Source organism: Pholcus phalangioides, unplaced genomic scaffold, assembly GCF_987345545.1.
Source record: "Pholcus phalangioides strain wild (caught in Gottingen) unplaced genomic scaffold, Ppha-v1.0 ptg000008l_1, whole genome shotgun sequence".
In the NCBI taxonomy this organism is placed as follows: Eukaryota; Metazoa; Arthropoda; class Arachnida; order Araneae; family Pholcidae; genus Pholcus; species Pholcus phalangioides.
Window position 1 is genome coordinate 36,857,834 of NW_028301601.1, and position 127,787 is coordinate 36,985,620.

General features: G+C 34.6%; 4 protein-coding genes, 1 long non-coding RNA gene and 1 pseudogene across 12 annotated transcripts; 3 read left to right on the forward strand and 3 right to left on the reverse strand.

Moving 5' to 3' along the window:
* Positions 1-4,003: 4,003 nt before the first annotated feature.
* Positions 4,004-59,036, reverse strand: LOC149084230 (cyclin-dependent kinase 17-like). Of its 3 annotated transcripts, XM_089234572.1 has the most exons (16): positions 58,952-59,036; positions 53,201-53,565; positions 51,879-51,980; positions 28,749-28,867; positions 28,455-28,580; positions 27,560-27,616; positions 25,412-25,526; positions 15,192-15,286; positions 14,617-14,676; positions 14,147-14,270; positions 13,847-13,907; positions 11,833-11,892; positions 10,764-11,028; positions 9,334-9,436; positions 4,768-4,833; positions 4,004-4,210 (listed from the first exon to the last, which is right to left on the reverse strand). In XM_089234572.1, the coding sequence occupies exons 2-15, from the start codon at positions 53,325-53,327 to the stop codon at positions 4,769-4,771; spliced, it is 1,479 nt and encodes a 492-aa protein (XP_089090698.1). In that variant the 5' UTR covers positions 53,328-53,565; positions 58,952-59,036; the 3' UTR covers positions 4,004-4,210; position 4,768. The 3 variants fall into 3 exon arrangements, with proteins under 3 accessions (XP_089090698.1, XP_089090697.1, XP_089090700.1); XM_089234571.1 differs by lacking the exons at positions 51,879-51,980; positions 53,201-53,565; positions 58,952-59,036 and adding an exon at positions 47,567-47,962; XM_089234574.1 differs by lacking the exons at positions 51,879-51,980; positions 53,201-53,565; positions 58,952-59,036 and adding an exon at positions 29,387-29,422.
* Uba3 (Ubiquitin-like activating enzyme 3) lies at positions 59,016-75,756 on the forward strand. 4 transcript variants are annotated; one of them, XM_089234578.1, is made up of 15 exons: positions 59,016-59,323; positions 62,664-62,763; positions 65,767-65,847; positions 66,615-66,697; positions 68,370-68,450; positions 68,851-68,894; positions 69,160-69,224; positions 69,518-69,670; positions 72,242-72,335; positions 72,471-72,584; positions 72,964-73,054; positions 73,731-73,812; positions 73,930-74,030; positions 75,397-75,515; positions 75,605-75,756. In XM_089234578.1, exons 2-15 carry the CDS (start codon positions 62,674-62,676, stop codon positions 75,709-75,711), a joined length of 1,305 nt encoding a protein of 434 aa, XP_089090704.1. In that variant the 5' UTR covers positions 59,016-59,323; positions 62,664-62,673; the 3' UTR covers positions 75,712-75,756. The 4 variants fall into 4 exon arrangements, with proteins under 4 accessions (XP_089090704.1, XP_089090701.1, XP_089090702.1 ...); XM_089234575.1 differs by having other exon boundaries at positions 59,302-59,381; XM_089234576.1 differs by having other exon boundaries at positions 59,303-59,344.
* A 783-nt stretch (positions 75,757-76,539) lies between these two features.
* On the reverse strand, positions 76,540-86,305 carry LOC149084232 (G-patch domain and KOW motifs-containing protein-like). Its single transcript, XM_089234580.1, has 10 exons — positions 86,019-86,305; positions 83,612-83,766; positions 82,506-82,749; positions 82,213-82,381; positions 81,899-82,025; positions 80,866-81,046; positions 78,516-78,618; positions 77,688-77,757; positions 76,933-77,018; positions 76,540-76,751 (listed from the first exon to the last, which is right to left on the reverse strand). The coding sequence occupies exons 1-10, from the start codon at positions 86,177-86,179 to the stop codon at positions 76,617-76,619; spliced, it is 1,431 nt and encodes a 476-aa protein (XP_089090706.1). The 5' UTR covers positions 86,180-86,305; the 3' UTR covers positions 76,540-76,616.
* A 1,627-nt stretch (positions 86,306-87,932) lies between these two features.
* On the forward strand, positions 87,933-90,611 carry LOC149084233 (uncharacterized). The gene is made up of 2 exons (XR_016192954.1): positions 87,933-88,328; positions 90,413-90,611. It is a non-coding gene; the product is annotated as an uncharacterized LOC149084233 (long non-coding RNA).
* Positions 90,612-99,383: 8,772 nt separating this feature from the next.
* LOC149084234 (uncharacterized) lies at positions 99,384-121,327 on the forward strand. 2 transcript variants are annotated; one of them, XM_089234582.1, is made up of 14 exons: positions 99,384-99,522; positions 102,484-102,565; positions 102,794-102,858; positions 103,792-104,022; positions 105,572-105,674; positions 108,086-108,142; positions 108,342-108,385; positions 110,686-110,833; positions 111,264-111,487; positions 115,822-116,160; positions 117,002-117,171; positions 117,371-117,506; positions 118,145-118,357; positions 119,483-121,327. In XM_089234582.1, exons 2-14 carry the CDS (start codon positions 102,502-102,504, stop codon positions 119,618-119,620), a joined length of 1,932 nt encoding a protein of 643 aa, XP_089090708.1. In that variant the 5' UTR covers positions 99,384-99,522; positions 102,484-102,501; the 3' UTR covers positions 119,621-121,327. The 2 variants fall into 2 exon arrangements, with proteins under 2 accessions (XP_089090708.1, XP_089090707.1); XM_089234581.1 differs by having other exon boundaries at positions 99,422-99,522; positions 102,466-102,565; positions 119,483-119,751.
* A 1,597-nt stretch (positions 121,328-122,924) lies between these two features.
* LOC149084235 (cyclin-dependent kinase 10 pseudogene) lies at positions 122,925-127,366 on the reverse strand (annotated as a pseudogene). The gene has a single exon (XR_016192955.1). The product of XR_016192955.1 is annotated as a cyclin-dependent kinase 10 pseudogene (transcript).
* Positions 127,367-127,787: the final 421 nt, after the last annotated feature.

Below are 127,787 nucleotides of genomic sequence, written 5' to 3' on the forward strand. Positions count from 1 at the left end.
AATTTCCAGGATTCACACTTATAAAGTACAGCAAAAATATATATGTGATTCACAGAAAATGATAAAATCCAGCATGTGCAATTGAAACCTACCCCATATTTTCTCTCATATAATTTCTGTGTAACACAGGATCATGAAATATTCTAGTTATTCTGAATTAGCTCTCAGTACTAACCCCTTCTAATATGCCGAGTTCAATAGAAAAGCAACACAATTTTTCAAAAAACTTACAAACTATTGAATTGAATGATTAATGGCTATGCCCAGAATTCATTTAAATTTATGAGAGCGCTAAAAAAATCTTGCTGCTATAATAACCACTAATTAACCTATGATAATACAATTATTTTTGAAACCTGTTACTTTTTTAAAGGGGGGGGGGGATAAAGAGAAGTTGCAGAAATATATCATCTTCAATATGCTGTGCTGGTGAAAATAGGAAACTTATTTTTACCAGCATAGCAAATTGAAGATATATTTTTCTGTCCTATGAGGAAGTTTTGACATTCTTCATGGAAGAGCATGGATAAGGAAGGGTAGCACAGACACCAGTAAACTATTGATGTTCATGGACAGCAGCTGTGAACAGGAAACTGATATGCATTCAAAGTTTAACCCATGTTTCTCATCACTTGAGACACTGAAATATCAAAATTCGGAATCGTTTAGGGCAGTGGTTCTCAAACTGTGCAACACTGCTCCTTAGGGCCCTGCCAACCATTGCAAGGGGCACTGCAGTGAGTTGTCCTTATTAATGTGTGCTTATTCAATATCATGAAGCAGTTTCAATATCATGAAGCGGTTTTTTTGTGAGACTATTTTGGGGAGCAGTGAAAGACAAAAGTTTGAGGATCACTGTTTTAGGACAAAATGCTGTATTCAAAATAAAAAGTGTCCCCTCATAAGGGGTACGTATGAGGCAATATTTATGTTTTTACTTTAACATCAAATATAATTTTTAAATAAAGAGGAAAAAATTTAAGAAAAAGGTAAAAAAAATAGTTACATAGGTAGAGCTTTGTGTGCTCACTGTTTTCTAACTTGATGCTAACAGATTCAGTTACGAGCTAAAAAAGTGCATATCTGTTGACAAGTTCTAATAAATACACATACGTATACATACACACACACAATCACAATTTAGCACAGGGTTAAAATGATATATTGAAAGTGTTACAGTATTTTTTTTCCATGTTTGATAAAATGATCTAATTTTTCTGATCACAATTAAATTCTGCTTTCTATCACATTTGGCTATCAGTGAATGTTCCTGGCATTGAAAATTGAGCAAATCCCCAAGCAACACTACATGCAGGTCTTCATGTTTGAAGAATGTGCACTTCATGTGCAAATATATTTGTTTTCCTGATATATCACATGCTACACACACACACATAGTATATATTATACCTATTCCAAATTTTGTGCAAAGAGAAATATCATGAAATGCAAGGAAAATGAACAATGCTCATGTTACTGCACCATCTTAATTACCATGACACTGAAACTATACAGAATTTATATGCATATATATGTAATAATTAGAGCTCAGGTTTTTATAACCTAAAGATGAAATGCTGCTGCTGATCAGTTAAAAAATCTGAAACTTTGGTTTTTTAACCTATCAGCAATGACGTTTCATCTTAAGATCATAAAAATCCAAGCCCTAGTAATAATATACCCAGAGGAATAACTCAAGATTCAAATTCACTTTGCAACAACGAGGAAAAGAAAGCACAATGACATTTAAGTGGTTTGCAAAAAAAGAACTGTAAACAGATTTCTTTTATTGGTAGGAGCACCTAAGTTATTAGTGAAATTTAATAAAATTTATATAAAAGTAATTCTGCAAAAATGATTGGCGTTTAATCATTTTTGTTCCTACAGTTTAGGAAAAATTTAAAATTGTCTAATTTGAAACATTTATTTGCATTAAAAAAAAGTTATTCTTCTTTACTGAAGAAGTACATGTTTGTAACAAAAAAGTGCTGTGCAATTTGTTGAATTTAAATAGAGTATGTATATACAATGGTGATACTATACATATGTCTATACACAAACGCATATTTATATATAATTATTTGTTTAAAAAAATTATAAGATCTGATAAACTAGCGAACACAATTAATAAAATGCTCAATTAATTTATTATGTCTAACTTTACAATATGCCTGTAACTTACACTTCACTGTTTTTCAAGGCAATTTGATTTGACGATCTTCTTTTTAAAATAGCATCACACAGTCTCTTGAGAAAGGATTGAAATTAATTACAAGACAAGAAAAAGTTAGAAAACTAAAATGAAAGCAGATGCCTTTCGATTTTTTTACTTTCTGATTCCAGAAATGGAAGACTCATTTGAAGATATTAATTTCATTTTTTATCAAGATTCCACCCAAGCCCATGAGTCAGTGCTTTTATAGTTTTGTAACAACAGTAGAAATCTTTTTTTTTTGGCTCGGCTCACCCAATTCACTCCATCATTTGCATTCTATAAGTCCTATTGCGACATAATAATGTCATTCCAAGAAAATGCTAATGAAATAAAAGCTATCCCTCACCAAACTTGTAAAATTCTACTGTGACAGCCATGCCTGATATGTCAACTAGAAACTTATTGAATTAATATTGTGATTATTAAAATTGCACATAATCAAAAACAAAGCTGGCCTCTTCTACAGTGTATTATTACAATACAACACTCTCCCCCTCCAAGCAATTACAAATAGTTTTAAGTTTTCTAAAAAGTATTTTTATTTATAATTTCATGCTTTATTGTTTGTCAGCTCAATCACATAACTAATACATAGATAGCTATCATAATTTACTGCATATAATCCACAGATTAGAGGTAAAAAAAAAACATGGGGATTTCAAAGAGCATTTTTATACACCTTTTTTTTTTCTGAGGGAGAAAAATGTTTTAAAAAAATTAATTTACAAAAAATAAATTTTTTAAAAAGATTTATAGATGGCGTAAGATGCAAGTAGAAAAATAGATTTTTCCACAAAAACTTGACCAACAACCCTTTCCACTACTTAATATTTCATTATTGGTGAATGAAATTCACATGCACAGATTATATAAAGTTTTTTTTAAATGCATTTAAATTTGTATTTGCAGATCAGAAAATTATGGTATACGCAGAAGAATTGGTTTGTACACACATCTGCATGAAAATCTTCAGGTTAAGTGTTTTTATTTGAAGGGTCACTGAAACAAATAGGCAAAATTATTTTGACATTTTGAATATCACACTCCACTTCGTGCAAACTTTCAACAATGTATATGCATAAGAACCTTTAAGATGAAAACACAAATCACAGACATACTGTAAAACGGCTTTTAAAACTGAGCATTTTATGAACCTCACAAGAAAGTTTATCAATATGTTCTAACTATTTTGAAACAAATATATCTACTTAAAATAACTTAAAATATTCTTTGCACTAGCATGCGTTAACACCACATAACATGTACAAATTTCCTTAGGAAAGGTCTCATGATGTCACACACTATCATTTATAATTGCACAAAATACTATCAATTTGATTCATTTGTTAATCAATGATTTAAATAAATTTTTCAACAAAATTCAATATTGTAATCCCCTCCAAAATATATATATATTTCCATTCAATTTACTTGCTGCCAAATTAGGTTAAAAGAAAATAATTTTGAATTTTAATCACATATTTTATTTTTTAAATGTAACTTTATTTGGAGAATTACATCAAGCTGAATAGAAAATATCAATATAAGAAATAAATATCAATAAGGGAAGATTTTGGCCAAATTATAAAAGTTATACATATTTTAATTACATTTGTAAATAAAAATAGAATGTCTTTTGCTCTAAAATAAAAGCCAACTGATATTTTCATTGCACTATTTTCCTCATTGTTACCAACAAAGGATTAATAAAAAAGAATGCAATATGATGTAATTAAGGCTTTGAATAAATTTATATGCATCAAGAAAATCACTTCAGAAAAATAATAATTTATGGTCAGTCCTCATTTTTTATTCCATTCAATGAAATCAGGATGAACCAAAACGCAGACAATGACCTTTGCCACAAAAATTCAGCATACTTCTAAAACAATCTTCCACATTATCTATTCTGCTCTACAGGATTTCAGCTGTTATGTTGAAATGCAATGCTCTGAAGTTTCTTCAAAAAGGGGGGTTAACAACCCGATTCAAGTTCTGAAACAGTGACAGACAGTTATCAAAAGACAAAAAAACTGATATATAATGTTTGTGTGATAACATAAACCAAGGATTACATTTATTAATCATAATAATGAAACTAACCATTCCCACAAAAAAATATATCAAAATAATTCAAATGATTTACAGCAAAACCCCTCTTTTGGAGACCCCGCGGGACAAAATAAAAGGGGTGACCGTTAATCTGGAGTTTGAAATGCATACTTTTATTATGCAAGGGAAAATTATTATTTGGCCACAAAACAGGGATAGCCACATCTAAAGGGGGGAGGGTGACTATTACGAGGGATTTTACTATATATGAATCTATACCATGATTTTTCAAAACTTTTTTATATTTTTTATAACTGTGGTTGATTATTTTTCGAATGCAGAAATGATGTATGGCATTATGTTACAAAATTTCCTAAACAATAACAACCTGATTTAGATACACGTGAACAGTCATGACACATAATCACTCAATAATATGGTATAAATAGAATGTGAGCAACAATTAATGGACTGTGTGAGTTTCTTAAAATTTCTCTTACCTCACGAGTATAACGAAGGGTGATCTTTCACTAAATGTATCCCAGGTACAGAGAAAATTGATGCAGCTGTAAAAATACAAATATATGTGTTAGACTCATGTGGTCAGGTTTTAACACTTTAAAGCTTCAATATTTTCACTTTAAAACTGCTCCCATTATGAATGCAGGATCCACTTAGTAGCTTGATTAATAGGTTATTAATGATTTGTGATACAGAGAGGTATAGCTCAGAATGCAGAGACACAGAGATTTTCCTCAGTTTATAATATAGCAAGGAAACAGATATTTGTGAATATTATGCTGAAGTGAACTAGGAAAGAAAAGTTTTTCTTGCAGATGCACTAAAAATTTCTTTCAGATTTCACTTTGGCAAAATATTCTGAAAAGTCTCTCGCCTTGACATTTCTGAGACTATTGCAGTCTGGGGGTTAAAACTTTGAATTTCAATAGTGAGCACAGTAATATTATCTGTGTTAATAACAAATTATTTATAATTTATTACAGTTGAACTTTGGTTAATGAGATTAATTCATTCCATCAACGTGCCTGTTATCCGAATCGCTCGTTATTTGAATCAAACTTCCCCATAGGAAATAATGTAAACTCTCATAATTCTTTCCACAATTATTCATTCACATAAAAATGAATGAAAATGGCTTCAATCAATAATACAAGGCAAAAAAATGAATAATAAAAATGGCTTCATTCAATAATACAATGCAATAATATAATGATACAATAAAACATATATAATACAATAACAGCATAAATAAACATGCAATATGATAATGTTTACAAATTAGCTTACTCTAAACGTGACAAAAGGGAGGAGGGCTTTTGTTTCGGATGACTTAGGGACTCATTTTTTCGGCAAACTTATTCCTATTGGCGTGACTGAAAAAGAATGTATCTAATGACACTCGCTTTTGCCTCCTTTTTAGGATTTCTTGGAAATTGAGAATTTGCATTTTTCTTGAACAGATTCATTGCTCGTACACTGCTACACCTTTATTTCTGATTGGTTCTTCCACAAAATTTTGTGCAGATTCCCACATTTTATACTCTCTCTAATTTTACTTGAAGTTAGGCATTTCTCTCTTCCTCAGAAATATACCCTTTATAACAGGGCCGTCATTTCAACTTTTTTTCCAGGGGGGGGGGGCAAAGCACATGTACTCAATGTATACATACATATGTACTCAATGTATACATACATTGAGTACATATGCTTTGCCCCCCCCCCCCCGGAGAAAGTTGAAATGACGGCCCTGTTATAAAGGGTATATTTCTGAGGAAGCTGTCATTTCAACTTTTTCCGGGGGGGGGGGGGGGGAAGCACATGTACTCAATGTATGTATATATATATATACATACGTTGATGGACCTCCATTGCATGCAACAGCAAGATCTTATAAAGCAGGCCCGTCATTTATGATATAAAAACCCCATTGAGTAACAAGCCGGGGGGGGGGGATCATTGCCCCCCCCCCCCGGCTTTTGTACACAGGTGTTCGATTTTTGAGTGAGGCACGCTGACCAGAGACTGTTGGGGAAGAATATATTACCCCCAATTCCAAAAGTATGTGTGTGGATGAAAGCGAAAAACCATCAGCTTCATTGTGATACTGTGACAATAAATAAACAAAGAGCAAAATTTTTGCTTCAAATGTGAATCATCGCTCGTTAATTTAATCAATTTTTCCCCAAAATTTTTGCTCATTATGCAAATTGCTTGTTAACCAAAGTTCCACTGCATTAACTGGTTGTCAACTCTTGTGATAAAAGTTATTACAGAAGGTGTGTATCATTCTAGGTGTTTCATACTTTAGCTATAGCTGGTTATTATGCCACAGATAATATTAGTGTGCTTGTCATTTGAAATTCAAAGTAATAACTCTCAGACTGCAAAATAGTCACACAAATGTCAAAGTAAGAGACTTTATTATAATCCTTTCTCGGTTTATTCACTTTTTTTAACAATCCAGCAAAATGCAATTTTTCCACAGAATCACTGAATATGTGTAAAAAATCACCCTATTACCCAAAACAAAAAACGAAACCTAAAGAAATTCAAACTGGGGTTTTTATATCAGTTATGATAAAAAAAAATAAGCTACAATAAATAAGATGTGAAGAGAATAGCAAATTTTGAAAATGAGATGCCTATATTAACCTTTTACCGGCCGAATTCAGATTCCAAGTGATTTTCATTATTTTTTTTGTTAATTTCTCCTTCTGATTTTTTAGTTAAGAGATATCAATCGAGAAATTGAAGAAAAAAAATTTCCCTATGCGTTTTCTTGAATGTTCCCAATTGGGAACATTGGCCGGATCTGACTAAACATAATTTTCGCAGTGAAGCCATCTTACAGGATGATGCAAAATTCGTCATCATTTAATAAATTTATTTTTAAAATTAAAGAATATACATATAGAATTTAAAAATGATGGAAATAAATTTCTCTCGAATACACTCAAAAGGCATGTATATCTGGATTATAATAAAGAGCTTATGATGAGCTGAAATGCTGGTCTAAAATTCACAAAAGAATACATACATACGGATTTAGGTTTTTGTATGGATCCCTTGGTAAGTTAAAAGATATTATTTAAAAATATAAAGAGAGAGAAAATATTATTTACAACTCTGGTACCTAAAGGCACATGCTCCGATGACTGCTTACTAGCATATACTTCCATTTTATATGGGAAACCACATTGTTTGAGCAAATCATCCAAATTTTAAATCCAAAGCGAATCGGTTTTCCCCATATAAACATCTTACTTGAATGATGAGCGTAATACGGTACTATTGATTCATCGATGCTTAGTTTATCATGGAACAACCCAAACCGAATGTGTGTGAATTTTTCATTTAATTCATCATAGATAGCCAACTTATCACCGGGTTGTAAGAAAGAGTTATCCCTCAAATGGAAGTTATTTTTTATGTCTCTAAAGTTATTTCTCGGCAAAACAGTGGGGACAATCGGTACTGCTGTGTCTACTGAAAGTACTCCAGTAATCATTTTCACTTGGTATTCTGCGATACCCACTTAGCAAAACCAATCCAAAAAACTTTGCGATTTTTTTCCACTCAATTTTCAAATTCGATCCATGTTGTGCGACATAAATATTTGTCCTCTCAGCCAAGTAACTGAGGTACTCTTGCGGTAAAAATTTGAAAAAAATATCAATCGAGTCGGCTTGCACTTAGCTCAGGAAACTTATGACTGATTGCTTCAGTAGGTTCACTTATATTTTTGTCGAATGCAGTACTTTTTTTCCACTTTGGTTGCATGAATTTTAGTCTTTTGGCACTTGACACATGATGTTTTCTTGTTTTTTGACTGGGTAATTATCTGATCTTTGAAAGGCAATTTTGATGTAGAAGGCATGTTGATAGGATCTACAAATTCACCCACAAATGAACTACGTTGTGATCTTAAAACACAGATATCCACAAACATCTGCAGGAACAACTGGGCCAAGCATGTTGTCATCGATATCTTCCTCATCTGTAGCCCGCTCATTTTCATCAGGCAGTAGCTGGCACATTTCGAATTCATCATCAGAGAGATGTGATATATCAGAATCTCTCAAACTCAGTCTAATAAGCTACTAGTATAACAAAAAAGATGGGAAAAAGAAGTGTAGAAAGTCACAAGACCAGATATCAACTGAGAACTGAAAGACCAACGTACCAACAAAATTACTCAAAACGTAGAGGGAAGGTTGAAGGGAGGGGGCGGGGGGAGGGGGGCAAAGTCAGTCACAGAAAAAAGGGGGTGCTGCATGTAAACATCGGAATGTGAAATTTGATACTTTTCCTTCCTTTTGAGACACACCAGAGAGAAGGAAAAAGCAATAAATTGTTTTTTTGGAATGCCACTCCTCTGCATTGCACTTTAGAATAGTCAGTAGTGGCCAATGTTCCCAATTGGGAACAATCGTAGGAAAAGTTCCCTGGCATTCAAACAAATTTTTTTTCTCTCTCATTGAGCATTTCTTATCATTCTTGGCAATATTCTACAATTAAAAAAAAATTGAGATGCATGTATGTTTACAAAAACTATTTTAATAATTAAAACATAAACTTACAGATAATTTTCCTTGAAAATGGGTGATTTTAGAATAATAAATTGATATGATAAGAGCTGAATCAAATAACTTTTGTCTTTTCTAAATTAAGTTCAGAACCTTATATGTTCAGGGAAAAAAAATCAGCTATTTTCGTTAAAGAGGGAAATTAATTGGGAACATTGGCCGTTAAAAGGTTAAGGATCTTTTATGCCTGTGTCACAAAATATTTTCAGCTAAAAAAATTTTTTTCTTCCAAAGTTACCAAACCATAAGTTTTGCTATCCTGTGCAGCTGCACATGCTGCAGCCACGCCTATACCACATATGAGAAAAACCACTTAAATACTTAATCAGTGGTGAGGAAACATTTGAATTTGTACCAATGAGAGCTTTTTGTCCCAGAAAACTCAATTCAATGATAGCTTTATCAATTAGAGATGGTGATGCTTGTACAGTACATGCACTGGCAGTAAATGAAACTTACTGTCAGGAAGTTTCTCGAGGATTGGCATGAGAAGCTGAAAATGACTTGAAAAATATTCATGCTTCATTCCTTCTTCTGCACTGGTTCGTTTTTTAGGATCATACTGTAAGAATAAAATAAAATATATTGGCATATAACTTGAATATTCCTGTCATAACACAAGATTTATAACAGGTCTAAAGCAGGACTGGACAAATCAAACAAAAAAATCTAAGCTGCAGAACAATTTTCTATAAATACAAATACAACGCCACAACAGGCAAAATGCCCAATGAGGTAGCTGAGAAAAAAGATGGCCATAACAAATATGGATGTCATATGTTTCAAAAATACAGCAACCAAATTAAAAATGCAGGCACCAAAAATTTTTTTACTTGAAGAAAAAGGTAAAAAATAATGCTTCTTTTGACCTTTCAGGGCATAGTGACCCTCTTTCATTTTCGCAGATATGCTGCTGTAAATTCCACACATTTTGTGGTGCTTTCAGCCTGCAATTCAGTAACTAAACAAAGAAAATTTTAGGTGCCAATACCAATTTTTTAATCACCTGGTAACTAGGATTTGTCCAGGCATGGTCTAAAGCCTGGATCTTTGTAATTCCAAAAAAAAGCTACATAAAAATAGTCAAAATCAGATATTTATATAAATATATAAAACCAATGGAAAAAGTTGCATTTCCGTTGAAATGATATAGATAAAATATTAAAAACTAACCATAAATTATGAACCAATGCCTGAATAGAATATGTAATAGGATTCACTGGTGAAAAATCCTATTACAAATTCTCTAAAATACTTTGAAATATGAAAAATTAGCAATTCAAATTAAATACATTGTACGAATTATAAGACTATTAAATTATAGTGAAATCACAAGAAGGAGCAAAGTAAAAAATATCAAAAATTTTAAGCTGTTTTTTGACAGCAAACAATAACTTTATACCAAATATTGGAAATTTAAAAAAATATTTTCATGTTATTTTATGAAAATACAGAAAATATAGTATGGACAGAATTATAAGATATCTACTGATCTGTGAAAGAAAAGTAAAATAAAATTCAAGCAAATTACTTATAAATTTATCAAAATCAGTATTTTGTACGACCACCTCTGTTGCTAATCAAAGCAAAAATGCAATTTGGCATGGATTCAGCCAAATCAATGAGTGTGTCACAAGAGACATTCCAAGCCTGTTATATGGCAGCTTTTAGATGTTTGAAGGAAGAAAATTGCCTCCTACTTACGTATATTGATTTGCAAAGCATGCCCCAGAAGTTTTCCATGGGGTCTAAACTGCATCCCACCCAACTTATTCATACTTTTAATCAAATATTTCACTTATTTATGTGGCAATGGAAATAAACATCCCATGTATATATCCTACATGTACTATCAAGAATAAAAATATACCCAATAAAGTGAAACTTACTTTTAGAAGACCATAAAGAAGATCAATCCCACATGAATTATTTACATATCGAAGACGAGAAACTCTTTCATGTAACGGTTCAGGACTATGGCTGTTAATTTCTTTGGATAGGTATGAAAACTCTTCATTGGTTGTAATTCCGGGCATACTTTCTTCAGATGGAGCACCAAGAGCGTTAAAAATCAACAGGAGTTGATCAGATATTGTACAACCAGGAAACAGTGGCTTACCACTAGCCATTTCAAAAAATATACAGCCTACACCCCTATAAACAATGGAAATAAAACATGAAAAAAAAGGTTGATGAAATTCCCAAAAAAAAAAGTAACTTACTTGTAAAAAATCAGAAATCTAAATTTGGGAACATTTTGAACAGCTAGTAAATTTATCATGTTAGCAGCAGAAATTCATATCCAAACCTGCTGAATCAACGCTTGGTAAGTGAACCCCTCTACTGTTGAGTCAATAAGTACTGCTTCAAGAAACATATGTGCTGAATCAAAGTGCTGAATCAAGAAATATATGTACTGCATCATACATTCACTCGAATGCATGGGTGCACAACCTCTGGCCTGCCAGAGGTTATGCACCTCCATCTAGTCAGCAAAAGGTATTCCCAATAAAATAATAATTCACCCATCGTGATAAGTAAGTCCAGTTTGTGGTCTGCAGGTATTAGCCATCTCACATATTTGGCCTGAGGGCATTTGGTTGTGCACCCTTACAAAAAAAATGTTCAGCGTATTAATGCTTGTCCAAGTTGAAAATGGTCTACCAAAATAAATGGAGCATGTCAAGCATTAATATCAAATCAAGTGCTGAAAAAGGAAAAATGCCTTGTTGAATTTGTCCTAACTCTTTAGCATGGTTACATTTACATAAATTTTCAACCATGAATTTTTAACGAACTTTGTTGCTGACTATATTTCATTTATTAGCAGGTAAATATTGCTCAAGAATTGTTTGGATTTTTTGGTTGACATTTTTTTATAACTTACTTTTCATTTTTTCCCCCAATTTCATGAAAATGACTCATGTACAAGTGTACAAAATATAAAATTTGACTCACCACATATCGATGGATGTTGAATAATCTGTAGATCCTAAAAGAACATCTGGTGGCCTGTACCTGAAATTAAAGGATTTGATCACGATCTATACATATTCAAATTTTGATCTTTTTTTTTGTTGGAAATATTGATAAAAGCAGCCATTTTTTAATAGTATGCTGCAACAGAGCGCCATGCGATTATATCAAAAATAGTGAATTTCAACAGAGAATTCATATTATACACGATATTATATCGTGTATAATATGAATTCTCTATATTCACTATATCATATATGAATATATCATACATAAATTTCAATAAAATAATAGAACTCTTTCTCAAGTTACTGCACAGCATTATTACAATCTTTGTATTTATGAAAAAAGGTATGAAAAAATCATGATTTTTTTAAAAAAGTTAAAAAATCAGATTTTTCAAAATTTAAATCTGATTTTTTTTGTTTTAAATCAGATTTTTTTTATTAAAATTAACTGACTGCCTATTAATTAAAACAAATCTTGTTAATCGTTAGGAATGCATATTTTCATAACATTCAACTGCTTTTTTTCTCCTAATCACTCAAATTTAATTCAGCAGTAATGAGAAAAATACAAACGAACTACAAGTAAAAAATACGAACACTAAAACTCTGTGTTTGTGTAACATGAAAGGTTGTTGGGCAAAAATAAACTTCATGGATTAACATCTTTCTTGTAGAGAAAAGTATTCTTATAGAGAAGCCCCCCCACCCCCCAACTAAAGTGAATGTGTGATGGCAACTCAGTATCTCAAGCGGGGTGCAGATATCTCAATTCACTCAATGTACAAACCGATAAAATCTTCAATCATTACACTTCACTCATGGTTAGAAAAGTTGATGGCAGCACTACACATAACAAGCGTTACAGAGAAACAAACTTTACATTAGGTTCACAACACGGACACACACATTCCAATATACACTGATTCGTTAGAATTTCCACAGAGGAATATGGATGATGTGCATGTCTGGTTTAATAGTAGTGCCACATTGCAGTGCACTGAAAATACTTAGTGCAGTTTAGCTAAGTGCTAAGTTCAACTCCCTATATTTTTCTGCAATTTTTGCCAAGTACAAAACCAAAAATACAGAAGCTTTCTTTCTGCACTATATCTAGGGAGTAAGTTCCCCAGTCCCTATATTTACCCCAAAGATCTTCTATACTTCTTTTAATCATTAACTTTACCATATATCCATCACATACATAACAGGTTACTTTTACTTCAATGTTATTGAAATTGTGTGAAGAAAAAACAAAATTTAAATTTTGAGATTTACATCAAATCAATAATTTAAAAAATCAATTTTTTGTTGGAACTGATCAAGTGATTTAAATTATGATTTTAATCACGGTTTAAATCAAGGTGATTTAAATTGGTGTACACTTTCCACAGCCATTTTTTACTTTATCAAAACTACTACACTACAAAATACAGTGGATTCCACTTATAACGTTCCCGTTCCGAACATTTTCTCACTTAGTACTACTAATTCTCGTGGTCCCACCTTTTTACTAATACTCATTGAGACTTCCCATTTAAAAGCGTTTTCCCATATACAACTTTTTTTCAAAACAGATATTTTTGAAAAAAGTTGTGAGGTGGATCTACCCTAGATATTATTAGAATTAAACTTTTTATGAAATTCATTAAAAAAAATTGAGCTTAATTTACAAAAAGATCTAGTTATTACTCTAGTTAATATTACTATCTTAATTTACTTAAAAGATCTAGTCAATGCATTTACACAGAATGTATTAACTAGATAGATCTTTATTACTTTAGTACTTTCTTTACTACGAATTCTTTACAAACAGAATGCATAGTAAAGAAAATCTATGCATTCTATATCTAGTGTCTATAATAATAAAATAATTATATTTCTATTCTATTAATTATTTCTATTATATTCTATAAAAATATCTAGTCTATGCATTCTGTAAAGAATGCATAGACTAGATATTTTTACACATAGATAAAAAGCACAAATACCATAATGTCACCACTTCATTGGAAAAAGTTTTTGTTGGAACTGATTTCGCCCTTGCAAGACCTGAAATAAGATGAAACTTAAGTTTAAAAAATTACTCTAACAACTTCAACTGCTTCATACCACTGCAATTCCTTGTGTATTTTTTTTAAATAGATCATCCTTATTTGCATATTGATCATTACAATTCAAATCAATTTCGCTATTGACTTTTATCAATTCAAAATAACTAAAACAAAGTAGAATTTATTACTGAAGACAAAAATTGAAACAGTTGAAAAATAAAAAAAACAGTAACTCACCAAAATCTGCAAGTTTAAGTTCCCCCTTTTCATTGATGAGAAGATTTTGTGGTTTGAGATCTCTATGAAGTATTTTTCGTTTGTGACAATATGCAAGTCCTCGTAATAACTGGAAAAGAAATAACTGAAACAAAAGATAAGCAAATTATCATTCTCAAGAGATAATTACTGACATAATCACTCATGATAACCAATGAGAAAAAAAAATCAAAATTATCTTTCATGAAATTACTTTTAATAAATACAATTCCAATATGACGAATTCAGCAAATTTTAATAGAGCAAAACATATCTTCTGCATTATGATTTTTTTCCCCCAAAATTTTGAATGAATTTTTCTTTGAGATCATATCTGCTATCTACCTCAAAGTAGGACTTTAACCACACGATGAAAAAAAAATTCAACTGAGTTCAGAGTTGAAAAAAAATTCTCACTTTGTGTGTAAAACAGAATATACATTTTTACTCACCCTAACATTTGTCATATGGAGAAATGAGCAACTGTCCATATATTGTTTCAAGTCTCGTTCCTAAATGGAAGAAAATTACAGTAGAAATAAGTAAATATACAATGTGTTTCAAAACTCTAACTACAAAGTTAACCCTGCGGCTGGCCATTTTCAAGTGATTCACATTGAAAACACCACATTGTTTTTCCAAAAAGAAAGTCTTTCTCCAATTTTGTACACGAGTGAGTGCTGCCCCCCCCCCCCCCGGAAACAACAAACCCAGAAGAGAAATACTCTTTTTATTCCTTTGTTATTTCATCACATTGAATTAGAAAAAGAAAAAAAATTCAAAATCTTTTTCCTTATCAAAATGCAAACAAAAGATAATTCCGCCCACTGCCAGTTGATCTGACAAAATGGGGGAAACATGTCAGATTAAGAAGTTTGCTACACAAAATCCTTACTCCTCACTGTTGAAATAAAAGAAAGACTTTCAAAGAGGAGAGATACCTCTGCATTGCTGATGGAAGGGTTAATAACTTATAACTTATAGCACTTAAATTCAAATTTTAGTTTTACAAAAAAAATTTCCTTACCAAGTACTCAAAAACTAATGTGAGAGACTTTTCAGTATGGACAATATCATGGAGTGTGACTATGTTATTGTGCTTCAAATCCTTTAAGAGGGAAACTGGAAGAAAATATTGAAATACATGAAAAAAAAGAAATAATAGTATACAATCAACTGTATGATCAACAGTAATGTGTAGAGCACAGAAGTTCCAGCAAAATGCCATAAATGCTTTTTTTTTTTTTTTTGCTTACTTTCAAAATTTTCCAGTAAAAATGCCTATTTTAACATTTTCCTGCCATAAATGCCTATTTTAACATATTTTTAAGTTTATCAGTGAATTTCAGAGGCCATAATCTATAAAACTTGAATATTTTCATCATTGAGAACAAAAGCATTGCACATTTTAAAAATTTTCCAACTCTCAGTATTAATTATCATCAGAAAGTCCCACCACAATTAAAATTTTTGTTTCTCCACGTGCTTCACATGAATGTCTCACTCAGGAATCGGATTGCATTGTATATGTATAGCTGACCGATGACTGTCCCAAAAGGTCATCAATTACAGTCATGGCTCACACAAGGCAGGGTAGGAGCAGACAGGGCTTTGCGGTCCATGTTGTTGTCATTGTTTTTTTTTAAACCAGAAATGCAAACAACCAGTTATTTTACATACATATATTTTGTATTTGATTAAATTGACCAGTCGCCCTCAGGGGTGTGTAACATGTGGGTACACAAGGCCCTGCACTTGAAGGAGTCCTGCATATGTGGTAATATTAGAAAAAACTAATTTTTTTACTATAATAGAACAAGGTAGCTATGTTTCAACTATAGAAATGATATTGATCATTCCAAATAATACAACAAATAGATAAGAATTATTTGCAACTTGAAGGAGCCCTACAGGTCATTTTCTCTACCGGCTTCACGTCTGGTAATTGTGGCCCTAGCATTGACCTAATAATGAGGGTCTGCTGGCATTTTATTTTTTTATTTTGGACTTGAAATTATTTTAACTTGCATTATAATGTAGTTATTACAAACCATAATTAAAGCAGTAGAGAGATTAAATGTGACCAATTTTTCAACTGGTTTTTAGACCCTTAATACTTTAGTTAGTTATTTTTTCTTTTTTGCATAAATTATAAATGTTTTTTAAGTGCCTTAGTGCCTATTTTAGGTATTCTTAGTGCCTTTTTGTGTGCCTGCCTATTTCAGCCATTTTTAGTGATTGAACTTCCAGGCTCTAGTAATGTCTCTTGACACATTATCGCTAGTAATAATATTATGTAAAGTCAGCACACATGGTGTAGTTTATTTTGAAAGTAACTAGAATGATGAATGGCTAATGATTTATTAGATTGAAATTCAATACAATGGAACTTTAATAACAGAAACTTAAAGAACAAGGGTCTAGAAAAATGCTGCTAGACAAGTATGTTTCTGTAGCTCCAAATTCCTTGGTAAAATCAGGGATGGGATGGACAGTGATTTAGCCAAATATTCTGTTAATGTTTTGGCTGAATACCAAATATTTGGCAGCCGAATATTAATCTTCTTAAACTTCATCACAATCATGAATAAAATTGGTGTTTTTAACTGAAAATATTTAATGATGAACTGAATTTTGATTATGCAATTAATTAATTAAAAAAACTGGTAATTGAAATATTTTTATTGCTATGCTATTGACAATCAAATTAGGAGAAAGTGGGGTTACACCGAACAGCGAGACATTCCAAACACTGTTGTTCTCTGTCACTATTTGAATCTAGAGGGAGTCTAATTAGTGTTGCAACCTGACGGTGTCCACCATTAATTCATTGAGTGAGCAAATGTCTTTCTAACTGTGCTATTGCGAGTGGTGTGTAAAAAACAGTTTTTTTCGGAACTTTTTTTAGTAAATTGGTGCTAATTTTGGTAAGAGATAAGTAAAATATGTTAGCATTTAGAGTAGTGAGCTTGATATCATTAGATTCCATCTTTCTTTAGCTATTTATTAGGAAGAAAGTCTGATTGTTGTGTACATTTTGAGGTTAGCTTGAGAAATTACCATGAGGTGTTGTTTGGGGCAATTCCAAACAAAGTGTTCGGCATTGCCCCAAATTGCAGCTTCACATCTCCAAGAGAAGATTTCAAAGCATTAGAAACACACATGCAGATGGGAAAGATGTGTTCCTAGAATGTTCAATTTGCTACTAAGAATCACCTTATGCAATGAAGCCATTGAAGTATAAGGCCTTTTTTAATGCATTTTCTCCTATCTCAATTATTCATTTTACATGAAATGGCTTAAAATGTTTCTGAAAGAAAAGCAATTTTGAGGTGGAAAAATATTAATCTGTCTCAACTAACCATAATTCATTGAATTCATTTTGATTGGTACGAAAATTTAGTTTATAAACAGGTTGTTTTATAAGAGCTGATGCATCCATATCAATGGTTAGCTGAATCTGTATTCATTAGCCGAAGTGGGAAAACATTGAAAAGTTATTGTAAGCCGGAAAATTCATAGACACAGGTGTTCATTAGCTGAGGTATTTCTGTATCTTGTCTATATACATCCTTCAGTACTGAACTTGACTTATGCAATTCATGCTAGCTTTCACCTTATTGCAGTAGGATTCTATTTTCAATTTCATGTTTTCCCTATCATGGAAATAGAAATTTACTTTGAGATATAACTTTTTTTACGGAGGGAATATGCATAATGCAATAAATTATAATCAGTAAATTTGTAATTCGTGCAAAAAATTCTTGATTAATATAATTTTTGAAAATTACTTTGATGTACTTACATTTACGCAGATATTCAGCTGAATACCTAAGCAAAATTCGACAAAACAGCAGAATAGGTTGAATACCTAATAGCACCCAAATATTTCTCCTATTTCTAGTAAATATTATGAGTTAAAAATTTGAACATCTAATTTGGATATGTAACATATGCGATTGTATGTGAAATAACACAACACAAATGTGCATTATCACAATCAACATTTGATAGGGATATAATCTATATATATAAAATTGATTTTCTGTGTGTCTGTGTGTGTGTATGTTCTCTATACAAATCTACAATTTTAGACCGATCGTCGCCAAATTTTGCATATATACCAAATGGGACCCGACTTGAACGATAGGCTGTTTTAAAATTTTGTCAGAGCAGGGCTAATGCCCCAAATGGGCAATGTCGGGCAACAATGGTTTTTGGACCTCAACAATCACTTTCCGAACGTTTACTTTGGTTACCGTGGTTCCCTAGCAATGCGTTTCAGACGTGTATATGCCTTTACAATGGTTTGTCACTTCTTTAATGCTGCCAGTTATGTATAATAGTTTATGCCTTTATAATGGTTTGCTACATTTTCAATACTCTCAATAATGAGGCTTTTTGAATAGACGTCATAATCATCACCAGCATCGCTTTGAGGGTCAGGAAAAGGGTGATCCTCATAGAAATCAGTGTTAAAATTGCCGATTTTAATGTAGAAAGCGGAAATTTAGTGGGGTTTTCCACTACATCAATCATTTTAAAAATTGTATTAAATACTCGATTTTTGAAATATTGAGTTCGCTTTGAGATATACGAAGCCCAGGAGATTAAATATGAAGTAATTAGCCCCGGACCTACTTTTGAGTTGGATATTCATACAATAACATTGATTTCAACTTTTTATTTATATGTTCTCAAGCATGAAAATTAATGTCTCCGTATTGTCTTTTAATATTGAACTGCATAAATTCATATAGTTTAGGTTTTTTTGAAATTAATTATGGGCCCGTAAAAAGTATATCGAAAAATTCCACAGCTTTAATTAATCATTTTTTGAAGCAGAAACGGGCAGAGATGGATAACTTGAAGTTCAAAGGAGGGGGGGGGGGAATCGAAATACCTAGTGCTTTTTAAAAAAATAAAAATAAAAATATTTATTTTTACGTTTCTTTAAATATAGATTTGTTTATTTCATGAGTCGCGCAGGAAGTCCCATATTGGTTAACTTAGACACGGTCTGTATGTCCCTCAAAGAAAGAGGGAGATATCACGTGATCCAAAAAAGCCTCATTGAAGAAAACCCGAGCAACGCCGGGTATTATAGCTAGTAAAATCATAATTTTGATTTTACTAGCGACTTTTCTTTGTGAAGATGGGAAGAATATTCTGTTGCTATTCGGTATTCAGCCCTTTTACCGAATATTCAGTTCGGCTGAACATTGCTTAGGTAGTTGGCTGAATACAGTAGTACTTTGGTTAAAAAGCTTAATTTGTTCCACCAATGACTTTAAGAAGATTGATATTCGGCTGCCAAATATTTTGTATTTAGCCAAAACAGAAACAGAATATTTGGCTAAATCACTGTCCATCCCATTCCTAATATTTACCCAGGAATTTGGAGCTACAGAAACACAGTTGTTTAGCTGCATTTTTCTAGACCCTTGTTCTAAGTTTCTATTATTAAAGTTCAATTGTATTGAATTTCAATCTAATAGATCATTAGCCATTCACCATTCTAGTTACTTTCAAAACAAACTACACCATGTGTGCTGACTTTATCTACATAATATTATTACTAGTGATAAATGTGTCCAAGAGCTCATTATTGGAATCAAACTTCTCCATAGGAAATAATGGAAACTGACAATTTGTTCCCCAATTACTCATTTACATAAAAATGACTAATTCACAGTTTTTTCCAAGCATAATTTGAAAAAAATTCAAGGGCATGTACGCATAGCTACAATGCTACATTTAGTTTTGTATCGCAAGTATTCACACTTGCATATGTGTTAATTTTCCGAGTGAGACACGCTTACCAGAGACTAGAGGATAAGACATGTGTGTGGGTGAAAGCAAAAACCTTTGGGAACATTGACACTTGGGGAGAGGTTAAAGCGGAAACTGGTATCGCCTATATTCTCACGATTATTTATTTCTGGAGTACAGTTATCACACGAAATTTTCTATTTTCTACTACAAATTCAAATTCGCAACACGCCGATTTTTTTAACATAAAAATGAGTAAAGAAAATTCAAATTTTTTTTAGAATGTCAGTGATAAAAGAAGAAAAACATATATTTGATGGACCTGTTTGTCACATTGGTAGCATTTATATATAGTATTTTGTTTTGGCAAACCACACACCGTCCTTGCGTCGCAGACACATTATAATGGCCATCAGATGACCTGACATCTTTTTTCAATTGACAACGTGGACCTGGATGAATAATTAACCCCTCCTTAGATCGTAGAAGATTCATTGTCACTTCTCTTCAGAATTCAAAATGAGAAATAAGATCCGCTTCTCGCAACTCTGAATGAATTATCCAACGTGATATAATGGTCATATGGTAAATCTTTTCCAATGGAATCCAGAGCTGAGGTTTTGATCAGATTCTAGAAAGAATTTTTTTTTACTCCATATAATAATTTTTTTTTGAGATTGCTCAAAACTGTCTCACTTTTTATTGAAACTTGAGTGTTGCACTTACGTTTTGCTCCTTTTTCTGCCCTACATCTTTTGAAGAACACGTTCCAGGAGTTTTCTAACCACCCATCCTCGTTGTTGTAAAATTACCTAGCATTTCACATGCATCAGTTGGAACTGTTGATACTAGATGATTTTCAACAATATAATCTTCATCCACAATGTTCCCATTTTCATTAGCACGTAATTGGAATATATCTACATCCTCTAATTAGGAATCTGAAAGAGTTTCTAAACATCTTACAGCTTCTTCTAATGTGAGATATCTTTTTGATATAGTTACACTCAGCTGAACACAACAAGACTATCTAAGATTGTCGAACTTGGTTTGATTAGTTTGCAGTTTGCTAAAATATACATTTTTAAGAATGCAAGAATAAAAAAGTACTCATCCAATATAAACAATCCACCCCAGAAAGCACATTCCTCTGTGTCATATTATCCAGAATTAGCCCCTATACACATGTCAAACGATGACAACACCCAGGGGTTCGAAAGGGGAAATTGAAGCAGCGCACTGCACATTAGATATCCCTAGGATCCTGCTCTTTTGAAAGGCCAATGCTCCATAAATGAAACTTGCTTTTTTGAACGCATGTAGCTCTTTAACGTTTAACAGTACAAAGAAACTAATTGATTTACTTTGACTGATATATTAAGTGGTAGAAACACACAAAATAATTTTCAATTTACTTCAAAATTGAAATTTTGGCAAATTTTAATCGAAATGAGGAAAAAGTACCCGAAATATTTAAAATTTCAAAATTCTGCCAAAATTTTTTATATCAACCGGAGGTTTCCTAATTTATTTCAAAAATACTTCGAACTCTCCTCTATACACCGTAAAAAACTCGAAATGTTTGAATCAATTTTTATCTGATAATTTTGTAAATAAAAACTATGTTCCATTTATGGAACATTGGCCTATAAACGGTTAAGCTACTGAAAGGGGCAAAACTGGTAAACACTACACTACATAAACAGAGGCACATTCATAGTTTTCCCACCTGCGGGCTACACAAATTTTGCCACCCTTCTCCCATTCGAGTCTAATCTTCTTGACTACTCTTTCCTCCAATTTGTCACCCAGTGCAAATAACCTGCTTGCCCCCCCTCCCTTGCAAGAGTAAACCAGTGTCTCTAGTCACTCACATGCTTGTATACTGTTTTGGTCACTCACATACTTATACATGCTCTAAGTCACTCACTGATCAGGTGAGTTTGTTACTTGCTTTGTAGGTCACTTGTTTTGTTTGGTCATTCATATGCTTGCTCATGCTCTAAGTCACTCTTTTACTCACTCATGTGATTGCAAACTCTCTGGGTCACTCACTGACCTAGTCCCATACTGTCAGCGCAGTGGCAGATTTATTAAAGGTTATACAAATTTCACTGCCTTTTTCCCATTCAACTAATTTTGCAGAATCGAATAATGTTTAGGTATTCAGCCATGTGTTAATTTATTCAATGGGTAAGTACATTAAACAAATTTAAAAATTTATATTAATTGGAATTTTCCCCATACATTGGAAATTTACTGACATTTTATTGTGCGGCGTATATCCCTTTCTATGAAAGAGGTTAGATCAGAATGAATTTCTAAAATAAGGAAAACACGAAACTGGACAATACAATCTTACTGCAATAACGTGGAAGTGAGCATGAACTAAAGTCAAGTTTACTACTAAAGGATGCACCTAAACAAGATTCCTATTGAATTACTGAAAGATGCAAAAGGGGCAAAGAACATCTAAAGAAGAAAAAATAAGAAAATAAGTCGTAAATTTCATTATGCATTGCTAGTTCAGAGTAAATAAAGATGGACATTTTCTTGATTAGATGTGAAATTAAAACAAGTAATGGAGAAAAAAAATTGGTTCTTCAAATATTAAAATACAGTATATTATTGAAATTTGATTGTCAGTATTTATGACAATAAAAGTCATTCAATTACCAGTTTTTTTTTTAAATATTCATTTAAATAATAAATTTGCATAAATAAAATTTAATATCAATCATTAAAAATTACCAATAATTTTTTTCAATTAAAAACACTAATTTTATTTATAATTGTGATGAATTTTAAGGAAAATGGATATTTGGCTACCAGATGTTCAGTATTCTGTCAAAACTTTAGCCAGATATTCAGAATTCAGCTATTTGGCCAAATCACTATTTGTCCCATCCCTAGCATACCATTTGTACCATATTAAAAAATATATATATTCACATATGCTTGTGATGAAACTATGAAATATGCAAAAAACAAACAAAAAACATGGATCTATGATAGAATATAGAAAGGGGAAATCGAAGCAGCGCACTGCACATTAGATATCCCTAGGATCCTGCTCTTTTGAAAGGCCAATGCTCCATAAATTAAACTTGCTTTTTTGAACGCATGTAGCTCTTTAACGTTTAACAGTACAAAGAAAATAATTGATTTACTTTGATTGATATATTAAGTGGTAGAAACACACAAAATAATTTTCAATTTACTTCAAAATTGAAATTTTGGCAAATTTTAATCGAAATAAGGAAAAAGTACCCGAAATATTTAAAATTTCAAAATTCTGCCAAAATTTTTTATATCAACCGAAGGTTTCCTAATTTATTTCAAAAATACTTCGAACTCATGAATATAATTTAAGATTTTAATATGCATAATGACACAGGCATATATATATATATATATATATATGACCATATAATATTTTATTTATTTATTTAAAAGTACAAACTCTAGGCAAAAGCCCAGTTACAGTTTGCATATATAAATACAAGATAAAGATAAAAACATATTGTATACACAAAATAAAAGTTTAAAAATATACATCATCAGTAGTACTGCATCTTAGAAATCGGTACAATGGAGAATTTTTCAAAACATTAGAATGATATGGAGGAACATAAAAAAGATTATGGCATCTAAGAATCTTTTTAAATAAATAAATAAATATTAATAAATGCTATAAAAATATATTTTACTCATTTCACTCACCTATTCAGTAAATGTAAAAAAATATAGGAATAGGTTCAGAAATTAAGGCTGCCCGCTTCCAGCAATTCAATATGCTGAACATAATAGCCAACACCTTTAATTTCTTCACTTAGGTCTTGTTTTTTTTTTTTTTTAAATTGGTTATTTTTGGCTATTATTGATTGATTTATAAACTACAGTCGGCCCCCCGTATTCGCGGGGGTTACGTTCCGGGGGTGACCGCGAATACGGGAAATCCATGAATAACCGAAACCATAGTTTTCTTCTTGTATATCTCGTTTATTGAACATCATGGGAACGAGCAGGGTGACGCAGAGGATAGAACGAAATGTAAAAGAGGGTGCAGCGATTGTTGGCGATGTTTTCTGAAAGAACATTGTGATTTCTGTTTGTCGTGTCTTCTTTATATCATCAAGTATGTTGTAATATGATGACAAGGCTTCCTCTACCAATTTTTCTAAACGTGAAGAGCATACCATGTGGGAATCTATGCCATGAAAACAATCCATTGCTGATTTGAACGTGCGAAGCCTTTCCACTATGTTACTCATGGTGAACCTGTATTCTAATTTTTTATCTTGATCTTCATCTGGTATAGCTTCAGTTTCAGGAGCAGTTAACCTACATTAATTCCTCCTCGGTCAACACCTCTGAATTGCTATTAATTTAGCTGTGTTCGACTTCCTCTATATCCATATCATTGAACCCTTCTCCACCCACCTGTTTTGCTAACGTGACAATGTCTTTTATAGTCTCTTCAGTTGGCTCTGTAGAAGTGGTTGTATCCTTTAGTGCACATTGTGGCAAAAGGTTAATCCAACCCAAGAGGACTGTTTCTCTCTTGGGAGCTGCCACGGCTCTGGTGATGACAGTAATGTCATTAGTGAACCATTCTAAATATGCACAACTCAAATTTTGTAAACAAAACACATGAATGACGATTTCTGAGTGTTGAAAAAAAAATTCCAATAAAGGAAAAAAAACCACGAATACGGAAACCATGAATATGGAGACCGCGAATACTGGGGGGGGGGGCGCGACTGTACTTTTGATTATACCATGTTGCTTGTTTTCCTAGAAACTCCTCTCAAATGGTACTTGTGAGGAGATGATCTGATGCTTCCAAGAATACAAAAAACTACTGCTCATAGTGGAGACAAAAAATTTTGGTCTTATCTAAAACTCCCATCAAGCTCAATTTGAAACAAAAATCATCATTTTCATTGAATCTGATTTAATCAAAATATTGATTCACACACTTTAGATATTTTTATCTATCCAAAATGATCTGTATAGAGCATGATTTATAAGACATATCTAATCGTTTTTTCAAAAAAATCCAGTTAGTTCACAAACTTTTAATAAAAATGTTAATCAAATTTAAATTGAATTGATTGAGTTTATTAACAACTGAAATTTTTAACTGTGATTAGCAATTGATCAATTAATCGACCTGATTAATCAAACCAGCCCTAATAATGACAGATAAAAATGCAGTTCATCTAAATAATAAAAAACATATCATGATTAGCTTTAGCAGTTAGTTTCGTTTATGTGAAGTTTAAAAAAGCTTATATAGCATATGGTATGGTTTCAAATTTTGCTCTACAACATCAAAGAACAAGCAGTTAGCAAAGATTTAAAAAAAAATTAATATTCTGACTTTCCTATCTCAACTTAATTTGGATTTTAATTTCGCTCGTTGACATATTGACCTTGAATCAACACACACTCATAATCAAATATATTTACCTTCTCTAATGGCAGTGCACGGAGCTCCTTCTTCATGTTCTAACCTAATTTCTTTAAGTGCTACTAAATTATCGGTAAGTCGACTTTTACCTTTGTAGACTGTGGCATAAGTACCCTACAGGAAGATGGAAAAAAATATCAAAATAAATCAAGCATGCACTTGCTAATTCAAATAACAAAATCATATCTATTCTATGGTTTAAATGCACTATAAATAAATAATAAAAAGGGTTGGAAAAATAAAATTTTACTTGACTGATTTCGTTTGTTTATTTAAATAAATATATATATTGATTTATAAGTTCCTTGTAGAAATGAAAGTATCCCTTGCTTTCGCTATAATACAATTTCTAAAACTTGATTTTAGGAATTCCAACCAGCAAAATTAGGCTTGCAGTATAACTTTAATCTTGGAAATGAGCTAGCAAATTGAAGATATAACATAGCTGAATCCTTTGAAGAACAAAATATGTTGGATTTGATCATGTAGCTGAGACAAATGCGAGAGAAATTCTCAGAAACAACTCACCAGATGTCACTGATAAACAATTTAATCGGAAAAAGCAGTTCCAGTGAAACTAGAATTTCCATAATTGCTAGAACTATGTGGAATTCTCTGACTTTACTACTTAAGTTTTTATAAGGAGACAAAAAACTGCTTGTCAAACAAATCATGACTGTTTTATTAAAAGGATTTATCAACCTATCATACCAGGTTCTTCAGAAATGAAAACATTCCCCACTCACCAGAATCAATCACAAGTAGTGAAGATAGAAAAAGTACTAATTTAATTCATTCATATTGCCTAAATTCATAGGATTTATTCATGTGTTTGAATAATTAAATTATTAAAAAAAGTTCCTTCGCTGTTGAGTTCAATTATTTTTAATCTTTCTGAAGAAAACCAACCCCACTATCCTTCCATATTCCCATGTTAAATTCAACTCACTTTATGCAATTTTGTTTTACGTGAATATTTTGCGGAACCAACTAATCATGTGAAGCAAGGGACACCTGTACTTCAAAATATTTTATAAAACTAATAAAACAATCTGATCACTAGATCATCATAGAATGGCATAATGGATGGAAAAACAACAACTCATTATTGTCTATGGCAGCATTTTCAACCTTTTTTGACTTTCAGAGTCCTTTCTAGTATATAAATTCTGATGGCGGAGCTCTGCAGGTGGTGTATATATAAGCAGTTGAACATATATAAGCAGTTGAAGAAATTTTGGAAGGTCAAAAATCATCTTGAATCAAAGAAAATGTCAAATCGTTCCATAATTTTCACTTCATTGTTCATGTTATGCTTTATTTAAATTTTATAAGAAAAAAAGCATATATATTGTCCAAAATAATTCTGTCGAGAGTAGAAAATTATTTTAGAATCATATTAAATATTTATTCTTTGTATAACACAGTCACTTTAAACATTACATGCAATTAATGTGTTCATTTCCAATGGGAATTTTTATATCAAAAAGCAATATTTGAGGTTTTTGACACGTGACAGTTTAAACCGCAGTTTAAACCGTCAAAAACTGCCATGCATCAAAAACCTGCCAACCCTGGCATTAGATACCCTCAGCAGAACACAAAAAAGTGGTGTTTGAAAATATAATGGTAATATTGAGCGACATTTCAGAAAATATTATTGTAGTAGTTTCTAAATATCTTCAAAAAACACTGTTATAGCAGGATTTACTATTGTTAAGGATATTGTTGCAGAGGAGTTTAACATTTGATCAAATCTTCCAAACAAGATTTTTTAAAAATGTAATTTTAAAGAGATTTATCATTACATTGAATATCATTGCATTGTTTCACTGTATATGACTGTCTTGTATCTAAAGATCTTGTAAAAAAAAACTAAACTTTTGTTTTTTTAGCTTCAAGATATACATGTTAATTTTCCTATAATTACTTGCTTCCCAAATTTTTACAGTATATTTATCATCCTCTGAATTACCAAAATAAATAGAATTCTATAAGTCATAGAAAACACTCTTTTACAATTGACTTTCACTTCCAGAATTTTCTCAAAGGCATCACACGTGTATTACCTTTGTTTAATTAATATAATTTCCACATCAATACATATAATTTTTTTATTAATTTTAAAAACAAAACAAATCACTCACCTCCCCTAATCTCTCTAATTTGATATATGACTCCATTCGACCAAAACCTATTTCAGACTAAGACAAACAAATTATTAATTTGGAGATTCATAACTCGCACTCATGAACAAAAATGTGTATCAAAATAGCAACTTACACTGCAAGATTGAAAAGTTTAAATCAAAGAAATTCAAACCGAGAATTTCACAATGCATTTTTTCTTCCATGTTAAATTTAGTTGAAAAATGAATTCTTATTACAAAATTTCATGATTTCTTTTATTTTATCAATAATGATTTTCTAACAAAATAATTTCAAGAAAATTATATTGCAGAGTAAAATATTTTAATTTCATGAAATTTAAATCACTGCTTATTATTACAATAAAACCTGTTAACATGGATACCTTTTCACATTGGATGGTTTCGAATGGAACTAGCCATACCTATAACACAGAAGGTCCACAATACTGTACCATATCTTAGATGCATCTCCTCACTCAGATAGATTTCTATGGATCTGCAGGTGTCCCACTTACACATGTTTTTACAGCATATAATAATTTTTCATGGTAGCATGAAAATCTAATTATCTCCATCATAATTACCTATAGATTATTAATATAGGGTTCCCAGCGAAATTCACTTGATCGTTTCCCTGACCAAAACTACAGAAGGAAATATAATTTAAAATCCTATAGCCTTTCAAAATTTCAAATATCTGTTTTTCGAGTTTGTTTTTCACTTCACAGAACTTTTCCCAGACTTTTACCAAATATTTTACATTTTCCCCTGACTTTCAAAGACCATTTTTCATTTCCCTGACTATCCTAATCACTAGGAACCCTGTAATATAATCACAATATAAAAGATCTTCAAGAGTCAAATAAATTACAGAATAATAAATAATTGTTTACCAGAGACTGCCGCCTTAACGTCCTGCTGATGGGGCCTTCCAATGTAGGACTGACTGACTGTTTGGCAATAAAACTTTCTGGAAGATGCACATCGGCAGGAAGAGAAAGACGTTTACTGATATCTTGCTGAAACACACAAAGTATGAACAGATAAGCATAATAAAAGGGTTAAAGAAGTTTGTATACTATTAAAAAATACATTTACCGAACATCAAATAATAATTAATCAAAATGAAATTTTTACGCTGCCAATGTATCTGCAGTTAAAACTGATAATGAAAAGGTATTGATCACCTGGCTGAGTCGCCTGCTTCTAGCTCTTAATTTGACAGGTGATACAACTTCATCAGAGGCTCCTGACGCTTCTTCACTTTCCCCATCAGAGCCGATTCTCGGGTGCTCATGAACGACACCTGTAATGAGAGCAAGATATATATTTAATATCTATAACCAGATACCAAAAATGAATATAAATAATATTGGCAATAACAACGTATAAAAGGGAAAGAATTTTAAAAAGCAAAAGGTGGGATCATGTATTTTGTCAATGCTTTTGCACACAAAAATTACAACAAGTATCATTTTCTACATGCATTGCATACATTATATATTTTATGGTAGCAAAAATCTGAACACAAAGGGGACAAAATCATTCATACTGGATAGAATAATATAGCTTGTGGCTCAACCTATTCAATTAGATTAAATTATTAGTTTTAATCTAATTTATTTTAAATTTTAAAATATATATTAAACTATAAATTAAATTACCCAATACCAAAATTATGTATTAAAATAAAAAAAGGTAGAGAGATTATTATTCAACAGTGGTAACAATAGGGATGAAATAGAACCATTGCATGACTGAATAATTTCAAAATAATTAGTCATAAAAAACCCAGGATATTATGTATGCATTATACTTTACAAACACCACAATAAAGGATGCAAAAGTTCTTGAGCATGTAACCGATTTTTATTAGGCATCTCATACACAGTAGGGACACATCACCTATACTATGGTTATGGAGTGCTGAAAATGGTGATATCAGTAATAGGAAAGGACCTGCTTATCGCAAGGCTCATTCATCACGGGAAAAAAGGGAGGGAAGGAAGGAAAAACACACGATGATTCATAGAAATTACGGGGATGATACCTAACTTAAGCTTCTCCTACTTGTACTTGTTTTTGTATCAAATATCTCCGATTCAAAGATATCTATAGCAAAGTTATTTTTTGAATCATTAAATACGATACTTCAGCTCTTTACACACATCATAGAGATTACACGATACATTTCAGAATCACCAGTGTATTGTCAGAATTTATGGAAGCGTGACGTAGGTATTCAAATCCAGAAATCAAACATGTTCTTGACGCAAAAAAAAAAAGCCGCCTATCAAGGAATTTCGTCTAATAAATGATGAGAAGGCTGAATAAAACAATTTAATGAAGCGAGAGTGTACGCGTCATATTCGTACGGGGGAGAGGGGGACAGACGCGTGAGAAAAATTAGTGAGTCATTTCCCAGTGAATCACATATACGTCATTTGAAACCGGGTGACAAGGGTGAAGCGTGAATAAACATGAGTATCACGACTTGAGGCATGATCAAAAGTTCCGGGAAACCGCACCATACAACAAAGACAGGGTCTTGTTTTATATTTCAATGATATTCAACGCAACCAAACTCGATCCGGTACGAAAATCGGACAGGTTATGATTGCGATTAACCCCACTGCATTATTTTCGTTTTCTGTCCCGAAAACACGACAGAATTAATAATTTTTTTATCCGTGTTAAAAAAATGATGCTCAAGGTAGATGTTCGCATTTTCTGGTTTGATCAGAGCATATATGAATATTGGATGCTGACGGTAAAATCATAGCCATTATTTAAAAAAAGAGTGGGAGGGGAGGGGGTGGTGACACGCGTAAAATTTCGAAATTCGAAGATTCAGGGTCTTCATATTACCACTGATTAGAAAAACGTTGGCCAGCTCGTCACCTGTCAGAGAATTTCGGGAAAATATTCAACCAAGGGAATAAACCGATATAATTGATTGAGAAATATCAATCTTTACTGTTCACACGCATTTAAATTTGTGACGAAACCATTTCCAACAAAAAATAAAATGAGGAAAACTAGTTTAAATTCAATCTCTAACATAATAACATATATAAGTACATATATAATATCTCTAACATAAGTCTGAACGGTAGTGAATGCAATATTATAACAACCACCACCATTTATAACACGATCAAAACGACCTGATCACACCCTGCTTCATTGTTCCATAACAATTACTCACCTTTCGAAATACGAAATTATTATTATTTTTAATTTAAAAGCATAAGTAACTTTTTACCCCAGAACTAGATAGAGCATTATGTTAATTCATTGTCAATGACTTCGGATAAATCGGCTAATTCTTGCTACCACACGTAAGTAAACTATTTGACCGGTTTGTAACGAACGATATGTACTGTAGTTCCGGTCCTCTTTAAGAAGTAAAAAATATAAAATATGTAGAAAAACTCGTTCGCAAGATTTAAAATATATGGGGGGGGGGGGGAGTGACTCATTCAAATGATAACAAAATATATTAAAAAAACAATTATATTGTTAAAGGTTATCAATATATGTTATGTATCAAGTGCGCACAAAAAATTCCATCTTAGTTTTTAACCCCTATTGCACAGATTATTTTGTTTTTTATTTAAAGAAAAAATATCTTAAAATATGTTTATCGAGGAATCATAATCATTACCAAGAAGTCAAATTAATATTTTTTTTATTTTTTCGCAAGATTGCGTCGATCTTTCATAATGATTGAGCAGTTCCAAGGTTTGAATAAAAAGGCACGGTGTATTTCGAGAAGACCAATGGACGATGAAGAGATTCAGAGAACAAAAAAAAATCCACTAACAAAATGAAATTGGACGACAAAAATGAATATAAGCATTGAATTCCTGACCATCGACTACAGCTGAAATAAAAAGAGACATTTTTTCATAAATTTTAAATTGCACAGCTAACTTTTTCCTAACGATTTTCATATTTAAGCACACAAGAAAGTGAAAAATCCAAAGAAAGGCTTTCATTTTTCATCTTTATACAACACTGATCTCTACCAAAAAATAGGTGCCATCAGTAATACGCCGCACGCACGATAAAGAACACAATGAACAACAAAGTCGTTTGTTATGGATGAAAAATGTGAATTTTTATTTGAAAAACAAAAAGAATCGAGTGCCCGTCTCGTATTTCGAGAATTCTATCGCAAAATTGCGGAGAAAAAAATACTCATTTAAAGAAAAATAAAATATTTTTTTCGGTTAAAAACAAAATCTATGCCTGGACGTTTTAATTTGCTGCTTCTAGAAAAAATAACGTCTCCATCGTCACGCAATGATGGTACACTGCACTTGAATTTCTTGTGGAATAATTGTCAAATTCTTTTATTATGCATTTGAGCGAACGTATTTAAATATTATTAATTCAACCGCTCTCAGATACATAAATAAGTATGCCACAATATTCAGAGCCATCAATAGCGAAGGTAAGGTGATTGATTCACGAAGGTTGTGGAAATGCTGACAAGTTTTCTCGTTCTTATTGGGTTTTCATAATTTTGAAATCCAGCTCACGAAGGTATAACGAAGAAAAATTTGCACGTGTTTTCCAGTCATGGGGCTGGTGGTAGGAAAACCCAGTATGTATAGCGATCCGACTTGTAACATTTTTCAAAAAAAAGTTACAGTAAAACCTCTTTTTCAGACACCCGGAGGGACAAAAAAAATCGCCTGTAAAAAAAGGGGTAGCCGCATCTGGGGGGTGTCCGTTAAAAGAAATTTTACTGTACAGTGAAACCTCGATATATCGATACTCTGCAGACCAAGAAAGATATCGTTGTAGAGGGATTTATCGTTATATCGAGTATTGTTGTAGCGAGGTTTTACTGTAAAAATGAGTTTGGACATGAAAATAGGACGTACGAAACGGGAACGCGTTACGAGTTGGATTCACTGTATATTGGCATGCAGACACTTGTATAAATATGTCAATTCCTAAAATGATTGTTCCTGTTTTGACGTATATTGCTAAAATTGCAAATATCAAGCGAACCTTATGTATATTGTACCGTTAGAAATTCGTCACAGTTCATGAACGTCTTTGCCTTTGAAAGCAAAACAAGAGCGTGAATTGCTGATGAACCACTAAAAATATGTAAATGATATCTCTTCTTAAATAAACTTTCACCACCAAAAAACCGGAAATTAGAAGTTTCACAGTGCACTCAAACGAAGGGAATTCCGGGAAATAGATGCAATAACGACCAAGATTGTTAAGCCAAAACAGATCATTTCGATCATTCGACATGATTGTGTCCCCCCATCACTTGGCGGCGCCTACGATCTTATTGCGCGTACGTTGTCCGAAATTTCCCCTTTTCTTAAGCAGAAACATTACAAAGCTCTTATGTAGTAATCCGAACTACTAATCATGTGCTACGAGCGAAAGGGGATCTCGGCGAGTGGCAACAACGACGCGCTCGCATTTCATGACGTCATCTGGGCAGAAAGCTTCATTCATCGCTTTCCTCCATCTTTCGAGAGGGCTTCGGAACTCCATTACACGCACGCGTTTTACTTCTCAACATCCCCTCCTCTCACTCGACTATCACAGAATGGAGATGCTCATAGAAATTCTAGCGGCGGGGAACTTATAATATTACTAAAGGAATTAGAGGGGTTGGAGAGAAAATCAATGAAATGACGCATGTGCCTCAAGCAGAGCCGGATCAATAAAAGTGGAGAAGAAAGGAAGCACAACTAAAAGCGAATTCTCCACGACACGTTTTTTTGACGAACGCCAATTCCTTTTCCTTGAGAATAAAAATGAAAAGATTCCGACAATGAAATATTCTTAAGTTATCAGAATATCTAATGTTGAACAGATGGAAAAATGGCGTGGTTGTACATTATTAAAGGAGTAAAAATTCAATACAACCACGGATCTCGTTTCAAAAAGAGCGTGACCGTCTTTGTTATAGCAAGTGAATAGTTAAGTCAGAATGATCACACACAAATACACAAAAAATGATTCAAGTCATACGTGAAAATAAGAATTTCGCTGAGATCAACTGCATATACAGGGTGATTCAGAAAAGATGGAGGGGGGGGGGGAAACTTTAACAGGTGGTAGTACACAAAAACAATTTTCATCAAAGAATTCATGGGTCTAAAATGAAATGCAAACATGCTAATAATTTACAATAATTTCTCAAAAGAGCGACCGCCAACGGCGATGCAAGAAGAACAGCGGCGAAGGAGGGATTGGCGAAAGCTCTGAAATATTCTAGGCATATCCTTTATCGCAAACCTCCCTAGCAGCAGCCGAAAGTCTTGCGATCAGGTCCTCTTCACAGTCAAGGAGTTTCATATACCAAACTCTTCAGCTGTCCCCACTAAAAGAAATCAAAATAAGACAGATCGGGCGGTCGTGGTGGCCAAGCTACAGGACCATCAGTTTGGAAAAATGACGTCCAGATGGTTCCGTACCTCTCGCCCAAAATGGGCTGGAGCTCCAACGTGCTGGAACCACATACGCCACCGGAGGGCAGTTGGAATATCGAACATCTTCCAGCAAGTCTGGCTGCACCATTCGCATGCTTATGGAACAGGAATGTGTTCCTAGAATGAGCTAAAACATCTGGGTGTGCGAACATTGGCTGACTTGGACACTTGGACCAGGACATGTGACGCAAACATGACATCGATTCGTCGTTGTACGGCCTACATGACTAGTGACATCCAACGAACGCGGACGGACCGCCACCAACGGAATTTGATTACGTGCCCCAAGGACGCTATAATATCAATTTAGATTTCGATTCTTAGATCATGATTTATCATAATTATTTTGTTGATTTATACTCCTGTAATTGGACTTGTTATTCTGTTATACAAATTTATATAGATATATATACATATACATATTTAATAAAATTCCGGATGCACCCATCTTTCGGGAACGCTTTGATATCTCCTTGAGATGGGAAGCGGGGTGTGTCCGGTCCTTCAATGTTCAATGTCAATGCACCATTCGCATGCATGGTGTTCTTTTTCTGCCGATAAATTTCAACAGCAATGCCGTTTTAACGTTTGCGGAGAGACCGTTTCGAAACGCGCTAGTGAGTTTGCGTTTCATGCTAAACCATGCGTTCTTTCATGACAATTGTTTGTATTGGTGGATACTATCACATCTTAAAGTTTTTTCTATATTTTCTGAATCACCCTGTATGTCTGCTCCGAAAGTTGGTGGCTGTCGAAAATCTAAAAGGGTATTTGACAAGCAAAATGTGAAAAAATAACAGGATGCGGGATTCCATATGAGAAACACCAATTCATTTTTCCCGTGCCTAATGATAATGAATTGTATCATGAAATCTATGCTTCTTCAACACCAATTCGACACCTTCCTCAAAATGCATGCGCCAAGTATACATTCAATCTCTCCGTCCTCTCTTCTTGTATGAAAGTTTTCGTCGTAAAATCGGGATAAATTAGCGCATGTCATCGATGGTGTAAAGCAGTAAGTTAATTAGGCAAGTTTATGAGCAGCTGTTTTTTAGAAGATGTACGTCTTGGAGTCAATGCACTGAAAAGAACCTGTTACTATAAAGATGCCACTTGGTAATAAGTTAGCGTTTCGGTACAATAAAAGCATACATGCCTCTTTCTCTTCTTGGTTCTCCCCTCGCACAAGAACAGACCACGTCATAAGGTTACCATAGCAACCACTACCCACGCAACATTATATTCCACTTGTCTGTTCTCCATCCTCCACTTCCGATGATCACCATGAAGCATCTCTTTTCTCTCTAGCGTCTTGGATGCACAGATTCAAAGTCGAAATAAAAAATTCGTCACATAATCCACATCAAAAATAAAAAAAATAAAATCTAGCATTCTAATTGGAATTTAAGTATGGCCAACTTCTACATGTTGATAAATTGATTTTAAATTGAAAATATGCGAAGATTATTCCGAAAAGAATGCACCCATTGTTGCTTCAACTTGGTAAAAACTAAACCATCAAAGAATTTTTCGGACTTAAAAATCATTCAAATATTTTTGGATAGAGTACTTGCCAGAACTAGTACAACAAATTCGATAATTTTCGATGATTACTATAAAGTTGCTTCAATCATGTGCTTCGAGAAGTGAAAGACCGAGTTGCTATCGGTAATGATGCTATGAACATGCACCTCCTTACCTCACATCCTGCAGAAAGTCTGGGATCTTTGATGGCGGGGGGGGCTCTACTATTGAATTTATAACGCGAGAAAGTATAAAAAAGAAAAAATGAGAGTCGTCTCGGGCCTCGCACTGGAACCCTTACCATTCTGGGAGCCACGGCAATGAAACATGCTCTAATGACTAAGTTCGATACAATGCTAAGGGAACTGGCAGAGGAATTTAAGATGTTCCATGACATCATAAAGACACTAATTCTAACATGGGATATTCCGATGAACTGCCGGAATCGGTTACTCCTGTCTTGCCTAACCTTGTTTTAATTGCTGTCTTTGAAAAAAAGAAAAATTATAAGAAGACTTTTTGTATTTTTTGGTTACTGAAGTTGGTCCTTTTTGCTATAGTCTCCAAATCTTTCCCTATGATCAGCGAAAAATTTTGTCACTGAGGTAAACGTAACATAATTTATGAACTCATCAATTTTGTATAGAGAAGAATCAAAGTCTTCAATGGGAAATGTTTGAATGATCAGGAAAAGAATTCGGGAAGTTTGAACACACACACACGTCTTTTTCAAATATTTTCCGGATATACTGTACACAGCAACAACTCAACTCTGTTTACAACTCAATAAAATGTTAGAATACCAAGAAAACAAAAGTCATTATTATTCACATCACATCGAAATAAATATGCGGACAATTTCTGGATAAAAACTAAGTGTCTTCCGTGTTCCTCTGAAACTAGATCGGTTTCACCTTATCCATCGGTCAACGGATAAAAATAAAGCTAATGAACAAAAGAAAAAGCTGTGGCGGTCATCGCGACAAAGAAATAGGAGTCCTGGATGATATTAATGAGCGGGCGTACGGTAAATTTAGCCCCTGACTGACCTTCAGCGGATTGAAGGCATTCAAGCGATGAATTTTCCCAACCAAAACGGTCAAAAGAAACGAACTAGTGATAGATAGGATCAACACAGCCTTCCTTACTCACAAATGGGGAAGAAATTGTACTGAACGAAGCACGTGAAAAAAGATATGTATGACAAAAAAAAAAGCAGTCACGTGAACAGAAATCATACAAAACGCGGGCGCTGATTATTTCATGGCTCAAGTCCAACAACAAAACAGGAAGAAAAATAGAGAGAGAGAGGGAAAAAACTCACTAGTATATTTATTGAATATAGTAGTAGAAAAAACACATAGACGCACTTTTCAGCACTTCACTGTTGTACAATTTTCTTTCATCAACTTGAAGTATTTCCTTTATTCTTTCGTAGGTAATCCAATCACCATGAGCACACTCAATCATACAGATAAAAAAACTATTAGCGAAGATAAATTCACATCACGCCACAAAATGTAAGTTGATTTTATGGGCCAGAAAATTTCTCAAAATTGTTCAGCTGAAACAGCGTCGAATGTCAAAAACAAATGTCTTTAAAATAACAATGGAAGAAATAAGTAATTTCAACGCATTCAAATTCTTCATACGAGTGTTCCTCGTGATTCACGATTATGTCTGGAAGAAATAAATTAGACCTTAGAAAGAAAAGTGCACTTTTTTTTTTTTTTAGTTTTATATCATTTAGTTAATAATCAAGGGATTTGGTAAAAGCAAAGAATTAAAACTGAGAAAATTGATTAAGCTCCAAGTATCAGGATTCGAGTATTCGACACTCAATATCTTTTCTGCAGTTACTACTTTTTAATACGTGCGATATCGAATCAAACATTTGGTATTGGCGTTTTGTGTACATTTTTTAATTTAATTTTTATTTAAATAATTTTCTTAATTATGAGTAAGGCCTGAAAATTTATAGGAATTTCTCATTCACAATTTCATATTTTACAGTTTTGTTTTTTTTTCCTCTTTGTCATGTGCGTGCTGAACGTCTCTCTTCACGGATCACTTCTCTGCACTAATATGTGCATTTATCATCTTAAGAGCAAGATAATGAGGATCCGATTTTATCAATAAGAATGTACTTAACGTTTCTCCATTGGTCGCACTACTTGGCGCATAACATAATGAAAGATCAGCGACAGCCGGAAGGAACCCAAGAACTAACGGAACGGATTTTCTTTTCCTTTCATGTTTTTTTTTCTGCCAAGATGCTGTCGAATCCCACGGTGACAAACACTGGCACCAAACACTTCTGAGAACTAAAGGAAAACAGTTCACCATTACAGATATTCAACAAGGCTGAGTTGAATGAAAAATGTCATTTTATTCGCTCCAGTGTTAAATACAAGCCCATAACTAGGTTTGGCCAACCGGAGCAGTGCCCTGGGGCTCCAAGCCGAATGCCCCCCCCACCCACCCACCCACAAAAGAATGTACACTTAGAAATTTTGACAGTTGAAATAGTCTGCAAAACGGGAGAAGGGAACAACTCCCCCCCCCCCTCCTTTTCTGAACATAATCCTTTCCGGGGCCGACGAGAAGAAATGCAACAGCCCCGGTCAAGTACGATGAAACTGGCATGATTAAAAAATTATAGAACTTCACACACGTAAGAATATGAATGCGCGGAATCTGCGAAGTTTGTACAAAATGCTTGGAATTGAACAGATGTTCAAAGACCTCATTCATGCGGTAGTGTGTCCATTAGGTATACAAATTATGGCTCACACAGAAGTTTTAAAAAATATTTCATTATTGTATACCACAGAGGACATGAAACGGAGTAAAATTGGGTAAACTACGCAGATTCAGTGACTTTTAAAAAAAACTCTACATCAGTTAATGCATGTTCGAATAGAAGTTATCGGTGTTTTTCATTCGTATTCCATCGTCGAAGACTTGATTAAACATTTTTCCGACTCGCAAAATAATTACAAGAGAAATATGAACCGAAAGCATAAAAGTTTGCACATCTATACTGTACAAAAGTTAGGAATTTGAATTTTGAAAGTGTATCACACTGCACGCGATATGACAATAGTTCTATACTCCATGACGTCCACCAACTCATCCTCTTCGGCCAAAAAGATGATTGACATGGACTCAATTTTAGATCGGGTTCATTTGTTTGAATTTTGTCCTTTTATGTAAAAAAATCTCATTCCTGAGCAGATTTCTCAACTGGCGAGAATATTCATTTCGCACTCATCATCCACTGTCATGGAAAATCAAACGACGAAACACTGCTGAAAATATCTTACTCGCATACTCAAAGAACTAGTCAAAAAATACATGCGTGACTTAATCAAATTTGCTTTCACTTTTGGAACACTCTAGGTAGATAATCACGTCACTGGAGAGCGAAGAACGAGTTTCGTTATTCACAAACCGAAGGTATCAAAATCGTCAACAGGTAAAATAAAATGAAGAAAAATACTTTCTTTAATAAGAAATAATAATTTTTTCATCAATAAGAAATAATAATTTTTTCATCAATAAGAAATAATAATTTTTTCATCAATAAGAAATAATAATTTTTTCATCAATAAGAAATAATAATTTTTTCATCAATAAGAAATAATAATTTTTTCATCAATAAGAAATAATAATTTTTTCATCAATAAGAAATAATTTTTTCATCAATAAGAAATAATAATTTTTTCATCAATAAGAAAATGGCCTGTAATAAACAGATAATTAGATACGATTCCCAACGAATTTATGATAATACTGACTTCATCGGCAAAATAGTTTCTTTTCATAAAATAACTGTTGCAGGTACAGATTTCCGTGGAAAAATGTATCGGAAACATGTGACTGCATTATGGCAAATTAAATAAAAACTGCACAAAAAACATTTTAAAGATTTCTAAATAATGGTTTTTTTTCCCCCTTCAACATGAACATTTTGATTCAATCTTATTGCTTTTGTTCGTTTATACGCCATTAGATCTAAATTTGTACCACTTGACAACATCGGGCATTTCATTCAAGAGCGAAAGCGACAAGACAGACCTAACCAATAAACGGATGAATAAATACGAGACGCTGCAGTCTTTATGAGGCATAGCATACACGTAGGACTAATGAAGGGAGGGGGAAGCTAACTGTAACCAGAGGAGCCGAAGATCAGGACAGCTTGAAATAAATAGAAGAGTGAAGCATGCCACAGAATGGTTTCAATGGCAAATGCACAAATCACTTTGTTCGAACAAAAATTAGAAAATTTCGTAGGAAATGACTAAAATAAGTGGGTTTTAGTCTCTCTCTCTCTCTCCACCGAATCTCCCCTTCGTTTGAATTATAGGGAATGACTGTTATGAACAAACCCAAGCTGGGGGAAAAAATGAATAAAACTAACTACAAGACTTGTTTCATAAGCTTATTTTGGTGACGTCATCGGGGAGGAAACCGCATACCGCATGTCGTCTACGTTTCGTCGAATGAGCTGTTCTTTTTCTTCTGGAGCCCAAATAGCCAAACTTCTGAAATTTCAGTGGTGATGCGATTTCTATCTGAATATCAGCAGCAGAGTTTGAAATACCGCCTCGGAAGAGTTTCTTCTAAAATAAAATTAGAAACAACACGCACAAATGATAACTAATTGTTCATATTATGGGATCAATCTGAAATAATCCAAGCAATGTCGCTCGATATTTTTAAATTTGACTTTTTTTTGTCATTTTATCAGCACATTGAGTATAGTCAAAATAAAATTTAACTTCACTTTAGTATGCATTTTCCACATCATCTCGAAAATTGTTTTCGAACTTTCACTTTGTACAGCCAAATGTAATTAATAATCATAAATTGATCAGTACATGCTAAAAAGTAGGGCCTCTGCAGCCTTCTAATCAGTTTTCCATGTAAATCCGACTAAACGGTACATTTTGTGTGGGATCCTAATAATCATTTTGCCAAACTCATTTCGGAGCAGCTGGATGGCAATAAAAAAAGGTGTGTCATACTGAACTCCATGCCAATAAAAAAACAAAGGTGGCACGACTGAAAATAGAAATAAAAAAGAACGCCTAATCATTTCAACATGGCCGCTTCTGCGTGAAGACGTGATTGACATATCGATCAAAACCTCTGGCGAGCAATAACACTTGCCTCTCAGATAGTTCTAGTGCCAGACACAAGTACGAGGATAGAAGATCGAGAACGCATGTGAATGCCCACGTGTATAGCCACGGGCACAACAACGTGAAGCGCACGATCTAGTGAATGAGGGAAACAATTATTGGATCACTGAAGCACATAAACATAACACTTACATAAAGACAAGTTGGGTTCAGATTTATGGAAACTCAAATTTATAGATCACAAAGAACTTGGTAAGAACGTAGGGTGAAAAATAATTTTACAATGCTTTAGGTTTAAGGCCGGAATTACAAAAGTTTGATAAAAAGTAATTTATAAAACTTGAAAAAAATCAACCAATGAGCCCACTAGTTACATTTGCTCGAATGTAATCGATACGCTTATTGGTTGCATTTTTGAAGTCTTATAAAAGAACTTTAATAAAACTTTTATAGTGTAATCCGGGCCTAAGAGGAAAAACTTCACACACGATAAGGATTTCGTAACTATAAACGTTTATTGGTTCATTTGCTCCATTAAAACAAAAATTCTCCCATCCCAAAGAAGGATACTGAAGAAAATTGATCAGCAATGAACAAAAATTACTCATTCATCACATTTATTTCATTCAGGCTGTAGTTATTCAAGAACTGCCAGACAAATTTTATTATAAACACAACTCAAACAGGAAATTATTCATCTCACTGGAAAACTTGCCAAGATAATTCGAAGATTGTAATAAAGAAAATGGGGAATGCAGATTAAAAAAGCTTAGACCAACAAGAACGATGAATTTCTACTATAGTCGAGAAATCGGAAAAATCACTTCGTTATAAGGAAATTTTGTTATAAAGGAATTAAAGGTTTTTAAATTATTCCTATTTAAACTTATACGGGGATTAGAAAAGTGATCGTTAAAACGAGATTTTTTTTTTCGCTATAACGGCATTCGTTAAAACGGGATTCGACTGTATCCTCATAAAGTTTTAAGGCGCCAACTACTTACGTGTGGGAAATAATTGATTTTTAAAAAAATCGAATGAAAAAAAAAACCATTAAGCAAAAAAGAAATAAGCGTAGATGATCGTACATTAAGGCGCATTGACGAAAGGTGTGATGGAATTTCAAGGAAAACTTTCTGCACATTACACTTCCTGTATCAAAGCAAATCTTCCCGTCGAAAGGATTAGACTAATGAATAAAGGTTTAACAAAAATATTAATTCTACTGAAAGCATGTAAACTTATTCTTAGTTTCACATTCCAGTTTCCTTCCGTTGGTTGCACACTGCGAGAATTGGAAGGTTGCCTCTGTATTACGAGCCGAATTTCATACATAGTTCATCAGTTTTTGGTGACTAATTCAACTGACTTTCACTTCACTTAATTGTGCAACGGCAAATCACAATTGCTGTTTTCGTTACGGTTTGGCATGAGTCAAGCTACAGTGGATGACGTAGCATACATAGTTGTAGAAATCAGAAGTCAAATACAAACTCCACCCACAACGTATATAAATCTTTTATCTGGTTCTGTGTGTGCGTGTGTTTACCGAATATGATCGAAAATATACAACCAAACTTTACTGACGCGACCTTGCCCTTCATTCACGTTATTTTTCACGCTACTGCAAACGACATACAAACCACAAATTATAAATAATATTTGAACGTTCCCTTTAAAAATTTGTGCACAATTTTCTTTTCCTACTTTGCGAATGCATAAACAAATGTGCGTTGCGCTGAAGTCGGGAAGATCCACCTTTTCAATGAATAAAAAAAGGGGTAGAAATCTATTTTGGGGAAACGAGTTTTTTCTTCCTCTTTTTTTCATATTCGAACAGAATAAACTTGGATTTGAAATCATTCCCAAACGACGTCTTCCTGAAACAGTGACAAACGTTCTCCCTGTTTGCTTTAAATCTTTCTCCTCCTACTAGAAACGAGCTAAGCAAATAAATCTGACAACCGCTACTTTAAATATGCAAGCAGAAATCAAAAGCTTACCAAATGTTTCATACGGAATCTATTTTTCAACCCGACTGTAACAACTACTCAGTGTGTTCCGCCTTCTCTCCTAACACCACTACGATGCAGCTGTACTGACTCCTAAGATCCGTTCAAACCCGGCACATTAGCAAATCAAATGGCATATTTGAAGTCAAATTATCACAGTAAATAATATTAATTCATGTCATCTTTCACGCACTTAGCACCAATGCCAAAAGTCCGCTATGCTGCCATGTGCATAATCTTCACATCGTGAAAGCCAGGTTTCGATTTACAAGCAATTATGCACTGACGATCGACCAAAGTTAGTTTTTTGGGGTACTCTCAAACTCCCATTAGTAAATATAAACCGGCTCCTATATAAAGTCTCGCGAGAATGAGCTAAAGACCCGTTAATCACAAAAATGCAAGCATTATAGACTCACTCTCTGCCAGTTTGTGTAACAGACCACAGCAACCACCTGAAAAATTATCACATACAATAGCCCACACAAGGCCGCAACTGGGGGGGGGGGGGGAGAGAGCCGACGGGTGTTGTTACTCGCACGCTGGAAAAGAGGGGAAGCAAACTTGGCCCTTTAATCTCTCCTTGGGCATTACAAGGGAGAAGCCAAAATGTTTGTGTGCTCAGCACCTCCTAGAGATAGAGAGATATCCTCTCTATCTCTAGGAGGTGCTGGTGTGCTCCGGCTGACTAAGCATCTAATTGTGGTCCTAAGCACATCAGATTGCTCCAACTAAGTGTCCTGGAAAAAAGTGTATCTTAGGGGCCGTTCAAGTATTACGTGAGCAAATTTCTAGCCATTTTTGACCCCCTTCCCCCCCTCTTGTCCGCAAAATTTCGTCATCAGCTCTGCCCCTCTGAATCCTAACTCATATTTTCATAAAGGGTGGTCGATGACGTAAGCATTAACCAACCCCTACCCCCTTGTCATCAAGTCAGCAAATCGGAAACCCCCATCGACGATGACGTAATACTTGAATGACCCCTTAGTGGGAAAAACGGTGTTAAATCGACTCGATTGTAACAAACTAGAGTTGTTAGAAGAGATACACAAGTATATGGTCATTACAGCAATGGACACGTGATCAATGGCCGGTGTTAGGCCTATACCGTTTCTTTAATGATCAATAAATTATGAATAAAATACTGTTTTAAAATTTATCGCACGTATTATATTTTAAGCAGACAAAACTGACAACACATAGGCTGAACGGTTTGATTTCGACACAAATCAGGAGGAAACAATTTTCATTCTTTTAAACAAAAGACTGATCATTGACTGTTTAATAATTTAAAATTATTTTAATTCAAACTGGTATTTTTTCAACGAAATGTAAAAAAGAACTGTACAAATATCAAGCACTTGAGAACCTTAAGACCCCCGAAAAAAAACAACGACAAAATGAGATACAGAGACGAAGAGATAACCAAACTTATTTCATCACTAGATTAACACGCGAGAACGTCAGGTGCAAACGCGATGAATCAATATTTACGACCGTGAAGAATGGTAAAAATAAATATCTTGTCCGCCGCTCGTTCATAGTTTTGAAAATTCATTATCTTATCTGAAGGCATTTATTATCTAAAATATGTTTGTGAAAGAATTTCACGTCAAAGGTTTCCGAATTTCTTATACATTACAAAGACGACCGTAGAAAAGATATTTAAGGATACAGTCACAACTGCAATAGAGCACCATAGAGAGAGAGAGAGGAGAATCAGGACCTGTTTATCACATGGCACATGTGATAACAGGGCCAACTAATTTTCAGGGGCTCCAAAAATTTGTCTTTTATGTTTCAGTTATTTATCTACCTTTCATAGAACGAAGTCAGAAAACATTACAATGTGTTTGAAGAAGTAGAAGAAGAAGAAGAAAATACTGCTTTTGTCGATCTTTCTTCTAGGGACAATTTTAGAATAGCATGCCATTTTGCATTATGTGATGCATTTATATTGCAGCTGACATCTCGAAAAGCAGCAATATCAATGTATTTTGGGAAAGATTAATTGCAAAACAGAACGAAGTCTTTCACAAATCCCTAATATTCCAGCAACGTTGTACTGCATTATAATACTGATTTTGATAATAATTTTAAGAATTTCAGCAATTTTTTGTCAATTAAAAGGGGAATGAAAAATTTCTCCTTGTGAAATTTTACAAAAGTTCCACAATCTTGTTGAAAGGTTCCCAAATATTCAGATTGCTCTAAAAAAATTTGACTGTTCCCATAAGTAATAAGATCAATAAGCCTAGATAAAACGGCAAAGTAAGCTAATGCCAAAGAAAACATGAGAACTTATTTTGGTAGTAATTGTACATTATTGTTGCATGATGTCATGCCATTTTAAATTTAAAATATGGAAAAGAGATGGTAGCACCTATGGAACACAAACACCCATGACTCTGACAACCTCAAAGAACGTTATATGTGGGGAGGGGGGGGGCATAAATTTGTTTGTCCAGGGCCCAAGCTTATGATGCCTGGGAAGAATCTTGTATAAACGTAGAGAGTGAGAAAATCGATTCGGAATTCCATTACCAAGTCGTACGTCCCGTAAGAAAAGGAAAATTCAAGCGATTCTATGAAACCAATATTTTTACATTAAATATGCCAGGAACATTTTCTGATTGAAAAAAAAAGCTGGCAAAAAATGTCAGTAGAAAAGTCAAAACATCTGTGTTTTTTTAACACACTGTATTTAAGACCTATATTTTCAACGGGTTTCCTTTCTCATTAAAAAACATAAAAGCTGAGGAATTAATCAGGGTCTCTCACTCAAAATGTCGTTACAGAACTTTTCTTTTTTAATCCGTTGTCTAAACACAACGATAATTGAGCGAGCATTGTTCTGAGAAAAGGTTACCGTACCAAGAGCAACCAATTTTCCCGGACAGCTTATTTTGATGGAATCAAACTTCACCCTCAAAGTATAAAAACGAAGTATCTTGGAAGAGAACGTTGGCAGATATCCAAGAACGTCTTGAATCTGCTAGACGTAAGCCGGTACTAGCTAAATAAGAAAAATGCGTGATTTAGCATGTTTTCATGCGAACGTGAAACTATCTGTACAGTCAAGCAACTACCACCTGTCACTGATCCAAAATTCTATGGCTCTTTATTCAATTTTTCTGAAAAGCTCAGCAGATGTTAGTCAAATACATGCTTTGCTTTATTCCTGCCTAAAAAGCCGTTTTGAGAACATCGTTTCCATCAAATATACGAATACCAATACAAACATTTTTGCTCGAAGGAATCCCTTTGCAAGGAATCGGATCAGCCCGGCACATAAAACGAAGAAAACTGGTCGTGTGAACAGATGTGAATCATTTAAATGCAGACCCAAAGGTCAAGAAACTAGTTACGTTGACAAATGACGATCGTAAGCACGAGTAAACCCGTTCGCACTAAGGAGTAACACGTCTTAATGTCACAAGCTTTATAAATGAAAGTAAAAATAAAAGTGAAACATGCAATGTTTGCTTACGACGCTTCACGTCGGCGTCACAGAACTAATAGAAAAATTTCTCGTTACACACATTCAAAAATGGATTTAATCAAGCCAGAATCAATCCTAATGTTGTAAATCTTTCTAACGGTGAAAGATCAAATAGCATTTGGCTTTCCAAGAAATTTCCAAACGATATGCTTGGAAAAATTGATTAAAAAAAACCGAGAAAATTCAATAAAGCAAAATAGTTTTACAATTCTGGCATCTGAATATCGAATACAAAATATTCGATATATCCCAAACAAAACACGAATAACTGTATTTTCTGTGTCGAAAGACAACTTCGAAAATTTTAACATGAGAAATGAAAACGGTGAATAAATAAATAAAAAGCGTTGCTAGAAATGCTTCACAGTTAATAATTAACATTAAAAAAAAAATTAGCATAGAAATTCAAAAGGACTCTTGCGAAAAATGGAACCTCCTCATTTAGTCATTTTTTTAAAACTAAATTTTACAGAGCAACTTCCCATAACGGACACTCCACGTTAACGGAGATCTCCCTAGAGAAAACGTCTGCTTTATTAAAAGCGGCTGACGAGTACCATGTTAGTGAACAACATTTTTGATCCCAAGGGGGGATCGTTATCGAGAGGTAGAGGTTCCACTACCGTTTTAACATAGCGGTCTTCAACTTTTATTTTTTTTTTTTTTCAATCGAGCACCATCATCATGAAAGCAACATTTTGATAATTCTCACACTTGCGTACATTCAATTCAGTATAATTACACTTTTTAGAATCAACTTGAATGCAGTTTTTAATTAGGGCAGTGGTTCTCAAAGTGCACGTCGCGGCTCCTACAGGCGTCGGGGTGATCTATCGATATTCATTTGTGCCTGTGTGTCCGGTGCTTTGAAGACTATTATTCTCTTTCTAAATTAGAATATTGTGGGAAGCCAAAGAGATTACAAAAGTTTGAGAACCACTGAATTTTGAGGTGTTCAATACCTGTTGAGTACGAAATCTAGCACATACACTTCAGTGCTGCTGCAAGTGTTACTCGCGAGCAACAGGTTGAAAATACTGGCTTCATGACATCACATCAAGACGCCTCAAATTTTCATAATAGTGTCTATATCCAGGACCGCAACTAGGGGGGACCAGAGAGAGAGGGTACAAATTTTATTCTAAAAACCTCCTCTTCAAAATTACAAGGGGGCGCCAAAATGCGCACTTGCCTCGGGAGACCAAGCATCTAGTTGCGGCCCTGTCTATATCCATATCTCGGCAACAATTTTATCGTTAAATATCAAAATTTTTTCAAAGGTTGTGAAATTGCATTTTAAATACACGATCCAAATGAACTCGAAATCAAATAACTTACTGAGACTTTTGGAATTCTTCAGGAAATTGACTTTTCTTCGCGGACGTCCAAGGGTCGAGAACCAATTACCAATTTTATGATTGCCGAAATTGCTGAAAGTGCTGCTTTTGTGAAGCCCCATGACTTTTATATCCATGGTGGGAGTCTGAATGAAGCTCACCGATTCGAGCGGAGGAGACTGTTTCCGAGGATCTCTCTCGTCGTTATTATTTTTGTTCGCCGTGCCTATTACGGAATACACGGGAAGATGTAGGAACTCCTTAGCGCTCAAGTATAATTGTATTCTGTCATCACACTCAAGTATTGTTTGCGACATTCACAGAACACTTCACTGACCTATTGACGAAGGAGGCGACACAAATGAACTCAACAGCACGACCAAAATGCCGAAATCGATGACGATAAACGAAGAATCTCAATTCAATTCAGGTACGCCGGCACAGGAGAAATCCGTAGAATTCAATATCGATCTGGAGGGATTGCTCTTGGCACACAGAGGAAGAAGACCAGCTGAGCATCATTCTTGTTAGAAGAGGTTGTTTCAGACACCGAACCGGTTCAAAATCTTGTCATCCACAAGTTAATGAAGGAATCTATTCACTTAATATTATGATGATAATTAAACATTCCACCCACCAGAGTTCCGGGATAACACAAAATTTATAAACACGATCGACTGACAACAAAACTAAAACATTCGGAAAAGAACGCGAGGGCGCACGTGCAGCGAGTAGGACGGCCTGGCGGAATTATTCTCTTCTTGTCAAACGTTTCCGCTCCCCAACCAGATATTTCGGATCCCGCCGCTAACTTCGCTTTCGTATGTACCGCCAAAACTCGCCAAAAACATGTTGCGGAAATATATATATTTTTTTTCGTTTTAATGGGAATATTAAGTCAAAATTTTTCTAGAAATTAAGCAGTAAAGAAAAAAAATTTTGTCTCTGAAAATGTGAAATATTTGTTCACATACACTGACCGGCATAAACTGCTGAACGATAATTGATTTTCCAATGAATTAATTTCTGATAAATTGAAACAACACTCATCAAATCTCCAATCATAACAATAAAAAAAAGGTTTGGAACCTTTATCCCTTTAATATATTGTAGTAATAACTTCTAATAATACAGGAGTTCTCTTGGACATCCACATTTTTTAGAAAAACAAACACAATCCTGCATTTGTAGTAGATAAATTAAAGGGAAAAATATTTTTATAAAAATTTCAGTAATGCATCTTCACAGCTGAATCAAAACTGACTATTGGGTAAAAAGAAAGATACTAACTTGTGTTTATTGTATGTCAAAATGCCCTTTAAAAAGGAAAAAAAACGTTGAATTAATAAATTTGGGTCAATATCTTTACTATGACCACTTGAGTTAGGTACACATGTGTACCACAGGTCTGAAAGAAGAAAAAATAATCAAAGAGTACATGAAAGAAAAAATAATCAAAAACCACTTAAAACTGAAGGGGGTACACATATACCTCATGCACAATGAGGAAGATATGTGATGAGAGAAATCCAATGCAAATACAGCAGCAATTCCCTGACATCCCACATTTGATCACTTTTGTCTTCAAAACATTTCAAACTCAACAACATAGTAAATGGTGAAAACACGTTTCTTCACAATAAAAAATTAATACTTTGTGTGATGTACTTATTAAGTGGACAGAAAAGTTGCATTGTTGCAAAAGTCTGCTTGCATTTCAAGTTGTATAGACATATCTGAATGAAAGCAAATACAAATACACCGCCACAACAGGCAAATTGCCCAACAAGGTGGCTGACTTAAGAACATCATGGATCCCTGTGCCATTTTTTGGAGGCCCTACCTACTACTGCTACACCACACATGCACCCCGCCCACTACTGGGTGGGGTGCATGTGTGGTGTGTACCATTCTACTGTATGTATTCAACATCCATATTTTTTATGGGCATCTTTTTTTCATCCACTTCATTGGGCATTGTCTGTTGTGGCATTTGTATTTGTATAAGTAGTGATTCATGGGGAAAAACAAATCAAAACACTTGAGCTTAATTAAACCCTTAAGTTTAAGTGCAACAATAATCCTTTTTTTTTTAATATGACATCATTGAATAACTCAGAAATAAACAAGATTATTTATCTATATTATACAAAAAGATTAATTTCTCGATAAATAGATTAATATGAACATGGCAAACAAGTTCAGTGAAAAATATTTAAATCTGAAGTAAAAGCATTGTGATATAGCTCCTGTAATTCTATTGAAAAATCTGTAAATTAAAAATTCTATGTTTATAAAAAAAAATGCAAAAAGGGGAAAAAAATTCACTAACAATGTTTTAAAATTGAGAAGTCTGGGCTGTCTGTTAATTTTAAGGCTGAAAATGAAGGTGTAGGCCTATGCACTTTTGCTCAGCTCCATCTCGTCAAAGAATAAGAGTAATAACAATGGAGTGGAAGAGACATAACATTTTAAATCTGTACAAGTTGTCAATTGCATTTATATGCCATTGTTTTTTTGTATAGATTTTGTTTTATAACAGTGTCTTGCTATATCAAAATTTGTAATATTGAAAAATTGTCTGTGAATGGCCCATGAAATCAAAAATATTTTCTTCTCTCGTTTTTTTAAAATATAATAAGGGTTCTGTTTAGCCAAAATTTCGGCCCATTTTCTAATTGAACCCACACTTAAATTCCAAATCTGAAAAACAGACCCTTTATAAAATGTACACTGCTGGCCACCGTAAATGCAACACCCTGAAGGAAGCATGCAAATAATATGAAATTTACAACATACATTAGCGGAGGTGAGATATGCAAATGATTAGAATTTCAGCGCAGACGCACATCACGCGCGCCTGTGGCGCCACTTCAAAGCGCTATTTAAGGCTTGGAGATTTGTACGATTTGAAGTACGGCAATTGTGTTTTTCTTGTGGTTTTTTCAAAAAAACGATCAATTATGCCTCGTAGAAAACAGCGATCATCTTTTGATCAAGTATCCGAGTTCGACAGAGGAAGGATAGTGGCCTACCGAGATTGTGGATTATCTTTCAGGGAAATCGGTAGTCGTGTTGGACGAAACCAAACAACTGTAATGCGGATATGTGATCGTTGGATGCAGGAGGGTACGACGGACCGACGTGTTCGATCGCACCACTTCACGTGATGACAGGCGTATTGTGCGTATGGCAGTGACGGATCGCTCAGCCACATCACGAACCATAGCACAGCACATTCAGTCTGTACCGCATCATCCATTGTCTGCGCGTACCATTCGACGCCGTTTACAGCAGAGTGGTCTGTCCGCAAGACGTCCATTGCTTCGTCTACCCTTGACGCAGAACCACAGACATCTCCGCCGCCAATGGTGCGATGAAAGAAGGATGTGGACGGCACAATGGAATGAAATTGTCTTTACTGACGAGTCACGCTTCTGTCTGCAACACCACGATGGTCGGATTCGAGTCTGGAGACACCGTGGAGAGAGGATGCTGAACAACTGCGTTATGCACCGCCACACTGGTCCTGCACCGGGTGTTATGGTATGGGGCGGTATTGGATATCACTCTCGCACTCCTCTAGTACGCATTGCCGGTACTTTAAAAAACCAGCGCTACATCTCCGAGGTGTTGGAGCCAGTTGTCCTTCCTTACCTTCAGGGCTTGCCCACAGCTATATTTCAACAGGATAATGCGCGACCACACGTGGCACGCATTGTCCAAAGGTTCTTCGTCAATCGCCAGATTGAATTGCTTCCCTGGCCAGCTCGCTCTCCGGATCTTTCGCCGATAGAAAACATGTGGTCCATGGTTGCTCAACGATTGACCCAGATTACATCCCCAGCTGCCACACCAGATCAACTTTGGCAACGCGTGGAAGCTGCTTGGTCTGCTGTACCCCAAGAATACATCCAAAGTCTCTTTGAATCAATGCCGAGGCGTGTGGCAGCGGTGATCTCCAACAATGGTGGCTACTGTGGCTACTGATTTTGGCAGGAACCACACTTCACAGAAGTCTATAAATTTAATCATTTGATGCTTGGTCAACATGTTATCTACAAAATAAATATTGTTGCGATATCTCTTGTCTTTCTTGGTGTTGCAATTTGGGTGGCCAGCAGTGTAAATTAACGAAGCCAAGAATTTGAAATTTCCTTTCTCTTGCATAAAAATTGACAAAATTCTTTCACTTTCCACAAAACAGGGCCCTATTAAAAAAGGCTGGACAGGCCCTTGAGCATATCTAAAAATAATTTCTGAACATAAATTAGATAAACTGATATAATAGCTACTAAAATATTGATTCTTACCAGGAATGCTGGTCTGGCTGTGGTGAATATCCATGATACGTGATGTGGAAAGTGAGAACCTACGACTCGCTCTTGCCAAAAGACCGATACCGTGCTGACTTCCTATAAAAAATATAAAAAATTGAAAAAAAATTATATCAATATTGTCATAGCAATTTGGTTTGCATGATGATGCAAAAACCTAATGAAAAGAATATTGTACAGTAGACTCAATAATCCAGCATATATTAGACTAGGGTGTGCCGCATCACCAAAATTTCAGTATTAGGCCTGGATTACATTATAAAAGTTTTATAAAAGTGCTTTTACAAAACTTGAAAAATACAACCAATAAGCTGATTGGTTACATTTGAGCAAATGCAACTGATCAGTTTATATATATAATAGTTAGATTCTTCAAGTTTTAAAAAAAGGGGCCATTCAAGTATTATGTAAGCAGATTTTTAGCCATTTTTGACCCCCTCCTCCCCTTGTCAGCAGCTTAGAATATTTCATATCTTCAAAAAGGATGATTGATGACGCAAGAAATCTTCAAACCCCCCTCCCCATCAAAAGTCAGCAAATTCGAAACCCCCTCTCCCTCCCCTTGATGCTGACGTAATACTTGAAGGACCCCAAATCGCTTTTACAAAACCTTTATAGTGTAATCCCGGTCTTAGTGGAAGTTAATTGAAAAAGCCTTCTGTAGGTACAGACACGAAGTGGCATTTTTTTTCTTTTATGCTCAAAGAAAACCCGCCCAAAACTGCTCAATAAGTGGACAGGCAGTATTATCTGGAGTCTACTGTAATTAAAATTAAAGTTTAAGCAAAATTAAAAACAGACATTATGAAGTATATATTGAAGGTAATGCTTTGTGACAAGGAAAACAACTTCTATCCTGATATCTATTGATGCATGTATCTACATGCATCGATAGAATATACAATTTATCATTAAAAGTTTGGAACTATTTCAAACTTCACTTCAGATACAAGAACATATTTCAAATAGAAAGCAGAGACATTTTAATCGATGCACAATTTGTATCAAATAACAAATTTGCAACTGAAAAATATCAAATAGGCGAAATGCGGATTACCATTTAAATAATAAAACAGCTGAATATCAGAAAAAAATCTGTCCTACAAAATACAGGTCATATGGTGACTACCAATTGTGTTCCCAGTCAAGCTGTGAGAAAATGATATTACATGCTAATAATCCAGGTTCATCATAACAAGAGCACAAAATCTACTTAAATCAATATATAGCCAACTTGACAGAAAAACAAAACAAAGCAAAAAAAAATATTGATGAAACCATCACGAAAAATGACCAACCAGTTTTATTGATATCTCCATTTTCTCGAACCTCCGAAAGGCTTTCAGCAAGTTCAGAGAGCCTATTTTCACTGTGCATCCTCTGGCTGCGGAGCGTGTGAGACATTCGGCGACGAAACCTCTTCATATTTGACTTGCATTACTTTATTGGCCCAGCAAGAAAAATAATTATTGCTCTTCGACGAATATAATATATAATTCACAACAAGATATTTATATATATATATATATATATGTGTATATTAATGAGCAAGGCAGGAAATTCAGAAGGCACTTTTGAGGACGAAACTGTTTTGATGAAACCTGAGACCACTTCTGCAAAATTTGAACCTTTGATGTTTATGCTGTGTGGCTCCAAGTATCACCTGTAAATATAAAATAAAATACACATATTTAAGTTTTCTCCATTGATATAAATGAAAGCATTACTGAGAGTAATTTTAATTCCCTTCATCTTGATAGGCAATGTTCTCTATAAGCTGGGTGTGAGTGGAGCTGTGTCACAAAGATATCCAAAGATGCGTCTTAACTCTCAGAATAATTACAGTGCAATAGATCCCCTATTACATGGATTCACTGTACCATGGGGGCTACAGATTTATTAAACAAACATACAGCACAAGTATTGTATCGAAAAAATCCATCATACAGTAACAACAGATCTATGCTAATAAAACAAATACTTGGGGAGAAGGTCGTTCATTATTCAAAACCAAAGAAATAATCACCACAGAGGAAGCATGAAGTGGTTCATTGTTTTTCTAAGATCATTTCACTATTCAATATTCATTCCGAATGAGTTAATTATGGAGAAATTACCCCCCTCCCCCTCTGCAGTGAATTTAAAAATGCAAAAGTGAAGTACAGAAGAAAAGTGCAAAATCGTAGGCCTATTATTGGCAAGGACAGGTGGTACACATTTCCCCCTTCTCACTTTGAGAAGCCTGAATCTGCTTATGATAGAGAGAAGGCTTTTATATTATATTTATACTAACTATAATACCCGACGCTGCTCTGGTTTTCGTCAATTACTAGGAGAACTGAAAAAGTGTCCAACCGTTACAAAGGCAAAGTATTATACATAATACTGGCAGCATTAAAGAAATTACAAACTATTGTATCGTCATATACAAGAGATTCTCTAAAGCATAAACTTACAATCAACAACAAGTGTGCTAATAAAACAGCTAAATCACAGTCTAAAACTCATTGTTAAGGGAACCATGCTAACCAAAGTAAATATTCTGAAAATCATTGTTGATGCCCAGGAACCATTGTTTCCTGGCAGTTTTTCATCCATTTCGGGCACTTGCTCAGCTCTGACAAACTTTTAAAGTAGCCTATCATTCAATCTGGGCCCTATTTGATATATAAGCAAAATTTGGCGACAATAGATCTAAATTTGTAGATTTGTGTAGAGAACATAGGCAGACAGACAGAAAATCAATTTTATAAATCTTACATATAAATGTGAAAGTATGTATGTATGTTTGTTCTTTATACAAATCTATAATTTTAGACCGATCATCGCCAAATTTTGAATATATCAAACAGGATCGGGATTAAACCAGAGTCTACTTTAAAAGTTCATCAGAACTGGGCAAATGCCCGAAATAGTCAAAAAACAGTCGGGCAACAATGGTTACTGGGCCTCAACAGTCACTTTCAGAATGTTTACTTTTGTTACCGTGGTTCTCTAACAATGCATTTCAGACATGAATATGCCTTTACAATGGTTTTTTGCTTCTTTTACGCTGTCAGTATTAAGTATAATAGTTTATTATAATGATTTTTGTCCCTTTTTCAGTCCTCCCAGTAATTGAAGAAAACCCGGGCATTGTTGGGTATTTTTGTTAGAGAAAGGTTTTTCTCATATAGATATAAAGTTTGTATCATAATTTCCTTAACTTTTTGTTCTATCACCATACCCCCTCTCCCAGGGGGATGATATTGCCCACTTTGGGAAACATGAGATTTACTACTTGTACTACGATTTTTTTAATCAATTATGAAAACTAGTGTTTCCAGCTAGGTAAAGCCCCCAGCCCCCAGAAAATCAGTTCATCTAGACAGGGAGGGGGCTGGTGCAGATCAAGAGCAATTTGTCAAGTTTTGTGACTCACAAGCACCAATTTCGTAAGAGAGGGGGGGGGGGCAGAGTCCCCCCCCCCCCAATAATTTCTGGAAAAAAACAATGCACTGCACCTTTCTTCTCCTGGCTTAAGTCCTATGTATACAGGATGGCCAGCATCTTTCAGCCACTCTCCCAGTCAATATTTTTCAGAAAAACCAAGTATTTTTTTCTCCAAAACAGCCCATTTTTTTATTTTCCAAGACTTAATGACATCTTTTCATGTTAACAAAATTGGCATAAATTCCAAAAAAAATTGTGTTGTAAAACTCGAAATACTACGAAGGATGAATTTACAATTTCATTGTCTATAAGCAATTAGGCAAATTTCACACCACCCCTTCCAGTTCAAATCCAACTTTCTTGAACACCCATTCTCGAAATTTTCCACCATGGACCTGCTCATGCCCCTGTAAATACACCTCTAAATACCATGCATGATATTCTGACATCTGTGTTTACCTTGCCGAATTATACCCATAGTGAAATCTCTATATAACAATTCCTAAGGGACCAGAGTAAAATAATCGTTAAATGATGGAATCTAAATGCACATTATTGTTATGGGAAATATACTGAACCAAAGAGTAATACTGTTATACACACTGTTATTGTTTATTATTATTACACTTATTTATTTATTATTTAACAAAATTACAGTTTGTTTTATTGCCTATATAAGGACAATCAAATACCAGAGATATACACATTTTTATAAAAGAGTTATCATTATAGATGCAATTATACAGTCAAACCTCTCTTTCTCTAACCAACATTTCTCAAAAAATCTTGAAAAAAGAAAAACTACATTTACTGCACTAAATAAATATACTTTTGTCTCTCTGTCTTGAAGTATTTAAAAAAAATTCTATCTCATGATGAAGATGAAATTTCTGAAAACTGAAAATATAACTACTAAAAAACAATTGAATCCCAAAATACCATTTTCCAATATTGTGGATATGGACAGTTCACTACAAATTGCAGCACGCTTTGACTGATACCAAAATTATTGCTGAATGTATGGCCTACTCAGGAGGAATTAGGAATTAGCAAAAAAGTGGCAGTAAAGAATGCTGAACATGCCATAGGCATTAAGTGCTTAGAAATATTGGGCGGGCTCAGAAATGCTGGCAGTGCAATCTTAACACATGGGCACAGACTGGGGGACTCGAGAGAAGAGGGGCCCCAGAAAAATCACTTGGCCCAGGGGCCCATGATGATCTTAAGATGGCTCCAATTGTTGGGGAGGTTGCGAACGCTCTCTAATGTCTGCTTTGCCCTGTCGAGCGACCCCCTTAAGTCAAAATTCAGCCCTGTGTTCGAGATTACTTCATATTGTACCACAAACTGCTGATAACAAAAATACAAATCACTAAAAATTAAATGTGTCACGTACATATAAAATTAATGTGCATTAAATTGTGTTGTAGAGAAATGCTAACTATGCTAACATGTGCTCCGCTAAGTGTAAATTAACAAAATACTAGTATAAATCTCAAGTTTACCAGTATATTTAACCATAACAGTACGGTGTGTACTAAACACTTCAAAGGATCAAAAATTTGGTTTTTTCCCCCCTTTTATTATCCATAAAGTTTATTATTTCATGTAGTTTCAGTTTATTATAGCTTTCATTCATATTACGATAAATGGTGAAGTATTTTAAATTTATAAACATTGAAACTGATGGCACTTGAGTTAAGTCATCACTCTGCTTAAGCCATCATAATTCCCCAACATCTTGAGAGTGATCACTTACCAAGGTTTCACTTTATTTTAAATAAGGTATGTAGGTAAAAACTGAACAAAAAAATTTTGAACGTATTTTAATTTATTTGCATATAGTGTATTTGAATATTATTAGCGTAACTTTACAAAAAAATGTAATTAGCATGTAGTAGAATTTAGCTCAGTGATCTCTTATGATCAGTGCAAGAGAACAAAAAGGAAAGACAAATAAGTGAGAGAAGTGAAAAAGTGAGTAGCATTATTTACCTATATATTATTGACTAGTACTAGTATTATTGACACTGTACTTGATTTTGTCATTAAAAATTTTCTCCTTTTTTATTGGATGTTTTTCCTTTCCGACGCAAAAATTCTATTTCCTGCAAATAGTTTATCTCAATTTTTTTTTTTTTGGTCAATTCAGTTTCAAGATAGAGAGGTTTGGAAACATCAATCAGCTGAACAGGGTCACTAAATCTGGTGTTAAAGGTGTGGTCATACCGGGCCGCTACATTTCCAGGGCAGCAAAACAGGATAAAAATGCTTTGATTACATTTTGACTTCAACTTCTTAACAAAGTTAAAGCTCAAAATTCTGTTCAAGACAGAGAACCCAGAACATTCAAACACTGAACATTAAAGCCTAGGATTTTGACAGGTGCAAATGTGAGCTGATCTTCCCGTTGATAAGTTTTGCCAAAGAGAGAAACAGGCCTACAACAGTGCAATTATTCAATCATTACACTTCACTCATAGTCAGTTTCATCTTAACGCATGGCCTGGGGGCCTCAGAAAAATTAGAAGTAGTTTAATTTTTCAAAAATTTGCCAGGTAGGGCCTCAGAAAAATCACTTGGTCTGGGGGGTCCATGATGCTTTAAAGACGGACCTGCTAATAGTTTAAAAAAGTTGATGGCAGCGTTACACATAACAAGCATAACAAACTTCATGCTAAGTTCACAACACACACATCCACATTTCAACATGTACCAAATTGTTAGAAGTTCCACAGAGGAATGTGGATGAGGTGCATGTGCTGGTTTGGTAGTGGTAATGGACACTATTGTCTAAATCTAATGTTCATTGGCTTTTTTTATTACCATGAAATACATAGTAGCATAATAGTCTTTCTCGGGTGTCAATGTAAACTTGGCATGCCCACACATATCGCAGGGATGGGAAAACCAGCTTCAGAGGGCTGCAAACTCCTTAAACCTGTCCCTGCAGTGGAACACCCATATAATGACGCTAAAGGATCTAGAGAAACGAATTGCTATAAAGAAGTTATCGTTATAGATGGAATATGTTAGCAATACGAGATGTGCATCATACCAAAATTAAATCATTATACAGGCGATTATCATTGTAGAGGGTATAGTTATGTAGCATTTTCACTGTGGATGGTATCTTTACACTGAAGTTTCACTGTGATATGAAAAATCACCTAGAATTTTTCACCCCAATTTTTAATTTAATAAATAAACCAAGCATGGAGACTGGTTCACGGATAATGATAACTGGTTTACGGATTCTTAAGCTACCTCACATTCCGGTTCAAGACCTCTCAAAAATCACTCGAGCGAAAGGATACATGTCAATGATAAATGCTAAAAACTGGATTTATCTAATTACTATTTAATCAATCACAAAATTTAGTTGAGAATTATCGGCCCGATCCGCTATCCATCCATAACCTTTCTATCGGCCTCAACATCAACAGGAAGTTAACCAACACAAACAAGGTTTATAAAATGTAAAGCCGATTAATACAATTGTGGATAGCTCGGAATAATAATCATATAATTGTAATCGATCTCAATCAAATGCGTTCAATAATTATGCATAATTTAGATATTTAAAATATCAACGATTCCGTGTATGATGCCCTTACCTCATTCCAAAGGTGGAATCCATGTTGATCAACAACACGCGACCATCATCGTGAAGCCCGATGCAATGTAGGGGTTCGGTTGTTAACGTTGCTAATGGGTGTGCACGCAAGCATTGTATGTACGAACGCACGCACGCAACCTGTCGTAAATTCAGCTTTTAAAACTCATACGTGAAAGAAATTTAAAAATTTCATTATCTCAGTATCTCGATGAAATCGTAAAATTTCCATCATGTCAAAAAGTAAATTGCAAAAATATTTATATGCTGCTGAATTTTTCATTTTAGGAGGGCTGATGCAACATCTTTTTTTGGTTCCGAACTTGTACAATGTACATTGACCATTGAGTTCAGTGATTCATTCGGCGAAAAGGTAAACAAAGTGAAGTTTACGGTAATTTGTAACTTTTGCTTATACATTGTTACATTAGGTAAGTTTATAATTGAATTGCATAGGGGCAGTAACGGATTAAACTCGGTCGGGGCCCCGGGTGCAAAAGAAAATATTGGGCCCCTTTAATTAGCAAAAAAAAAAAAACTTCGGTGAAGTTTGTGTTTTTCCGGGCCCTTTAGAAGTCGGGGGCCCGCTGTTAAATCCGCCTCTGCACAGGGCCTCTTGAAAGGTCTATGAATTTTTTTCACACAATGTTGAATAGTTTCATGTTATTTTTTATAATAACGTGATTGACAGGACTCGAGCCTCTACTCCACCCCCCCCCCCACACTTGGGGATCTATTTTTTGTTATTTTTACGCTGTGAATTTACTATGAGGCTTTTTAATAGACGTCGCCATCAGCATCACTGAGGGACAGGCACAGGATGATCCCCATAGAAATCAATGTTGAAATTGCCAATTTTGGCGTAGAAATGCGGAAATTTTGTGTTTTCCTTCACATCAATAATTTCAAAAATTGAATGGAATTCTATATTTTTGAAGTATTGAGTTCGCTTCGAGATACGAAGCCCAGAAAATTAAATATAAAATAATTAGCTGGACCTACTTTTGAGTTGGATATTCATGCAATAACATTGATTTCAACTTTTCATTTATATCTTCTCAAGCATGAAAATGAAGATTAATGTATTGTCTTATAATATCCAACTGCATTAGTCTATATAGTTTAGGATATTTTGAAATTAATTATAGGCCCATAAATTACTTTGAAGAAATTCTGCAGCTTTAATCTAGCATTTTTTGTGCAAAACAGGCAGATCAATAATTTGAACTTCAAGAACATTTTCAAAGTATCTAGCGCCCATGGAAAAGAAAAAAAGTTTAATTTTTACATTTTTTTAATTTAGATTTGTTTCTTTCATGAGTCGATCAGAAAGTCAACATATTGGTTACCTTGTATGTTCCTCAAGAAAGAGGGAAATATCATGTGATCCAAAAAGCCTCATAAAATACCTTACAAAAATCTTAACCTCAGGCCTGTCTCTAGTTTGTAGGGGATCCTGGGTAATTTTGTTCATTAAGGGGTATTGGATTTGCTTTTATTTGTTTTCTGTTTCACTTCTATAAATTCAGAATGCATTATTCATCCATTCTGTTGCTCGTAGAACCGAATTCAACTTTTAAATATGCAAGGTATAAATAAACCGATGGTCAGAACCAGGGCTGGAACTACAGAGGGGCAACTGCCCCATACTGAAAAATTTAGTCGTCTTAAGTATTAGTTGGGATCAAAGAACACAGTTACAAAAATATTCCATTTTAAAGTTGTGGGGATGGCAAAAATCCTAGTTACGGTCCTGGTCAGAACTGTAAGGGGTGATAGGCCTAGAACCTGTCAAAACAAATAACTTTCACCATACAATGTGGGGTTAGAAAACAAACAGCGAGAGGGCTCTTTCTGTGTAGTAGATGAAAGATGGCCTTTCACAGAACACATTCAGCTGCTATTCGGCATGTGCTGCCTGCAAAGGCTGATTTATGGTTTTGCTGCCTGTAGGCTACATGCATTTTGTCGCCTTCTCCCATTCTAGTCTAATTTTCTTGATTACCCTTCTTTTATAGTCACCATCCTGTCAGATAACCCACTTGGTCTCCCCCCCCCCCATTCCTACAAGTGCAAATATGTCTCCAAGTCTTTCTTTTGGTCACTTACAAGCTCCCACACTCTCTTTTAGTCACTCACATGTTTGTACACTGTTTTTAGTCATTTACATGCTTACACACATATGTTTGGTTACTCACATGCTTTTACACCATTTTAGTCACTCACTTACACACGCTCTAGGTCACTTTTGTTTGCTCACTGGCATGGTTTCTTACTTTATGGGGTATTCTTTTGATCGTACACATGATCTAGATCACTCTTTTGGTCATTCATGTGTTTTCACTCTCTCTAGGTCAATCTTTTGGTCATTCACATGCTTGAAAATTCTCTAGGTCACTTTTTTTGGTCACTCACTGATCTAGTCACTAGCTGTCTGAGCAGATGCTGATTTGTTGAGGGTTGTACAAATTTTGCTGCCTTTCTCATCTTCTATTAATTTTCTTGGACACTCATTCCTCAAAGTTCTGCCCTTCTGTATTTGCCACCCTATGCTATAGCTCGCTTAAGCCCCCTGTAAATATGGCACTAGCCACCTGATTTACTGTGGAATGTACCAGCAAATCTTCGAGCAATTATGTGGTTCCAGCACGATGAGGCTCTAGCACATTTCCTGCACATTATGCAGAATTATCTGGGCATTACCTTTCTGAACAGATGAAGTGGCTGCCGTGGGCCCATCGCTTTGCCTCTCAGATCTCCTGCCAGGATTTTTTTTTTTCTGGGGACAACTAAAAAGTATAGTTTACAAAATGCTCATCCAGCCACCAAAGATATTGTTGCTGGAATTGGTGTTACAGCTGCAGACATCCTTGAGTTGCCATCCTTCTTCCAACGTGCACTCTGTTGCCGATGTGATGCCTGTATTGTAGCTGGTGGTCATTTGTTGAAAAGTTTTTGATAATAAAGATTCTTTGTCCTCTATTCTTTGTCTTCACCATGTTCTTTATTTTCACCATGCGAGTGCCCTCTTGCCACTCGCAGCTTACTTTCCAGCCCGACATTCTATGGTGAAAATTACTTCTTTTTTGGAAGTCCTATTGAGTTTTTCAGGGCTCTTTAGAAGTTGGGCCCCAGGTGAGCATTCACTGTTAAATCTGCCTCTGATTACATGTTATAAAAATTAATATTCAGCAACCAAAAATATAAAAGCATATCCAAATAAAGACAAAAGTGTTATAAAAAATTTGCTTTAAAAATAATTATTAGGCTTTATAATTATTTATTCATGAAATTTGAAACAGACAAATCTAAGTTTTTAATTGTATGAATTTTTGCCTCTTTCAAAAACTATTTTTTGCCCAGGCGGTTTTTACTGTGGTTTTTTTTTTCCACTGTGGCAAAAACTTGCCATGCCTGTTACTACTTAATCACTTGACTTGTGTAAAGGTACCTTGATTGCAAAGGAACAGTGGTTTGATTTCCTACTGATGAATGTAGAATATTTCCCTTCCTAAAATTTATCTCTGCAACATATTCAGTTAATATATATATTGTAGTCCAACTTATTACCTATATCAGTACTCAAAAATGTTCTATCAACTAGGTCTATATTGTGTTCTAATTTATTACTTTAGTATGATATTAGGAACATGAAATACATCTTTGTGAGTAAATGTTATAATATTTTATAACTGTTTTCTTTTAATCAACAGTTTGTTAGATATGGATTGGCCAAATAGATGGCTGCACGTGCAAAAGATTCTGGAACGTAACAGTCCATTTGCCCATCCTGAGTTTACTCCTGGTATTGAGGTATACTGAAACTTATTTTTTGAATCTATTCTTTTAATTAATAGGCCTGATCTTTCGAAAAATGTGCAAGTGATTCTATTTTATTAGGCTCTTTGTGTAAACCAGAGATCTTCGTCTAAACCAGAGGTCTTCAATCTTTTTTACAATCGCTATCACTGCCTGCACCCATTATGAAAAGAAGAGCACCCTTACAGCAAGTTTAACATACGAATGCATGAAATGATGATGATTTCAATCCTTGAATGCAATTCTTCCAATGTGTTTAATTGGAATGTTGATCATGCGCCCCTGAGCATGGAGTTGGACATGAGCATCGAGCACTCCAGGTACTTCAGGAAGCAATGGTGCTCGTGAGCAATGGGTTGAAGATGCCTGGTCCAAACCATAGTTCTCAAAGTGGGCGATCTTGCTCCCCAGGGAGTGATGGTCCAAAGTGACAGTAAAAGGTTTGAAATTGCAATATAGCGATATGGCCAGAGTTGGTGTTTAGTAAAGTAGTAGAAGGTTTGGGTTTAGTATAGGATCCTATGGATTGGCTTAACAATGTGTGTGATGAGAACAAAAGATTTTTTAGGGGGGGGGGGGCAATAGAACAAAAACAATAGCGAAACTATGGTCTAAATCATAGTTTCTTGAACTTTATGTTCCATTGCCCTCCTCTTAACAGTTTTTTTTTTTCTTATTGTCTCTCAACTCAAGAGAACCCATAGGATTCTATGTTATACTCATAGCTTCAGTCTTCTCCCCCCCCCCCCCCCCCCACAATCATTCCATCACTTCTCTGAAGCCAGTATTGTTGGGGCACTTTGGGAAACACTGGTCTAAACGTCCTTAGGATTTTGTTAATACAGTCTACATTCGTTATAACAACCCCTTCCCCCATCCTGTTGAAAATGCACATTATATTGGAAATTAAGAAAATTAAGAAAAGAAACTTAAGAAATACCCTCAATGTGTAATGATTCTTCAGCTTTAACACTAGAAGGGCTGGACTATACATTATATTTATAAGGACCGCTAGCAGTTATTGTGACTGCTGCTTCTTTTTTAGAACAAAATATTTAATGACACTAAATTTTTACAATAAAAAAATAACAAGCATTGTCCAACATGGTTAATTTGTTCATTTTGAAGAAATTTATCTTTTTAAGCATACAGAGTGTCTATAAAATGGCTTTCCAACTTCAAATATGAAAATATGAAGAACAACTGTTGACATGCATTGCAAGTCTCCTCAGTCTCAGATTTATTGTCCAAAATATCATTTAGTACTTATAAAACATTATTATTGTCCTGATACATCCGTCTTCTAAGAACCATTTCTACACACTGTGAATGAACCTCTGTTTCCTAGAAAGCTTTCAAGGCAGATAGTGGCATGAAGAGTTATGAAATGTCAAACTAAAACAAAGACTGAGCTTGTCAGGTGAACAATCAGGGAAAAAAAATTCCCTCAATGGTGATAATAATAGACTACAGATATATAGCTAAATAAGAAATGGTGTTTTGGTTGTGAATACATGAATTTCTGCTATCCCTGCAAATATACTTTTTGCAAGGATAGCTGAGTATTCCAGGATTGCCCAGTAACATTATGCAGTAAATAACATTATTTTATTGATTTATTATTTTTTAGGTTATGTTGCTATGTTGCTAATGAATATATGTTGTGTTGGTGTGCTATCAGGAAATTATAAGGAATAAACCTAAAAGTAAAAGTATGCATTAAAATGGTTGATATCTCCCAAATGAAACATTGAATGTCTGAAATATTTTGTACACTGAGAAAAATACAGAAATAATGACGTCACCAAAAATTGAGTGTGTACGTCAAATAGACACTTGATAGTGTCAAGATTATAAAGTTTTCAAAATCAAAAATTGTTAAAATAACTGCTCTGGCCATTCTGGTTTAACATCCATAACTGTCTGTCCTGGCTGATTCACATAAACTCCCGTTCACATAGGAAATTTAAAAAAAACCGGGGGAAGTTATCAGTATCAGAGATTTCTGTTACAATCCGCTTACATGGCATTCAAGTTATGCCATTATTTCCTCCTCTTTTTCTAGACGATGTCACTGGTCATGTGGATTGAATGGAGATGGTTGGCTCAAATTGGCTTACAAAAGGAGCTAACTCTCTCTCTTTTCTTATCATGAATCTTAATCTTTGTTGTAACCTATGAACATAACTTCTTTCTCCTTCCCATTCTTTCCATACTCCTGTTCAGTAACTTTTTTCCCACATATAATGTATCTTTCTACTAGAGGAAAAATAATATGTAGGGAAGGTGAGAACAAAAGAGAAATTTGCCATACTCTTTCTCCCCCTCTTTCTTTCTAACGTGCAAACAAGGAAAACATTTTTTGAGAATTATCATCAATACTTCAAATAGAGAGGATCCAAATTTTTTGTCAAAAGCCTGTATGTGAAGGGGGTTAATGAACATGTCTTATAATGTCAATGAAAGCGCAATGACTTTAGATATAACTATGCTTCTTCTTTGCTTTTGCTTTGGTTTTTTGGGATTTTTCTGAGAAATTCCTAGTTCTGGAACTCATCACATTGAGAAAATGTTTTAGTAATGAAAAACAAAAAGTAACAGTTATAACAATAAAATTTCATGGACTTTTTGATGTTGTTACAACTGAACTTGGTTTTAATCTTTTTTTTTTTGCAATGTAGAACTTAGTGACATAAATTTCAAAATTTTATGTTTTCATCGGACTCAAATTTAACAATCTCACATACAAAACCGTAGTGTTGTCAATTCCAATAAATTGGTTAAAATGGTGACCAGGGATTTTTAAAGCACTGGTGTAGGCTAATTGCTATAGGAAATAATGAATTAAAAAATTCCATGTTTCAGCTGAGGTAATGCCTAAATAATTCTTGCTTGTTGTCCAGACATTGTAACAGAATTTGTTTTAATGTAGCTGTGCAAAGATATAATAACGCAGTGTTTCATTTTTCATTTATTGCAACTTTATTTTTATCAAAGGTTTCAGACTTTATTTTCAACACTTGCAAGGTTCTTGTTGTTGGAGCTGGTGGCTTAGGATGCGAACTGCTGAAGAATTTGGTGAGATTGTCATTTACATTTTTTTATACCTGGTAAAATACTGTTTGAAATTAATATCAAGTTGCATAATCTGGCTCTATTGTTTTCATTAAATTGTCCCTTATCTTCATATAATCACTGTAAAATAATGAAAATGTGAAACAGACCAAAAGAAACCTCATATAAGTTGGTGAGGATTTGAATTTTCAATTGAGTATGACAATCAAACAGATATCTAAAACAGGGCTTGACTGATTTAAAAAATATTTATGCATTAGCCGATTTTCTTAGAAGTCATGCATGATGTTTGCTCAAGAAATAATGTTTTTTCCTACTTTTTAGGGACTTGATATCTTTCTGATGTTAAAAAATTACAGCAATGAAAATCAGACCATTTTGTTTTTTTCCTTAGACTCCAATTCAGCTATCACAAATTTTAGGTGCAGATACAAATTGTTTTATCTCCATGGCAACCTGGCACTTATCAAGCCATGGTTAAGAAAAAATGATAAAATAGAAAATTCTGCTCTCTTATGATTGAGTGAAATAGTTTGAAAACAGTGTTTTTCATTTTTCTGAACTCAAGTTCCAGTAAATTGTCTGAAGTCTAATTCAAGAACCAATCCATTCCTTTTGGCGGTATCTAATGATAAATAAATCTTATAACACTAGTATTTGATGTACATTTATGAACAGTTTTTTTTCTAATCAAGTGGAGTTCAGTTTTAAAAAATCCGAGATTGTGAAAAATTATTCATCAACTAAATATATAATTTGTTTCTTATAAGGCCTTGATGGGATTCAGAAATATAGATGTTATTGATATGGATACTATAGAAGTATCAAATTTGAATCGGCAATTTTTGTTTAGGTAAGTTTGCTAATTTTTCTCTGGATATTTCGATTTCTTTGAAGTCATACAACTCAGAGTATTACTGTAATCATTGGCGTACACAAGGGAGGGGAGTTCTAACCCCCTATGCCGAGATTATAGTGTTATTTTGCAGGAACAAACTTAACCCTCCCCCCCTTGAGAAGAAAAAAAACTGAACCCCTTCCCATTGAGAAAATTCTGCATACGCACGCCTATGACTGTAGTTGTGTATTTATTGCAACAATTTTCAACCTTTTTTGGCAACAAACTTTCTAGCTTCTGCAGCGTGGTGGTTGAAAACCTTTGGTTACATAGAAGCAGTTCAATTGTTTGATGTCAGTTTCAAATTTATTCTATGTTATGTAAACCATCTCACTATTTTATATTCGTAACGTAATGCTATCCTGATTAATAAAATTTTTGAATGTCTCAGTTGACTGAATAGGAATTTTTTGTTATACTTTCCCATGTTTAACGCCATGTATAAATTTCAAAATCGCTTCCATAGTTGCTTACAAAAATTTTGTTGAGTAACGAATGGATAAAAAATTTTTAAATCAAGACATAACTTTCAGAACATTTGCAGCAAATTTAACCATAGGAAACTTAATACATGAAAATAGAGATAACAACGTCTATTTTCACATATTCATTTCATGGGTATTGTTCATAATCTCTGGTAAAAGTGATAATTTTTTTAGTTTTTATCAAATTTATCAATGACGTTTGAGTATTATGTATAATCACTGGTAAAAGTGTTAAATTCAGGGAAGTTCATCAAACTTACAAAAATGGTGTGAGTATGGATTATTACTGGATTTATCACATTCACCATAACACACACATACATATATGAGACTTTGACCTGTGTGAAGTTATGCTTGTTTCATGTGATACTGGTGCTGTCCATACCTTCCATATTTATATTTTGAAATGCAATTAGCAGCAAATGCAAATGCAGGCAATTGCCTGAATTTTCTCATTCTAGATGAAGTTTATGCATAATTTTCCATAAGCATTGACTGTAAGTGCATGCATCTAACAGTCTGAGTGTGTATCTAGTGTTCTGTCTATTTTTCAGTGCTGCCATATAGGTTGTGGTATCGCAGGAACATTTTTCTAATAGGGTTGTTAATAAATTAGCTAGCTTATACCCCAGGGGGTAGTAAATTCTAGCATAATTGAGACATTTAAAAAGAAATATGATAAACATGTTGGGGTAAATTAAGAAGCTATCCATACTTAGAATATAAGACAACCATAAATATTTTTATGGGTATTGTATAACATTTTATCATGTGTATATAGTTTTTATAATTGCATTTTTAATTGGGTTGCTGTAGTTTAGAAATATATGACATACATATTTGTTATGGCATCTTTTTCGCAGCCACCTCATTGGGCATTTTGCCTATTGTGCCCTTGTATTTGTATTTAACAACAGAAGCTGAGGATTATGCATAATTATCAATAAATGTGGTAAATTTGAAATTTATTAACAAAATTTATCAAATTTTCCAAAATTATCTGTGTAATCATGTTGTGTCATAATATTGAAATTTATCAATTTTACCTCAACATATATATATAACATATATATATATATATATATATATAATATATATATATATATATATATATATATACACACACACATTATTTTATTCAGATCAGAAGATGTTGGGAAGCCCAAAGCAGATGTAGCTGCTGCGTTCATAAACAAAAGAGTTCCTGGTTGTCAAGTTAAATCGTATCCTTTGTTTTAATTCAAGTTCCTATCAACTGGCTGGTGAGAGGTTAAAAAATCACTCAAATGGTCCGCTCTCTTCTAAACTTTGAGCACTCTGGATTCACAGCTAAAATCCCCTATTTTCTATTTTCTACATTATCTACATTATTTGAATGAGATTACTTACATAGTTCTAGGGAAGTTCTATAGAAGTGTAGCTGCTTGCTAGCAGCTATTCAAACTTGAACTACCAGACAGATACCCACGTTAATATTCCTTACGGAACCTCTAACAAGCTTTTCAAACTGTAGGTTCTTCCTCAAATAGCCATCTTGCACATGAAATGCCAGTGGTCTGTACAAAAACTGTCAAATATTTTTGATGTCAGTAATGCTTTTCGCTTTAACCCATAAAAAAATAGTCATTTCAAGAGGATTCAAGACTTTGATGAATCTTTCTATCAGCGTAAGTATTTCTTTGTATATGACATTGAGTTTTTGATTGACGAATTCATTGTATTTATTTTTTATTATTTCTGTACGCTTGGTATTCATGAACCAATTAATAATAGATTAGGAAGCATAATCATTAAAGTGCAGTTAATGTTTACAGGAATGCACAATAACAACACTTTTCTTCTTTTTATTAGCTATCATCTCTTCATATTCATAAGTTTTGATTTTCAGTCAATACATTTTATCATACTCAAGCACTTTTTTATTCCATTTAGAATTTCACATTATTGTTTGTGGGCTTGATTCTGTGGTTGCTCGTCGGTGGATGAATGGCATGCTGGTGAATATCATTATATTTTTTTATCATCAAGTATTAATTTGCCTTTACATTTGAAAGTTTATAATTGAGGAATTCTTGTAACATAAAATTTAGAGAAAAGAAACTCGATGCTTTCTTGAACTTTCGATAGATGGAATTCTTATCCAATATTTGGGCTGATGAAACATCAGCAACTGTCCCAAAGCATGCTCATTCAATCAGCATAAACTAAAGTTTGAAAAAGTAGTAGATTTCGATCAATTTTGAAAATCACAAATAGAAAGTTAAAAATTATGTCCATTTTCTTTTCATAGATGAGTATTAATTCCAATGAAAGCATGGAGGAAGGAGGCTCATTAATACCAATGGTAGATGGTGGCACTGAAGGATTCAAAGGAAATGTCAGGCTCATCGTTCCTGGAATGACTGCGTGTATTGAATGTACACTAGATCTATATCCTCCCCAAGTAAGTTAGATGAGCTCTCTTGCATTTGTAAATACAGTAAACTCTAGATTATCCAACACTCATTGAAGCAGGGGCATGTCAGATAACCAGTGCACTTATTATCATTGGCATTTTCTAAAGTTTCAAATATTAAACTATAAATATAGATACTTGTAAATAAATTACTATGCTAGAATAGGTAAAATGTAAAAATTGGGGGGAAAATAATACTGCTACGAAAATTATGTGTAGCGCAATTTGTTGAAAAACCCCTCAAGTTAAAGTCATAAGGAAAAGAGAAATCACGGGATTGGCCTGGAACATTCTGGAAGGCTTCTTCGGCCAGATGGTAGCACCACTAAACCAGAACTATAGTAGAAATTTCTTGAAAATTCCCCATGTCTATAAAAACTAACGCAGTTGTTCAAATTTGGAGTCTGAAGACAAGATGTTATTTCTATGTCACAATCTCAGCTTGTAAATACCTGTAAATATGGCGGTTTTCTGTGAATAGATCTGTGCTGTCCTGTGAATAGTTTCGTCCTCTGCCCCTTTCTAGGACTTGTGAGATATTATCCGGAATAATACAAATAAAAAAAAAACAGTGTGGTAATTACCTGTTGGGTACTTTTTCAGATATACACACAACTTGTCCATTAATTTTTAGTAGAGTTGTGTATCAAATAATTGAGGGGGGGGGGGTAATCTGGAGTCTACTATACTTTTATATTTCTCCTTCATGTCTGTTCTACACTGAATCAAGTATGAACTGTGAATGTTGTCTATGATTTCCACAATTATTTATTACTAGCTATAATACCCGGCGCTGCCCGGGTTTTCTTCAATGAGGCTTTTTTGGATCACGTGATATCTCCCTCTCTTTTTCTTGAGGGACGTACAAACCGTGTACAAGTTAACCAATATGGCGACCTGCGCGATTCATGAAATAAACAAATCTAGATTTACACAGAAACGTAGAAATGAATATATATTTTTCTTTTTTTAAGGGGCGCTAGGTATTTCGATCCCCCTCCCCCCCACTTTGAACTTCAAGTTATCCATCTGTCTGTTCCAGCTTCCAAAAATCCTTAGTTAAAGCTGTGGAATTTTTTCGATGCACTTTTCACGGGCTCATAACTAATTTTAAAATATCCTAACCCACATGGATTTATGCAAATAAATATCAAAAGAGACAATATGGAGACATTTATTTTCATACTTGAGAAGATATAAATGAAATCAATGATATTGCTCGAATATCCAACTCAAAAGTATAGGTTTGGCTAATTACTTCATATTTAATCTCCTGGGCTTCGTATATCTCTAAGCGAATTGAATATTTCAAAAATCGAGAATTCAATACAATTTTTAAAATCATTGATGGGGCGGAAAATCCCACTAATTTCCGCATTTCTACAGTAAAATCGGCAATTTTAGCACTGATTTCTATGAGGATCACCCTTTTCCTGACTCTCAAAGCGATGCTGATGATGATTATGACGTCTATTCAAAAAGCCTCATTACTGAGAGTATATTGAAAATGTGGCAAACCATTATAAAGGCATAAACTATTATACATATACTAACAGGATTAAAGAAGTGACAAACCGTTGTAAAGGCATATACACGTCTGAAACGCATTGCTAGGGAACCACGGTAACCAAAGTAAACGTTTGGAAAGTGATTGTTGAGGCCCAAAAACCATTGTTGCCGGACAATTTTTTGCCCATTTGGGGCATTTGCCCTGGGCTGACGAAATTTTAAAGTGGCCTATCGTTCAAGTCGGGTCCCATTTGGTGTATATGCAAAATTTGGCGACGATCGATCTAAAATTGTAGATTTGTATAGAGAACATACACACACACAGACATACAGACAGACAGAAAATCAATTTTATATATATAGATTTCCACATTATTTTGACACACAAGTTCTATAAAATTTTCAATAATGCATTAAAATGTAGAATTTTTCCTCAAATATTTTCGCACACACACACATTTCTGCTGAATATAACGTACAAGCTATATAACCTCTTAGCCAGTAGTTGTTAATCTTTTTGCTAATCTGTGCTCCCTTGTGAGAATATTGATTCAAATTCTCCCACTCCCCCATTAAAGCTCCAAATTACATTTTTGCAACTGTTTGTATTTTAATCATGTGCAAAATCAGTGTCTTGAGTAATCAAATATTTTTCACTTTTACACTAGCAGCCCTGCTCAAAGCTGTAAGCCTGCACATGATAAAAATACTTCTGCTCATGTAAACATTGCTAAATACACCATTAGTGTATGTGGCGTATTACCTTATCGTGCATAGAAAAAAAAAGCCAGGTCTGTCCGGTGTTTAAAATTTAATTTATTGTTTTGTAGGAATTAGAAAAAATATTCAAAAAGACATGAAAATTTAAGATTTAAATTCATTTGTTTGGAGATTTGTTGAAGAAATATCTTTTCTTAAGCTTTAGATATCATGAAATATGTATATGTAGTGTATTTAATTTTTTTTTTCTTATTGCATCATTTTATTGAGGTTTTTCTTATAGTTTTTGTCTTTAAATCTTTTTAGAGTTTTTGTAATTCTTCTTTCTAGGTCAATTTTCCATTATGTACCATAGCTCATACTCCAAGACTCCCTGAACATTGCATAGAATATGCAAAGGTTTTGCTATGGCCAAAAGAAAAAAGTAAGTTTTACAAGCTATATAAGTTTCAAATTCGAGGACTATCGAGTACTGACTAATTTGCATATGTGACAGTTTTTATACCTCAGAAATTTGAAATTTTATCCGCAAAAAATATTTTTATGCTTGATTTTCTAGAAGATACACCACTGGATGGGGATGACCCAGAGCATGTGAAATGGATCTATGAAAAAGCTCTTGAAAGAGCATTAGAATACAATATTCATGGTGTAACGTACAGACTCACACAAGGTTTGTTTTATTTTTATTGGGTATTTAAATGGAGTTGTCATTTTGTATTCTATAAACATATACATACACAGTTGAAAATTATCAGAGTTAAATTACTTATGGAATTTATTCCTTTATAATTACAATTAAAAAGTGTAAATTAAAACTACACATCTGTAATACTTATCCTATGCCTTCCGATCTTCAACATTTCATGATTAGAGTATGTTGTTTTTTTTTATTTAAATAATTGAGCTTTACTTAGCTCATTTATTGTAATTAAGAATGTGTGTGCTTACACATTTTACTTCATGGAGAAGGAGAAGAAAATATCTGAGGATGTCATTTTGTTTTTAGGCAAATACTTATTAATTGGTATAATTTTTGTGGCATTCTTCAGGTGTTATCAAGAATATTATTCCAGCTGTAGCTTCAACAAATGCTGTTATTGCTGCTGCTTGTGCTACTGAGGTTTTTAAGTTAGCAACAAGGTGATTTCATTTTTTACCCCTTTTTTTTCTAGCTGAAATAGATTTGCTGCTACTTTTTTAGAACTGCCAGCTGCATTTTAATTTCCAGTTGGCATTTAGTTTCATGTTATTTTCCAATCAAAGGATATTTTTCATCTAGGTTTTCAAATCTTTATTATTCGTGTGCCTCAAAATAATTTATGAAAGTATAAAAAAGTATTTGCTTGTTATACAGCCAAACTTGCTGTGCGTTCAGTTTCAATGCATGGCCCCTAGGCTGTTTGTGCTTCATTAACCTCTCTGTTATAGCCTAATAGCTATTTTTAAAATCAAGTGATTAATATATATAATTAGTATAGCTTATATAGTGACCCTCAAGATTCATTGAAATTTCCAGTGGGATTCATATGGTATGAAAAGTTGCCACTCACGCACAGTTCAATTGTTGCAGGCTGGCTCTGTCTATCTCATGGTCTCATCAACAAGGCCCCCCTAACATTTCCAGCTGACCATTTGTATCCATATGTCCCTGTGTTTTTTTTTTATGTGTATTGAACTATGAGTGTTTCTAAATGATGTTGTAATATAATATACAGAAGTTTTTAATTCATATATGCATTTCAAGAAATACTTAGAGCATGAAAGGTTTCAATTTGTTAAGAGTTGCATGTAGTTAATTCCCTTTTTTTACTTGCAGCTCTTACTCTCCATTGAACAATTACATGGTTTTCAATGACAATGATGGAATCTATACATATACTTTTGAGGCAACAAAAAAGGTTGTTTTTTTTTACTTTTCAATGAATGATGAATTTCATTCTTTTTGAATGCTTCAAGCAATTCATGATTTTAAGATGATGGAAGTTATTTTCTAATGAGAGTTTCTCTATTTTTAGGACAACTGTTTAGGATGCAGTCAGAATGTCCAGACGTTATCATTTTTGGAAAGTGATAAACTTCAGGCTGTGATAGATTATCTGATCAATGACCCAGAATAGTAATATTTAGAGTTTTCTTGACATCATTTTATCGATCTTCCCCACATAAGTTCCTATTTTATAAGTGATTGTTTTTGTTTTTCAAAAAATTTGGTTTTTAAAAATGCAGTAAAAATATGCAGTAATGTATACAAAGTGTAGGTGTAAAAGACCTTTATATTTGCAACCTGAGGGTGAAGCACACAGTTCCTAATGGGTCCAAATTCAATTTTTGAATCTTTGTGGCTTAAAATTATTAAAATCTTAAGGTGCTGGCCAGCTACTATTTTACATTATTATGTATAGATTCACATAGGTACCAATTCTCAGACTTTTGTAGTTTATTTTCATGTAATTAAATATTTGTCACTGAAGAGAATGTAATACAAATGAAAGGGAAAACTAGATTTTTTTTTGACATTGCATAGGGGGGGGTGACCATGTGACTTTCCTGGGCATACACAAAGGGGGGGGGGTTTAGGATTCTAATCCCCCGTCCCCCTTGAGCCAAAATTATAGTGCTATTTTGCAGGAAAAAACGTATTCCCCAGAAAGAAAAGAAATCTGAACCCCCCCCCCCCCCCTGAGAAAATGCCTATGTTCCAGGGCACATTCCTGTATTTTTTTCCATTCATATTTTTGTATAACAAAAATTCCCAGTTTTTTTGCACTTCAACCGAAGCCTACTTGAAATTCTTATCCTTCACTGAAATCAAGAATTAAAATCATTTAGCCAATTTATTGAAGAAAATTATGACGATGAATATGGTTATCTCACATTTTAACCACTGATTTGCATTTGCACTTCATTTCCCACCATTGGCAATAATGGGCAACCTCACTTACTTTTGGCATCATATTTGGTGACAATTGCCAATTTTTGATACTTGGAATCCTGATTTCCCATACTTTTATGGGGGGAAAATGATCAGCCTGGGGATGCAAAGGCTAAGAGGAGTATTTTCTTTAGGGATTTTTCATACAAGCAATGCCCAATTGCACATTTTTAGAGAATTTTCTATAGAGCTGAAGAATCTGGTTGCAGACAGAAAGATTTCACACACACACAATGAGGCTAAATAATTGGAAGACATCTGGGTAAATCTGTAGTATTGGCACCTATGGATTTAGTATTGTTCTTGTGGTTAGAAGTGTGTTGAATTATTTTTATATAGTTCTCCTGTCCTCATTTTTTGCCAACTATAGGCATTGAAAAAATTATTCACCATCTTCATTTTTCAAACCATAATAATAATAGTCTTTTCGTGAGAGAGACTCCCCATTATGATTGCATGATCAGGTTTAAAAATTATAGTGGCCTGAATGCATGTTCCAGAGGATTGAAAATTAATTTCAATTAGCATTAATTCCTTTTTCTTGTTTCAGCCAAATGAAATCACCTGGAATCACAACAAATGTCAAAGGGAAAAATAAGACTTTGTATATGCAAACAGTATCATCTATTGAAGCACAGACAAGGCCCAATCTTAAGAAAACACTCAAGGGTATGAAATGCTTACGATATGTTGAGCAGAGATACACCCCTTTCATCATGATGTTCAGATTCATATCTAGTTTTTTTCTTCTCTTTCAGAATTAGGACTAGTCAGTGGACAAGAAATTGTTGTTGCAGATATGACTTCACCTAGCTCATTAATATTCAAACTGGAACTTGATGAAAAAATAGAATGTGAACCATAGGAAAGACTTTTGTGTACATTAAAAGTATTTATTTCTTTTCTTGTATGTTGCAGAGTAATTTTTTGTTTGATACTCATACTTTACATTCACCAGGCATTCGTCTTATAGCTTTTACTGCAAAGAAACGGGTCACAGTTTAACTCCCTTTTTAGAACTACAGTGATCTCTCTCATACACATCTCAGTTAAAAGATGATTTTCTGCACTCCTGGTGAAAGATATAGATAAATAATGCTATTCACTTTTTTTTTACACGCCTCTCACACTTAACCGTCTTTTTTTCCTGGTTCCTTTGTACTGACACACATGTGAGATATCACCAATATTCCATACCAGCTTTTGAGTTTTTGATATTGTTTGGCTTGTGACAAATTTTGATACAAATACAAAGGACACAACGGGCAAATTGCCCATGAGGTCGCTGAAAAAAGATTCCCATAACAAATATGGATGTCAAACATAACCAAAATGCAACATCAAAATAGTTTATTTTTTTGCATTTTTGAAATACCTACACATAACAAAACACATTTTTTAAATGTTGGATTTTTGATCACTATAGGTAACAGAGAATGATGTAACATGGGCTTGTTTGAAAGCCTTCAGCTTTTCGTATCAGAAGCTTTTCTCTCTGTTCAGTGTTTCTCATTAGAAACCATAAGTTTGTGGCTCTCACCAGCATTTTCCATAATCCAAAATTATAGTTGCAGTCAACCTTCATATCTTTTGCATGCTATATGCCTTGTTTGATGGGGACTATTCAAGTTTCACAAAATATATCCTGGGGGTAATTTCATGCACAGACATACAAAAAAAGTGATTCATAAAATACACTGAAATAAATATTTATTTGAAATTTATGAAATCGGTATGAATATAAAAACACAATGTACATGTAACATAAAATCAGTCAAATTGAGAAATATCTCCTACATATTCACAAATTGAATCGTAGCTCAACTTCTTTACTTTTTCCCTGTCTGAAAGAAATTGCACTGCTGCAATGCAATCTGTCTTGTCACGATTCAGAATGATTCCAAGCTGAAAATTTTAAAAAAGTATCAGTAAGTCAAAACATTTCCTTTAAATTCAATTCAAACTCACTTCGGGTATGAAAGTACAAATCTCTATTTTGAGCAAATCGTTAATGGAATTTTTATTAGAGAAAGATTTGCTTATCAAGATAAAATAATCTAAATATAAAGATTGGAAAAATAGTCACCTGTCCTCTATATCTGCCATCAACAACCATCACATATCCTGGTTCTGACCTTGGAATCACAGTTTCTAACATTTTACTTGATATGTCTGAATAAAGAAAAATTGAAACATCTAAGAAAACAGAATATTTATGCATCCTAAATATCCTCGCATGTGGAATGCACCGAGGCTACCATTTCATGAAAATTAGAAAATATTCTGCAGGTTTATTACATTCTCAAGCAAAATAGAATTAAGGTAGGAAATATAGTTCCACTCATACAGTCTCAGTCCTCTTCTGCCCCCCCCCCCTTTTTTCATGAGCTATTGATTTGATACAACAGTTATTTATGTTTTATCTTTTTTGCAATCATATGCATCAATTGCTAATTAAATGTGAAAAAAGTCAAAATATATTTTGGACATTACAGTTACGTTATTTATTTCTTATATTTGTAATGTTGATGAAACTTTCTTCAGCTATTATTATACCGCATATTTTGGGTCCTTCAATGCGGATCTATTCATTTCATGTATCAGCAAAATCTAATACCTTTTTTCAAAACAATGATGGATTTAAAATGGAAAATTATTTATGAACCTAATAAACATCTTTCTCACGAGGTATGTGATTTAGATAGTATCAAGCCTTTAAATCAACAATCACAGCACTAAAACATGATAAACATAATTCCTTGTGTTTTTTCACTTTACTGTAGAACTGAAACATTTAAAGCGATTTACTAAAAGAATATTCTATGTAATATTGAAGCTCACCTTCTAAATACTTCCCGTCTTCTGTTCTACAAACACAGTTGTCATGTCCTAGAACATCTTCAACTGTGACCTGTAAATGAAAAAGTAAAAATATATTCCTTCTGAAAAATACCCAAAATTAATTACTCAAGTTGCTTCAGTGAAAATCTTCCACTTATTGAATATGAGATTCAAAAGAAATTTGCACCAGTTGTTACAGAAAATTTTCTCAGATTTCTATGACTACTATTATTAAACCACACATGCATTCATCCACATTTCTCTGCAGAATTTCTAACGAAGTAGTACATGTTGAAATGTGTGTGCATGTGTTGTGAGCCTAATGTGAAGTTACTGTGTAACTCATTATATGTAAATAAATTTTTCTAACTACAAGTGAAGTGCAATGATTAAATAATTGTGCCATTGTAGGCCTGTTGCTCTCTGCAGTAAGACTTTATAAAGAGGAGATTGGCTCGCACTTGCACCCCGAATTTGGAAACCACAGAAAACTAACTTCGGCCGACTAACGCTGTGGGATTCGAATCAGGGTCCTTGCGATGTGAGTGCATCGCTATGACCATTCCGCCACCATAGCATTAAAAAATAATAATCTATGACTGCTTGCTTTTATACATGGAGAAAGTTGTTTTGTTTGTTTATTTTTTTATGTCAAAGACAGTGTTCATAGTTCAAAAAAATTAGGATCCCCTTTCTCATGCCTTATTACAACATGAGTAAAGAAATCAGGAAACATGGCTTGTGAGCCTTTACAGTATAACTGTAGCTACTTGTCTGATTCCAATCAAAATAATTCCCTACCTTCTAAGAAAAAACAGAAGTTTTTACCTTTTGTTTATAATATTTTCCTTTTTTGTACTGATCGTCAATCATTCGAACCCTCAGTAAAGGACATATCCAATGACTTCTTTCACTCCTTCTCTCTTTCATGCTAAAATAAATATTAGACCATTTTTGTCACTGGAAAACACAAAATTTAGTTTTTACTTTCAGAAAAAAAATCAACTAGCTTACAAATGGTTTGTTTGGTTTAAACTAAGTGTTTTTTTTTTTAAATCAAATAAAAGTGGCCTAAATATAATTTTTTTCCTTGAAAGATCTAATATTTTTTCATTACTATCCAAAAAATTTTTCATTCTTACCACATTTTATATTCTTGGGGTACATTCAGATCTCAGATGGTATATCTTTAGATGATATAAGTGGTTTTTTCCCAAAAAGTCTCATAAAAGTGTCCTGAATATATATATTTTTTTCACATATGAAGTATCTTAGTTATTTAAAGTTATATATACAGAAGCCAAAATCATGTCTCATTCTTACCACATTTGCTAACCTTTGGCTAAATGCTGATGCTCTATCTTTAGCAAATTCATTAATAAGGATTGCATCACACATCTAAATGTAGTGGTGTATTATCTCGCAGGGTTTTTTTTTGCTCTGTTTTTTTTCCTTCACAAAGAAGCAACAACACTAGTGACACCATCATGCTAAGAGCACACACACACACAGGTGGTCTTATAATCCAATAAAGACACCAGCTGTTCCTAAAGGACAAAGACCAGTGTGCACACTAGTAGTTACATTACATCACAGATATTTTCATTTTCTTTCCCATAAGAAGTACCACATCTCTCACTGTATATCACCCAGTCTTAATACTCAGTATTTTTTTTTTATACTTCCATGGTTAAGCCCAGTTAATCAAGGTTCCACTGTATAGTAGTAACAGATTTACAGATTTATGAAAAATAATCAGCTATATACAGGGTGATTATAATTAAAGTTTTGATTCCAAAACTATACAATAAGTACTGGTCAAGAATGACTTGAAAATTTGCATGGATACTCTTGAAGCAATGGAAATTTCTTTGGCAAAAGAAAAAAAAGTGCAAAATGTGCAAGTAGATGATTGTGTACTTGGCCAGCAGTATAATCTATTTTGTGCAACCACATCATTGTGTGGAAAAGAACAACTTTTATCAAGATGCACATTGTAATACAAGCAAAGCAGCTGCTGTCTGCTGCTATTTTGACAATAACAGGGTGGCATGACACCTGGCCGGCAGCCAGTTCAGCTAACCTTAACCCTAACAACTTCTAGCTTGGGGGGGGGGGGGTGGCACCTCAAAATGTTATGAACAGTGATTGGATTGCGAACTCCAGCGCATCACCTATACGTTAGAAGTTCCTCAGGAATATCAACGTGGGGCGCATTTGGTTTAATAAAGGTGAATTGCAAGTGCATCCACATCATGATCATGGCATACTCTTGATCTGCTGTTCAACAAGCATTTTTGTGCTTTCACTTCATAGCCAGAACACGGTGGACAACATATTTAACATTTCTTGAGTAAGTTGTTATTTGCTCAATTACTTAATTTTTGTGGTTTCCATAAACTATGAAATCATGCAATGTTATTAAGTTATCATTTTGCCCTGACTGGCTATCTTGCCCATTTTGTGAGCAAATTTCCCATGTGTTGGATGATGTCATTAATTTTACACTTTTAAGTATTTTTCCCCCTTTACCAAAGAAAATTGCATTTTTTCAGGAATATTCATGTCAATTTGCAATTCATTGTGAAAACGGATTTTTTTTAAAGTGTTTTGAAATCAGTACTTTAGTTATAATCACCCTGTATATTGCAAATCATTGCTAAATAATCTGCATTATTTATGCTTCATTAAATATATTATATTCACCTAATTTTTAATATCTTTTTTGCAAAACAGCTTTCAAATTAAGCATACTGAAAATAACTGGAGAAAACATCTTTATATAATATGATTAATAACATTAAAAGAATTTTCAAACACAAAGTCATTGAGTTACACAAAAAATAATTAAATTGCAAAAGTTGGTTTTTGTTAAAATGTAAGAAATATTTATTTGATTAATTAATATGGAAATAGTGTTTATTAATGTAATTAACATTTTATTTCAATTAATTATTAGAAATTTTACTGATTTTTCAGAAATTTTATAGTGTTTAATGTTAATGCTTTTTTTCCAAAAAAAACCCGGTTTTTTGGTTTTTTTCAAAAAAACTTTTTTTTACCAACCCTGGTTTTTTTATTGACTGTCTGAAAGGATTTTATGAGTAGCATGCTTTGAAAGCTCACTAATGCATTTTTCTCATGTAAATAGAAATTCGACAGAGTTTTCTACACTCACTTCATTTCTTCATGCCTGCTTCTTTTCTGAGATGTTGCAAATGCATTGACAGCACCATTGGAAGAATGATCAGTGATTTGTGATGAAATTCCATCAACCAAAGAAAAATCATCTGACGTGTTTCTCTGGCTTGCATTCTTTAACTCTTGCTCACTTTTATATTTTTCGTACGACTTTTTGTCTGAAAATGAATTATAAATATATTAGGAAAAGCTGACAAAAAGTCATTAATTAATAGTAACACGATGGAAAAAATTTGAGCAAATACTCTGAAATACAATCTACTGAACTCTATGACAAATTTTCAACTTCGAACAGAAGGTTATGTTAGTAAGAAAGCCCTCCCCATCATCTATAGATGAGTGTGATAGCCTGCCAAAATCATTCTTTGATCTCAGTTGCTTTTTTTTAAACAAAATTCTAGTAATGACATTAAGATGGTGTACATATATGATCTTTTTAATTATTTCTCTGACAGGTGTGCTTGTTCTGTATGGGATAGGTGCACATGGGATGATGAAATGATAGAGTGTCTGCGACAATGGGTTTGAACCCAGATTTTGTAATTGTATCACTCCTTTTTCCGATTGTATGGAATTTGCAGTCTTGAGTTTGTTTTCCATTTATTTTTCACAAAAGAAAACAGAAAAAAGGAATTTTTTTTTTGCTTCTGCAAAAAGAGAAGCATTTCCCCAACTATTTGTGCAGCCAAAAAAGGTTAAATCACAATCATACTTTTAGCTTAAAATGTACAGCAGCAATAAGAGTACATACAATACAAAAATGTAGCTCATCGTGTTGTTTCTTCACCACTTCCAATTTTAATAACTATGTTCATGATCAAACACAAATTGATGACCACATATATGTGTACACTCAAACCTAGATTTAAATAATCGGTTGGAGGTGGATGGTCAAATGAGTGATCAGGGTTGTAATTAATGTCATAAGGATTATGAATACACACATTAAATTGTTAAATCCAGATTCTGTTGCATATATTTTTATAGCAATAACATCAACGTTTACTCACTTATTACTTTGCTCTCTTTCTGATATTCTTTCTTACTGATGAGTTCAATATATAAAAGAGGCAGTGAAGTATTCTTACTCTCTTTGTCAAGTTTAACGATGACTCTAGTTTCGTCTAATCCTTCCACCTGAAAGAAAAACTGAAATCATCATATGGATAACATGATCATCAATGGCATTAGATAGCCGCAAAAAATGCTTGCTCTACTCTACACGGGTAACATTGATTGTAGGTAGTAATCACCTAAATAAATAGTAAATGTAAATTTAAGTAAGAGAATTTCACAATGATACAGGAAAAAATATTAATCTCACTTGACCATACGCCCCATTATATTGGCCTTGTATAATATGAACGTAAGCCCCAGCAACCAATTTTAAATCCTCTTTGGAGTGATCAGAAGATTTGTTCTTCATTGATTTCTTATCGGCTCCTAAACCTAGTCCTTTTGATCTGGGAACAGCTTCTATAGGTTTCACAATCCTGCGAAAAAGAGATGACACAAATTAATTAACCAAGAGCATTTATAGCATGTATATTGAGCAGCACATTAGAACTGTTAAAGCAATTGCATTAATTGAATTTGTTTCACCAATCACACACATACTGCTTATTTTTGTTCCCCATGGGATCACCGGGATTACATCCTAAGCCACGCAAGACAGCTGCACCAAATTCATCTATTGGAATCTGTTCATAGTTTTCCAGTGTTGATTCTTCTGCTCTGAGATCTACGTTCAGTTTTTCATCTGTTTCAAACCCTGCTGGGATTTTATTCTGTATAACCATGGGTACACCAGATGAATTTTTAGATTCCCTTCTTTCCCATTTTTCATTCTCTTTAGCTGATTCTACAGAAAGATAAATAAAAAATATTCAATCCTGATTTCATTTTCATAAAAAGGCATAGCATCCACATCATGCTAGAAGCATGAATGTGCAAATTTTCACTTCTTTTTTTTATCAGGTGATTGAATACCTTATTTCGCTATCAAACTTGTACCTGAAACACAAATGTGTATCCCTATTGAAACATGTTACAAAACATTTTACAGAAATAACCTCAATAGAGTAAAAATTCAAACCTCATTTCCCGCGTTCTTATTTTTCCAAGGACATTGCACATTCATGCTTCTAGCATGAGGGGGAACGATATGTAGTAAAAAAGTGTTAAATTGCTACAATTAATCAGAACTCAAACAAAGACTTCATTATTAATTCAAATTTTAGTGACATTCAAAGCATATTGAGTGCCTAAAGCGTGCCGAGTGGAATGGTGGTAAGATGCTCATCTACCACTGTGAAGGTTGCTGTCAGGTCCCAGGTTTCAATCAGGGGAAGAATATAGTTTCCTAGCGAGTAGATGTCACCTTCATTTCCAACCCAACTCGTTAATGGCAGTAAATTTTGTATAGCAATATGGCCAGAGTTGGTGTGTAGTGAAGTATTTAAAACATAACTTGACAAATCTCTGGTGCCAGGTGAATTAGAAAATTGGTGGTGGTGTGAAACATTTTTCATGTCTGTTCACTTAATTTGAGTCTGGGGGACAACATGAAATTTTCTAAATTTATATCTGTTCATCTACTATCACAACAATGATCTCGTAATATTCAGAAAAAATATGATTTTTACAAAACATTTATTAGCATGTAATACTGATAGGCCAACAAATGGCTATAAAATAGAACAAAACATCATCAATTTGCTCACCCTCTAACAGTTCTTTTATTGCCAAGTCCCTGATGGTGTCAGATGATAAGGATGTGGGAAATTTTTTCAAAACTTTTTCTTTGGATGACTTTCTCCATACATTTCTGTCGATGGGCTGTACAACCAATGGCTTCTTCTTTTCTTTTGGAACTAGACTGTATTATAAAAAATCATTATTTCTCCAAAAAAAACAGAATGAAATAAGTGCCTATAGAATTTAAAATACAAAATTACCAGAACTACTACTGCTAAACCACACATCATGCATCTCGTCCATATTCCTCAGCAGAATTTCAAAGAAATTGGTACATGTTGGAATGTGTGTGTATGTGTACTCAACCTATCATGAAGTTTGTTTCTGTGCAATGCTTGTTGTGTGTTGCTTCCATCTGCCACAAAGATTTTATTTACGGTACAAAAAAAATGATCAGAACTAGTCAGTGACGACCATTGGCATAATAGATATATTTTTTTGTAATTTTGATGAATACAGTCAAACACCATTAGTGCATCACCTGGTTAACACGTCACTCTACTTACCGTGTCACTTTTTGGAAGTCCCAATTGTCCTCAGGCAGGAATTGGCACAGCTATGGCTTACTCCATTTAACAAGCCACTCCGCTTACTAAGTCATATTTTTGCTCTCCCAAGAGACACTCATTAACAAGGTTTGACTGTACTTATGTATGTTATACATAATTGATTTTCTGCATATGTGTATCTTCTCTAAACAAATCTACAATTTTAGATAGATCATTGTGAAATTTTACATGTATACCAAATAGGACCTAGATTGAACAATAGGCTACTTTAAAAGTTTGTCAGAGTTGAGCAAAAAAACTGTCGAGCAATGATGGTTTATTGACCTCAGTAATGACTTTCAGAATGTTTATTTTGGTTACTGTGCATTTCAAACATGTATATGCCTTTACAGCTACTTCAATACTGCCAGTTATATGAAGGAAACCAGGGCAGCGCTGGGTACTATAGCTACTGAACTAACGCTGGCCATATCACTATATTGCAATTTACTGCCATTAGTGAGATGGGTTAGAAGTGAAGGTGCTGCCTATCAGTGGTCGCCTCGAGTTCGCTAGGAAAAATATCTTATCTATATCCTAGCTGGGGTTCGAACCCAGGACCCTGACAACAACCTTCACGATGGTAGACGAACATCTTACCACCATGCCACTCGGGCACTGGGTATTATAGCTAGTTTTTTTATAGAGATGATTTAACATTCTGCTGAATTACATTTTTTCTCCACGCATACCTTCATAGCTATAAGCCTATATCAGTTTACTCACATCAGTATAGTACAGGAGTTGACAAAGGCAGTTACTGCCGTCACCATGGTAACAGGAAGTTTGGCATTGGTGCCTAAAATTTTTTACCTATGATAAATGAGTTAGAATTATGAGACAAAAAAAATATTATGTAACATGTTTGCTAACATGAAAATTTTTTACCAGAAAAAAAAAATGTCTTTCTATGAAATTTGCCAAATCCTGATGTAAGTTGTTATGTGTTGCACATTAAATGTGCAAATTAATGCACCACTTTGAGGTTCATAAGTTTCTTCAATACAGCTAGTCTTCATAAAATGCAGTTAACGGTCAATGTGAGTATTCAGACACAAATTCATTTTTTTGACAGGGAAGCAGATAATGTTCAGTTACGACTTTAATTAGTCTGTGCTACAATAAAACACTGGGCGAAGCTACATAAAGCCATCTAGAGTAAGTGGCCAACTTCATGCAATGTGATTTTATTGCACAACAAAGTTACAAATATTATGCAGAATGTGTTAATTAAAAGAAAAAATATAGAACTTCAACACCATCTATCATACAGCCACAATTGTCGAAAAACTTCCAAAAAAGCAGTAAAAGGACATGGGTAAAGGCCCATTTATACACGACAGGTGATTATGTAAACTAAATTTTAAAAGTCATCAAGTAGCCTATTTATGTATATGATCTTCAGAGGCTGTTTACAGTTTAGTTTATAAGTAGAAAACAGTCCGGCCTATTCTTTGGTAAGTGGGCATTACAGGCATGGCCTTGTATTATACAATGTGATCATTCACTACTTGATTACTTACATTGGGACAGATTTTAGAACATTTCACAGCTTGTAATTTTGTTTATTACTCAATTAATGCATGCAAACAGGTCTTAGCGTGAATAATTTTAAAACATAGCGTGAAGAATTTTAAAATATGTTTCCTCTTGGCTTAGGCAAACTTCAGATGAATGGATCTTTAAAACTATGCATGGATAACTCAATACATCAAGCACACTACAATTAATGCTGCACAAACATTAATTGTACAAGATCGATTCAACTTCAGTAAAGCTCACAATTACTTTCTTTTATGAGCATAAATATGATTGTTTCTCTTACCTTTTGATTTTTTTGTGTTCAACCGCCAATATTGACTCTCTATCATCGTTTTCTTCGAGTTTGTTGCCTGTGAGTCTGGCCGCGGAATGTTTCGTAAACTTGAAGCTTACGTTGGATCTCTTGGAGCTCGTGTCGTTCTTGCTGTCACGTGCTGTCTCCATTGTGCGGATTGAAAAAGTGTATGATTTGTATAGTTTTATACACGAAAACAAAAAATTATTGCAATGTTTACTTACAATTATAGCAATGGATGAGAAGGCCTTTACATCAGCTTCTTCTTCTTCTTCAATTATACAGGGCTTTATGCCTTCGGGCCATCCCCTGTTAGAGAAAGAACATTCCACAAGAGTAAGCTGACCATATTTTCTCGAGAGAAATACGGGACATCGGGATTCCAAATACGGGAAAATACGGGACTTCGCCAATTATCGCCAAAAACGACGCCAAAACCAAACAAAGTTGCCAAATATTGTTGAAATTGCGGAAAATTCACAATGGCGGGAAATGATGCATTACTGCAAATTGCAGTGGATTAAAATGTATTCCACGGAAAAAAAACGTTTACCAAGGCAAATAGGGGAAATTAATATCCCATATATAGTTGTAACTATCATAAAATAATTTGAGTTGAAAAATAATTTCAATCTTCGACTTTAATAAAGAATAAAAATTCAAGTAGGCTTCGTGTGAAATACGGGAAAAACCGGGACACTTTTGCCAAAAAGTCGGGATGGCCAAAAAAAGAGAAAATACCGGGACTGTCCCGGGAAATACGGGACGTATGGTCACCCTACACAAGAGCATAGAATATGTTATAAAAATATACTAACGAAAGAGCTGTCATCAATCACAGAACACATAGGAATTCCAGCAATTTCCATTCTTCCCTCTTCTTCAGAAGGGTATGAAAAAAAAAAAACCACAAACCAGACGAAACAAACGCAGATGGAGATGTTATATGAGATGGAGAAGAAGTCTTCAGGCTTAGGGGACGATGCTAATATGATTAGCTTAAAATGATATGATGACATGGAGTCCCTGGATGAGTGTGTGGTAACAAAAAATGAAACCAAACAACCAAGGCAGAAAAAGACAAAAACCAAACGAGAGAAAGAAAGAGGGGGAGAGAAAAAAAAAGAAATAAAAACTCAAGAAAAACGTTGACTAAGGGTAACAAACCTCTCAAAGCTACAGATAATGTTCTCAGGTCTGCCTGAACAGAACTCGGACCAACACCTAACTGGTGGAGAAAGAGAATTAAAAGTTGAGAACCGAACCTGGGAGAACCTAATACAAGAAAACAAAAAATGAGAGGAAGTTTCAGGAATCTTGCATTGTAGACAGAGAGGGTTAGCCATTTTCCTAATACGATGTAGGCATTCGTTCAAGGGAGCTCTATTGCAAATGAGTTTGTAAAATAAACATTCCAACCTTCTATTCGAAAACAAAGGGGAGAAGTTCTGGCAGCAGTTATAGAAGGAGCTAAACTCAGGAATAGATAAGAAAAGAGCATTGCGAATATTTTCCTTGAAGTAGCGATAGTAAAGAGAACGAATGTCCTCCACATAAAGGCTAGACGGTAGAAGATCAACAGTAGAAGAAGCTACAGTACGAACATGATTGTCAATAGTTTCATTAATGGCAATGCCCGAATGACTTGGGACCCAAATTAGTGATATGCTGTTAACCAAAGAACTAGTATGAACCAGTTGAGCATACAGGAGATGAGTCACCGTAGATCAATGAATAGAGAAATTGTCGAGAGCCATGATGACTGATTTGGAATCCGTAAATATGAATATTGGAGAATTAGACGATTGAATGAAGGATCTGAGACCTAAAGTAATAGCAAGGGCCTCCGCAGTGAAAACTGAGGAGTCTTTATTAATGAACCAAGACTTGATAACTTTACGGCCGTATTCACCGTCCAGGTTCAGAACGCGATCCAGGTTCTAAACCGCGTTCCACCTCAAAATTGGTATTCACCACCCCTGAATCGAGATCCACGGACCAGCTTTTCGAGCCTGAAACTGAACCTCCGATATCGGCGATCCAGCAGGGTGGATCGAGTTTCAGCGCATGCGCAGTGAACATTATCATCGCCGCAAACACAAACATCGACATAGTAATGGCAGTCGCGCTGAATTGTTTTTACGATGACCCGGAATGAAATAGGGAATTTAGAATAATTTATTAATTATAAGGTGATGAGTGACCGCGTTTAGGTATTAAATATATGTTAAGTAATTATCCCCGATCAATGAAAGCTTTCAACTACTACTTGAAGCCATCAATAAGTGCCGAAAGAAGGTGAGTAATGATACTTTTCTATGATTTCCTTCAAATCTGAACTTCATTCGCTAACAAAATGATCATTATCAAATAATGATTATTTAATAATATGAGTAATATACTCATGTATTGATATTAATGACAAATTCGTCTTTATGGTACCTGAAACAGGGTCGTAGCGGGCAGGGCCGTCTTAAGAACACCATGGGCCCCCGGGCCAAGTGGCTTTTCTGAGGACCTACCAGGTAAATTACAGAAAATTTCAACCAAATCTCATTTTTGTGAGGCCCCCGGGCCGTGCCCGGGTAGGTCCATCCGTTAAGACGGCACTGGTAGTGGGCTCTCTCGATGCAGACTTTTTTCTTGAGTGGGGGCCCCTGAAAGTATTATTATGTAAAATAAAGTGTACATTTTTGTGAGGGCCCCCATTCTCTCGGCCCTTGGGAAGTGCTCCGGTTGCCCCAGCTTATTTACGGTCCTGACCTAAAGGTTAAAATGGCAGGGTATAGTGTCACGCTTTTGAAGTTTTTTCCTCTCTGAAAATAATGTATCATTGGTCTGAAAAGAAGTCATGAATATCTCTCTTGAATTGCAGGAATAGTCACTTGTATACAGTGTATACAAAAATTTTTTTTTTTGTATTACTTGTATACAAAATTTTTTTTTCCCTAACCAGGGCCATCTTAAGAGCATGATGCCCCCCCCCCCCTGAGACGAGAAATTTTTCTGTGGTCCTACCTGGTAAATTCTAGAAAATTTCAACCAGATCTCATTTTTGTGGGGCCTTTTTTTCTCTTGAGGAGCCTCGTACATTAAGAACTCGCAAAATGTACTAGGCAAAAGCGATCATTACAGTAGTGCATTTTAATTCCTAAACAAAACAATATTCAACAACACTCTAAAATATAGATTTGTGTATGAAATGTTTTGTCTCTAATATGAAAATATTTATATTAATGCCAAGCAAAATATATTACCTTTTTTTAGCTTTTACCTCTTGGCAGGAATATATTTATTTGATACTTTGCTGATATTTTGCTGCTGTGTGTAAACATGACATTTTCCTTCTATATTCAGTCGATCTCGCTTATAACATTCCCATGTATAATATTTTCCTGCTTAGTACTCGAATTAATTTTTATTAAGATTTCCTGTTTAAAGCATTTTTCCCGCTTACATTTTTCATGGTAATTTTTTGAAAAAAAAACCCTTTATAAGCAGAATCCACAGTATTTGCACAAATGAAAACACGTGCACAACAAAAAATATTTTCTGTGGTGCATTCTCATTATCCAAAATCATATAATTATCAGCTCATTTCATTCTATTTGTGCATCAGTATTTTGCATATAATTATTGCAGTTCATTCGTTTATTATTTACAGTTAAACCTCACTACAATGATACTTGATATAAAATAAATTCCTCTACATCGATATTTTGAAAGTCTTGTTTGGAAATTCCTATAATATAATGTTAAACTGCTGCCACTCGATTACAGATGTGAGATGAGAATATTAATATGAGAAATAACTTGAGAATAATTATTATTTTTGATAAGAATATTCCCCAGTAATTTATAAAAGTAGTCTTTCCAAAGAATATTCTCTAGGATATTATATATAATTATATTATAAATAACTGGAGAATAATAAGAATATTCTCAAGTTATTTACAATAGTAGTCCTTCCAGAGTCCTTCGTTACAATATTCTCAAGAATTTTACATCTCTAATCTTAATACAACAGCAATCCCTCTACAATGATATTTTTTCTTGATTTGCAGAATATCATTTTATTGAGATTTTAGTGTGTGATCATACCTTTCGCGCTCAAAACACCAATTCAAAAATTCATGAAATTACTTTTTGGAACCTTATTTATGTGCAGTTCATGCCAGCATTGGGCAATGATTGAATGAAATTTATAATATTTAAGTAATCTATCATTACATAACTAGTACCACGTGATTGCTGATTACATGTGCTTTATTCGTATTATGCAGTATGATTTCACTGTATTTGAAATCACAACACATGAGTATGATTTGCTTCATTCTTTAGGGAAATTTCTTTTCATGAAAACTATGTTTTTAATTTTTCAGATGAAACAAGTATTTGGGAGCAAAAGTAGGGTAAAAACACATCTATGATAAAATGTGGCCACTGAAGACGAGCTGACTCAATCATGGAAGAAAATCTCAATATTTATTTACAATGTTTGTGTGTGTGTTATACGTACCATTATTTTTTTTAGCAATCTCAAATACTTCCATATAAATATGAATAAATTATTTTTGATAATTGATTTGTCGTTATTTCTTAAGTGAGGAAAATGTTAGCTTTTTTTTACGTAGTTTGAATTTGTGTCTTAATTATGTTCAAGTTACAGTGCAAATTTTGAAAGTAACGAATTACTAGATTGTGATTATCATGTAAATACAGTATATATTTTAAAAAAATCCAGATTTAACTACCAATCCTGCTAGTAAAAAGAGGGATGGAAAATGATTTTGTTGATGAATAATGACGTTGAATCTATCAATATATGTCAAGTTTTTTTTAATTTTTAGTCTTGGCTATTAGTTTACCCTTTAGTTAAACATGATTCAAAGGCAATGCATTTTACACACATAAAAAAAAAAAAAAATTGTCCATACACTAATGCTTGTATTGACTGTCAGATTTGAAACTTTGTTTACAGATTTTTTATTTTTAAGAATCTTTCAGCTTCAAGGACGTCCTTTCAACTTATATTTAATAATATAATGAACTGTTTTGAACTGAATCTAACTTTTTATGTAAGCTAATCAAAAAAACTAGTACACATGTTGGAACAGTTTTTTGTTGAAAAGAAAACTGTTGGGTTTAGCATTTTATACATTGAGAGGGGGCACATCTTGTGTGTAGGAAGGATTGCATGCACTTATCATACAAGTTTCAACAAATTACAAAAAATCAGTCTCAGATATTAACTTATTTGGCTAATAGGAAATATAGCTATTAATGTTCAGTAATTTAATATTCAATGTGCATCGCAAGAATTACTATTAGCACTAGTGCTAATTACTATTAGCATAAAAAAATATTTTGGAAATCAAATTCACTGAATTTTGTACTTTTTCATTTTAATGTGTATCTAAAAATTTGATTTCGGGTACAAAACAATCATAATTTAAAAAGTATTCAGATAAAAATTATTTTTTGAAAAATTTCCAAATTTATTAGTATTTTTTAAAATATAAATTTTACACAATTGCGACCGTCCTTTTTTCCTTCATTTCATTCACGATTAATAAAATTTGTATGTGCTGATACATTTTTTTTCCCTTCAAAGCAGTGAAAAGCGCATAAGCTGATTGTACGTGCGATATATAATTTATCTAATCTGAGAATATTAGCAATTCCGTAGTGAAATGAAAAACCATCATTATAGATATAGCGGAAGTAGGAAAGAAAACCGTAGCTGGAATGAAATGGAATTTCCATTAAAAAGGGGATGATAAAACCATATTTTGCTTATGGAAAAAAAATTGTTGAAAAACGTAAACACAAGAATCCAACCGTTGAGTTTTCTACTTCATTAGAAGATCAAAAACCCTTCATCCAATCAGCGTCGGATCTACTTTCGCCAAGCTAATATACGCCAAATACTCGCCAACTGAACCGAGTTTCACTTGATACGCACTCGAGACTCACTGGTGAATGCCAAATTCGTTCTAAAACTGAAACGGGTTTCAACTGATCCGCGTTTCAGGACCGTGAGTGGTGAATACGGCCGTTAGTAACCAAACAGAAAGCTCCACAAACCACTTGAGATGATTTAGACGCATCCGTAGCAATTACATTAGCATTCAGCGGCAGAGACTCAATGTACTCTTGGAATATTGTTTGATAAGGGATGGTAGACTTAGTTTTTTGAAAATTAAGACCCTCCGATATGAAATATATATTTGAGGGTATCCACGGCCAAAAGGAATAAATTGGACGCAACATGGACCTATGGGAAAAACCAATGGTATTATTGAACTGTGATATTTTCCTAGCCAAAGATGGAGAGAGGCAACAAAAACCCGAATCCATATGGTTAGAGTGACCCTGCGTGGGAGAGGCTGTGGCAGAAATACAAGATAACCCAATTCTGAAGAAAATAGAATCCTGAAAGGAGGATAGGGCGAGAATGGTTCTGAGTTTATCTATGCGAGTTGACGTAGGGAGGCCTAAGATAGATCTCATCGAGGAGTTATAGATTGTGTTTATCTTGGTGAGAGAAGATTTGGCTGCATTAAACCAGGCCACAGCTCCGTAACCATTAGCACAGGTTTGAGGAACTTGCAAGGAATATTTCTTGAGGAGTGAGAGATGGAGCGACAAATGTTTGTGGTGAGATTCGATTTATATTTTATCTCACAGATGGCGGCACTTGTAAAGCCGACGCGATTGGATTGTCACGCGGGAAATCGCGAGAGAAGCGATCGAACCATCAAGAGCTTAACATGTCGCTCCGTAGATTTTTTATTTCGTCTTATGTTTCGTGTTGTAAATAAATAATTATTTTAAGAAATTAATCAATTATCCTGAATCCATCATTTTATCCAAATCACGCAACCTCATAACCCAAAGTATGGTGACCGCGGACTTCAAACAAGTTCCAGTTTCTTCACTGCAGCACGAGGCAATCTACTGGTGTTTCCCGTGAGTGAACTTTCGCTTTCCGGAACTTGACATCACTTTTCCTGGATTTCCATCATGGAAGTAAGTGCCGTTCAGGTACCACTTTTTAACCACCATGATCCAGCGCTGTGGTTTATCATGTGTGAAAGCACTTTCGCTCTCGCTGTTCCGAAACCGATAACCGAATCTGTCACAAAGTACAACTATGTTGTCGCGAATCTGCCTGCGTATGAAAGGCTGAAATCGGAACTGATTAAACGGTGGAGCGAGTCGTCGTCCACTCAACTTCGAAAGCTCTTAACATGCGGGTCATTGGGAGATCGGAAACCATCCGACTTTCTCCGCGAATTGCGACGACGAGCGGAATCGCATTCTGTCTCCGAAGAATTGCTGATGGAGCTTTTTCTCCAACACTTACCGGCATCAACTCAGTCCATTCTCGCTGCTGTCACTCCACTCATTCTCGAGAAAGCTGCTCAACTCGCCGACAAAATTCATGAAGTGAACCCTCAGCATGTTGACGCAGTTGAGAAACCGCAACAGCCGGATTCCGTCGCGCAACTTCGGGACGAAGTGGCTCAGTTACGCCGCGAGTTGAAAAACATCCTGCGTTCGCGCAGCAACTCTCGCCAACGTACCTCACGTGCGCGCAGTCCGCATCCACGATCGGAAAACTGCTGGTATCACAAGAAATTCGGCAACAACGCCGAAAAGTGCGTGTCGCCGTGCAAGTTTCAAAAAAACGGGCGGGCGAGGAGTAATCGCGACATGCTCCTTGCCACAGGCATCTCGTCGCCTTTTTGCCATGGACAGAAATTCCAAAATTCGATTCCTGATTGACACTGGATCCGATGTTTCCATCCTTCCAGCATCACCATCACAACGACGCCGTGACGCCACTATGAAGCTCTCTGCTGCTAATGCTTCATCCATTAGTGTTTATGGTCAAAAGAGGGTGACATTAGATTTCAATCTCCGTCGTAATTTCACTTGGACTTTCCTACTGGCTAATGTTTCCACACCCATCATTGGGGCAGACTTTCTGTTCAACTTTGATCTTGTTCCGGATCTCCGACGACGATGTTTGCTGGATAGGACAACAAAACTCAATACTGACTGTGATCTTCACATTGCAGAAGTTCACTCAATCAAACTCATCGAAGGTGACACCATCTACCACAGCCTTCTCAGCAAGTTTCCCGACATCATCAAACCACCACAACCAGGACAACCTGTGAAACACTCTGTCGTGCATCATATTGAGACTGTTGGTCCACCTGTGCATGCCAAACCAAGACGTCTAGCTCCTGATCGATTGAAAATCGTGAAGCAAGAATTTCAGCAGATGCTTGACCTCGGCCATTTACGACCATCTAACAGCTGCTATGCATCACCTCTGCACTTGGTCCCAAAAAAGGACAGTGATGAATGGCGTCCAGTTGGTGATTACCGAGCTTTAAATGCACAGACTGTGAAGGACCGGTACAGTGTTCCAAATGTTCTGGACTTTACATCTGAATTGCATGGTAGTAAAATCTTTTCCCACATAGATCTCATTAGGGCCTATCATCAGATTCCTATACATCCGGAAGATGTCCATAAAAGTGCTATTATCACACCGTTTGGGTTATTCGAGAGCACTCGAATGCAATTTGGCCTTTGCAACGCTGCAGCCACATTCCAAAGGTTTATTGACGAGGTCACTCGTGGACTTCCATTTGTATATGCCTTTGTTGATGACATACTGGTAGCCTCGAAATCACCAGAAGAGCACATCGAACATCTAAGGTTGTTATTCGAACGTCTGCAAATATATGGCCTCAGCATCAAGCCCTCTAAATGTGTATTTGGTGTTTCATCAATTGAATTTTTGGGTTACCAAGTTTCTGGATCTGGCATCGAGCCTTTAACAGATCGTGTTGATTGCATCCTGAACTTTCCTAAGCCAAACACCATCACTCAATTACGACGTTTTCTTGGTCTCTTCAACTTTTATCGTCGTTTTGTGCCCAGAGCTGCACACATCTTAACACCTCTACACAAGTTTTTGGAGGGAATAAAAAACAAAAAGAAATCCAAAAGAGCTACTCAAACCAAGCCAGCTGATATCCTTCAGTGGACTGATCCAGCCGAGCAAGCATTCATCGATGCGAAGCAAGCTTTAGCGGGTGCAACATTACTTCACCATCCAATTCCTGGTGCCAAGCTAAGTCTATGGGTTGACGCCAGTGATTTAGCAGTCGGTGGTTCGCTAATGCAATCAAATGGAAAAGGATGGGAACCCATTGCATTCCTGTCCATGAAACTGACAAAGAGTCAACAGAAGTTCTCCACTTACGACCGAGAACTGTTAGCAATGTACACTGCTGTCAAAAGATTCCGGCACATGCTAGACGGCCGTGAGTTCATAATTTTCACCGATCAGAAACCTCTCGTCTTCGCCTTCAAGCAAAATCCTGATAAATGCAGCCCACGTCAATGGCGACACCTCGACTTCATCTCGCAATTCAGCACTGATGTTCGTCATACTAAAGGTGCAGATAATGTGGTAGCTGACGCTCATTCAAGAATAGAAATCAACTCGATTTCCAAATCACCATTCCTGGATTTTGACCTTTTTGCAACTGCTCAACGAGAGGATCCTGAATTAAAACAGTTACAGCAAGACAACTCTAATTCACTGACTTTCAAGTCAATGCCAAGTCCATTTACCGCAACAGAACTGGTGTGTGATGTGTCTACAGGCTCACCAAGACAATTTGTTCCAGCGAGCTTCCGCAAGACTATTTTTCATCATTTCCACAATCTTGCTCATGCAGGTGTAACATCATCTACTCAGCTAATATCTGCAAGATACGTTTGGCCTAACATGAGAAGGAACATAAAAGATTGGGTAAAGTGTTGCAATGAGTGCCAACGCTCAAAGGTTCATAAGCATACCAAAACACCTTTAGGCACCTTTGCAACACCCGATGCAAGATTTTCTCATATTCATATCGATCTGGTTGGACCTCTGCCTCCTTCAGAAGGAAAGACATACTGCTTAACAGTAATTGATCGCTACACCAGATGGCCGGAGGTCATACCTGTAGCAGACATCACAGCAGACACAGTTTGTCGTGCCTTGTTCGATGGTTGGATTTGCCGTTATGGATGTCCATCAACCATAACAACCGATCAAGGACGGCAGTTCGAATCATCACTCTTCAGAGAACTGATCAACCTGCTTGGCACTAGCAGGATTCGTACCACTGCTTACCATCCACAGGCCAATGGCATGGTCGAACGGTTCCACCGTGTCTTAAAAAGCTCATTGAAGGCACATGAGAATCCAAAGTGGACCGTCACATTGCCAGCCATCTTACTTGGTCTCAGGGCAGCCGTCAAGCCGGATATCAAAGCCTCTAGTGCCGAGTTAGTTTTTGGTACATCTTTGAGATTACCTGCAGATCTCTGCACGGATACACCCGGTCAGCTCTCATCAACATACACATACGTACAACAGCTCAGAGAGCGTATGAATAGTATCAAACCATGCAAAACATCACCTCATGGTCAATCCAAAATTTATGTGCATCCTCAACTGCAAACTTGCTCACATGTGTTTCTTCGAATTGACAAGATCACACCACCTTTGACACAACCATATACTGGACCCCATGAAGTGATTTCTCGTAATGAAAAAAATATCACTTTAAATGTAAATGGGAGAAAGACCTGTGTTTCACTTGACAGAGTGAAACCCGCATTTATCTTTAACGATGTCTGTGTGGAACTTGACAAAAACAAGCTCGAAGAAAAGAAAAATGACACTGTGCCAGTACAACCATATGTCACTAGGTCTGGCAGAAAAGTCAAATTCAGTCCTAGGCTGATAACCGAAATTAATTTTGTTTCGAATTGTGCATCATAATATTTTTTTTTGCATCATATAATTCTACATTTCATTGATTTTTTTTGAATCTTGTATTTCATGCATCTCATTTATATTATGCATCCGATATATATTTTGTACAGCTTATTGAATTTTCTGCATTTAATTGTACATTTTGCATCATATTTTTTTTGAGTGTATACTTATTGCACATGATTTCCTGCATCATTGTATTATGTCTTGCACATCTATTATTCTGCATCTTATGATTAATTTTTTGTATCACATTTTCATTTTGTATCTCATTTATCGTTCTCTCACCATGTTCCTTCACTGGGGGGAAACTCATGTGGTGAGATTCGATTTATATTTTATCTCACAGATGGCGGCACTTGTAAAGCCGACGCGATTGGATTGTCACGCGGGAAATCGCGAGAGAAGCGATCGAACCATCAAGAGCTTAACATGTCGCTCCGTAGATTTTTTATTTCGTCTTATGTTTCGTGTTGTAAATAAATAATTATTTTAAGAAATTAATCAATTATCCTGAATCCATCATTTTATCCAAATCACGCAACCTCATAACCCAAATGTTTAAAGATAGAGTGCCCTTAGAACGCAGAGATGATAATTGTTTTTTCCAGGTGAGAGTACAATCCAGATGAACACCTAGAACTTTCAAGTACGGATCAAACGGAATGGATTCGCCATTAATGTTGAAAGAAGGAAAGTATGGAGGTCGTCTCTGTGAAAAAATAGAAAAACGAGATTTGGATAGAGAGATGCACAAGCCACTATTTTCAGCCCATCTGAGAATGTTGGGCAAGGTGTTCATCAATCTGGACTCAGCATACTTCCCATCTAACGCATTCATCTGAAAAAAAATATCATCAGCATACATAAAAAAATTAATGTCAGAATTAATATATGAGGTTATATCTAATGTGAACAGAGTGAAAAGTACGGGGGAGAGGGTAGAACCCTGTAAAAGACCGCAGTTGGGAGCAAAAGCACCAGATATGGAACCCCTCCAATGAATGACATGTTTACGGTTCGAGAGATAATTAAAGAGCCAAGTTAAAAATTTACCATGAAAGCCCAAGCGGGCTAATTTGGCAATGAGCAAATCATGCCTCACAGAATCATATGAGCCGTTAAAACCAGAATCATAAGCAGCTCTCAAATCTAGAGCCTTTACATCAGCTGGAACCGCAGCTTTCCCTCACTTTTCAGTTCTTGATGAATTATACAACGATTTCGGCTCTGAAGATCTTTCGTGCTTGGAAATGATTGATACACAATGAGTAATGTGACCATATGGCTCGTATTTCCCGGGACAGTCCCGGTATTTTCTGTTTTTTTTTGGCTGTCCCGACTTTTTGGCAAAAATGTCCTGGTTTTTCCCGTATTTTTCACGAAGCCTACTTGAATTTTTATTGTTTAAGTCAAAAATTGAAATTATTTTTCAACTTATAAATTATATTATGATAATTACAACTATAAATGAGAATATTAATCTCCCACATTTGTCTCGGTGAAATTTTTTTCGTGGAACTCATTTTAATCCACTGCAATTAGCAGTAATGCTACATTTCTCGCAATTGTGATTTTTCCGTTATTGCAACAATATTTGGGGATACAAGATATACGGAAGACTGGATGTTGTGAATATATTTATTATTTGAGATGTTAATTTTTTGAAGAAGGAGAAAATCTCATCTCTGATTCTACCGGGAGTCGAACCCGAGTCCCTCGATTGCGCTCTGACCACTAAGCTACAGAGGAGATAGAGAGTTTCCTTCGCTAGAGCGTATATGTGCCGAACGGAACCGTGCAATGGACGGTGAACTGATCAGCTAATAGCTCATGGACGACGAGCCACCAGATGGCTATATATATATATATATGACATGAATGTCGCTCTCCACTTGTTAATACAAGATATACGGAAGACTGGATGTTGTGAAGATATTTATTGTTTGAGATGTTAATTAGTGGTCAGAGCACTCGTCCGGCAATCGAGGGACCCGGGTTCGACTCCCGGTGGAGAGAGAGATGAGTTTTTTCCTTCCTTAAAAAATTAACATCTCAAATAATAAATATCTTCACAACATCCAGTCTTCCGTATATCTTGTATTAACAAGTGGAAAGTGACATTCATGTCATAATATTTGGGGGACTTTGTTCGGTTTTTGGCGTCATTTTTGGCGATAATTAGCTATGTCCCGTATTTGAAATCCAAATTGCCCGTATTTCTCTCTAGGAAATATGGTCACTCTAACAATGAGTGGATAGATGACACCACAGACTTTAGGTATGTTAAAAAAAATTAATATGCCAATTTTATTTCAAGTTGTTCTTCAGTGTAAATTGATCATAATTCATCGCATAAATACTTTTACTCTTGATTAATATTTTGATTTGACCTCGAAAATTTAGTAGTCCATCCAATCGTCTGCGACATGGCGACGAATTTTCTGAAGGGATATCGGTATGATCAAAGCCGACAGGTGTGGGCAATACGAATTCGGCAGTTTCGTTTCCACCTCGTGTCGAATACGCGGTAAAGGGAGACGTCGCCATTTGAGTAGAACGCCCGTTTCGAGACGTCAGTCATTCGAGGTGCTGTTGGATGTTAACGTCGTTTTTTGTCTACTAAAAGCAAAGGTAACTTTGAAATTAATATTTTTTTTTATCCCTCTTTAATTCCCTCAGTGGCTTTTTTGTTGTTTCCTATTTAGGTATCTTAAACGACTTCGATTTATTTAAATGGTTTACAGTTATGACACCTCAAGGATTGATAGGGCTACGATAGACGGCGTGGACGATTTTTTTTTTTTTTCAATTTTTTCGCGAAATTTACTTAAAAATGAGCACTGAAATTTATGGCAATCTTGGGCTCTTTATGGGTGAATAGTCCTCCTAGGGCTGTCTAAACGACATCGCAGCCCCTACCCCCTCGGGCAAAGTGATTTTTCTGGGACCCCCCTGGCTAGAAATAATATACCTGCTACCTTATTTACATACTTTCAGTGGAAAATTCCACCAGATCTAATTCTCATGAATCTTTTCCTGTCTCGAGTACCCTGGGTGGGCCCCATGTGTTAAGATGTAGGGTTGTCTTGAGAGAATCACGCCCCCACCCTCCCCGGCCAATTAATTTTTCTGAGGACCTATTAGACAAATTCTCAAAAGTTTCAACCAGATGTTTTCGTGAAGTTATTCTTTTGCCCCCATAATTTAAGATGGCACTGTATAGACTATGAGTCTGCTTGTATCCTGTGGAAAATACCTAAAATTATTTGTACTCTATTGTATAGTACTGTTTTTCGATTTCTCCCTCCCACAAGGGTGAGTTGAATTTTGGGACTTCCATCGTGGAATGATTTCTATAATTTTTTTTTTCAAACTGTAAATTCATTAAAGTGCCTATAAAAAATCTAGCAACAGGGTCCTGCTGCAGGACAGTATGAGTATGGGCCAGGCCTGACAAATCAAGTAAAACTAAATATTTCAGGTGACAAGCATATTTATTTTGTCTTGGCTAGTAATCACATATAGAAACTTTTAGGCGCCCAGGTAAAGGTCCTTATATTTTGTGGTTTAATTTGGCCGTCTACATCGCTTAAAGTGATAGACCATTTCCTCACCACATGGTGGAGCATCTGGATTTCTGACATAGACCATACAACATATTGTTGGCATTACGCCAAATCCATGAAAATGCAGAGTTACTTTTGAGAATAGCACTTTAAAGGTTTGATTATGTCTAAAACAATCAGGATTTCAATGTGAAAGCTGAAAGAAGTACTTTTGTTTCTGGAAAAGAAAAATCTAAAGGTTGAGGCTTGACTTTTAGATTTTCCTTTTTTCCTGATAATGAAATCCCAATTTTTTTTTTTGACATAATCAAACCTTTAAATGCATTATTCTCAAAAGTAACTTTTTGCACTTTCGTGATTTGACGTTTTACGGACAATATCAGACCTTGCGTATAAAGAAACTAATGTGTTTTAGACAAGATACGCATGTTTCTTATATATGTTGGCCGTATACTCATGTTTCATTAGTGAAAATCATGAGTTCTGTGTCCTTTGAAAATGAATTGAAAACCTTCAGTATTATAAATTTTTTCAGGGTTCATACACTGGGTTGTAATCAGGTACTTTGTCTGCCGGTATTTGGCAGTAACTGCCAAAAGAAGCAGACTGAGCACAGCATCCGACCTGTCTCGTCAGCTATCTGCAGCCACGGGTACCACAGTTTCAAGGCAAACCGTGTACAGACGTTTGGGAGATATTGGTCTATATGCTCGCAGGCTTTTCAGATGTGTTCTGCTCACTGTTGGCAGCGATTAGCCTGGAGTAGAGAACATGCAATGTGGACATCGTCACCGTGGGCTTGTGTGATGTTTTCAGATGAGTCCAAGTTTAGCTTGCAGTCTGATTCACGTCTGACTTTCATATGGAGAACGCCAGGTACCCGTTACCACCAAGACAACATCATTGAACAACACCATTACGGTGGTGCAGCATTGCTCGTTTGGGGTGGAATTATACTGGGTTCTAGAACAGAAAGCCCAAATTTATCTTGATATCATTCTGGAATAACATGTACGTTTGTTTAGGGGTGCCATGGGTGCAGAATTTGTGTTTATGGATGACAACGCCCATCCTCATCGAGCAAACATCGTAAACGAATGCCTTGAATCGGAGGATATAACCCATATGGAATGGCCAGTATTCTCATCTGACTTGAATCCGATAGAGCATGTGTGGGACATGCTTGGCCGACAAGTTGTAGCCCGTCAACCACCTCCTACGTGTGTACTAGAACTTCGGAGAGCATTGCTTGTTGAGTGGAGTGATCTTCCCCAAGATCAGATCGATAATTTGATACTCAGCATGCCTAGGCGTTGTACGGACTGTATTTCATTGCATGGGAGACATACAATGTATTTACCATCATACCAACCATGTAATAGTAAGTTTTTGTAAAGGAGATATTTTTTACAATTGCTCCATGGAGCAAAAATCGTAGTTTTTATGAATGGTATCATACATACACCATCGCTTTTGTTCTTTATCTTTTGTTTAATAAATGGGCTTTATGAATAAGTAACGTTTGTTTTGTTTCTGAACCTTTATTTGCCGGAGCTGGCATTATCCTTAATTTATGGACACGAGTGTAGTTTTGACTATTTGATTGGTGTGAGAATGTTAGTTCACACACACAAGTTCATTGGAGCATCGCTGTAGTGAGTTTCTTGAGTTCAATCACGGCTAGGCACACTGTAGGTTAGTAGACTGAACCATTTCTCTGTAGTTCATGACACCAAGTTTCATGACTATTTCTTTTCTTTTTTTTTTGCCATTGCCTCAATGCTGTTATAGCAAATATTTTCAAGAAATAAAAACTTGTTCTCTAATTTAATTTTTGATGTATTTTCACTGCACAAAGATAAAAAAATAAAGAAATGCAATGTAAAGTGTAGAATGCATTTAAAGATTATCTTATGCATTTTAAGTTTTCGTGTTATTTTTAATTCTTGTATAAAGTGGTGATATCTTGAAAATGCATTTAAAAGTAGAGGTACATTATTGTTATCAGAATTTTTTTAATATTTAGTGTGAACTTCACGCCAGCATGGATACCGAGACTAGTGGAGATTCTTGGGAAGAGTCAATTGAGGGATCAGACTCTGAAAGAGGTAAGTCTGTCATACATTAAGATCAATTAAACACCCTCATGGATGTAATTTGTCTTTGTCATCCTTCTCAATCAAACGAGAAAAACTACTTATAGTTATGAAATGGATTTTAGTGCAGTGTGTGTGTTTCTATTTGTGGTTATTCATGAATGTGACTGATTGCATTGGTTACATGACTCATAATCATTAGTTTAATGATTTAGAATGAATTAGTTTCTTTTCTTTCAGAATACGCCAAGAAGCACAAAGGTAAGAGACATGACAGAAAGCCGAAAGAAAAATGTTGTAAACATGTAAGTTGCTATTTTTGAAACTATGCTTAACTAATGCGTATAATGAACAACACACATTTTAATATCTTCAAAATTCTTAAGCTTGCTTCCGCAGCTGAGTAAAAAAATACCACCTTTCGGAATCGTAAATAAATTGTAGGTCCCGGTGTAATTGACCCTTATGTATAGAAAATGACAGTGGTGCAACAAAAAAAATCAAAATCTTACTCCTCAAAATAGCGCAACTAATTAACTCGGTATTGTCATGGCAGAATTGTGAATATAAAGGAATATAGTGATACGTAATTATAGTATAACAATTGTGAGAGTACTTGAATTCCCTTAATCTATTTGCATTCCTTCTGTGGATTCCCTACGTGTCCTGTATCACCTTGTATTGATTTTACTTTTTTTTCATGTACTTTGCAAATTTAGTTCTGTATTTTATGATAAGAGTGCTTACAAATTTTTGGATTTTTCTGTTTCTGGAGGTCAATTGGGTGAGTATACAGTCGATTCCTATTTTAATGAAACACTGATATAGCAAAAATCTCATTTTAAAAGAAGCTTTTTTAATCCCCAGATAAGTTTACATGGGAACAATGTAAAAGTCTGGAATTGTCTTATAATAAAATTTTGTTGTAATGAAGAGATTTTTCCTGTTTCTTGGGGATCGTAATGGCATTATTCAACTGTATCTCAAACTGAAATCTTGACAGTGTGGATTAGAACCTACAATCTGAATTTTCATATGGTGATTGTGATTCTTGTGATTGTAGCTTAAGCTTTGTTGTTGAATTTGAATACATCCTTTAAATTGAATTGTTCAAGTAAAGGAACTGTTTGTACATGAAAGAATATTAGCAAACATTCAGTATAAAATGTTATTTTGTCATTCAAATACATCAGTGCAAGATTTTTTATTTCAATGCACACATTTTTATTATTTTACAGGGTCATCATTCAAGGAAAAGTGATATCTCTCCATCTAAGTATATGTTGAAAAGAAAATTTCGAGTAGAGGAGGAGTATGTTAAAAACAAAAAGAGTAAGAGGTCTCATCGCAGCTATGAATTGGAACACAAACCTAAAGATAAAACACCATCGTTGGTTCCTTCTAGCAATTGTCCTCCTCAGATGCCACCTATGGCTTTCATTGGACTTCTTCCATCACCTTTCTTTCCGGTAATTTTTTCAACTTTGGTTGTTAGCTCTATTTCTTTTAATCTTATATTGTGTGTGTGCTAGCATAAAAGTTTTTTATTTTATTTTGTATCATTAAAGTTGTACACCATTTATTTGCAGTTTATATCATTAAAAATATTGGATGGCTGATTTTTTAATTTTTAAAAAATTAAGTAGGCCTTTGTAACCCTTTGAAGCTCTTGTCTGACAATCATTGGCTTACGCAAAGGGAAGTTTTAGGGTCTAACCCCCCTCTCCCCGAGAAGAAAAAAAAAATTGAAACCCCACCTGAGAAAATTCTGGGTATGCCTATGATGACAATGATTTACTACCTCAACTGAAATGCAATCAATTTATCTTTTTTTTTCTTCTTTTTAGGAAGGTTAAAGCTAATAAAATATATTTGTTAGTTTTTTATGCATATATTGGAACTTAGTTCAAACATTATGTTCTTTGCTGCTTTTTTAATCATTAGCAAAAAGATTGTAATTGATGTAATTATACTAATTTGTTTTCTGAGAATTGTATATATACTGAAAATGTGCATGGTGTGTTATTCTGTCATAGCCAGAATATTTTTAATTCTCTATATAATTTTTTCCAAGGTATGAAAAAATCATGATTCTTTTCAATCCATCTTTCTTAGAACACATTTTAATATACTTGTTATTCTTGTATGTGGTCATTCAAAGCTTTTCCTAATTGATGGATTTATTTATTATGTGTTTCGGACTTGCATGATATTGCTTAATAATTTACTTTTTTATTTTTTCACAGATTAAATGAGTTTGGGTAAAAAAAAATGACTTTCTCACCTGTCATATTAAAATTTCCAGTCCAATGGTATTGATGTTGGCACAACATCTATTATTATTTTAAATTAGAAATTATAGCATAGAATTCAAGGTCTTATATAAAAACTAATTTCTATTTTTTTCTATCAGAAAACCTAGATCCCTATTGTGTCTGTCTCAATGCATTACAAATACTTAGTGCAGTTATATTGAAGTTTAGCTCTCTCTATATTTATCCACAATTTTTTCCATGCACAAAATCTATAAATAGAACATATCTTTCTGCACTATATCTGGGGATTAGGTTCAAGTCTATATTTATCAGAGATGTTCAATATTTCTTTTAATCAAGAACTTTATACCACATTCCAATAACATGTATACCATACCAGGTTACTTTTACTTCAATGTCATTGAAATAAATACAAAGGAAAAATTGAATTTGAGTTTAGTGATTTGAATCAGTTATTTAAAAAACCTCAAGTGATTAAAAGCATGATTTAAATTAGCTTACCCTGATGTTTTCTATTCTCAGCAAACTGATGTATCAACTTGCAGTATTTTGAATTTATGTGGGGGAAATATATATATATATATATATATATATATATATATATATATATTTGTTTTTTAGTTTGATTCCCAAATTATTCTTGTCTTTTGACAAAATTTATATGTATATATTTATTTTTTTAATATATTTTTCCCAGTTATATTTAACTTTTATGAATATTATTCTTTGTCCCCATTTGCAGCAATATGCATCAGCATCATCTATGCCATGTAACATGATGGGATGGTTGCCATCACAGAATATGAAACAACCCTGTTTTGCTTTGGGAAATATGCCACAAATAGGTTATTTACATTTACTCATTGTTTTACATTGTAATTCTACTCTATATTACATGTAAGTGAAACTTTTCTTTTCGTTTTGTGTCATGCCACTGATGCTAAATCTAGTTATTCAAGAATCAAAATGTATTTGGATGCTCAAAATATTCTTATCCGAAACTCGTGTTATAATTTGTTTAACTGAATGAAGTCAGTTTCTTCAGGCCAAACTGCTCCGAAATGGTTCTCTTGCTACATGGTGCGCCAACACGGTGAATCCCTGCACATTTGCACCAATTCTTGTTCGTGGTTCGCGGAGGTACTGCTAATGCACTGTAGTGCATCAAATACCTGGAATTTAGGAAAATTAAGCATGAAAATTTTGTTCACGGCACGCTTTCTTTCCGAGACATGGAAAAAGATACGGAGAGGGAGAAACCAATTTTTTTCACTTCTCACCATCTACTGCAATCGCGTTATCTCGTGACCTTGGAAAGTAGCTCTACTACCTTGAAGTATAAAGTCCTGTACTGTTATTGGTTAACCGGCGGGCTATCATAGTCCCTGAAAGAATATGCAGCATTTTCCGATTTCGGAGACCGTTTTTTTTCCTGCGGGTTATATACTGAAAATAACAGTAATTTTGCGGCGGCCAACCTGCGTTCAAAGACGGCATACGTCGTAAAGGGGATTGGGTTACTCGTTTGAATTACCGACATTTTTTGAGGGAAAATATGGGATCTGTAAAAACTCCAGCTAAAATATTCATAGCTTTATTCATAGCCACTATGCGGTGGTGTGGTTATCGTTGGCGGTTGCCGATCGTGCCAATTTCACATTGCGAAAATCCGGATTTGGTGAACAGGGGTGGCTCAAGGAAAAAAATTTCTACCCATGCGGAATCAATTTTTGATGCTACTGACAGCGTTTTTTGATTTTGGTCAACAAAGCTTTTTTCACCCTTTCAACTCCATTTGGCACCCCTCCAAGAGCGGCGCCCAATATGACCGCACGGTACGCCACTGCATTGGTGGGGGAGGGGCATGCTCTTAACATAGTCAAAGGAAGGAGTTTGAATGTGCTCATTTAACATAACTTCTGTGAGATACCTTTTTTATATTAATTTCCTACCTTTCCAAAACATGTTGGAGAGAATGAAACATTTGCACCCTTTCTTGTTTTTCGCACTCCCTCTCGTGCATTGCTGGAATGATACATCACTCCCTCGCATATTGCTGGGATGTTGCTTAACATTGTATCACCAACAGAACTATTAATTATGTGTTATGAATGGGTTGTTCTACAATGCAAGGAATTACAAGAAGTGAAATCAGTTCAGATGATAGATATTGGGCAGTCATATTCAAACTTTGTAACCGTGAAAGCAGCCCAAAATTTTGCCAGTTTTGGTGAATGCTTTTTACCTTTAGCACATCGTAACGCTTACAGTGAAAGAGAGTTCATTGTTAACAAATAAATAAAAGTCTGTTCGAACATTGAAAAATCTGTTCATCCAATGCTTTAATGGAATAAGACACAAAATCTTATGTTCAAGGGCATGAAAAATTTGAAAAAAAATTGTCATTGAGATGCTGAACTCTTTCTGAAAGCAACTTGTGATTCGTAATCTTTTGGCATGAGAAATTGTTTAAGTAAATAAGGTATTTTTTGATATTTTCTCGTTTTTTGCATTTTGCTTTTAAATTTAATGATTCCTTTAAATTCTTAGAGAAGCTAATTTTTTTTTTCACGGAAACCCTTATTATATTCTGCACACACTTTTTGCTATATCAGGATGAATAAGATTTTGGTGTTCAAGCAGCAGAAATTCTTGCTGCCTAGGCTTTTAGTATGCATGTTGCTTAATTTGAAAAGAGTCTAATAATTTTTATTCGTCACTCCAGTAAAGCATGTTTTAGTAGTGACAGATAAGATAATTCAGAAAAAAATTGAATGGATTTTAATTGGTGAAGGAAATTTGTTTAGAATTACTTTTGGCATTTCACAGAAAAATTGCTCCTTATATTGCAGATATAGTTTGTTCTGCTCCAAAAATGAAATTTGCTATTCCGAAATAGATGAGGGGCGCTTGCACCCCTGGTTTGGTTTCTTTTAAATGTGGGGTTTTTTTTTCCATGGGTCGCATTAGAAATTATTATTTTTTCTAAACACAATGCATTCATTCACTTTCATAAATGTACCAGAGGTTCTAAAACTGTGTGCTACAGCGGAGGTGGAGAAGTTTCAGAACCCTGTTATATACAATGCTTTTTCAGTGTGTGCAATTGTATTATGAAGAGAGCAATTTTTGTGTAATTGATTTTTTAACATTATTATGACAATATGCAGTTAAAACTTTTTGCTTCTGTTTTCATAAAGTTCAAATAGTGTAAACAATTAGTGTAGTACTTTTCAAATACATTTATGTATTGCAGAATCCGGTTCAGGCAAGAAGCACTCCAAAAAGCTTTCACTCGAGCCAGGCCCCTCGGGTGAGTTCAAACATAATTTTTTTTCCCCAAGTTGTGCTATTTTAATTTAAAACTGAATGTGAAATAAATTTATACTGTATGAGAATCATTGATCAGTGATATATCTAGCAAAACACGTGACTTGGTCTGAATCTGAAAGAATTTATGAACACAGTACAGCAGCATATATATGTATTATAAGCTTCAGATCTTCTTTTAGGACACAGGAGTTCCAAGAAGAAAAGGGGAAAAAAATCTAAAAAAGTGAGTTTTTATTTTTAATTATTTTATATATTTCTTGGTTTGACTTTTGTTGCATGCTTGTTAAAAAATTTTTGAAAATCTTGGTAAGTAGCATAGAATTTTTTTTTTTTGAAACAATTGTATTGTCTTAATTTATATTGTATGCTTAAGGCAAGGCCTTACTGACATAGGGCAAACCTCAGACCAGCTTTGTTGGTAGGCTTGCAGCTGCCTTTATGGTCTTTGTATTGACTTAAATGTTAGCTTAACGGATAAACATGTTTAAAATACATTGTTTGAGAACCATGATAACCACAATACACTATTGCAAAGATTAAAAATGTCATGTTATTTGGCAAAGAAAATATGGTATGGAGTAAAATCTTGTTAAGTCGGACCAATTGTGACCAGATCTGATCCGGAATATCAAAAAAATCCTGATTAACAGGAAAGTTTTGAAAAATAGAATAAAATACGTTAAACACACAGAAAAGTACTTTTATGTTGAACAAATCAAGTGTAAATAATATTTAAGCAAGATAAAAATGTTGTGTTAATAAAAGTACACTGGGAAAAAACGTTGTAAGCTTCTGCTGTACGAGTCTTGTTTATTTCTTGCGAGTCGCAGAATCACACATCCGTTTCAGTGTAAGAAGCTCGGTCGGTGTTTTCTCCGCCTGACTTTTGAAATAACCATTAGTTGTAAATGAAGGCTGCTTGTGTGACGTATAACTGTTGGTGGATCATCTTTATTTTCGTCTGCACCTCCATAGTTTTCAGCATCTTTATCTGTTATTGTGTCGTAACCTCAATCACCTTTCTCTTCTAACCAATTACTAATGTTATGGTTGCTCAGATGTTGATTTCAATTAAGATTTTTTTTAAAATGTCTATAAGATCGTGAAGTCTGATTTTATTGGGTTATTTTTAATTTTCAATCTTGTTATCTGGAACCTCATGCACACTAGAACAGAACTTCTTTCACAACTTTCTTGGAGTGTTTCTAGCACTCTGACAGATTTGCATCGTGAGGACCAGTTTCAACCCTACCAGTGCACAGTGGTGGTCAGTTGAAGTTGGTTTTCTATGGTTCCCAATTCCAAGTCATGAATGAAAACTGATCTTTCCGTAAAAGTCTGGCCACAGAACTGCAATGGGACAAATATCCAATCATTACAATTCACTCTTGATTTGAAATATAGATGGTGACACTGTAAAAAAATTAGACAAAACACTAGATATGTACTCAAACTGTTGGGTACACACACTTTGTTTCATTCTCTGCCATGAAGCTGAGCTGGAAATGACCCCTGCAACAGGATAAGTCCGGTGGCAGAGTCCTGACATTCATTCATTGCTTTTTAGCAACCTGTTCCCAAGACTCGGCAGCTGCAAATGACTGTCTTAACATTAGAATTTGAGAATCTCTACTACAGCATGTTTTCCTTCAACTTCTACAGTTGACTTTGCATTAGCCATTTGTGAACTCTCTCGATATCTCAAGAATCCCCTTGGTCCATTGGCTTCTCCAGCCTTGTCACATTGGGTGGTAAAAACTTGACTGTAATGTTCGCTTTTATTAGTTCTAGTCCATGTGTCTATTGTTTTTTGCATTGTCACAACATATTTTTCTTTTATCACCATTGCAAGCAATATATGCATATTTCTCACAAAATAACACAAGGCAAACAAACACAAGTGAATGTGGTACACAACTGAACTGTAATTATCAGCCAGGGGATTTAGGGTTATACCTTTGGAGTAGTCTATTCTTGAAATTAGGAGTCCGGATAATTAAGACAAGAAGTTGCATATTACATCATCCCAAAATCCCAACCAATCACAAAGAGAAAAAAGAAGCAACATTTCAAGTGAACAGTGTGAGCGGAGGAGGAAACTTCGTAGAGACATGCAAGTACGCATACACTGATTTTGTTGTAAGGTCTAGCTTGCTCTTTAAGGAATCTGTGATCTACACCACCACCCCCCCCCCCACCCCCGATATGCATTCCTTTTCACAGTGCTGGTGCGATAATAATATAATAATGTTATGGGAATTTGAAGATCATGTGCTTCTCTAAGATTAAAAATTAAAATTGGGGGTCTGACTTAACAAGGTTCTACTGTACAGCATAATCTTGTTAAGATAGACTCACTTAATATGGATGACATGTATTTTATATTTGGCATAGAATAAAATTACTGTTTGTTGGTTCGAAATTTTGTTAGTATGAAATACAGTACAAAATATTTTTTCAATGTTCCTTTGCCTTCGTCTAAACTAGATTTTTTTTTTTTTAATTTTAATTCATTGTTTTTAGAGTAGTCCATCTAAGAAGAGCAATTCAAGTTCAAGTGGCTGGTATTCAACAAGTGAAGCATCTAGTTCAGATCATGAGAAACGCAAAAAGAAACTAAAGCATCACACTTCTGCTCCACTGTTAAGCATTTTAGGTTCTTCCACTCCAGGTGTGTATGAAAGATCCATTTTCATGTATGATTAAATTTTATAATTTTCATCTGTGTGTGTTGTGTGTGTATGATTTTTTTTCTTTCATTTCAAATTAAGTTTGGAAGAAGTTCCAAAATTCTTTAAGTTGCTGAATAAAAATGTTATGCTAACCCTGCACCATATACTTAGACCGGAAAATTCACGTATGGCTGTGAAATAGTTGCTGTAATTATTATTATAATTCATTTTTATAGCAACTATTTCAAGTATGGCTGTGAAATAGTTGCTATAATAATTGCTATTAAAATGAATTATACAGAATTCTGAAATATGCTAAATTGTGAATGCACAAAGTTTGTTAGCATCATAATTTTAGCTTGTTTATAGTGTTTGTGGTTTCACATTTAATGTATTTCCATTTCATAATCTGTTATATTTAATCTGTAGTGGAAGATAAGAATCGAACCAAATTGGACAAGAGAATAGGTCCAATAGAAAATGAACAAACTAGTTCACTTCTTTTTGATGAACCAAGAATTCCAGAAGATCATAGAAGAGCTTCGTTTCCATTTAGTGAGCCAAGACCTCGTTCATTTGGATATGAAGAAAGAGACAGTTTCTGGAGTCGAAATGAAAGGAGGCCTTGGAGAGGAAGGAGCTCATTTAGAAGGGTATGTAAAGTTACTAAGGAAAAAAACAAATGTTTTATTAAGAATGTTGTCTGTAAAAGGCACCCGAATACAGTAGAGCCTTGTTTATCCAGGACTCTCTTAACCAATGTGTTTCCTTAGTGATAATTGTTTCGTCAGTGCAGTGATGAGTATTTTCGGACTTGTTCAAAAGAAGCAGCAGCAACATATAAACAGCCCATCATAAATAATGCTGCTAAAAGAAGGATCCGATTTTATTTATCCCCTTCAAGACTTGGTACACGCAAATAGGGAAGGAGGTTGTTTTTTCTTGCCTAATTTTATTTGGTGGTTCAGAAATTTCAAGCCACCTATTTTTATGTAAATAATTCAATTCGATTGAATTTTTCTATCTTAATTCCATCTGTCGGTTTGTTTCGGACAAGTCAGATAATTGAGCTTCTACTTATAGAAGCTCAATGTTGTACTTGTGAGAATCCATGCCACCTCCAGTGGTTATTTGCATCAGGGTTGGTAAAAAAAACCGGGTTTTTTTTGGTTTGAACCAGGTTTTTTTGTTTTAAATAGTATTAACATTAAAAACAATAAAATTTCTGAAAAATCATTCAAACTTCTAACAATTAAGTAAAATAAAATGTTTATTAATGTAATTAACACTATTCCCATATTTCTTACATTTTATCAAAAACCAACTTTTGCAATTTAATTATTTTTTGCTTAACTCAATGGATTACTTCGTGTTTGAAAATTCTTTTAATATTATTAATCATATAATATAAAGATGTTTTATCCGGTTACTTTCAGTATGCTTAATTAGGAAGATATTTTGCAAAAACTATAATAAAAATTAGGTGAATATAATGTATTTAATGAAGCATAAATAATGCAGGTTAATTAACGATGATTTACGATATGCAGGGTGATTATAACTAAGGTTCTGATTTCAAAACACTGTAAAAAACGAACGATTGTCAGAATAACTTGTCAGAATAACTAGAAAATTGACATGAATATTCCTGAAGAAATGGAATTTTATTAAGTAAAAAGGAAAAAAATACTTGAAAATGTAAAATTAATGACATCATCCAACACGTGGGAAATTTGCTTGTAGAATGGAAACAATATAATTTAATTATAGCATTACACGATTTTATAATTCATGGAAACATCACAAAAAAGTGAAGTAATTTAACAAATAACTATAACTTACTCAAGAAATGTTAAATATGTTGTCCACCATGTTCTGGCTGTGAGGTGAAAGCACAAAAATTCTTGTTCAACAACAGATCAGAGTATGCCATGGTTATGATGTGGATGTGCTTGCAATTCACCTTTATTAAACCAAACGCGCCCCACGTTAATACTCCTGAGGAACTTCTAACATACAGAGGATGCGCTGAAGCTTGCAATTCACCAAAGTTTGCAAACTGCCCACTGTTCATAACATTTTGAGGTACCCCCACAGCCAGAAGTTGCAAGGGTTAAGGTCAAGTGAACTGACGGCCAGCCATGTGTGGTGCCATCCTGTTATTGTCAAAATGGGTCTTCAGCAGCTGCTTTGCTGGTATTACAATGCACATCTTGATAGAAGTTGTTCTATCCACACACTGATGCTGTGGAAGTGCCGAAATGATGTGGTTGTACAAAATAGATTATACTGCTGGCCAAGTACAGCATCATATACTTGCACATTTTGCACTACTTGCATTTTTTTTTCCTTTTGCGAAAGAAATTTCCATTGCTTCAGTAGTATCCATGCAAATTTTCAAGTCGCTCTGACCAGTACTTATTGTATAGTTTTGGAATAAAAACTTTATCATAATCACCCTGTATATAGCTGATTTTTCATTAATCTGTTACTACTATACAGTAGAACCTTGATTAACTGGGCTTAACCATGAAAGTATAAAAAAAACTGTTGAATATTAACGCTGGATGATGATATACAGTGTGAGATGTGCTACTTCTTATGGGGAAAGAAAATTAAAATGTCTGTGAGGTAATGTAACTACTAGTACACTAGTCTTTGTCCTTTAGGGACAGCTGGTGTCTTTATTGGATTATAGGACCACCTGCCCCTAGCATGATGGTGTCACTACTGTTGCTGCCTTTTTTTGTGAAGGGAAAAAGAGACCCTGTGAGATAATACACCACTACATTTAGATGTGTGATGCAATCCTTATTCATGAATTTTCTAAAGAAAGAGCATCAGAATGTAGCCAAAGGTTAGAAAATATGGTAAGAATGAGAAATTTTGGCTTCTGTATATAACTTTAAATAACCAAGATACTTCATATGCAAAAAAATATATATATTCAGGCCACTTTTATGAGACTTTTCGAAAAAAAACCACTTATACCATCTTATGCTATTCAAAGATATACCATTAAAATGTACCCCAAGAATATAAAATGTGTTAAAAATGAAAAATTTTGGCTAATAATGAACCAATATGATATTTTTCAAGGAAAAAATATTTAGGCCACTTTTTATTTGATTTTTTGAAAAAAAACCACTTGGTTTCAACCACACAACCTTGATTTGCATACAAATTAGAAAATAACATGGCGTGAGAACCCCCATAGCTGCCAAGTCTCCCGAATTTTTCGGGAATCTCCCGAATTTTATCTTCATCGCTCGATCTCCCGAAAAGTTCTTAAATCTCCCGAATTTTTACGAAAATCACAAAAATCCCTACTTGTCCCTAAAAATTCCCTACTTCATTAAAAAAAATCCCCGCTTATGAAAACAATCCCTCAGGAATTTCTTGTGGGGCATGAAGCCTCTTTTTTTTCCCTTTCGAAATGACGTCACACGTCGTAAATGGAGAAATTCCCTTTTTAAGGAAGTTTTACAAACCCTTTGATGGTAACAAGAAAGTTGTTTGTCTTATCGTGCAGGGAAATGGCTTAGCAGCCAATAATCCTGGATAATAATTGAAGATTATGGTGATGCACATGTGGTCAAAATTTCTTTTGTTGAAGTTACGTACGTGCGATATAGCAAAACATGAATACTGATAAGCAAAAACATATTTAATCAATTTTAAAGATACTTATTCCGATGAATTTCCTTTCATCAAACGTTCCAGAAGAGGGTCGATTTTTCCTTTTTGTACAAGTTGTGTTACGGACATAAACATCGGTCATGGAAAGACTGCCATCATCAGTCGTGAAGTGAAAAAAACACATCAAGCAAGTGTCACAAAAAGTCAGTGTTCTTCAAAAATTGACGGTGTTTTCCTTCATCTTCCGATGATTTTGGGGTCATTCGCTCAGAATGTTTGTTCACGGCGTTTCTGATTGAACACAATATTTATTTTTACATCATTGAAGTTTTGGCCTCCAATTTCACTTGTTTTTTTGCGTAGGAATTTTATTCCCAAGGGTTTAACTTCCATGTGTGTAAAATCCCTATTTTAATTTCACTTCAGTTTTTGAGTAGGGATTTTATTCCCTACGCTTTAACTTTTATGTTTGGAAAATACCTATTTTATTTGGAAAAATCCCTATTGTATTTATTAGGGAGTGGTTTTAGCATAAAATACGGGTGTGCGCGAAAATCTCCCGAATTTTCATTTTCAAAAGTTGGCAGCTATGGAACCCCTGATTTCTGCCATTATTTAAATAATACCCAAATAATGAAAACCATTAGATCTTTTAGCAATATGTACAGACGTACATTATGGTACTGTTTAAGTTGAGATTTTTTTAACCCTCTGTCGGGCCCAACTAATCTAATAGGCATAGCCTTAACACTTTCTCGCTTCTCCTAAATAGCAGTGGCACTATTGAGTATCTGTGTCTTTAATAAGGTTTGAGTGTACAATAGTCAGTTCACTCAAAACTTTACCAAATGTAGGTGGTGACCCAAGTGACTGACTAGGTCATTGCACCTGATTATACATTTTGAAATTTGAGTATGTTTAACCCTCCAGTGCATGGGTTGAGTCAGTGAGATCTATGTACATGTATTTCTATTATTTTCTAGCAATGTGACAGGAACAATTTTCTTGAAGTTCTCACTAATTTCCTTCCATCTAGCACAGTTGATCTGACAGGCACAGTGCTGCCATTTTTGCTGCCCCCACTGCACTCAAATTTGTTCGACTGGTTTAGCGTTAAATACATGGTTTTTTTAGAAACTTGTTTTGTCTTCTATTGGCACACCTAATAATGTTCATCACTTGACAGTTGTATAAATGAACTTAATTAGATGTTTATCATGTTTTTTTTATAATTTTTTGTATGTGCGCCCATCAAGCATATTGCGCTCAACGAATGGTTAAATGAAAAAATGAAATTAATTTTTATTAGATTTTTTTAAATATTGAAACCTGTTCTTTTTCACTTCAGGGCCGTGGTGGTTTCGGTTCGAGAAGAAGGCAAAGATCATTTGGAGAAGAGGATGGAGGCCAAAATGAAGTGGGGGAAAGTTCACCTTTCCAAGATTCCAGGTCATCCTTTTCTGGTTCAAACAGAAAGTCCTCACAGTCAGTGCAGCATGCACACGAAGTTCTTCAAACTTTCCAGTCTGAAGTTGGATTCATTGACTCTCACTGTCATTTGGACATGTTATTTCAACGTGTCGACTTCGAGGGAACTCATTCTCAGTACAAAGAGAAGAAAGGGGACTATCCTGTATGTTATAAAGGATGTATCACTGTGTTTTGTGACCCTGCAAGTTTCAAAAAAGTAATTATATGTTTTCCTGTTATTTGGGGGAAATGTTCTATAAGCAAGGTGATCACCAGATTGGCGACATTTTAAAAGTGTGCAAAGTATAATTTGCTCTATTATATGTTGCCAAAGTGAAATTTAGCACTTACTGACTTGATAATTATAACTAACTTTCACCAAATTCAAAATGATGTCTAATTCAAAATAACAGCTGATTGTAAAGTAGCATTTGAAATGCTGCATAATATAAATTGTACTTACTTTCTGATTACATACGGTATGTTCATCCATGTTGAATTTTTAAATTGCCACAGATGCGTATTAAAAAAAGTATTTACACATATTAAAAAATTACCAAAATGGAAGGAAAGCATATATAAAAATGAAAGGAATTGATTATTGGGATAAACCAAAAGGTCACCAAAGACCACAACTCGGTGATCATGCCGTATCAAAAATATCTCCAATTCAAAATTTGCTTTGTTCATGGAATATTTCTTGGTTATGTGTTTGTCGTTTTGCAGAAAATAATGTCATGTTAATTTATACAACATGATGTATAATTTAAAATTTAAGCAATACATCATGTTAATTATTATTACCGCTTATTTTGGAAGAATGTGGAACAATCTGTGAAATTGTGATTGTAGAGGATATTATTCTGGCTATAAAGTTTTCAGGGTGCCCTAAATCTTATGGACTGTTCAATGGTTTTATTAATCTTCAATTTTCCTTTATCTAAAACAACCGTTTATCTATTATTATTTTAATTCTTTGTTAAACAAAATTGGTTTCTTGAGTGAGAAGTTATTGCCAAAGCCTGGAATAGATTTATTCATTTATATTTTTTATGCAGCGATCAATGTGGCGTGCTTTGATAGATGAAAGTGATGTTTGGGGTGCTTTTGGGTGTCATCCGCATCATGCAGACAAATATGATGATGAAGTTGAAGAAGATTTAGAAGCTGCGTTAGACTTCGACCAAGTTGTTGCGCTTGGAGAAATTGGGCTGGACTACTCCAATAGGTAAAACTGCCCTGTAATTTAATAGCTAATTCTATTTTGTGATATTTGAAAATTTATTCTGTTATTAGTGTTTCTTGCAATACTGAATTTTCACGTCTTTTAGTTATGGATAATAGCAGCTGCTGCTAGTTAACTGGTCTGAAAAACATCAATGTCTCAATATTAATCTTTTTTGGGGTTTTGTTCCTCACTTTTACAGGAATAATTGTAATTCTGATCAACAGAAGTCAGTGTTTCGACGACAGCTCAGACTGCTAAAGAAATTGGATCGCAAATTGCCTATTATCATTCATTGCCGCGAAGCTCATGACGACTGTTTCCCAATTGTGAAAGAGGTAAACAACTTTGTTGTTCTAATTGAAAGAAAGGTTTCTCTGGGCATAGGGCTATCTTTGGTAGGAGTTCATTTTTTACTCTCTACATTTTCACAATGCTCATGTTTGGAATTGTGAAAGTGTAAAGCAGTGGTTCATAAACTTTTGTCACCTGTAGCTCCCTTGCCCAATTCGTAATTAATCTGCGGCTCCCCAGATTCTGTAGATATTTTACTTTATAAAAGAACTACTATTTGGATAGCCCCCCCCCCCCCAAGCCTCTTGATGATACCAGATATGTGTATTTTGGAAGCATTTATATAAAAATGTGGATTTTCGTGCTAGTGATGCCCCTGTGCCCATAGAAACTTTCTTCCAATTGACGAGTAACGGAAAAAATTTCAGTTACTTTGTAATTCAAGTTTGAGTGTATTTTCTGAAAAAGTGTAAAAATCAATAAAATGTACTTTTTTGACATCACAATAGCTTTAGGATATAAAAAAAACCTGCAAATGAAAGGTTTTTAATGCTTTAAATAAAACTTTCTCATCATTAATAAAATTCTTTTGGATATACAAATTCAAATATTGATTTCAACATTTATCCTCAAATTTGTTCATTGTATATAAGTGTTTTCTTTTATTCCAAATGTGACATAGGAGGTGAATTCAGATCAACCTATTCATCTTCATTGCTTCACGGATAGTTGGGATAAAGCACAGTTATGGTTGGACACATTCCCGAACTTATACATTGGAGTTACTAACCTGGTGACAAACATGAGTGCTAGTGAAGTCAAAGACACTGTCAGGAATATTCCACTCTCACGACTGCTAATAGAAACTGATGCACCATATTTTGTTCCGATGACTGTAAGTATATTTCTTCATCTTCAAAATACTCAAGGAAAATTAAGAATTTTTTCTTGATTTTAGAATTGCATGTTCCAGTGATTTTTCAAATTTTCATTAACAAATATAAATAAATTTTAATTAGAAGAAAAGAACTTTAGTTTGTGTTCTGCAGTCATTTAAGTTCTTTGTTTGGTATAATTAACTCAAATTTTCTGGGTATTCATATAAAACAATTGATTTAACTGATCGTTTTCATAACTGTTGCCTATGGAAGGAGAGTATCTCAGGCTGAAGGATGCTGTCAGTATATGAGTTGATCCTCAACATTTCTCCAACAGTAATGGTTGGCACAACGAGGTGGGGCCGAGGACAATCATTATAATTTTCTTGTTTTTTCATGTTTTAAATTCACCATAGAAGGGCCAGTAAAAAGTGACTTGGGAGCCCGCCAAAGATCTGATCCTCGCCCAGGAGCCCTGCTCAAGGATGTGGAGGCCCATGGGTACAACCAGCTTCCAATGATGCCAACCATCAACTTACTTCAGAGCTCCCACTTAAAAAAAAATTCAAAAAGTGGGGGAGGGGTGATACTATTTCGATCATAGCACTATTTCAGTACCATAAGATTGACTCTAGCCAAAGCAAAATGAGAGAAATAATTTGGTAACAAAAACAATTTTGGGCCAAAATAATGTAGTAGCAACAACAAATAAAATATATATTACAAATCAAATATATATATATTAAAATATATTATATATTACATATAAAATATATATTCTTTTTTGATGAGTCTTCCAAAGACAAGTCTGCCAACGCTTTTCCTCAATGAACAGCAAATTATGAAGATGTAAGCTTTTTAAGAATGATTTGTTTACATTTCACTGGTCAATGCCTGCATCATTGTTTGATAAATGTCTCATTTGTCAACCCTGCAGCGTTGAGAAAAGAAAGAAGTAATATGGATGAGAGAGATGATCCTCCAGCCTAAGTAACTCTACTTCTTTGGAATTGAATATTAAATTGTTTTTTTTTTCAGTAAAATTATTTAGTCAATTTTTTTTGTACATGTGCTAATTAAATCGTGAAATTAAATCGCGGTTGCTTTCATTGATAACTGTTATTTTTAAAAATCTATTGCAGCTGAAATTTTGTGAGGATGTCAGCAATCCAGGAATGGCCATTCATGTTGCTGCAGAAATCAGCAAACTCAAACATGAATCCTTGAAGGATACTTTGGAGACAGTGATGGAAAATACTAAAGCTTTGTATAACATCTAAATGCCACACTGTATTTTAATTTTCCTTCCCTTTGAATGTTGCTTGTCATATTTCATTTGATCAAAGATGGATCTTTTAAGTATTTAGTGGTCAAAGACACTTTAAAAAAAGGAAATAAATTTTTTCTTTTGCCAAACATAGTCTATACAAGCTCTATATTAAACTAGAGTTTTCATGAAAATCATATGGCTTAAAGCTTTCTCTTCAGAGTAATTCTCACCAGAATAAGTTCTGTTATGCTTATATTTCTAGAAGCATAACTTTTGGCTTGCAGCGCATACATTAGTTTATTTGAGAGGTTTTATATATAAATTTCGACTAAATACAGTATGTGTGAAAGAAATATATATACAGTCGAACCTCATTAGTGCGTCACCCGGTTAACACGTCACTCCGCTTACCGGGTCATTTTTTGTAAGTGCCAATTGTCCTCAGGCAGGAATTGACACAGCTATGGCTTACTCCGCTTAACGAGTCACTCCGCTTACTAAGTCATATTTTTGCTCTCCCAAGAGTGACTCATTAACGAGGTTTGACTATATATATATATTGATCATTAATATGAATATAACTCAATAAAATACCATTATCATTTCATTCTTTTAGTTGTATTTCAAGTACAGTGGGACCCTGATTATCTGAGATATTTCATAAATTCATCTCAAAATTAGGTTCAGTAAAACGAAGTGTTAAATGCCTAGTGTCGTCACAAACTTATATATAAGTACATGCTGCAGTGTATAAAAGAAGGTTAAACTGATGTTTCTAAAGATGTCTGATATCGCCCTTTGGGAAACACAGTGGAATGGATTGGAAGATAGCAGAAGCTACAGATACAACATGAGCAAGGCATAGCCGGGGGGGGGGGCTGTTTCTGTTTTCTCTCAAGTCGATTAAAAAAATAAATTTAGAATGCTCTTGAACAGACAAACATCTTAAACCTATTGAAATTTGAAGCATTTAAGACTTTTAAAAGAAATGTAATCCTTGAAATGTTATAAACTGTAAATATGTTAGTTTTTTTTTTGTTTTTTTAACATTTGCATTATATATTAATATTGAAAATTGCTTTTGTGTAAATGTAATTTTCATTATTTATGGCTTTTTATTCATTTCGACTCCATAATTGTTTGAATTACGAAATTTCAAGGAATATTTTCACTCGTCAATGAAATTTGGGGGAGTAAAATAGAATTTTGATGCGTATTGGTGAACACTGGTCTGGGTGATCCATGGTAGGTCCAGTCCACATTAGTTTGGATAATCAGGGTCCTACCGTACTTGAAATTGCTAATTGAATTGGATTTTTTCTTCTTCAAATGTGTAGGGATTCCTAAACATTTTGTTAGCACTCATGAATTTTAAATAATAGCATGCATGTGTGTGTATAATATCTTGGTACTTCTGAAACACTCCGAATTGCACTGGTTGGCAATTTCAACCCTGTCATTACATTTTATATAATTTTACCAATAAAGTACCTCGGAGGAGTCTGGTATAGTGTTTGATATGTTGCATACCAATAATTGATAAGAACTAGACACCAAGCGTTACCAAAAAAAAATTCCGAAACTTATGAGATTCCTTTTTAGAATTTTGGTGCTTATTTCTTTTGTTGTGCCTGAGTATGTTTGTTAAATTTATTCTTTGTACGCAAACTTTTTGAGTCTGTTGCCATATATGTTATTAAATTTTAATAAAATTGGCAAAAACAAGCTTTTACTTTTCTTGATTTCCCCCTAACTTTATGCTAGTTGTTTTTAAAGTGATAAATTTCAATGATTTTTTGGTGATGTGGATTTGTATTGTGTTATGTAACAAAGAAAATTAATATAGAACCTGAATTACCTATTGTAATTAGGTAACAAGTGGAACTCTGGTTCATGAGCATAATTTGTTTCGTAAGTGTGTGTGCAATCCAAAACACTTGTTCAGACGTTACTGATGTTCCACTGTATAGCAACCATATTTTCTTGAAACAAAGCACATCCCATTGGATCAACAATGGGATTAAGGTAACCTCAGAATAAGGATTTCCAAATAATGGTCATGAAAATAAAAGACTGATGTATAAGAAAAACATCCCTCTATGTTTGCTGTGATGGAGTTTTACTTCCCCAAACTCTATGAATATCAGAATATGTATAGGTTTCTTATGTTACACGGGTGGCTGTAGACAGAATTATCTCTTGAACAAGGTATTGTTTTGGTGCCTCTCTAGCATATAGTCACATTAGTAAAAATTACCATGAAAAACTCCAGCAAGATGAAATGCATCGAAAACTAGATTTCTCTACGAATCTTTCCAACATTCATAGTTTGAATTTTCACAGACAAAATATTTTGTTTTCCTAATTTTTTTCTGCAATTATTTCTCTTCCCCCCCCCCCCCCCAATCATTGATTTGGCACGCCTCTGTGGCTTCCAGGTTTCCAAGCTAATGGGTGAGCAAGATTTTTAATGCAAAATAAATGTTGTGCTGCATGTTATATCACATGAAATCTATTTTTTTTCCCCTCAGAATAAACTCAACCTCCCAATAACTGTCACATTTTCTGTCCCATTACAGGCTCCTGGTACATGTTTCACTGTATATATCAAACTTTCCCATAAAAAATATAGCGGAAACTTGATTCCTTTCAAAGATAAATATTAGCTAGTTCATTGAATCTAAATCTGTTTTTACTGGGCTCATGAAAAAATTGTAAACCAAGTTACTCGTAATCCGAAATTTTAATCATCCTTTGCCTCATGAAAATTATTTTCACCATAAAGAAAAAATATAATCATTAAACGTAATTAGAAGATTCTACTATGCCTATAGTTTGAAGTGTTTCGGTTGAGATAAAACATTTCTCATTCTGGGAAGGGTTAAATTTTTTTAGGCACTCGAGAAGCATTGGCACTTATTAAATATGATTTCACCTCTCTCTGAATAAAACTGAGTATCTTAATTAATATAGTATGAGGTGAAATTGTCAGATTTGAAGTAAAATATACATAACATTCTGTGTGAAACGCTTAACTTATTGCATTAACACAATTTATTCACTACAAAAATAAGAATTCAATACAATAAGTCGTACTTTTCATATGGTTTGACTGTATATGTTTAGTAGGGAGGGGGGGGGGGGGGGAGGAAACATTCGCTTAGAAAATTTTACATACAAGTTGTATCTTTTAAATTGTGGAAGTACAATGTTCGGAATTCTCTTCATGAAAATAAATTTTTACTTTGCTTACGTTTTGAAATGAACTTTTTTGCAAATAAAGTTATTCTACTTGCGGCTTATTTTCAATTATGCAATTATGTTTTCAGTTTTTCAACCTCTGCTAATGAACGTTTCAGTTAATATGGGTATTCATGCTAAAACAATACATTGACGTTCTAAGCTGAATATGCACAGCGAGCATCAGAACTACTTATTTGTGTCTGCTTCAGAATCATTTTCCACATAAGTCTATATTCACTTTTACAAACTTGTATGGACATGAAAAACTACAGTAAAATCTTTCGATACACTATATAAGAAAAAAAATGTCATAGTTTATCGTTATAGAGAAACGTTATACAATTAAACGCTAGACTACAGGCATTTACAAATGAAACTTTAAAAAATGTTGTCTAGAGAGATTAATCATTATATGAAATATCATAACAAGGTTTCACTAGTTCGTAAATGGGAACATTTCATCTTTAGATAAGGCACAATGGTAATTGACAATAGAAACCCTGGTTGTTTCAGTTGCGACTTCTTTTTTTAAAATACAGTCGAATCCCGTTATAACAAACTCCAAGAGACTACTTCTAATGAATTGGTTCATGTTGGAATGTGTGTGTATAGTGAACCTTCTTTGAAGTTTGTTTCTGTGTAGTGCTGCAATCAATTTTTTAAACTATGAGTTTTTGTTCTTAACTCAGTGAGTGAAGTGTAATGAATGAATAATTGTAACGTTGTAGCCCTGTTGCTCTCTGCTGCAAGACTTTTTAACTAGGAGACCGGCTCCCATTTACGTCTCGAAGTTGGGAACTGCAGAAAACTAACTTCAGCCGACCACCACTGCTGCGAACTCCAAGAGAGTGGAGAAATCACTTCGTTATAAAGGAGTTCCAGATCTTTTTGCAAGTAAACTTATTTGGAGGATTAGAAAGGTGTTAGTTAAAATGAGATTTTTGTTAAAACGGGATTCAACTGTAGAAAGAAACTTTGAAGTCAGAATAACCATCTTCAGAAAACCACCCCACTGCAGGGATTGCAAGTATCTATCTGGCTTTCGTAACTGGAAGCCCAATAACAGTTCATGATTGTCTAGAATAGATTTCTAGCCGGGGAACTTGCCACGAAAAATCCCAAAATCTATTTGTAAAAAACATTTATGATGACCTTTCTTATTTCAACACTTCATGATTTTTTCTCATTTTGTCTTCTTTTCTATAATGGAAGATACTCTGATTCAGTTATAAGAAATTAACCTTCAAATACACTTATCATGGCAGCCATAATTCTGCACCTCTTTGTTGTTTAAAAAAAACAATAAAAAAAAGCTGATTAATCAGGATATGACAAGCACCAGGTCATCACGGCAACTACAAAATTGGCGTTGGCGCCTATATAGTTTTCCATACTTAATTGATAAATTGAAGTTTACACGCCTCATTCGTATGTGCAAGATTGGGTTTGGTGCATAGAACCTTTTTGGCAATTTTTACCCCTTGTAGAGAAAGATTTACTTCCTTCTTTGGTGGATTTTGCACTTTCTCATGCTCCTTTTTCATCTTTCTTTTTCCCCTTATTGCCAAACGACAGAAACCGGCTTTTCCATTTCCCATGTAAACAGGGCTACAAAGACAAATATAAAAGGGTTATACAAGGATGACGTCACTCTCAGCTACCATACGAAGGTTTTAACAACTGGCTGTTGCGAAGATATATTTTGGAAAGAGAGAAAATTCAACTGCCCCTGCTGGGGATTGAACCCACATCCTTTCACTTTCCAGATGAACACCTAGACTACAGAGGCACAGAATCTCACTCTTTCCTTGGAGCTCGTGTACACTGAAAGGGACCGCTAGCGGAGAGTGGCATCAGCAGTTGTGAGCTTGACCTGAGTCTGGTCATCCATGTACGGTCCCTTTCAGTGTACACGAGCTCCATGGAAAGATTGAGAGATTCTGTGCCTCTGTCTAGTGTGTTCACCCGTAAAGTAAAAGGACATGGGTTCGATTCCCTGCAGGGACAGTTGAATTTTCTCTATTTCCAAAATATACCTTCGCAACAGCCAGTTGTTAAAACCTTCAATGTTGTTTAACATAACAAATTTAGATTGTTGGGTGACCCTAGCCAGCAGCATCAAACGGGTTCCACTGAATCCTGCTAATGTTCTATAGCTTGCTACATCTGTGTCAGTTGCTGGAAAGAGTATAGCCTCTAGAGCTGATGTTCGACAGAAAGCAAATGCACTGGACAGATCCAAAGACAATGCTTTCTGGAGCGAGAGTGAAAAAGAGAGTTGCACCGAAGCTCCAGAGGGATAGTCTGAATAGACAAAAAATGATAGCATTAAGAACATGCTTGTCTGAGTGACGTCTTAATGCATGGCATAGCCAGGGACCTCAATTGCATAAGGGGCCTTATAAAAATAAGCTACGGTTAAAATTTTTGAAGGTAAATATGTCTTGCCAGGTACAAAGGCTAAGAAAAATCACTTGGCCCGAGAACCCAGGATGCTTTTGAGACAGCCCTGCCTCTATGCTAGATCGTTTTAGGCAGAGTAAGTATGGTAAATGCAAAGATAAATGTTTAAAAAATGCATTATTTTCTGATCCCACATAGAAAACAAAAAGTATTAATCCACAGTTTTTAGTCGCCATGGCAACCAGGAATTCGTCAATCCTTGTCTCATCGAAGTCTGAAAAGCATAATGCATGCTACCGGGTTGACAATAATAAAACAAAGAAGAAAGGGGAATAACGGCTACTACCAAGGCGTGACAAATCACAAAAAAAAAAAAAAAAAATGGGCACTAAGAACCTTTTTTCCTGACAAATGTTTCAAAAATAGCATATTTTTTTCACTTGCCCGGACTTACCCTTTATATGCTAGCAGACCTGCTCTTGCATAATTGCTGATCTTTTTTTTTTGTCAATTAAATATGCTGCCAATTAATTTGAATTAAATTATTGTATATAAAAAATATCAGGCACTAATTTGAATTTCTTCAGTCGCCGTGGTGACCTTGCACCTGGGATTTGTCCAGAGCACAGGTTACAACTAACCATATACAATATTAACTAAAGATGCAATAATATGAGTCCCTTGTAAAAAAAAATCCGAAAGTATTCCGACCAGTCAAAACTTAATGTAAAAATATTTCAAAAACACACATAACACAGTAATGAGATCAATTACTATAATTAATTCAATGTTATACCGCAATGTACATCAACTGTTCAAATGCAATTTATTCGCATTGTTAATATTCAACCTCTAGCAGCGAATGCAGAGTTTGTTTTTGTGATTATTCCACACTTCAGGTTCTCTAACGAACACGCAGCTGGGTCATCTTTGAAATATGTATCTTCCACACACTCCTTGGCGGTGATCCGCGCAGCGTGTGAAAATCTCAGCATCGCTTCTAGGATTTCAATACCAGATGGTTTGAGCAATTCTTTGAAGTTCTTGCGGATGTAGTTGTAATGCTGGGACTTCAAGGCAAACTTCTTGGAGAACGGGAAACTGGAATATCCCGGCATGTTCTCATCAGTAGGAGTGCCCAGCATATCGATGACCAGAGTCAGCTGGTGGAGCTTGTTCTTACCAGGGAAGACAGCCCTTAGGGTCAGCATCTCCGCAAAGATGCATCCAGAAGACCAAATGTCCACAGAAGTAGTACATTTGTCGCTACCGAGCAATAGCTCCGGGGCGCGATACCAGAGATTCCCGACATCTGGACTGAGGGGCGCCACGTCTGCATCTTCCGCCGAGCTGAAGTCGCACAGCTTCACAACAGAGAAGTCTTTCAACAGGACGTTGGTAGGGTTTATGTCCCTGTGTATGATGTTCCTCTCGTGGATGTAGGCCAGGGCTTTGAACAGCTGCAATAGAATGCATTTGGCTTCGGCTTGGATGAAAGGAATGTCCAAGTTCTCCATGACTTGGGCCAAGGAGTTGTCGCAGAACTCCATCAAGAGGTAGATTTCATCGATGGTCGGACCACCAACAACTTCGTAGAAGAGCACTATATTGTCGTGCTTGAGATTCCTCAGCATGTCGATTTCCAACTGAACATCTTTGGGCATGAATTGGTAGCGCTTGAATTCGATCTTTTTCAATACCTTTATTTCGTTGTCCTTGTCATCTTTGACTTTGTAAACTTTGCCGTACTTTCCGTTGCCCACGGATTCCGAGATGGTGAACTCGCTGTGCGACCGGCAATTGACGTATAGGTGCCGCTGCATGAGGCTCATGAGATTCGGAACCACTTCGGTCAGAGCGGATTGGACATCAACAGCACCGAGCAAAGGAATCGACATTTTTTTATTGGTATTTTGTTACACGGCGAAGAATCAATTGATCGATGGTCGAGGAAGAAGTAGACTGCCAAGTTTCGGTTCCGACAACAAACCACGTTGTCCTGTTATTCTACGCTACCATTCCCGCTTTTTGAAATGCAGGCAGCGAATGACAACCAAGTTTGCCTTTGCAACTGCTAGACTGAAATAGAGCATCATCTTCACTTTAGACGGGCTCGTCTGCCATTTTTAAGCAGAATTGTGACGTCAGCATATCTATCCATTTTCAGCTGACCATATTTCTTGCAAGAAAGTACAATCAGATATGCAGCTAACGTACGTTGACCATATTTCCTCGAGAGAAATACGGGAAATTGGAATACGGGTGAATACGGGACATTGCCAATTATTGCCAAAAATGAGTTGCCAAATATTGTTGAAATAACGGAAAAATCACAATGGCGGGAAATATAGCATTACTTCTAATTGCAGTGGATTAAAATGAATTCCACGAAAAAAAGAACGTTCACTAAGACAAATGTGGGAGATTAATATTCTCATTTATAGTTGTAATTATCATAATATAATTTATGAGTTGAAAAATAATTTTAATCTTTGACTTAAATAAAGAATAAAAATTCGAGTAGGCTTCGT

Bases quoted from the DNA above. Each gene is read 5' to 3' on its own strand.
- LOC149084234 (XM_089234582.1), top strand. From the start codon at position 102,502: ATGGATACCGAGACTAGTGGAGATTCTTGGGAAGAGTCAATTGAGGGA. The intron at 102,859-103,791 runs GTAAGTTGCTAT...ATTATTTTACAG, and splicing joins AAGAAAAATGTTGTAAACAT to GGTCATCATTCAAGGAAAAG. The intron at 117,507-118,144 runs GTAAACAACTTT...AATGTGACATAG, and splicing joins GTTTCCCAATTGTGAAAGAG to GAGGTGAATTCAGATCAACC.
- Uba3 (XM_089234578.1), top strand. From the start codon at position 62,674: ATGGATTGGCCAAATAGATGGCTGCACGTGCAAAAGATTCTGGAACGT. The intron at 69,671-72,241 runs GTAAGTTAGATG...TCTTCTTTCTAG, and splicing joins TAGATCTATATCCTCCCCAA to GTCAATTTTCCATTATGTAC. The intron at 72,585-72,963 runs GTTTGTTTTATT...GGCATTCTTCAG, and splicing joins AACGTACAGACTCACACAAG to GTGTTATCAAGAATATTATT.
- LOC149084232 (XM_089234580.1), bottom strand. From the start codon at position 86,179: ATGGAGACAGCACGTGACAGCAAGAACGACACGAGCTCCAAGAGATCC. The intron at 81,047-81,898 runs GTGAGTAAACGT...ATTCATTTTCAG, and splicing joins GAAAGAGAGCAAAGTAATAA to ACAAAAAGTCGTACGAAAAA. The intron at 76,752-76,932 runs GTGACTATTTTT...TAAAATTTTCAG, and splicing joins ATGGCAGATATAGAGGACAG to CTTGGAATCATTCTGAATCG.
- LOC149084230 (XM_089234571.1), bottom strand. From the start codon at position 47,882: ATGTCGCAAACAATACTTGAGTGTGATGACAGAATACAATTATACTTG. The intron at 13,908-14,146 runs GTGAGTTACTGT...ATCTTATTTCAG, and splicing joins ACTTAAACTTGCAGATTTTG to GTCTTGCAAGGGCGAAATCA. The intron at 11,893-13,846 runs GTATTTGTGCTT...CTTTAATTTCAG, and splicing joins AATGAAGTGGTGACATTATG to GTACAGGCCACCAGATGTTC.